Here is a 144,179-nt window from a genome sequence, read left to right as displayed (position 1 = left end):
GACATTCTGCCCATTGCACTTAGACCAACTGCTGATCAACATAGATACTTAAAGAATGAATATGTCCAATCCTTCCTGAAGGTCAAAGCAACTCATTTGTAGGCTATGGTAAGAAATTCAAATTTTATTCTAAGTGCTGCACTACATAGTAAGAATTCAATATATACTCTTTATTATTAAAATTGACTTTAACCAATAAAAATTGATTGTAAATATACTTGACACTGAATTATATGCTTCCAAGTGGTTAGAATGGTAGGTTTTATATCATGTGAATTTAATTTTTTTAAAGGCATTTCAGAAGTCCAGTATCAGGCACATCACTGTCAGTAGGCTCGGAAACTTCCACGCAAAATCTCACCTGCACCTCAAGGAATTCGGGTTTGGGCAGAGTCAGTGGCCTCAGACCAGCCAGGTCCCTCCTCACATCTGTACCTCAGAGGATGCGCCTGGACTTTGAGTTTCAGCCCATCGTGTTCATTTACTCCTAAGCACATTCATTCGTGTATCAACTCACCACTGTCTGACCCCAGTACCCAGGAGTGAGCGGCTGCAGCTCAGCTCTGAGGCACCAGAATCTGCAGAAGGAACAAAGTCCTTTTCCCTGGCATCCTCTGGGCCGCGGTGCTTTCTGGGAGTGGTCGTCCAGCTTTGCCACTGTGCCTGCACAGCTCTCTGCCCTACCTCACTCACTTGCTCACTGTTACCACTGCACCAGATGGGGGTGTCTGGAGAACACGAAGACCCAACTGGGACACTCACACCTCTCTTAATCTTGCCCTTGAATGAGGTCTGACTCCTTTCTTCTACTGCCCAGGCCTTCTATAGGTCCTAGGGCACTGAGGCCAGCACCATCCAAGCCTCATCTCTTGACAATGGTCCTTCCCCTGGGTAACCTGATCCCCTCCTTGGACCCACTGGCTACTTTCCTACAGAAAGAATTCTTCACCCAAGCAACTCCCCCAACTGGGAAACTCAGGCTGGCATTTTGGCCACTTCTCCAAAAAGGAATCTTGGTAGCCATCATAGCTGTGAGAAATCTGTCATGATGAAATGTGAATTGTGTTTTTAATTCACTACAAATTATTGTGTTTTGAATAACAGTAAGAGTTAAGATTTATGAGAGCGCTGGATGTGGCAGGCCTGGGAATAAGTTATTCGCATGCATTGTCTCATTAAATTTTAACAGAATTTCAACTAATAAATTAGAAGGCATCCACAGTCACTTCAAGGGGAGCATTCAGGGTAATCAGAGCTCAGATTTCTGGGGCAATCACAGTGGTCTTAGCAGTAAAAAGGGAAAAGAAATGCCATTAGAGTTCATATTTTTAATAAAATATGTATAATGACAGGATTTCAGCAGAGCATATAACTAGTATCATAATATTTATTATTTTCACAAAATGGTAAAATGTGATTTGGATTGTGGCACAGAGCGCGGAATATATAAGTCCTTGAACAACTACACTGAGAGAATACTCACTCGGTTGGTTAGTGGCTGGTGATTGGTCAACACCGAACACTTGCTGTGGGCTAGTCACCAGACTAAATGCTCTGCCTGCTTTAGTCTCATTTCATCCTCACTGCGGTTCTACAGGAATGTTACTGTTTTTTGTCTGTTTTACAAGTGGAGAAGCAGAGGCACACATTAGTAAAATAACCCTCACAGTCACACACCTGGTGGTAGACAGAGAGGGGACAAGATCTCCAGCACATTCACGTCAGTGCACTCACGCCGAACTGGTATGCAGAACACCTCACAGCAGCCTGCCCGGAACACGCTGTCCTTAGACACTATCAGTTTTTATTTATAATCGGAACGAAGGTGGAGATGGCATGCTGATCGGATTCAAACAGAATCTATAGCAGGGAGGAGGCACTAAAATATCAGAGGTCAGAGTCAGAATTCAAAATGACTTCAACAGGCTCATTTGTTGCTAGAACAGACAACAACTGACATTTGCAATTTAATGCGGGAGTTTCTCAATGTCGGTGCTATTAACATTTTGGGCCAGATAACTCTGTGTTGTGAGGAGCTGTCATGGGCTTTCTAAGATGTTTAGCAGCATCCCTAGCTTCTACCTGCTAGATAACACTACGGCCTCCAGTTATGACAACCAAAAACATCTCCACACACATGAACTTTGCCAAGTGTCACCTGGAAAGTAAAATCACCCCTGGTTGAGAACCACTGACTTAGTCCTTTGCCACATTTTGAAAAATTTAAGTCTGGTAAGAGGTAGGTAGAGTTGAAATTGAAACAAAAGTTATCTGACTCTGGGTGTCATGCTCTCATCAAGATGAAATTAATGAGAGATGGATGTAAATTCCTGCCCTCAGAGCCAAGCAACAGCGAAAACCAAAGCCCGTGATGAAAGTCAGCACGTGAAATTATGAAAGTCAGCACATGTGGAAGAAAACATGTTTTTAAACAGGTGAAGACTCATCTAAATAATCGTAGCAAACACTTGTTGAAGGCTTAGCCAGGTCCCCAGTGAGGGGTGGGTGAGAGGCAACCACACATTGACGTCTCTCTCCCTTTCTTTCTCCCCCTCTTTCTCTCTCTCTCTTCCCCTCTCTCTAATAATAAAGAAGTAAAATCTTTTAAAAAAATACTCCACAAACACACATACACAAATCTTCAGCGTAATGTGTGGTGTGCTTCTCCTAAACTCTAAGGGACCCCACAAAACTTTCAACCAGGTGAGCAGCTTGTCCCAGGCTACGCCCATAAAGCTGTACCCAAAACTGCCTTTTCTCTGGCTTCCCAGTGAGCTAAAGCAGCCCAGCCTTGGTTCTCTTGCTTCTTCCTCTGTTCCATGCCTGCCCTTGTTTCACTGTCCCCAGCTTTGTAAAAGTCCTCTCAAATCACCTGGACTGGTGTCATGAAATCTCTCCTGCACAAAGTCAAGAACCCACACACTACCAGCTGGCCCCAGGGCAGCCCCGCTCAGGGGCCACCTCCCCTTTCTGGTAACAAACCCAGATGAGGAACTGAATCCCTTTTTAACTTTACAAGGCATACAACCTGTTAAAGAAGACAATTCAACCGTGTAAATTTGATCTAATTGGCTTTATTAAGTGATTCATGAATGGGGCAGCATCTCATCCTGCAAGCCGAAAGGCACTTTGAGGGATTGTACAAAAATGGAAGGTTTTTACAGGAAGAAGGCGGTGGAAGGGAGTTATTAGAAGAGAAAGCATTCTTTTTAGATCAAGGCCTCTTTTTGGTGGGGGAGGGATCAGGGAATCACAAGGGTTTTATCATTCAAATTGCCTCTTTTTCCTCTGGGTGGGGGTGGGGGTGGGGGGGGTGGAGACAACCCACATGACAGATTACTGGTGCTTGACCAGAAAATTTTAGACTGGTTAAGATTCTACTTCTGGGAGAGGTTGAAACTACAATTAAGCCAGCTATTAAATCTGTTTGGCATCATGGACTTGAGCACAAGTGACACTTTGGGCCTGTGGTTTTCTCTTTGACAAACCTAACCCAGAGCTTTCCAGGACAGAGTAAATTTCACTGAAGTCTGGTACAGAGTAAACACGGCAGCAGATTCTAAAATCACATTTCAGACTGATCTCTTCAGGCTTGAAATCGTCGGAACTTGAAGGGGAGTGTGCCTCCTATCCAAACTCTTATTCTTATCCTCTCCCTTTTGAACTACAAATAATCCTTCCTTTGTTATGCAGAGCAGCCCACTCTTCAGAAAGTGCGAGGGTCTCTTGTTTTTCAATTAGAGAGTTTGTCTTTGTCACATTTGCAATTTCTTCTTTGTTCTTCTCTGGTGGCTAAACCAGTAATTCTCAACCAAGGGCAATTTTGCTTCCAGGGGACATCTATAGACAATTTTTTGTCCCTACTGGGGGTGAGAGCATGTTGTGTTACTGGCACTTAGTTGATAAAAGCCAGGGATGCTGCTCAACTACCCACAATGCACAGGACAGTCCCCACGCAAAGAATGATCTGATCCAAAATGTCAATAATTTCAAGATGAAGCAATGCTGGGCCATTGAAGAACAGAAACTTCTCCAGAGGAAATTTAAAGATGATTGTTAAAGAACTTAAAATTGTACCAAACGAGGAGTGGTTGAAGGGGCCACAAATGTTTAACACGGAGATGGGGGCAGCTGGAGAACATGAGAACTGCTTTTGAAAATTTGGAGAGAGCTAAGGGCCACGCCAGGCCACACAGAGAGAGGGAATGGTACTTACAGAGTGGCAAGTGTCATATGGACAAAAGAAAGACTATCCTTAAAGGGCTGAATGAAAGTGAAATGGGCTTCCCTAACCTTTCCACTGTGTGTGAAGGACGGGTAACCCTTTATCAAGGACTTGGAGGAGAGTCAGTAATAACAGGCACCATACCAAACTTCTGTTCTTTTTGGTCAAATATGGTCCCATATCAGCAACTTCATAAGGCTCAATGTAATGTTAGTTAAGAGCCCTTCACCCTGGGATTCAGTAATGATGTCTACGGGTTCTCTTAACTCAGAACTGGTCAGGAGTCTCAGTATTTCACAAGCCGAGCAAAGGCCCATGACAATAGGATTATTTGAGGGTGACATCTCAGAGTCATGAGCTTGTCTTTCCTTCCTTTCTGTTTCTGTTTATATTATTGGATAATTTTAGCCTCTTGGAGAATTATTTTCCTCCTATGGGCACCTGCCTTGAAATAGCATTCAAGAAACTGCCTCAGTTCAGATAAGGCTCCTGGTTCTATGCAAGGAGCTTGGTCCACAGTGTGTGTCAGGGTAAGAGACTGAATCGTGCACTTCTCTTCCACTTTCACTCCGGGCTGCTGAGATCCCACACATTCTTAAGTCTTTGAAATGGTTATGAAAGTTGTAGGAAATAATGTCCAGCTCACTGAAATAAAAATGGAAGCTTTTCCCACCTCATCCATATTTTAATTATGAAAAATGTAAATATGTGGAAAAGTTGAAAGATTAGTTCAATAATCAGCCATTTATATTCAGCATTATTTTTGCACTTTGCATATATATATGTATATATAATTTGAAAAGATGCTACAGACAACACATCAGTTTATCTGTACTTCAGGGCACAGCTCCTAAAAAATTAGAAATTATACTACATACCAGAATATGAATGTCATATGTAAAACGTTAACACCAGCCCTGACTGGCGTGGCTCAGTTGGTTGGGTGTCATCCTGTGAAGCAAAAGGTCACGGGTTCTCTTTCCAGTCAGGGCACACGCCTAGGTTGCGGTTTGGCCACTAGTTGGGCGTGTAGGAGAGGCAACCGATTGCTGTTTCTCTTTCTTATCAATGTTTCTCTCCCTCTCTTTCTCCCTCCCTTCCCCTCTCTCTGAAAAATAAATAAGTAAATAAAACTTATATAAATTAACATCAATACTCTAGTGTCATTTAACACCCAGGAAATATAAATTTTTTCTAACAATCCTAAAATGTCTTTGATAGCTGTTCCTTTTTTTAAAAGTTAGGATCCAATCAAGTCCTTCTATTGCATTTGGCTTTTGCATCTTCTCATATGGACTATTGTTCCAATTCTTTGATGGTGTTGAGTATTTTATGAGGTCAGGTAGTTGTGCTGTGACTACCTTCTGGATTTGATTTATGGTTTCCTTATAGGGCGTTCAACTTGATCCTTTATCACTGACCTCTGTGTTACAAGCTGGAAATTAGATCTAAAAGCCTCTTGCAGTGTGGGTTAAAAATGCGTGGTATACATACAATAAGAAGAAACTTTTGAGATGTTCTAAATAAAATTACAGTGACTGGAGAACGAAAGAAACACAACTGCTAGTCTGATAATGACCACTGACCAGTTAAGAAAAGATTTCTCACCTCTCTGTGTGGCCTTTTGGAATTTTGGATTAATTTCCAGGTGTCTATTTCTACAGATTATGCTAGCCAGGCACCATCTAATTCCAGAAGCCTTCACTTGTTTACATGTGGGCTTTCCAGACTGCTGCCCCGGCCAATCCACAGGAGCCAACAGTTAACGGGGACTCCGCTCTTCCAGAACTGGCTCTTTCTTCTCCCTTCCTTGCACTGGATGTATACAAACACTTGCAAATTCTGGGACGACTGACATACTGCCTTTTCTGCCTCGGTAGTCTAGACTCCACGCCCTAAAACCAGTCTTTTGGCTAGCATTTTTTACTCAATAAAACCTACTTACAAGAAGACTTGAGGCCATGGAAGTGAATTTGCTATACCACTATTTGTGGTATTTGTATCTCTAAATGTGGTGACTATGTATGGTCGTAACTGCCAGTTTGCTTTAGATGCTTTTCCCCTTTATTTGGAATAGATGCTTTGGCATCAAGGGAGAATTCTGTTTTTCAACAATATTCCAACAAATTATTTAGTACCTATTGATGACCCTTGCCTACATCAATTATTTCATGGGGGAGAGGGATGTAGAATTCTGATGGTCTAGTCATATCATTTCTTCTACATTTATAAGCTGATATTCTTTTTTAAAGGAGCACTTATCCCATTAATTGGGGCTGAACTACATTCCCTCCTAAAAAGTTACAGTAAATGATGAATTCCTTCCCTTTTATTTTTAAAAAATGAGAAAAAACATTAAAAATGAGGCTTTTTAATGGTTTTTATTAAGAAGACAATTTCTACTCTTCAAAATAGAGTAAAAATTCTCAAAACCACCAGTAAGAAACTATTTCTAATCTCAGTAAAAGAAGAAAAACAGAATTTTAATTACCATCTACAAAATACAACTTATTTCTTTAACTATTATATCATTGCATAAGAGTTAAACTGAAAATTCACCATCTTCAACAATGTTTCAAAAAGCAGTAATTAAGTGTCCAATAATTCATTATCATATATTACCACTACAAACATTACTTCAAGAATAATATTATAATATCTTTCATTAAAGGAATGAAAAACTAATGGAAGAAGTGGAGGTTTATTTGCAAAAATGGGAAGTTTTTACCCATAAAATTATATTAGATTTATTGTTCTTTTACAGTCCAATAAAGCTATTCTACTTAAAAAGCCAAATTTTAAACAGTTGCGGGAGAAAATAATATACATATATGAAGGTTAAAAAGTGAACTATTGCTTCTTCAATGATTAATTGATCATTTCACATCATTTTTAAAAATCAAAATTTAAGTAGAGAAGGATATACAGTTTCTAAAATTTATTTTGGAGTAGGTTCTAGTACCTGTTCATTCCAAGGAATGTTATAAGGTCTAAAATTATTAATATATTATAATAAAATTTAAAAACCTATATAAACCAACTTTCTAGGTTCATTTGGTCCCTTTTCCTGTGCTGTCCCATTCCTTCCCAAATTACAGAAATATAAAGAAACTTTTCAAATAAGTTTGCTGTTTTAAAAAAATACTGTACTCATATTGCCAACATTATATATGCTTTATCATTTTTTCCCCTGCAAGGAACAGGGAACTCAAGGCTTTTAAAATTTTTATTAGTAGTTTCTTAGACAAAAGAAATGCATTCCTAGGTGGTTAGCTATTCCTGAGAATCTTAGTAAAATTTCTTTGAAAATTGATGACCTTTTGGGGAAAGTAAACGAAAAAGAAACTAAAATGCTCATAGTGAACAACCTGAAGAATCAAAGGATAGAGGCAATTTTCCAGATGATATAAACTTTTCTAGAGAATTTCCTTTGAGTTTGAACTATGCAAAAGCTAAATATCAAAGGCATATTTGATTCCACCTCATACTTTTTGACAAACATATAGAAATTGATGAATGCATATACACATCAAGGAAATGAGATGGAACTCCAGTCTAGAATGGCCACGGCACACGATCTTTCCGGGTGACTCACCAGGCTCCCATAGTTTTCCAGTGTTTTTTTCAGTGCTAATTGAAGGGGAGGTGGAGATATCTTTTGCTGTTCTGTCAGTTCTGCTTATAATGCTTGTTTTGAAAATGAAACTTTATTCCAATGCAGTTGATTTATCAGGGAAGGATTTGAGCATAATACAAATTTTGTGTGTTTATGTGCAGCTTTGTCTGTGAAAACCTTAGGTGAATGTACAAAACTGCACCCACCTGAACTGAGCTTTGAAATCAATTCATCACCAGTTTAAACTGAGGCCACACTCCTCAGCCAGTGATTGAGTGCCGGAGACCTCTAAGGCAGGCCCATTCCCAGGACATGTCACCTTGGCTCAAGAATTCCCCATTGGTTTTGCTGAAACTTTCCTAAAACCATACTGAGGTCAAAGACTCTTCCTCCCCAAGTTACATTTCTCCCTTCTCTTCTCCACAGGGGTCAGACCCTGCAGTGCAGTTTGACAACTCTCTGAATCTCCTGAGAGGTATTTTCCCCAATAAATCTGTTGTCTATCTTCTCCCATCTTTGCACTTACTTCTCAGAGTACCAAACCTAACACAGGGGTCAATGTGGTGGTATGTGAAAAGTTGGCCATGTGTTATAATAAGTGTTAAAAGGTAGATGATGTGTATGTCTGACTGTTCATTGTCCTCTCAAATAAAAAGCCATTATACAATCTATTTGGAATCTGTTTTAAAACTTCTGTAGTGAAAAGTAAAGCTTAAAATGAAAGAGAGGAAGGGAGGGATGCGAGGATAAGACGGAGTAACACGCCTGGATAAGATAGTAACTAAAGTCTGACACCCTGCTTTGTGATTTCCGGTTTGTTATATGACAGCATGCATTTAAAAAACAAACAAACAAACAAACAAACAAACAAACAAACAAACTGTGGAGCTCCCCTTTTTGTCTCTGTGGACTTGAACAATACCCATTAGCAGTCATCCCTCAGTTCCTCCTCCTCCAAGTCCTTGAACCACTAATCTACTTTCTGTCTCTGTGGATCTCCCTATTCTGGACATTTCATAGGAATGGAATCATATAATGTATGCCTCTTATGTCTGGCTTCTTTCATGTAGCATATGCTTTTAAGGTTCACCCATGTTGTAGCCTGTCCTAGCACACTATTCCTTTTAATGGCTGAATAATATTTTTGTATGGATATACCACATTTATTTATCTGTCAGTTCATTGACATTTGGGTTATTTCAGCTTTTTGGCCATTATGAGTAATGCCACTATGAACACTTGCATCTGAGTTTCTATGTGGGCATATGTTTTTCATTCTTTTGGGTATATACATAGGAATAAAAATGCTGAGTAGTAATAATATGTGTAATCTTCTGAGAAACTTCCAACTTGTTTTCCAAAGTAGCTGCCAAGTTCACAATCCAAGCAGAAATGCATTATGGTTCCCACTTCTCTACCACCTCACAAATGTTTGATAATGTTTATTTTTATTTGTTTCTTTGTTTGTGGTGTGAAATAGTATCTCATGATTTTGATTTGACATCCCCTAGTGACAAATGATATCTTTTGATGTCATTGAGCATCTTTTCATGTGCCACTGGCCATTTGTACATCATCTTTGGGGAAATGTCTGTTTATTTGTTCACTTTTTATTTCAGTAATTTCCTTTCTACTGTTAACTAATCAAAATTCTTTATACATTCTAGTTAAATTCTATTATAAGATATATGATTTGCAAATATTTTCTTTCATGTGAGATATCTTTCATTTTCTTCATGGCATTTTTGAAGTATAAACTTTTTACTTTTAATAAATTCGAGTTTTTCTATTTTTTTTCTGTCACTTGCACTTTTGTTGCCATGTCTAAGAAACCAATGCTTAATCCAAATTCATGAAGATCTTTTTCTTCAAGGAGTCCAATAGTTTTAGCCCTTTTATTTAGGCATACATTCATTTTGAATTAATTTTTCTATATGGTGTGAAGCTGAGGGTCCAATCTCACTCAGCTTATTTCTGGACTCTTAATTCTACTTATTGAGCTATAGGTCTATTGTTATTCCAGTACCACATTGTTATGGTTACTGTAGCTTTGCAGTAAGTTTTAAAATTGAGAAGTGTGAGTCCTCCAAATGTGTTCTTCTTTGGTATTCTGGATCCCTTGGATTTTCATATTAATTTTGTGATCACCTCGGCAATTTCTGTGGAAAAGACAGCTGGGATTGTGCTGGGCATTACATTGAACATGGAAATCAATTTGGGACATACAGCTATCTTAATAATATTGTCTTTCAGGCAGTTGAGTGTTTTTCCATTTATTTAGGTCTTCTCTAAGTTCTCTCAATAGTGTTTTATAGTTTTTTAGTGTACAAGTGTTATACTTCTTTTGCTAAATTTATTCCCAAATATTTATTATTTTTGATGCTATTATAAATGTAGCTATTTTGTTAGTTTCATTTTTAGATTATTCATTACTAGTGTATAAAAATACAACAGATTTTTACACATTAACCTGGAATTCTTCAAACTTACTGAACTTAGTAGTTCTAGTGATTTATTAGTGGATACTTTAGGTTTTTCTATATAACAGACCATTTCATTTGTGAATGGACTTGTTTTATTTCTTCCTTTCCAATCCAGATGCCTTTTATTGCTTGTTCTTGCCCAATTGCTTTGGCTACAACCTCCAGAACAATGTTTCTGAGTCTCTGGGAATGAGCTTATGGATTGGCTGAGAAGCTCTGCTCCAAGCTTTAGCGTGGCTGTGCTTGTCTAGACTCAGCTGGATTCAGCTGGACTTGGCTATCTCTCAGTTCTAGAGAGAGGCTCCAGACTCCAGGGTACAAGTTGGGTTTAGGTTCATTCCACATGTCTCCACATTCTCTTTGAATCCACAGCTACCAATGATTGGTGGGTCATAGAAGAGCAAGAGACTAAGCCCAGATCATGAAAACATCTTTAAAGGCTCTTTTCTTGTCAATAGGACAGGAAATACACTCTGCTCATGGACACAGAGCTTTTTTTCAGCTTATGTATTTTGTATGGGCAGATTTTTTTAGACCTACTATTTAACCAAATTAGTTAATTCATTCATTTGCTCATTTATTCATTCATTTCACAATTTTCACTGTTTTTATCAGGGAGCTGCCTTCATACAGCTCTCTCCTTACAGATTCTAGGAATGACTCCCTTGTCCCTTGAAGTCTAGGAATGTAGTATGTTTATTTATTTATTTTTTAATATTTTATTTATTTATTTTTAAAGAGAGGGGAAGGGAAGGAGAAAGAGTGGGAGAGAAACATCAATGTGTGGTTGCCTCTCATGTGTCCCCCCCCAATGGGGACCTGGCCTGCAACCCAGGCATGTGCCCTGACTGGGAATCGAACCAGCGACTCTTTGCTTCACAGGCCCGTGCTCAATCCACTGAGCTACACTAGCCAGGGAAGTAGTGTGTTTATTAAACTCTCTTCAGCTCTGGCTGATGTGGCTCATGTATTGAGCGCCAGCCTATAAATCCAGTCCCAGTCAGGGCATATATCTGGGTTGTAGCCTGAGTCCCCAGATGAAGGTGTGCAAGAAGCAATGATCGATGTGTCTCTTCACACATGGATGTCTCTCCCTTTCTCTTATTCCCTCTTTTCTTCTCTCTGAAAATAAACAAATAAAATCTTTTAAAAAAACTCTCCTCAAATTATCTTAAACTGTGACTGGTATTTGTTTCTTCCCAGAACCATGACTGATAAATCTGTTAATCATTTCAAATTAATAATGCCAATGTAAATACTAAAAATAAGACTTTCCTGTATGAAATGTTTTATTTATGATCTTCTTTTTGTCCTAACAATATATCCCTCCAGGATTATGCAGCCAAAATACTGTGTTTTATAGTGTGTTACTTTTCTGCTCCTGCCAAAACATATTACCACAAATTTAGCAGCTTAAGACAACACAAATTTATTATTGTATCTCATAGTTCTGTAGGTCAGGAGCCCAGTTGGCTTGGCTGGTTCCTCTGCTTCAGATTTCCCATGGGCAAACTCAGGCTGTTAGCCTGCCTGGACTCTCTTATCTGGAGGCTCTAAGACTTGACTTCCAAGTTCTCTTAGGTTGTTGCATACACTTGTTCCTCTAAATGTAAGACTGAGGCCCCCATTTCTTGGCTGGCTATCAGCATGGGGTCACTGCTAACTTCTAAAAACCTCTTTGCATTTCATGCACATGGGCCTCTCTATCTCAGTGCCAGTGCCAGTATGTTGGATCCTTTTCGTGCTTAGAACCTCTCTGACTTCCCCTTTCTGCCACATCTCTTCTATTTCCAGTCAGGGAAAGTTCTCTGTGCCAAGGGCTGGTGTGATTAGATTGGACCTGTCCCAATGATACAGGAGAATTTCCCTGTTATAAGGCCCATAATCCTCATTACACCTGCACACTCCCTCTGCCATTTTAATGTAACATATTTACAGGTTCCAGGGATTAGAGTGAGGAGGTCTCTGAAAGGCTATTGTTCTGCCTCCACCCAGAGTCTGGCTGTGCTTGTCTGGACTCACCTGGATTCAGCTGGACTTGGCTCTCTCCCAGCTCTGTACAGAGGCTTCAGACTCCAGGATGCAGGTTGGATTTGGGACCATCCCTCATGTCTCCATATTCTCTTTGAACCTGCAACTACCAATGGTTGGTGGTAATTCTTCTTTGTCTGGTTGTTTCTCTCCTTCCCTTCCCCTTTCTCTAAAAGTCAATGAGCATGTCCTCAGGTGAAGGAAAAAAAAAACGATTATTTATTTCAGTTAATTTAAATAAAATTATTTTATTCCTAAATAATTTTAGACTTAAAGAAGAGTTGTAAAGACAGTACAGAGGATCTCTGTATTTCTTTGTTTCAGTCAGTTTTTCATTTTTAAAAGTTAATTTTTTAATTAAAACTTTTTTTTAAGTTTTTTAATTATGTAAAACATTTACATGGTTCCAAACTCAAGAACTGTGTAGCTAGTACCTTCCCAGGTTTGGCTTTCATACCATTTCACCCTCTTCTTCTCCACCCGCCCCCATGAAAACACTCTGGTCTTCCCTCTGACCTGCCGATACGCCACGTTGCTGATACATCCCTCAGCCTTTCTTATTTGAGACAATTAAAAAGTTGTTCCCCCTTTTGTCTTATGTCTTCCATTATTAAAGAGGAAAAAAAATCTATGATGAAGTTTAAGACACCTACTGCCCAAGTACGACGGAGCTTCAGCCAGAGCATTCAGGGCACATTCTTAATCACTAACCACCTGCTTGGCTCTTCTGGATATTGCTGGATAGCAATAAAGTTTATAAAAATTACTTAAGCTGGCTATAATTTCTATGCTATAAAACAATGGTACAACCCACCATTAGTTTAATGACATTTTGAGGGTATTAAAAGAAATAGTTCTGCATTGAATGAACACATAGATTATAGGGTATATTTCCCTTTCAAAAGTATAAAAAGTGCCATAAAAATACAAGGAAATATGGTCCATATCATTCTGTAGTTAGATTAGATTCGTCCTGAAAACTGTCTTTTTTCTTAACACTCTTTTCATTTTTTTCCAAAATTTTCAGAGACATACCACTGTCTGTACCTTTCTTGGAAATACATGTCATAATATTTTTAACTAAATCCAGTGGACTCATTCGTCCCAGTAGCAATGGTCTATACTATCTCTGCAAACAGTGAATGAGCAAACTGGGAAGCACCGCATCGGGAGCCATTGCTACCGGGGGAAGTACAGATTAGGCTCCTGCCTGTCTCCGGTCACAGCGTTTTCCTCAAGGCGCCAATACAGAACCTCGTTTTATGTATGTTTCTCTTTAAAGACACTTTATATAGTACATGCTGTTCATCCATTAGCTCTGAAATCACCACCAACAGCCCTGTAACGCATGCCTGAAGGAGACATTTAATGCCCAGTATTTTGTCCCTGAGGTATGTCACGGTCTTCTTGTGGCGAGGCACACAAGGCAGCACTTTGGCACTGCACTCGGTCATTTTAATGAAATTGTCAACCAAAAGCACAAAAATACAAAGCATGAGGCACTAAACAGACCACGGAAAGCACACTTTTTACATTATAAAAGCTGAAATGCAGGGTGCTGCCTTGCTCTGTCTCAGCAGAGAACGTGCATTATCATGGGGACTCGAGTTTTTTCCACTGTGCGTGTCTGCGAATGACCACAAAACGCTACATATATTGATTTGGGAGTTACAGATAAATCTTAGGGGGCAGGCAAATTCGTGAATAATTCAGATCAGCTGCATGTAAAACATACCAAAGAGTACTGAAGAGTCAGGCATGCAAGATCCAGCCAGGTCAAATCTACATTTCCGTATAATCTTTTATATACTTATGTTTAAAGAAATAAAGTATTACAAAATAGTTGAAGCCCTTTGTTATTGCCCTTTCTAGAGGAAACCACTATCATGAAGTAGGTGTTTATCATTATGCATATCTTCATATATTTACTACAAGTGTGAGGATTCACAATGATTATTGTTTTGCCTACTTTTGAATACTATATAAATTGTATCATAGGTACTATGTGTCCACTACTTGTTTTGTTCGCCCTCAACACGTTTCTGAGAATCACCCATGTTGATACATACTGCTCAAGAGAATTTATTTTCCTTGCTACACACAATGAGTTGATTTATCCACTCTGCTGTTGATGAACATTTATTTGTTCCTATGTTTTGTACTTTCACACAATTCTGCAAAGATACTTGTTAATATCTCCTTGTGCACATGTGTGGTTGTTTTCTAGAAGGTACAGTAAGGAATGAAGTTGCTGGATTATGTAATAAATGTGCATTTTCAATGTTATAAGCCATCACTAAATTGTCCTGCAGTTTACACCTTTATGAGCAATGAATGACAGAAGAGTTCTCAGTATTTTGTGTTCTTACCAACCCTTGAGATTGTTCGAGTTAAATTTTGTTGTCAATTTAAAGGCTATGCAAGAGTATTGCAATGAGATATTATTTGGATTTCACTTTCTGCTAGTGAGATTGAGCATTTTGTCATTTGTTTATTGGCAATTTGGTTTTCTGCCTCTGTTGAATTATCTGGTCAATGTCCTTTGCTTTTTGTTTTTTAATGGATTATCTTTTTCTTATATATTTATAATCATTGTTTATATATCCTGGAGACTAATCCTTTGTCAGTTATGTGAAATGCAAATATCTTTTTTATACGTAGTCTTGGTTGACAGGGGCTCTGCCACTTTAACCTGGGGTCCTCTGTGGTGGCCTTGGGGGGTCACCATTAGTTGTAAAAGAAAAGAGCACGGAAGACTGTGCTTGAAAATTTTAAGATTTTTATTTATTGAATTTTAGAGAGGGGAAGGGGGCGAGAAAGAAAGGGAGAGAAATATCCACGTGTGTGGTTGCCTCTCACGCACCCCACACTGGAGACCTGGCCCACAACCCAGGCATGTGCCCTGACTGGGAATCGAACCAGTGACCCTTTGGTTTACAGGCTGGCCCTCAATCCACTGAGCCATATCAAGCAGGGCTACATAATTGAAATTTTTTATTTTCTATGTATGGCTGTGGCATCGATCACTTCCATTTATAATCTGCCCTGGGGAACACTGTCTTATGCTCACATCTAACTGCAACGGTGGTTAGGAGATGCTCTCCGGCCTAAAAAAGAAAGAATAATTCTGGTGAACAGTTAACAGTTTAACAGCATTTAACCTTCATTCTTTTTCTTTTCCTTTCTTTTTCATTGTCTTTGTCTGGTTCTAGTATCACATTTACTGCCCTTGTAAAACTATTGTGAATTATTTTCTTGTTTTCCATTTTCTGGAACAATTTGTAGAAGACGGGGATTATTTGTTCTTTGATTGTCTGGTAGCAGTCTCTATAAATCTTTTAGACCTCAGGGGAAGGGGTCCTTGGAGGGATATTTTAAACTTTTGACTCAGTTTGTCCAACGATTACATTCAGATATTCTATTTGTTTTGGGCAAACTTTTTTCCTCCCCAAACTGTACCTTTTGTCTAAATGCTTATTTCTTGCCAAAAAAACTACTTACAGGCAATTTCCCTCTATCTTTTTTCCTTGCTGAATCTCACTGTATATTTGTCTGGCACTTTGCACTTAAGCAGCATTCTACATGTTTAATAAGTAGATTTCAAGTTATCGTTGTAATAAATATGTTAATTTTCACATTTAATTCCCTTCATACAGTTTATTTAGAAACGATTTGAAATTTCTGGATATATTTATTTTAATTATATTTTATTAGTAATTTCTCATTTAGTCACATAATGAGCAGAAGGCTTAATATTAATTCTTTGGAAAGTGGAGAGATCATAGTTGTTAGAGTGTATGCGCTGTATCTGAATATTTATTCTCCTTTTCCAGAAGGAATTGTATGTCAGGGCAACCAAATCATCTCAGCTAATGAGAAAAGGCTCTTCCTTACAAAAAGAATGACAGCTAATATATGTAGAAGAAATGACGGAACTAGACAATTATCATTCTTTAAGGGTCTTAAAGAAATTGCTCGTTGAAAGACTAGGATCATCCAGGGGTGTTGAAACCATTAGGTCAAGGACTGACAGCGGGCAGGAACACAATGCGTCTATTGCTGAGATACCATCCGCCCCCCCCCAACTATGTGGTGGGAAAAAAAGTAAAGCATAGCGTTGCAGGAATGAAACCTGGATGTTCCCACTTTAACTGAGTGATTAATTTGTGCATCTATTTAGTCAACAACCAGACATTGTCGCTTCCTGGTGCATTGCAGTGCAAAGCACACAGAACCACCTCTGATGCGTTCTTGCTACAAGTTTTAACCTGAATCTAAATGAGCTTTAGACCAGCACTCTCCTTTACACAAACACAAAGGGCAGGGGAAAAGTTAAGACAACATCAAAAGAAAAAAAAACTGGGTAAATCTAGAAGTACAATATTCTACAAGTGTCCTCAGTATGCTAATGACCTGAAAAGAGTGATGAGATGGCTTTATTAAAATAAAAGAAGACTGGGGAGACAAAGAACCGAAAGCAGCCCAACGGATGGTGTTTGATTAGATCTTGGTTTGAATTAGCCAGGTGTAAAAAACCTGCTGGAGACAATCAGGGAAATTTTGATATCAATAGGGTATTTTATAATACTAAGGCAATTACTGTTATTTTTATTAGAAATAATCGTTGCATTGTGGTTATATTGTGGTAACAATATTTTGGGGTGAAACATTATGATGTCTCTATTTTACTTTAAAGTATCTGAATACATCCCTCTCCTCCTTAGAAAGAAAATAACATCTGTTCTGATTTATTTCCTATAAGATAAAGTCCAAATTCTTTCTTGTGACATAAAAATATCACTTCAAATCTGGTCTCCATTTATACTTCTAGTCATTTGCTTTCATACAGTTTATGCTCTGGCCTCAGAATTTCTCACTGTTTTTTGGTCTATACCATAAGCTATTTTTCCTACTAAAAATGCCCTTTATCTTCATATAACTGTTAAAATTAATGTCCATGTATATGTGTACACATGGATATACACGTTCACCAAAATCAACATTAAACATTTTTTAGAAATATTTTATTCATTTATTTTTAGACAGAGGGGGAGGGAGAGAGGGAGAGAAACATCAATGCATCATTGCCTCTCGTGAGCCCCTCACCTGGGGACCTGGCCTGCAACCCGGGCATGTGCCCCGACTGGGAGTCAAACCAGTGACCCTTTGGTTTGCAGGCTGGCACTCAATCCACTGAGCCACACCAGCCAGGGATGCTTTTAAATTTTTTAAGTCCGTAGTGTTAATGTCTTATAGTCTTGTAAAACATATGGCTGAAAAATTTTTTCCTTTTTCTAGTCTGGTTATTTCTGTTTTTATAGGTAGGTTCAATTACAGTTATTATGCTTCCTGATATATTTGCACAAATTTCTATAATCTTGTATGCATGTCTGATTGCTATTTACTCTGATTTTTTTCTGGTTGTCTTTTCTATTAACAAATCTGTTGACACTCTATAGGTAATTGTTCTTTATAGGTAATCTATGTTTTCTCTTTTCTCTCTGGTCTTATATAAGATTGTTTTTATTTATTTATTATTTGAACTTGTCCTTCAGAATTTCTACCAGTATATTTTTGATTTTCTTTTGTTTCAATTATATTTTATTGATTATGTTATTGCAGTCGTCCTAGTTTTTCCCCCTTGGTAACCCCCTCTGCCTGGTACACTCCACTCCCTCAGGCAATCCCCCCACCATTGTTCATGTCCATAGGTTGGGCATATACGTTTTTTGGCTACTCCATTCCCTATACTGTACTTTACACACATCCCCATGGCTATTCTGTAACTACCTGTTTGTACTTCTTAATCCTTTCACCTCTTCGTTCACTCTCCCACACTCCCACCCCACCTGGGAACCATCAAAATGCTCTCCATATCCATGATTCTATCTTTGTTCTTCTTGTTCATTTAGTTTGTTTTTTAGATTCAATTGTTGATAGATTTATATTTATTGCCATTTTATTGTTCATAGTTTGGATCTTTTTCTTAAATCCCTTTAACATTTCATATAATAATTGTTTGGGGATGATGAACTCCTTCAGTTTTTTTCTTCTCCAGGAGGCTTTTTATCTGCCCTAAATGATTCTAAATGATAGCTTTGCTGGGTAGAACAATCTTGGCTGTAGGTTCCTGCTTTTCATGATTTTGAATATTTTCTGCCAATCCCCTCTTGCCTGCAATGTTCCTTTTGAGAAATCAGCTGATAGCCTTATGGGAACCCCCCTCTAGGTAACTAACTTCTTTTCTCTTGCTACTTTTAAGATTCTCTCTTTATTTTTAAACTTAGGCATTTTAACTATGCTGTGTCTTGGAGTGGGACTCTTTGCATCCATCTTGTTTGGGACTCTCTGTGCTTCCTGGACTTGCACGTCTATTTCCTTGACCAAATTAGGGAAGGTTTCTTTCATTATTTTTCAAATAGATGTCCAACTTCTTGCCCTTTCACTTCTCCTTCTGGCACTCCTATGATGTGCTGTTGGGCCTCTTGAAGATGTCCCAGAGGCTGCTTATATTATCTTTATTTATATTCTTTTTTCTTCTTCTTGTTCTCACTGGTTGTTTTTACTTTCTTATGTTCTGAATCATTGATTTGATTCTCGGCTTTATCCACTCGACTGTTGTTTCCCCTGTAAATTGTTTTTTATTTCAATTCATGTATCTTTCATTTTTGATGAGATTTTTTTTTTGCTGCTGAGGTCCTCACTAAGTTCCTTGAGCATCTTTATAAGTGTTTTGAACTCTGCATCTTATAGATTGCTTATCTCCATTCGAAGCTACATTCCATTCCGTAGCTCTTTTTCTGGAGTTTTGATCTGTTCTTTCATTTGGGTCATGATTCTTTGTCTCCTTGTTTTGGCAGCCTGCCTCTGTTTGTTTCTATGTATTAGGTAGAGCTGCTTTGACTCCCTGTCTTGGTAGTGTGGTCTAATGTAGTAGGTGTCCTATAGGGTCCAGTGGCACAACGTCCCCTGTCATGCAAACTGGGTACTCAATGTGCACCCTTTGTGCGGGCTAAGTACACCCTCCTGTTGTAGGCAAACCTTGATTGCTGTTGGCATGTCAGTGGGAGGGATTTTTCCCAGGCCAGAAAGCTGCAAGGATTGGCTATGACCATTTGCTACCAACCTCTGCCCTCTGTGGAGGATCAGCTTGCAGAGACAGGGTGGCAGTGCTCCAACGTGATCGGCAGCTGCCCACTGGGTGCGTTGGCCCTGGGGTTTCCCAGGTGGTACAGGCCAAGGTTAGTCCCTACCTGTGCTTTGCCTGTGCCACCCTTCCTGATGTATAAAGCAATTGAAGATGGCTGCTACTTGTGCTGGGCTGGGAGATCCCCAGGTGAATCCCAGACTGGCTGCTGCTAGTGCCAGGCCTGGGGCTCACTGAGGCCAGCTGTTGCTTGTTTGAGAGGATTTAGGGAAGTGTGAAGCAGGAGCCAAGACCAGCCACTCATATGGAAAAGCAGCTTTGGTGGACCTGTAAGTTAGGTGGGACAGTCTCTGGGGATTTCCAAGGCGGGTTAAACAGTGTTACCAGGTTGACGGAATCTGAGATATATGGGAAGAGGGTTTGGAAAAGGGACAATAGCCACTACTTGCCTTGATGCCAGACACTTCAGTTCTTCCCTGGATGCCACTGGTGTCTTTTAAGTAGCTCCCCCGCTGCTGGAGCTCACTGGCAGTGAGTCTGAGTAGGTGAGTCCGAGTGTGGGTTCTTTAAGAGGAATTGCTTGGGACTCCAGAAGTTTCTTCCACTGGCTTAACTCCCACTGGTTTCTGCAGCCAGAAGTTGTAGGGACTGACCCTCCTGGCACTGGAACCCTGGGCTGGCGGGACTTGTGTGGAGCTGGGACTCCTCACTCCTGAGGTATTCCTCCCCAATTTTTATCCTCCACACGTGGGTGAGGGCCCAGCCCATTGTGCATCAGCACCCCTCCTACCAGTCTGGACAGAAGTGGTTTCTTTAACTCCGTAGTTGTCAGACTTCCATTCAACTCGATTCCTGACAATTCTGAGTGATGGTTGTTCTATATTTTAGTTGTAATTTTGACGTTGTTGTGTGAAGAGGAGCCATGTCTGCCTTGAATTTCTCTTGATACAGCTTTTTATTTACCCTATTCCTTTCTCATTTTAACTTCTGAATATGACCATTCATATTTTCTATCAATTATGGAAAGCTTTGAGCCATTATCACTTTGCATATTGCCTTCCATCCTTCCTCGTTGTTCTCTAATCCTTGAATACCTAATAGATGCGTGCTGGACATTGTTATCCTATCCTCTCAGCCTCTGATATGCTCTTGTGTCTCTGTATGTGTCTGTGCTGTGCTGCATTCTAATTTTCCTACACCCGTCTCCTTATTTCTAATTCTCTCTTCAGCTGTGTCCAGTCTGCTCATTGGTTTACTCCTTGAGGTTTTTAATATTTAATCACTTAATAAAATGAAAAACTGCTCAGGTGACCACTCAGGTGTTCCTTATGGAAAGAACGCAATGCCCACAAAATAAAAACGGTGATCAAATAAGGCTTTTTCTTTCGGTTTGGAACAAGACAGAAAAAAAAAAAACAAACTCTGCAGCCACAGAAATAATTAAAAGAACACTTCACTGATATGAGTATCTTCACAAGATACTCAGTCATCAAATTTCTTCTACTTCTGAACAACATCTGATCCAGAACTGACCTCTGCTTTCTTAAACCCTGCTTAGAATTACCTGGTTCAAGCACAAATCCTATAATAAATCCCTCCAACCATTGGCTGATGTACACTTTTCTTTACTACAGCAAGCTCGATAAAGCTGGCTTTTTGACTGCAGGTGTGGTCCTGGTCTTTGGTTAACACAGGGGTGTCGAACTCATTTTCACTGGGGGCCACATCACCCTTGAGATCTCCTTCAAAGGGCCAAACATAGAGCTCATTGCCCCTAGTTAAGGACTAGTTACAATTATGCAGTCCTAAAATTATATTCGGCCCTTTGAAGGCTAGTGTGGCCCCTGGTGAAAATGAGTTTGACATCCCTGGGTTAATGGGTTTTCACCTCCTCTAACTCCTAGAAGTTCTATTTGGTTCTTTTGTAAATTTGCTTGTTGTCTCAATTCTGACTTTTGTTTTGTTTTGTTATGCTTTCTACTCCTTTTTTTATGGCTCTAGTTATTTTGAACATGCTTAATCTTATTAAATTCAAGGACAGTCAACATTTGTTTTAACGAAGTTCAAGGGATATCCTGTTATTTACTGTTGGCTAATTTTTGCCCACGGTAGATCATTTCTATGCATTTTACATTTTTATTGCAACCCCATTTTCACGTTAAGACTGCTTCAGGTGAATCTTGCTTCGTCTGTCAGTACCATCCCAACACCAACGCCTTCTTACCAGTTACATTTTTTCAGTTGGGTTTTACATAGAGTACAGATACCCCTTTTAAGTAGGTTTGATAAAATTTGGCAAATGTATACATTTGTGTAACCACCACCACGGTCAAGATATAGAACAACTGCACCACCCGGAGAATTCCCATGCCAGCCCAACTCTTCGATGTTATGTCAACTTGGGGATTTCTGGAGTATATAGGTAGTATAAATTACACAATACAAATTATGTACCACATTTTTTGGACTATAAGACAGACTTCCTGCCCAGATTTGGGAGCAAAGTGGGGTGCATCTTGTAGTCTGAATGTAGCTTACCTGGCTCGCTGTGCAAGTGGGGGGGGCATTAGAGCGAGGTCACAGGAGGTAGGAGCAGGGTCGCCGCTTCATTTTCCTCCCAAATTTGGAGATGGGGGTATGTGTCTTATAGTCCGAAAAATACCTCTTGACTCTGTGAAGCCTAGATCTAGATAATAAATTTTGTAAAAAAACTTTTTTTTTAAAGCTCTGAATCCAGTTTAAATTAAACAAGTTTCTGTGTTGTTTTTCTATTTGCTGGTTGGAAGACTTTTCCCATTAGTCCAGCCTTGCGGTCTATGTGTAGCTCTTGGATGGTCTGGCATTTTGCAGGTGTCTTAGTTAAAAGATGCCTGTCTTTGTGCAGGCATCTTCCTGCCTTGCACACACCCGAAGCCTCCAGTCCTGTCCCTGAGGGGCACAGAACTCAAATGTCATGATTAACAAGACCTACAGTGCTGCTGCCCCAGTTTCGGCTGGCAGGTTATTACTCTGGATTATAGTGTCCAGACTCTCCCCCTTTTTAAAACCAAACATTTTATTCAAGTATATATACATATAGAAAAGTACACAGATTATAAATATATCACTCTATTCCTTTTCAGAACTGAATATACCTTCATAACAAGTACTCACACAATGGACATTATTAGAAACCTCCTTGTATCCTTTCTAAACCCTATCTCCTTTCAAGGAGAATCGGTACTCTGACTTCTATAGGTTAATTTTGCCTATTTTTGAACTCTATATAAAATGCAATCATACAGCACAACTCTTTTGTCTCTGCCTTCCTTTGCTTATCGTTATGTTTTGAAGCTCACTCATGGTGCTTCATGCAGTTGTCGTTTGTTTGTTCTCAGTGCTGTATATTATTCCCTTGTATGAATGTAACAGGATTTAGGTAGTAGGTAAAGATTTGGGTCGTTTCCAGTTTTCTTCTTTGCTTTTGGAGCATGGGATTTCCCTTTACTTTCCCTCAAGTTCTGCTGTGTATTTAGTAGAATTTTAAAAGCATTTCCTGTTCAGCAGTTCTGTATGATCTGTGTCAAGACAAGTTTTAGATTTTGTAAACTGCTAAATGTCCAGACATCCAAGTCTTATGTTTCAGTTTTTGTTGACATTCTTACTTGATTCTTAGCTGACTTACTTTATTTAGCCTTTGACTTGTTTCTTCAGGCCTCATTTGTAAATGCTTTTGATTTGGTGAACTAATGGTGAGCAAACGCAAACATGAAGATAGAGATGAGATATATAATTAATGTTGCACGGTGGATTCTTTGCATGGGATGCTGCAGATGCAAAGCTAGTTCTACATGAATAGGTATGACATACTGAAAATACATTTAAAGAAATGGGGTAGTTGAAGAAAGGCAATGGTAGGAAGTGCGGGTATGGTGGTTTGGGTTCAGGATCTCCTGGATAGTTGAAAATGGGGAATATGACATGAGAGAGAATCCTTTTGGTAGTTCAGGGGGACCTAATCTCTGTGTTGTCAGAAGAGCCACTCCAAAATGACCTCGATTTTGCCCTCCAAAGGTGTTTGTTCAACTAGGTCAGTAGTTCTCAACTAGGGGAAGTTTGTCCCCTTGGGGACAACATCTGGAGAACTTTTTGGTTGGCATCTAGTAGGTAGAGGCTAGGGAGGCTGCTGAACATCCTACAGGACAGAAAAAAGGACTCCGGAGACCTCCCTCAACAAAGAACTTTCCAGCTCCAAGTGTCAATAACACCAAGGTCGAGAACCTCTATACTAGATCTGGGGACTGGAACCGACTTCTATATCAAAAGTATATTTACATAAACCTTATCTTTCAAGAAACCATAGCACCACAGTGGCACACTCTTCTATCATTCTATGCAAATGCTTTTCAAAACTGTAATGTGGGTACTGCAACCACCAAATCCATTCAGAGTTTGAATACAATGACTCCTTCTGGCATTAATGTAAAAAGATATGTACAGCAATTTATTTATAGCCATTAAAATTAAAAAACAAATTTTTCCTGTGATTTATGCCATTATTCCAATTTTACTATTGAAAGGTCCAAGGCCATAGAGTAAATCAGCTGCACAATGGCAACAGACAGTGAGAGATTTTGCTGTTGTACCTGGCAATTAGATTCTAAGGTATTCTTTTCCTCCATGATGTTCTTCCAGCTTGAATTTAGGGCAAAGGTAAATACCATTATTTCTCAAATGGAAGTGGCTGTCTAAATTCATCTCTTCTTCCTCCAGACAGCGCAAAGTACCATTTATTCTTCTGATTCATTTCCCCCAGAAAGCTAAGAAGGAGTTTTATAATGGTATTATTGGTTTTGTAACTAGTGTTTCCATTGTAATGCTATTACTGAACCAGTGTTGTGATAAATGGTTTGTTTAGAAGAGGAATCACTTTTACAACAAGTAGAAAATTAGACACGCTTCTGCTTTGCAATAACAATAAAAACCACAGTGAAAAAAAAATATTCTCCAGTTTATTCCCAGCTATATCAGCAGGGAAGTTTTAGAAGATCGCTTTCTCCCTAAAGTCTACTAAATAGGATTACTGCCTGAAAGCATCATGTCAAAATGTACTTTTTCTCCAAATGCTCCTCAAGATCAATATATTCTTAAATTTACTATAACGTGGGTCCTTTAAGAAAGCCAGGCACTTTAAACCCCACCCCTCAGCTGACTTGAAGCAGTAGTCTGCCTTTCTGAGGCACTTGGCGATAAAGCTAGGATGGAGCCAACTTTCCCCCCTCTCTGCTCAGAAAGAATGTTTCTGTTGCAATAAACACCAAGAGTGGAAGCTTTAACATACTGTGGGTTAGGGGACAATAGAAACTTGTGACGTATGGAAGCCAGACCAGCCCTTAAGATTCTATCACGGTGCTGAATAAAGTGGAAAGAATGCTGTTAAATCTGTTTTCCCCTGTGGTGCTACTCCTTTCTAGCTTTACTCTTCCATTTCACCCAGCAAGTGAGTTTTCCAGAAGCCGTTTCCAATTTAATGAGCTGCCTGTCTCATGTACCAGATTCCCAAAAGAAAAAGTTGGGGAGAGAAGCAAGTTGCAGTGAACATTACACTGGATCACTTCTAACAGAACAATTACATTGGCTACACGATTCTGAACAGTAAGGCCACACCCCCGCCCCCCACCCCCACCCTGCTTCACACACACCGATGGTGACCTGACCGAGTTCAGAGGTTCTCTGGCACTAAAATAAAAAATTTTAAAAAAAAAGGAGAAATTTGGGGGTTAATTGCTGTTGGCAGTTCTGAGCTGTCTGCTAAAAGCAGCCATCTTGGTAAAAGATGATGTCATTTGGAACGCTTTAGTTTTTCCCGAGGTAGCAGTTTCCAATAGCCATTGAATAAGTTTAATCATTCGATCAAATTTAGGTTTAAAGATAATAAAGGAGTAGAAACAAAAATTATTCTTTTCCCAACCTCTTTATACTTAACACATTATAAACTTTTCTAAAAGTTTAAAGGAATAAAAAATTTTTCAGTTTTTTTTTGGGGGGGGTATTTTTTGTTTCCATATGTTTGTTTTTCCCTTGACTAAACTTGGATAATAAAACTAGTCTGGTCAGTTTCATTTTCCAATTTTTGTACGTAAGTGAAAGCCGTTCTGTGTCAACAGTGTTTAGAATCTTCTAAACTGCCAATTTCCTACAAGTTCTTTGGGAGGGGAGAGAGAGGATAAAAGTTTTCATTTTAAATTTCTTATGCTTCAAAATTAGAACACTGAATTAGACCATATTAGAGTAATTGTTTTAAATTTTGATTTGTCAAGGTTTTCTAGGAGTGGGCAGGAACTATATATAGTAAAGGAAAGGCGATGGTTATGTTGTAGTCCTACCTAATCACCACTACTTGTACAGCGTAATTCTATGTCTCCAGTTACTTTGGAAAACTGGCACTTAAACAGATGACTTCCAATCCACAAAAAGTGTTACCTTTTTTTTCTTTTTGGATTAGATGTTAGCGTCTTAATCCTATTACAAGACGTGTCCTAGTACTGTTGGCAAGATGCAAATAGAAAAAGAAAAAAAAAAGTTGCACCCTGTTTAACAGTTGAGCCGAGGAGCGTTTATTAAATTATTAATGGGAGTAAAGAAGGTGGCGTGGTCTTCTGCAAATATCGTTAACGAGGTTAACCTGTGGCTGGTGTTGTTTCGCCCCACCCCACTCCGCTCCTTGCAGGGGAACTTACTGTTCTCTCGGGCTCTTCAACGCCTCCCCGTCAGGCTTACTAATATAAAACTGAAAGGGCTGCGTGGATGTTTGAAACAGACAGAGGGAGACACGAGCACACACAGTCGGCGGAAGATGGGGCCAAGACTTGTCCAGGGCGGGCTGCCGGAACCCGGCTGACCTCTCCACGTGTCCCCAGCACCTGCAAGGCTAGTGGGGCATTGGTTTTCCTTTTCCCAGGGGCGGGCGCGAGCCCGGAAGAGGCTGGGCAGCCTTGGGTTTAAATTAGGGGGCTCAGAGGCCCTCCCTCAGAACACGTGCGGCCAAGCGGAGAGCCGGAGCGGGGGTTAGCCTGGCTTTCTCGCAGCGGCCGTGCGTCCCTAGCCTGCTGGCGGACGCCAGTAGGCGGGCCCGTGGCTGCGGCTGGCCCGGCCCGGAGCTTTCGGATAGCTTAGCTGGGCGGCCTACCAAGCGCGCCAGGCCGGCAGGAGCAAGCGTCAGTGCAATACTGCCCGAGCCCGGGCGGGGTCTCTGTTCTCTGGTAGAGGAGGTCCCTTGGCAGCGGGAAGCTCCCTCTCTTTCTCGCGCAGCGCTCCGAGTCTGCGCCCTGGTGCCAGGCGCCCAGCTCGGCGCTCCCCTGTGCTCTCCCCGCGCCCACTCATTCGCAGCCCAGCCTTTGCCGCCGCCACCGACGCGGCCGCCACCACCACCGCCGCCGCCGCCACCGCCACCGCCTCCACCTCCGCCTCCGCCGTCTCCCTGCTCCTTATCCAAGCCCGCCGCGGCCATGGCGGACAGCGCCAGCGAGAGCGACACGGATGGGGCGGGGGGCAACAGCAGCAGCTTGGCCGCCATGCAGTCGTCCTGCTCGTCGACCTCGGGCGGTGGTGGCGGGAGCAGCGGTGGCGGCGGCGGCGGAGGTAGCGGTGGTGGGAAATCGGGGGGCATTGTCATCTCGCCCTTCCGTCTGGAGGAGCTCACCAACCGCCTGGCCTCGCTGCAGCAGGAGAACAAGGTGCTGAAGATAGAGCTGGAAACCTACAAACTCAAGTGCAAGGCGCTGCAGGAGGAAAACCGCGACCTGCGCAAAGCCAGCGTGACCATCGTGAGTGTCCCCCGGGGTTGCGCTGCAGCGCCGACCTCCGCCCGACCCCGGGAGAGGCCGTACCCAGACCCAGGCAGCCCCGGTCTCCCCGAGGTTTCCGGGGTCCCGCAGCGGCAGCGAGCTCACTCTCTCGCGACCTGATGGCCTCCAAAGGGTCGGGGAAGAGGGAGGTGTCCCTTCGGGCCACGCGAGTCTGCCTTCCCTGGGGGTTCAGGCCCCTTGCTGAGTGTGGGAGAAGGCTGCTGGGACAACCTACCCACGCTCTCTTTTCACCTCTGGAGGGAAGGCCCCTCCGGGGCAGAGCTAGAGCCTGGCGTTGTAGCTGGGGGGCGGGGTGGGACTTTTTCAGTCCCAGCGTGACTGAGGGATGCGTCCAGAATCTCGGTGCCCTGTCCTAGGGGTGAGGGAGGAAGCTGGGGCCTGTTTGGGGGACCTGGCTTGGGGTGGGTGGGGTAGGGGTGCGCAGCTGGGGTGGGCACTTAGTTGGCATCAGGATGGCGCTAAGTAGATTGCCCGGAGAGGGGGCGGGAGAGAGTGGCCGGGAATCCGGGAAGTGGAGTTTTCTGGCCAGGATCGAGAGGGAAGGGCGGGTACCAGAGTTGATGCTACTACCTCGTTGGAAGTCCTTTCCTTGCTGGGGAGGGTGGGGGTGGGGGATGTAGGAGGCGGTGTACAGCTGGGAGAATGCAGCATCTTACCCTGGTGTGGACAGAGTGAAGGTATGAAGCCTGAACAGCCAGAAACCAGGGTGAAGGATTAGGGACCTTAGCGACTCCCTTGCTGAGCAAGACGTACACATATGTGGTCGTTTCATTGGAGATGAAGTGTCCGGGGGTATTTTGTTTTTTGGGTCCAGGTACCTGATGGGAGGACAGACAGTCTGTTCTGTTTCTACCCGGCTCCCGGAGTCTGCTCCGAAGAGCGTAGTGTTCGTAGCGGGCATCTAGAAAGACCACTATAGCTGTGATGAGGCGAAACATAACTGGAAAAAGTACACCGAGTGCTCTCACCTAACATCTTTGCCAGCTAGCCACATCATTAATATGCAGAATCGCCATGCAGACAGTTCTATTCAGATCAAAACAGTTTCCCAGCCAGGAGCAGAGAAGAAAACGTTAAGAAATCAAAGGAATTAATTGCCATAGCTGCTGCACAATAGCTGATTAGATTGAACCTTTAGAATGGAGAGAGATACAAGTTTGGGGATGGGTCAAAGATCACACTATAGAAGTGAAGTGGGGCAAATTTATGATGCCCCCGTGTTGTGAAAGTCTTCAGTGGTGGAGTGAGTGTTTATGTGTGAATGGGTGTGTTTGCTCGCCTAACGCTAGCTCACACATGGTAATTGGCTGGTTGTCTGAATTTGCTTAGGAAGCAGGTTTCCTCTAAAGTTTCAGTGTGATTGGCAGCCTAAATAGAAATCGATTGTACAAAGACATTTTGCATGCTCAAATCCAGCCCTGGTGATTGGAATTGGAACTGTAAAGTTCTTGCAGTGTGCCCCTTTGATAGGAAGGGGGATACATTTCCAAAGGCAGCCACTTCCAAGCCTCCTCTGTAGCTTTCTTGGCCAAGAGAGATGTCTCTGCCGAGTGAGGGTTTGAGATGAGAGGGGAGCTGGTAGAAGCAGTTTATTTAAGGTTTGAGTTAGTAAATGAGAGGGTGGGTCACTTGGAGAATGTGAACCATGGAAAGTAGTAAAACTTACATGAAACAGAATCTCTAGCCTCTTGCATACAGTAAGCAATTCAGGCTGTTTTTACTTGTTTGGGAGGGAGAATGTGGAGTGGAGATACTATGAAAGGGTTATCTGTTTGACACTTGACCATATTATAAGTAGGTCTGTAAGCTGTACACAGACACGTTGGTTTTGCAAGGACAAACATGTAAACATGTTCATTCCTGGTGTATAAGATCAGAGGCCTTCTGAACACCTAAAGAGTGTGTGAGGTGGTGGCTTTATTTCCTAGCACTTACCCTCAGCTAAAACTGACATCCAACCAAATGTACTTTGTGAAATGTCCTTACGAGTAAAGTTTAAACATTGTTTTAGATGACAGCTTACAAGTACCAGAAGCCTCTCAATTCTTCCTTAATCTCTGATGAATATATTCAGGGAGACAAATAAAAGTGCTTGTGGTTTACCTGTTCCCTAGTACTTGGCAGGTGTTAATAAGGCAAATGCAGAGAAGAGAGAGGTTCCTTTAAGCTTTTGAAAATGTTGTTAACTGAACTATGACCAGAATGTGTGACTACATGAAATGGGTCTGTGGATGTAAGGAGTCCCTTGAACAACACTGTGTTGTCATTTATGTCAAGGTTAAGCTGTAGAACCCCTGGTGACACTAACTTAAACATAGCCCTTGCTAGTAGCTGCCTGGGAAATTTGTGACAAGGCCTAGATACTCAGTTCAGTGACGGCCTTGCTAGATTTTTCAGTTTTAGTTCATTTGAAGCAAATATGGAGCCATAATCTTATTACTTGCCTTCCTGGCTGTTATTAGTTCTTCTAGTTAATAATACTAATTGTCATGTTCATGAACACAAAAAGATGATTACGGGTGTCTTTTCCCTGAACAGGATCAGGAGGGTACATAGCTAATTAGCCACACCCTAGAGAAGAGAGAAGTGCCCTCCTTTTATGTATTTTTTTTAATAGACTACATTTTACAGTACTTCTGGGTTTCCAGCAAAATTGAATGGAAGATACAGAGATTTCCCATGTACTCCCTGCCCTAACTCCCTTCCCCTATTATCAGCATCCCCCACTGGAGTGGTACATTTGTTATAACCAATGAACCAACACTGACCCATCGTAATTCCCCGAAGTCCATAGTTTACATTAGGCATCAATCATGCTGTTGGACTTTCTATGAGTTTGGACAAAAGTGTGATGACACGTGTCCCCTGGAATCACAGAGGAGACACAGTGCCCTAAAACCCTCTGTGCTCTGCCTTCTGTCCTTCCCTGACCCCTGGCAACTGCTGGTCTTTTTACTCTCTCCATAGTTCTGCCCTTTCAGAATGTCATAGAGTTAGACTCATACAGTATTATAGCCTTTTTAGAATGGCTTCTTTCACTTAGTAATATTTAAGTTTCCATCATGTCTTTTTATGGCTTAATAGCTCATTTCTTCTTAACATGGAATAATATTCCGTTATCTGGATATTCTGCAGTTTATTCATGTACTTACTGAAGGACGTGACTGCTTTCAAGTTTTGGCAGTTATGAAGAAAGCTGTAATAAACATCTGTGTGTTGATTTTTGTGTGGACAGAAGATTTCAGCTCATGTGGGTAAATAGCAAGGAGCACAATTACCGGATTGTATGTAAGAGTATTTTATTGTGTTAAGATACTGCCAAACTGTCTTTCCAAAGGGGCTGTAGTATGATATTTTACATTCCCACCAGCAACGAAGCAGTTCCTGATGGTTGACATCCTTGCCAGCATTTGATATTGTCAGTGTTGTGAATTTTGACCACTGTAACAGGTGTGTAGCAGTGTCTCATTGTTGCGCCCTCTTTTTTTGAGCCAAGTTCAAAGGCCAATAGAAGGTTGTAACTAATGGTCATTTCTCTCTTTTGTACATAAGTGCTTATTCTGATCAATGTACCTACCCATTTAGTACAGGATTAGTTCCTTGGGTCTGCGTTCTCAGCACGTAGAGGTGAACATCATCTGTGGGGAAGAATCAGATGTATGAGGCCTTTCGTCCCTTTCTGCAAGCGCATCTGGGAGTTAGAGCTTGCCCCTAGTGTTTTTTTGTTTTGTTTTGTTTTTTTAAGAATCAGAGATGGACTGGAATGTGTCAAGTGCTTCTTCGATTTCTTCTCGTAAATCAGCGGTGGAACCAGGCTGCTGATTATAGATCACAAGTTCTCCTTTGCAGTGAAAAAAATAACAAAACAGATGCTAAGTCACCCTGTTGAGTAGCTTGTAGATGTTGGGTTAGATCTAACCAGCTTGCACTGTGGGTGAAAGTCAGAGGTTATCTAATTCAGCGGTCCCCAACCTTTTTGACAGCAGGCACTGGTTTCGAGGAAGACAGCTTTTTCCACAGGCCGTGGTTGGGGGATGGTTTCAGGATGGTTAAAGTGCATTGCATTCCAGCTTGCCTCCCGCTCTGCAGCCCATTTCCTAACAGGCCTTGGCCTGGTACCACTACAAGGCCCGGAGGTTGGGAACCCCTGATCTAATCCATGGTTAGTGAGAGGTATTCAGGAGTGGTGGTCTCTGAGAAGGTGAGGAAATGCAATTGTGGGCACTAAGTGGGTGGCTGCAGCGTTCTGGACTAGTTGCTGGTATTCTCAGAGTGTAGCCGGGGCCTCACACCTGGCGGCTAATTCTCTGGGCGGGGGGGGGGGTTCTAGTTAAGACCTTTAGCATGTGTTTGGTTTGAAAATAAAAGCTATTATGTATCACTATTAAATATATATGTATATGTATATGTGTGTGTATATATATTATATATATTATATATATTAGATTTTATTTATTTTTGGAGAGGGGAAGGGAGAAAGAGAGGGAGAGAAACATCAGTGTGTGGTTTCCTCTCACGTGCCCCCTACTGGGGGCCTGGCCCACAACCCAGGCATCTGCTCTGACTGGAAATTGAACCAGCGACCCTTTGGCTGTCAGGACCCTTTGGCTCTCAGGCCGGCACTCCATCCACTGAGCCACACCAGCAAGGGCGCTATTCAGTATCTTTCTAACCATAAAATTAGTCCTTCATCATAGAAGTTTATGGAAATACAGAAATACAAAGGCATTTGGAAGCTATGATAGAAAAACATGTTGGTATGGCAGGATTAGAAAAACCTGGCTGTTTTGAACATGACCAGTGTAATGGTTTCATTAACCAATAAAAGCCACCATCCAGTTAATGTTGTGGATTTTGGATTATTTACCCTGGAAGCCCAATACGCCATTTTCCATTTTAAAGACTTCATTTTGGCAGACTCTCTGAAGATAGCAGATCAGCATTGCCCTTGTAAAGAGGTATATTGTATCTGTCTTTTTTCCTGTTTAAAAAAATTCTTAGATTTTCATGGAAACGCTCTGCTTTAGACACAACTTTGAGAAAAGTAGGACCTTGCAGTTGGGTCTAATCGCACACAAGTTCAGTCTTCCTAAAGAGGTTATTCTTAGATTTCTTTTGCAGTTAAAGTTCTTTACATTTGTAGGTTCCTTTTGTGTGTTTCCTGTAATCTATTTGTATATGATTGCAAAAACACAAAACCTGAGTAGAGGTGGTAACACTCTTTCACAGTGTTCTCCTTACTTATTTTGCTGGGTTGGGGGCCAGTTCAGAGAATATCCAGCGTCTGGTTTGTGATGACTCTTATTTAAAACCAGAGAGACTGGTGTAAAACAAAACCCCGAAGTGGTCACTGCTTGCTTTACAACTCCCACTGCCCTCTGGATCAAGTAAACATCCTTGTGGTGTACATTCCTTTATGAGCTGGCCCCTGCTGGCTTCACAGACACAGCCCTCACGTTCGAAGCTCTCACTGGGCTGAACTGCTAGTTGTGGGAATTAATTTTAGCAGGTTTCTCTGGCTCTTCTAGGATATATACATCGTGTCCTAGGATATCGTGTCCTTGTGTCCTTAACTGTCTTCCCAGCTTCTCCCCTCGCACCCTTGCATCGGCCTTGGAAATCCAAGTGGACTGTGCCTCCCCCCTTCCCGAGTGTCTATGGCGCTGCCTCTTTGCCAGCCACCCACTTGGTTTTGCACCCATTCATGTCCCACTGGAGCCGTCTGTCACCCTGCCACTGCCATCACATAGGTCTGCCCCAGTGGATGTGTAAATTTTTCAGGGGGGGATGTAGAATTTGTCCGGTTCCCTCCCATTCCTCAGTTTCTGGGTGCGGTAGAGTGTTTGGGTTGACTCCGGAGGCGTGGGATTTTTTTTTAACTACTGGGGTGAGCAATACTGTCTCCTGACCTTGTGCTCCTGGAGTCACTCTCTTGCATGTGTCCTCAACAACAGCAAGCAAACACCATCCTCTCCATAATAGTTTGTTGAACAGACTGGATGGATGAATGGATACACTGTATATTTTGGGGGACAACTGCAATCAGTGTGTGCCCCCAGCTCCTGCCTTCCAGCTGTCGGGGATGTTGTAGGCTACCTTGTAGCGTACACCTGGAGTTCGTGATACATTTCACCTTCGAAAGGGGACAGTTTTCTTCAGGTTCACTTTGCCAAGGGTTTTTGAGCAAGGCTTTGGGGAAGAAGTGGCTCGGTTAGAAGTGTTCAGATTTGCCACTTCAGTTTTGCTCATGTTGACATAACACTCCAGGCATTGCTTTTGACTTTTCTTTAACGTTGAAATGCCCCACAGCCACCTCTGGGGAGCAACTGTGGACCACGGCAGGGAGGATGTATCAGTGCAAGGACCTGGAGCTTCGGCCGGGGAAGTGTCAGCAAGTAAGGTCGGGACACCTGCTGAGTCCTTGGACAGTGTGGCCACATGGGGCCTGCAGAGTGTGGTTTGGGAGTTTGCTATAGGATCGCACACAGTGTACACAGATTTTTTCTTTCTTTTTTCTTCTTCCTTAAGTCATGCCTTGTGGAGATAATTGCATTTACACCTAGAAATACTAACCTGAGCTTTCATACTACAGCTGGGAGGAGCAAAGCAGTAGCAATCATTTTCCTTGTTCCTTTCCTGGGTGAGGTGCTGCTTTTTGTTTTCCACCACAATGCAGTTTCTTTTAAGTAGATTACCTTCTTGTTAAAGCTGGGGAAGTAAATGTTGGCAGGTTAGGTGCGTTCCTGCTTGGTGGTGATTGAAATTTTCTTGACGGGAATTTTTCTAGTCGTCAGGATTTGGAGTGGTGGTGACTTGCAGGCTCCTCCTTCTTCCCCAGGCTGTCGAGCCCCACAGGTGTGAATTTTACCCCAGTGCTCACACCAGTAGATTGCAAATTCACTTTGTATAGGTAGGTGTTCTGTTCTAGGGAGAAGAATGCTAAAAAAAGCGGGGGGAGGTTAATAGTTTGACGGATGGTTATTTAGGTTTAACTTCACCCCATTCCTTATTATTGGTCCCCAGAACCGATGCGTGGAGTGTAGTTTAATGATTTCAATGTATTATAATACATGGTTAGTGCTGGAAATTTTCTGCGATTTCCCCCCTCCCTTGCCTCCTCAGGAAGGCACAGAATGGTATGTGACAAGCACAGCCTGAAATAGGCAGGGTTCAACCTACAAGTTCTTGTGAAGGGCTGACCGTGTGCCAGATACTCCGAAATATTCAGAAAGAATGTAAGGGCTTCTCCAGCAGCTTGCCAAGGATTGCACTTGACTTTCATTCAGCCCTGGCCCTGGCTGGGTGCTGTAGGGAATTCAGACTAGAGGGACTGGGCCTGCCTTCTCCAGCATTTTCCAGCCCAGGGAGCTGTGAAGGACAGAGATAACCGACATATAAGTGGAAGCAAGAAAAGGAGCTCCGGCATGCTCCTGTAGAGGTGCCCAGGGAGGGCCGCATTACCGTCCACCTTCGGAAACGAGGTCCATCCGTTTCGTGAATACCTTTACGGAAAACAGTGTGCCGTATTCACTCAGTTTAATTAGTTTGTAGTTTATCTTGTGAGGCATAGACGGGGAGAGCTGTCGTTGCTCAGTCAAGGTGGCGTGGGAGGCTTTTCTTTAATTTTCCTTTTTATGTGCTGATGATTGGAAAGAAATGCCATTGGTGTTTTAATGTTATGATTTACATCTGCCTGTGGATCGAAATTATCTAGGTGATTTTTTCCTCTATTTCTGGTACATTCTGGGGTCCACCCATGTTGCTCTCACAGAATATTGTTGGATTCACTGAAAGTTTCTCGTCTTCAGCATGAAATCTGTGAAAGCAAGGACTTCTTATCTTAACATTAGAGATACTAGTTTATGGGCAATTAAAACTGCCATTTTTAAGTTTTTTTTTTTTAAAGCAGCGGTGATTGACAGGATAATCTCCCACGCATCTGTTCCAGATCAAGTCATCCTTGGGTGCCGGGTGTGTGTCCAGAGTGATCTGGGTAATACCCTCCAGGGCATCCTAGGGCACTTGGGATCAAACGAGGCCACGCGGTACTGAGGCTCGGGGCTGGGTATTCAGCCAGAAGCCAGACATAGGTCATGTTCAAAAAAGTTTCCCTTAGAAGGAAAGAGGAAAGTGAAAGAACGAAACCAGCGTGGCGTTCCCATGAACTGCAGCAGGTTCCTAGAAATCTTGTGTCTGCTTCAGACCCGCACTCGTTGCCTCCCTGACTGAACACAGTCTTTTGTGCTTCCAGCTTCTTGAAACTGACTTCAAGGGCTAAAATAGTCTTGGGAAAAATTTATTTGGTCTTTTATTATAGAAAGAGCTTCTCAGTTCATGAAATTGTTGGCACATAAGTGGTGATTTTTTTTTCCCCAATTGTCCTAATACAGCAACTCAAATAATAACTTTTATTCGACTGAGGTTTTTTTGTTGTTGCGTTTTGGTTCTTCATTGGAAAGGCCTTAATTTATTTAAACAAAGACATTTGCTGGGAGTCAAAACATCGTGTCTCCGCTTCATGTAGTAGCTTCTGGTTGTAGAAGCTACTAAAATTTGAGAGGGGAAGATCAGCTAGATGATTTTAATGTTTTTACTGACCGAAGAGTGCAATTTTAAGTATATACGCCATAAAGTAGAGGTTTGGACTCATTTAGGTTCAAAGCATTGATTTGAGTACCGTGATAAAGTTCCATGTCTTTTTGGAAAGTATATTAATTAACTATTTCAAATCATTTTGAAACTTGAATGCCTATAGCTAATTATGGAGAAGTACCTTAGGTCCCAGAGAATAGGGCCAGTGACTTTTTTTTAAGTGATTTAAAATTTTGTGGCAAAATATGTACAAATAAAAGTTACCATTCTAACCACTTTCAGGTGTACCATTCAGCAGCACTGAGTACGTTCACAGTACAGGGCACCGTCTCCAGTCTCCTTTTCCAGAACTTTTTCCTCATCCCAGACAGAACTTCCATCTCGATTCAACAATAACTCATTTCCCCCTACCCCCACTCCTCCTTAACCTCTGTTCCTAGCAGTTTAATTTTTGTTTTTGTTTTTTGAAGGAGAAACGCACTCTGGTCTACAGAAACAGCTAGCTGCTTTTCGATGCCCTGGTGTTAGAGGGACGAATTTGGACCTAAAGCCTTTTAATTAAAGTGCTGTTGATGTCTCGCTCCCACCTAAATTATTCTTTTCTTTTTGGCTGTCATACATCTGGTGTCTTCGGCAAATGTGTACGGCCCATCAGCTCTGGGTTTGGTGCCTTTTCTTTCTTTTTTTCCTCCCTCTCATTTGCATTTAGAGTAAGCACCTGGAGGTGCAGAGCCTTGGGAAGGAGTAATCAGTCCACAGTGGCAGCTTGCGCTCCAGGAAGGGGAAGGGCTTTGCCCTGACGCCACGTACATGATGGGTGCTTCTTTAAAAAAAAGTGTGTTGTGAGCATTTGATTTCCTTGATAGCATTTTGAATATTCCGTAATTTATGAAAGTTTGAAGAAAAGCTGGAAGGAATGAATAACAATCCTTATTTTACCAGCATCGCTCTACTGCCAGATTATTTCGGGTTGCCGTGTTCACAGACAGTGTTTATCCAGTGTCTTCTGTGGGACGGGTACGATTGGAGGGGCCTGCGTATATCTTCTCATGTAACCCTCACCATCATTCTGTGTGATCGGCGCTGATGTTAGCCGTTAGCAAATTCGGGCCCAGAGAGGTTATGTAACTTGTGCCTGCACTTTGAACCCAGGTCTGGCTTCAGAGCTTACGCACAAGGCTCCACAGCCTGTGGGAGGGTGGGATAGAAATGAATTTATAGGCGGTTTTCCTTTCAGCTGTTTCTACCCCGTTCAATTCCTTCAGTTACGGTAGCCAGGGCGGCCCCATTCCCACAGCAGATTCTCAGGATGCCAGGCCCGCGGAGTGTTTCCAAGGCCACAAACTCTCTGCCTCAGAAGAGACACAGTGATGGACAGGCTGCCTTCGGTGCCTGGGGGGCAGCCTGTGCGCCCCTTGCTGGCTCTGTCCCACTCTGTCCCACTCTGTCATGGGGCCTGGGTGTCTTCCATCCCTGTATCCTGTCCGACGCACCCCAGGAGATTGCCACCTCTGCTTATAGCACTGCTGTCTGGGCTCCCATCCCAGTCTGGAGTCACTCTCTTTGTAGTACTTGGGTTAAAACCCCTAGTTAAAAATAGTCCGACCAGCACAGTAATAGTGGGTTTTTTTCAGCACATGAGTTGATCACCTGCTTTATGCTAGGCAGAGCGCCATATGTAGGAACCCGGATGAGACTACATCTGGGGCGTTGGGACCATGATCAAGGAGGAGGGCTCTTTCTCTCTCGGGAGGTGAAGGATCGTTTGAAGGTCGTGGCAGTAGGAGGCGTGCTCCCTTACTCAGGAAGAACCTGAATGTGGGGAAAGAAATGAAGCTGGGGAGGAGAGCAGGGCCATTCTTAGTAACCAGACCTTTCTGTGGTTCTCCAAAATGTATTTTACAATCAAAAACTATTCTTGATTATCCTGTCAGATGATGGCAGCAATTAAATACGTTCTGAAAAGCCAAGGGGGCGGTGGAGGCCCCAAGCACCAAACCCCCGAGACCTCAGGCTGGGGAGCTCTGCAGCCTGGCTTCTCAGGGCCTGTGTTTCTCTGGCACTGGCGGATGCCTGGGAACTCGGCCCATTTCCTAGGGCTTGGGGAGTCGGGGTTAAACGGCCTGTGTGGCCCTGTAAAAGTAATAGGACAGCAGGAGACAAACACATTCCCTAAAAGATCCATTGTGTTTCCTTGTAGGTCCGTTGCAGGGTTCCTTACATTATTTCTGGAAAAAGGAGCCAGTGTGTGCCTGTTCCCAGTTTTCTGTTTTTAGCACTGTGGGCAGCAGCCAATCAAAGCCTGCTTCTCTGTCCTGTGACTTTTGACCCCGTTTCGCAGGGGTGTGGATGCTGGAGAGCAGACTTGGAGGGTTGAGACGCAGGTACCACTTCTGCTTAACTGCTGGTCTAAAGAAAAGAAACCAACACGTGAATAGCTTTGTCACTGGCTGACTTTGCAGGAGTGTCTCTTACAGTCCCCAAATGACAGGACAGCCCCAGCTTGTGACGGAGCGTGGGGGAGTGGGCAGGTCTGTTTGCCAGGACTCAAGTGACCTCTTTTCTTTCTCTTGCCTCTGGACCCCTCTAGCAATAGAAGTGGTAGCCTGGGGAGTTTCTGAAGGTTGAAGGAACATGCTTTTCATTAGGGGTATGTCGAGATTTTATTGTCCTTGTGTGAAGCCTTTTGGTATGATGGAAGGAGAGACAGTTTGTAGAATGCAGGGACTCTGCTGGCATTGTAAGTACACAGGTCACAGTAAGTGATCTTGAACCAGGAACGCCCTTAGCTCTCCCACTGTCATCTGCCCAAAGGGTTGGGGGGGGGGGCGCCACAGCCAAGACTACCAGGGAGACCTCGGTTCCTCCCTGCCTCCCACCCAGGCTGCTGGGAATGCCTTCCCGTTGAATTCTTTTCAGGTAAGACTGGTTGGCACCAGTGACTTTAATCCTTATTTGGTTGGTTCTGACTTGGCCCAGAGCCTTGCAGCTTTGGGTCATTGGTACCGGATGGGCGACATGATCAGGTGATTGGAATTCACTTGTTAGCCCACAAATGAAAACCAGTAGGCTTTGGTGCTTTTCATAAGTCCAGTGTATTCTTTCTGTATTTCCCAAATTCCTGTGGAATCCACTGCTCACCATTTTTGTTTTTTGTGCTTTCAATGTTGTGTTGCAGATTAGCAACCTGTGTTAGGCTGTCTGTGTGAATTAGTCTTCCTTTCAATTTTACTCAAATGCTCTCTGTTATTGCACCCCAGGGTTCTTTGAGAGAACTTGGTATAATGGAGAGATGCTTGGAAAGCAGATAGAGTTGCCAGATTCAAGCAAATAAAAACAGGATGAGGAGCCATATTTAGATTTCAGATACAGTGAATAATTTTTTTTAGTATACATATGTCCCAAATGTTGTATGAAACGTACGTACACTAAAAATTATTCATTGTTTATCGGAGATGCAAATTGAACTGGGCATCCTGTATTTTATAAACACGAACCCATAGGACTAGAAAATTCTCAGTTTTGCTCCTTCCTAGCTCTGTAATCACAGGTCAACTTACCCGACCCAGAGCCACCGCGCCTCCTGTCCTGCGAAGGGGTCTTGATCCCAGGTTTTGAGGGTAAGTGATGTGACGTGTGAAAGCCCCCAGGATGCATTCAGCGCATCTTCCTCTTCCTGCTTTGGCCAACGATGCTGGGTTTGCGTCTTGCCCATCCTCTTCCTTTTCCCCTTCTCTTCCTCCCTGAAACCAGCCAAGTGCCCTGTCCTTAGTGTGGCTCTTGGGGTCTTCCCAGGACGGCACCGTCTTCTCACCCTCAGAGTGAGAGCAAAAGCGGCCCTCCCTTTGCTTTCACTTTTTCTGCCCTTCCACCACCCACTTCCTTCTTTCTTCCCCCTCGAAGGCCCTCTCTGCCTGCGAGTCTCAGGTGTCTCCCTCTGTTTGGCCACGTGCTGCCAGCCCTCTTGTTTCATTTCTCTTTTCCTCTTGACCCCAGAATGGCTCAGGGAGAACAGGGCTTCTCGGTCTCTCACTGTCTGTGGGGCCAGGCAACAAACGTGCATCCTTTTGGGGTCTTGGCTTTCTCCTTTCACTGAGAACCCTTGTTTAGAATGCAGGGACTGCAAACTGGCAGCTGGCATTCGGCCCGAGGTGAGTGGTTTGGCCCCAGAGTTTTGAATGACCTTGCTTGGAAAGAGAGTGTCTTAGGGAAGGCACGGATGCTCTGGTTTGTCTTGGGCATCACCTGTCCCTGTGGCTTCTTGCCTGTGTGGCTGTCATCTGCGTGCTCACTTCCCACTCTGAGGGTGGTCAAGTTCGAGACTCCTGGAGCTATGCTGCAGATAATGACTGATGAAGCCAGTGCACACACTTTGGTTTAGCTCTTGAAACAAAGCCACAGGGCACAATTATTGCAACTGTACGGGCTGAGAGAGCCAAGGTACAGAGATGTTAACCTGCCAGGGTCATTCAGCTGGTGGGTGTTGGGTCCAGGATTTGGACCCCCCGGCTCTGGAGCCCCCTGTTTTCACCCATTGTGTTGTATCCTGTGACCGCTGGTAGCTGTGAGGTCCTGTGAAATTCTTTGTAGTAATTCAGAATATAGCGCAGTTTGGCTGGTTTGTTTTTAGAATTCCTGATCAAAATTCTTGCCCTGTCATGTTGGGCAGTGGCTCTGAGTATTGACTAGTGAACCCTTATCATCAATTTCCCTTCAAAAGGCTTGTTCTTTTGCCCATAAATATGTCTCCAACAGTTTTTTTTTCCTGTGACTTTTCTCTAACCTTTATACAGATGATGAGGTCTCCTCAGCATTCATTTAACTCAGCAGTTTTTAGACACCTCTAAGCACCCACTGTGTGCTTGAGATGCCTTCATAGGAGCAAGGCTGGGATGAATAATGACGGATTGCCCCGCCCTGGGCTTCGGGCACCCAGAGGCCACAGAATACCTCAGGCCTGCTGGGAAGGAGCTCTGAGGCTGGTAGGAGAGACAGGTGAGACAGCAGCGAGCACCCTGTGGTTAGGGGAAGATGGTAGGTTGACCAGTCAGGGTTCACACAGGAAAACAGAAACCACGTGGAATGAGAGCGAGAGAACTGACTCTAGGGAATTGGCTCTCCCCGTGGTGACGTCGCTGAGAAGACAACCCACTGGGAGGTGCTGTGAGGCAGCCAGGTGGTTTGAAACCCAGGACACCACTCCCCCACGCCCTCTGGAGGCAGGGGCCACCCGGAGAAAGCTGGAACAGTGGTGGGCCCTGAGACAGAGATGCCGCCCAAGGTGGAGAAGAAAGGGGAGACACACCCTCCTCCCTCCCATCCTCCAGACTCTTGCTAGTGCCTCTCATTGGCTGAATTCAGGTGGAACTCAGCTGACTTTTGGGGACTGGGAAACGCAACCTGCAGAGGTCACCCTACGGGGCAGAGCAGGGGAAGGTCCGAGGAGCAATAGACAGACCCAGGACTGGCTCAGGAAGAAATGAAAAGGAATGACTGTGTTTGGCTGGGCGGTCATCAAACACTGCACAGATGACTGCATGTTGGAAGACCTGTAGGTTTTTATCCCCCCAAGAGCATGTGAGCGAAGGGCGCGCCAGGCAGGAGCTGCCTGGACAAAGCTTGAAACAAGCAGCTCCACTTCCAGCATCACATGCAGCTCTGAGCGACTGAACTCACATTGTGGAGTCTTTCCCACCCTTCGGCCTCAGAAGAAGCCCCTTCTGCAGAGTACTTTCTTTCTCTTGTGTCCATGTCATCACTTACGGCTGACCTGAATTTTCTCATAGGAGAAAGCCAGGTGGGGAGCTCTGCACCCTGATCGCCTCTGGGTTGTACAACGGTGGTAAAGAGCTCAGGGTGCCTCCCCAGCCCAAGACGGGCGTTCGAAGCCAGTGACAGTTACATCTGGTGCCTGGGTCCCATCGCACCCAGGGCTCTGATGAGGGTGCTCACACACTGGGAGGAGAGATAGCTGCTCACATTCGTGATTGAGTGGCCTTGTCTCCGAGCCCCAGACGTCTGGCACTTGATCATGCTGTTAGAATATGTTTCTCACATCCCCCTGCTGTGAAATTGGTTTTTATGATGATAGAGGTTTTTGTGAACTTTTATTATAGAAATTTTCACACATACAAAAAAGTAAAGTAAATGTACAAACTACCCAGCTTCTCCAATTATCAACACATGCTTTGTCTTAATGCTGTTTCATTCAGAGCTCATTTTGCATCTCTGAGAAGGATTTCACAAGCGCCATGCTATTATTACATCTAAAAAATAATGTTTTCCCTCGTAAATTTGTGTTTGAAAGGTAAACAGCAAAGGCTTTTCTGGAATCAAATAGGCTGCCTTTGCTTCCCTCTGCTTTAAGCCTTTACCCCTGGGCCCTGAGACTGCCGGCTCCTGACCTTAATCTCTTCTCTCCCCAGTGTTGCTTTGGGACTTTTACCTCTGCTGCCCTGCTTCTTGGTATCAGTCCCCCAGTCATCCCAGTCACGCTGCTTCTGCCCCCAGGACGGTACACAGGGCGGTGCCACCCACACGATACATATAGGTTGTCACCGTCACCGCCTGCATGTGGGGCAAGACTCTTGGCTTTTACAGCGCAGCCTCAAAGAAATCTGAAGGGAGGAATCCTTTGATTTTAGCTGGGAAACATCTGATGAGCGTGGTGCAGGAATTTTGCCGTAAGCAGGGGCTGACGTGTAGGGCTTCTAGAAGTTCTCTTGTGTGAAACCGCACCAGTCTGGAGAGCACCAGACAAGAAGCTGTGGGCAGTGTGTGCACACAGATGTTCTCTGGACAGCCCCCACCCAAAAAAAGCATCTTTGCCTAGAACCTCCAGCCCTGAAATCTGTAGCTTGTGCAGCATCTGTATAGGATGGTTTCGGCATTTCATCTGAGTCTCACAGCAGGGTGGGTGGGGGGAGCCTTGCCTTACAGACAAAGGATCTGGTGGGCTCGGGTGAAATGCCGTGGAATTATTAGCCGGGAAAGAGTGGGTAAATGGGGTAGTGGGCTTGCAAGGTAGATGGCCCGACTCCCAGGCCTGGGCTACTTCCACTCTGTCAGCTCCTTGGCAGGGAAGGAGAAAAGGGGTTTACCTTTGACCATGATTCATGAAGGGCAATGAGGTGAAAGGTAGCAAGTCTCCTTTTACCAGGAGTTTTTCAAATACTTGCTGGACTTGTGTGAGGTGGGTCAGTACAGGTGGGAAATGAAGCCTCAGTCGGGACGGGAGGGACAAGCCGTTCACTTAGACGCGTCCAGGAAGACAAATGCGGACAGTCCTTGCTGTGGAAATTACCTCCAGGGACAGTCCAGGTTATTCTGCTCTCACCTGCCCGCCTCAGCTGGTGTTTAAAGTGGGCTGCTGAGTTGGGGGCTGGCCACAGTGGTCGTTTTTGAAGCCGTTGCTCCTTGTGGGTGTAATTTGACCTCTGTCAGTAGGCTTTCACCTTTCAGTCTGTGGCTTTGAGACTTTGCTGTCCATCAGAATCACCTGGAGAACTTCCGGTCATGATACCTGGGGTCACATCTTCACGGTCTGGGGATAGGAGCCAGGCATTAGTATTTTTTTAGATTCTGGGGTGATTTTTACATTGCTTTTGACCGAGAACAAGGTTTGGGAATCAGTGGTCAACACATTTGAGAGTGCATAATATTTTTACCCAAGGCTTGAGATCAAGTGCTGTGCTTTTTAAAATGTTCTTTTCCCCCCATTAGTTATTTTTATCCAGCTTATTGGAGATATAATTGACATAAAAAATAAGAAAAAATAGTACATAATACTGTGTAAGTTTAAGGTGTTCAGCCTGTCGATTTGACAGCCTTGTATGAATGGCAGAAGGAGCGCAGTGTCAGGAGTGGTGCCATAACATCACCTATCACCGCATCGTGGCACACATCACCTCTGTAGTGTTCTTTCATTTTTTAATTGAATTTTTTGAGTAGGAAAAGTGTCTCATGATATGGTTGTCTCTTCCCTTTTGTGCAAAAGGTGTAGATGATTCTTTGTTCTGTGGGGATTTTTTTTCCTCTCTTGCTCAATCGTATTTTGGAGATTTTTCCCTAATAGTACATGGATTACTTCCTCATTCTTTTCCCCAGTTGCATGGTAAGCCATTGTGTGGCTGTCTCCAGCCATTGTGCCTCTGATTCGTTTTCAGTCTTTGGTCTCACAGTGTCACAGTAACTTTGAACATGGACCACTTTGTATGTGGCTGAGTGTGTATCTAAGGAGGTACTGCATTGGCTAACGCTCTCTTGAACCATTTCCTTATATTGGCTCAGTCTGGCGTCAGTCTTGTGAGGTAGGCAGTATTATGATCTCTGTTTTACAGATGAGGAAACTGAGGCTCAAAGAAGATTGGGTAATGTCCCCCAAATCATACCCTGGAGAGTGGCACAGCCAGAATGCACACCTAGGCAAGTTGACCCCAGAGGAGTTCCTTCACTTTGAGATGCATATACCACCTTTCTGGGTAAATTCGTAGAAGAATTTCTGCTGGGTCAGATGTCCTATACACGTGTAATTTGAATAGATGTTGCCAAATTGCCCTCCATAAAGCTTGTATTCATTTGTACTCCCATTAGCAGGATATGAGAGAGAATGTGTGACCCCACGTCATGCTTTTGATAACTTGGATTTTGCCAGTCTGGTACTTGACAAGTGGCATCTTGGTATAGTCTTTGCATGTCTCTGGGGTGGGTGGGTAAGCCTCTTTTTATATGTTTGTAAGAGCACTTGCATTTCCCTTTCTATAAATGCCTAGTTCATAGTCTTCCTCATTTGTCTGTTGGGATATTGGTCTTTTATCCTTTCTCTCTTGTCCTTTTTTTCTAATTTTGATCTGCAAAAACTTTCCCATTTGTCACTTACCTTTTGACTTGGCTTTAGATGTTTTTTTAAGCCACAGTTACATTTTTTAATGGTTTATTAATGTCACTTATAACCTACAGGAAGTATCGTTGTGATGTTACGATAAACCTTATGCCGTATTTGCTCTTTTCAAAAAAAAATAGAAAAGACTACTTTTTGTTTTTGTTTAAATGATGCACAGAGCCTTTAAGAGAAATCAGAAGAAATCATAGAAGTAGTGATGTTCTTCTAAACTGAATTAAACTACTTGAATTCATAGCTGAATATTGGAAACACATCTCCTGGTCTTTCTCCCCCCCCCCCCCCCCGTCATCTTTCTCTATAGTTTTACTTTGTATTTTATATAAGATCTTGAATTAGGATAAATCTCCTGTGATGAATTCATCAATTACTGAATTGTTTGCATTTTGGATACTATTATTGTAGCCTTTTCCTCTCTCTAGAACCTTCTTAAGTAGAGTTAAGTTTAATTGGCATGATTTCTCTCTCCTGGTCAGTTTCCAACTCTGTTTATCTGGTGGTTTTATTTCACTCTACAGTATTTTCCATTTCTCCTGCTTAAAGATAGGTTTAAAGCTCTGGACCTTAAATTTAATCTGCTTCTGTACTGACCGATTAGCCAGTCATCTCTGTTGACCTCACAGACATGTGAGGATAGTCTGTGAGGTTCTGTGCTAGGCTCCAGGGCACAGTCCTGCCTCTTGGAGCTAATATTTTAGCAGGATGGGGGTGGGAGATAGATGTCAGACAATGAATTTCAAGTTACAGAATTAAAATTATGGAAGGTACATCAAACAATATGCAGATGGTTCTCAGGGGATATGAACAGGGGGAACTGAACCAGTTTGGGACAGCCCGGGAGAGCTTCCCCGAGGTGACATGTGGGCTGAATAATGAATTCAAGTTGACCGTGCAGAAGATTGGTAAGACCCTGTTCTGGGCTGAGGGGACAGGCCATGCAAAAAATCTTGAAAGCAACAGAAGCCGTGGTAAACTTGAGGAACTGAAAGGCGAGTGTGGTCAAAGTACGACCTGGATGTGGCCGGAGGAAGGATCTGGAAGTAGGTGGGCCAGTTTAGACAGGGTTTGTAGTCTGTCTTCTGATGCTAATGAGTTTGGGAATAAAGCCTGAACCATTAGTAAAAGATGTAAGGTGTGCATTTGAAGGGAAGAGACCTTTTCTTTGGCTTTATCTCTTGCTGTCTTCAAATTTCTGAGCTGAGAATATTCTAAATGTCACTTATTGCTAGTCGTAGGCTCTTTGTTTTTTTTTCCCCCTCCAAATGGTAGGGAAATCAAATGACTTCAGGACAGTCTGGTAGGCAGTAGTAGGGGAAGAACTTGAACTTAGGTCTCCTCATCTGTAGACTGTTCTTTGTATTCTGCACCTCCTCCTCCCTGAGAAAACATGTGCTCTGGCTAAAAATTGACCCCCCCAACTTATGTATGAGAGGTATACCAATTGCATCATTTAAGAATTGTGTTGAGTAACATTTATTAAAAATACCACATAAAAAGGAAGACTGTCTTCTAGAATGTGGACTGTGCCGAGGCCATGACCGTGCTTGCTTCTAACCCTGTAGCTTCTGTACAGACACCCCTTGGTGTTTAGAACATCTGATTCGAGGAGCCGTGCTGGCGCACTCGCCTTCGAGGTTGGGAATAGGTTTTTGTTCCAGCGATCGTGCTAGTCCACAACTTTCTTCAGGTGAATACACTGGGGCTGTCCAAATGACATTTTAATCCATTTCTTTTTAGATTTTCATTGGGATGTGTTTTTGCCAATATTTTTCACTTTTTAAAATTCAAATGTGGCAAAAAGATGTACTGCTTGTTTATCAAACCTCCCGACTTGGCTGGGGGGGTTGAAGAAGGGATGAAGATGGAGGGGCTGTAGATACACAGTGAATTTATCCAAAATAGCGATCTCCCTTCCTGGCCTTAGTGGGATGTTTTGGCATTTTACCAATGCGTCGAGGAGTCTCACCTGCCCCGGAAGTGAGTCGGAGCCCGAAGTCCTTCCCGTGGCAGGGCCTGTGCACCTGTGTGTTTCATGTGAAATGTTTCACATGCAGGTTTCAGGTCGTGGCCGCCTAGGTTGGGGATGGAAAGGGAATCTGGAGGAAAAAGTGGGTTCGCTGGTGTTAACCAGTGAGGTGGGCCAGAGGAGAGGTCGAGGTGAGTGAGGAGGAGGAACAACTGCTATTAGAGGCTTGGATAGGCAGAGGTGGGATGTAGGAAAGTTCCCTCCTGGTGGATCGGCTGCCGAGGGTGGTAAGTGGGGGAGGGGCAGGTTACCCAGCCTGTGATCTGCTCTGCAGGGAGCCGGGCAGGCCTTGCCAATTTCGACTTGTAAGGTAGAGAGCTCCTTCCGGCGTGTCTGGCCGAGGCTGTCGCATCTCTTTGCGTGTTGGGGGTTTAATCTGTAGATGAAGACAACAAAAATGCCTACTGGCATTTTCCCCAGTATGCGTTGTGTGTGCTTTCCCCCGTTCCATGATTAAATATAACTGACTGCTCATTCCTGGTCCCCAGCACCGAGCCCTCTGTGTTGCACTTTGCAGAGATCCTCTGAGATTTGTATTTCACTGATGTGAAACGCCTCGGTTCTGTGTTAAAACTGAAAACATTAAGAGGTTTTGTATTTTTAGGAAAGGTAGGTTTAAAAACTAAGTAACTGGTGCATTTGGGATTCAAGCCATATAAAAGGGAAAGGTGAGTAAGTCTTATCTTTGACCCCAGTTTATCTTCAAGGACGTAACCACTGTTACTAGTTTCTTAGGCAACGTTAAAGTATTACTCTGGATGTATTTTATGCAGGTACAATATGCCGATATTGTCCCCTTTCAAAAAATACACAGAGATGGGAACACATTGTACATGCTGTTCTGTGTCTTGGTTTTTTCACTCAGTGCATCTCACGGGTTCGTCCCTGTCAGTGGGTATGGAGTTGTCTCATTCCTTTGAAGTTCTCCTAAAGTATTCCATGAAAGGGGCGCACTGTTCTTAACTCTCTCTCTGTTGATCGTTTCTAGTCTTTTGGTTACTACAACGCAATCACATTAAACATTCTTTAAGAATTTTAAAAAACACAAATCTTAGCAATAGTTTATGTTATCTACAGGACAAATATCTAGGAGCACAATTATCAGTGCGAGGAGTTCGTGCTTTTAAATATTTTTGTTTATTATTCACTTGGGTAGTATTGAGTCTTTTTTTATTGTGTTCCTTCTCTTCACTTATAATTCTTTTTTAAATAAAACCTGTTGTCTCTTCGGCCTTTTCTTTGTTCTTTGTGTGGAAACATCTTTTATTCCTTGAATATTGAAGGGAATGATTTTCCTTAGAAGTCCCCGCCATGTTGCTTACATTTCACATTGTCCCCTCTGAAACTCAGCTTTCTTATTACTGAAAACTCTTCTTTTGCTTAAATAACTGAGAGGCCAGTGAGAGGACAGAGATGTGACTTTTACTACCGAGCTCTCATTTTAGTAAGCCTCTGCAGATTGGGGGTATTGGGAGTGATTTCGGAGCACCATCCAAGATCTTTCTCACCAGCATGGATGTCTTCAAGCCACATAAATAAGTGGTAGTCTTTGTAAAATGCTAGGAAATGTTAGGAAATTTGTTCAATTTTGGGCTCTCTTTTGAGGTGTTTGAGTTCTGACAACAGATTAAACTATCTGGTGTAAATCGTGCGCAAAGTACAGATCTGTTTTCTTAAAACAGGCTCTACCTTGATCACCGTCAGTTCACGCGACCAGAATCTTGGCTCCTGTTCTCAAACGTGCGTTGGGGAGTTTAGAGGGAAAGTAGATTTCCTTATTCGGTATGTGATCAGTCGTGTTCACTCTAATTTATGTAAGTCGAAGAGATCAAAAAAAACACCAGCTTTTAGTATTTTGGTTCAATTGGACAGGATTTACAATTTGAGTACCCTTATAATAAAACTTTCTAATTAGTTAGCTTTTTTTCCTGTACTTATGGGTTTGGTTGCTAGAACAGGAAAGAGCAAAGAGAAGAAAAAGGACAGCCTGGCTTTCTGAACACAGAGCCTCCGGAGTGAGGAGGCGGCCCCCGTGAGAGGCGGTGGCACTGCTTCTGTATCACCCAGGAGAGCTGGGCCGGCTCCTAGGTCTGTGCACCTCTCAGTGTTCCACCCTTTTGTCTTTTACGAGGTATCGATGCCATCAGCTCATGTGAGAGTCACAGAGGAGACTATTTCCCTTCCTGGGTGCCTGCTCCCCCGCCCCCCATTCCCAGTACCACATTTCATTCATTGCTGTACTTCAGCCTTTGCACAACTGATATGTTGTATGGTTTCTGCAAAGACATGCACTGTTGAACTCACAACTAGGATTCTGAGGGCCGTTGCTAGTACGGAAAAATGGAGATGAGAGATCACTGGTGGGCAGTGAATTCAGCTGATTTAATTACCTCGAGATGACTTTTCAGAATCCCTGTTACTCCCTGAGCTCTGGGGTAACAACATATTCCTTTTCTTCCCTTTGTCCTACCAAGGTAAGTCTTTGTCATTTAAAATGTAGACCAGGGGTGTCCAACCTTTTGGTGTCTCTGGGCCACACTGGAAGAAGAAATGTCATCTTGGGCTACAGGTTAAATGCACAAACACTACCAAAAACTGATGAGCAAAAAAAAAAAAGGCCTGTGCGTAATTTTCATGATATCTACCACCACAGATAAGCAAAAATGTCCTCATGTAATAACCTTCATTATACAGGGGCCATTTCGATAATCTTTTAAAATTGTCAAGCAGGTCCCAAGTTGGTGATCACTAATGTAGAAAATGTACGTATCTCAATGATAAAACTTAGTATAAAGCTTAGTCATAAAACTAAGTTATGTTTTAAGTAAATTTATGCTTTGTGTTGAGCTGCAGTCATAGCCATCCGCTGGCCGTGAGTTGGACGCCCTTGACCTAGATGGAGCAGTGCAATGAACACCCTTCTGCTCTCACCTGAATTCACCAGGTTTTAGCATCATACCACTCCCACATCATACACACCCCTCCCTCCCTCCCTCCCTCCCTCCCTCCCTCCCTCCCTCCCTCCCTCCCTCCCTCCCTCCCCCCCTCCCTCCCTCTCTCCCACTTGTCCGTGTCTCTTCCTTTCTGCTCAGCCATCTGAAAGGAGGTTTCAGATACCAGGTCCCTCATTCTCGAGTGGTCAGTGCGCATACCCCGGGAACAGGGACGTGGGAACGAGAGTATTTATGAGGCTGCCTTCCACCCTATCACACAGTGTTCCCTTTATGGGGACTCACAGAGGAAATTGTTTTCTTAGGTTTTAATACCAAGTAAAAGCTCCTTAGTTTTAGGACAACAAAAGGTGCTAGGCTGCTAGGACGCTCAGCTAAGTTTTCAAAATGCATAGGACCTGTTGGTGAGCATCTGTGTGACTCTTAGCTTCATTTGGGTTTTAGACTTTCCCCCCCTCTGACCGTTCATGCCTCCTCCCCTTTTGAAACTTTATATATGTATGCAAAGAACAGTGCCTTTTAGAATGAACTGGTGTATAACAATTATCCCAAAGGGAATCTGAAACTGCAACAGGCTCTCAGCTGACCCCTGAGAGGAATGGGTCCCAATTGTCTCATCTCACACTGCCCCTTCTGGGACACCGAGAGAAAGCCGGTGGAATTCCCCCACCTAAAGACCCAGTACTTTTTTTTTTTCTTTTGAATATGTTTCCTTGATGTTCATCTTAAAAACGTTCTCGTCTTAAGTCTTACAGGACATGCATGTCACACTCTGGTGCACCCCCCTCCTTGGGGAGGGCCCACGCCTCACATACTCTTAGGGAAAGTCCTGCCCACTGTGGCTTCGGTTACAAGGGCCCATGATATTGTGGGAAGTAAATGGTTAGGTCTGTGAGAACAAAGCGAAGACAGAGGAAAGGGCACTGATGGGATGGTCCTGACGGTGCTGTGGGAGTTTCGAGGATGGAGGCGGGTATTACGTGAAGTGGCAGATGTTGTGGAGATGGCCAGAGCACGCGCAGTTGGAGGAATCTGGTGAGACGTGCGGACAGGACTGTTCTGTATTGGGCACTTTGACAATGACGGAGGAGGAGATAAAGAGAGTGTGGGAGGGGAGGGGTCAGTCAGATACTGATCTGCTTGGTGCCTCTGTTTGCATCCCGTCAGACAGGACCACTCTGCCCTGAGCTGGAGAGAGGACCCTGGGCAGAGACTGGGTTGTAGGACATCGTTTGCTTCGTTGGATCACCATGCTCTGTGTACCAGGCACCCGGCTGTGCACAAACATTCCCTCATGTAACCCTTAAAGGAGCCCTATGAAGTATGTGGTTAGCCTCAGTTAAGATGGGAAATGAGGCTCAGAGAAGTTAAACTGTTCTAAAGGGTGGACATGTCCTATCTCCAGGGTCTCAGTTAAGTGGAGGCTGCTCTGTTGGAACTGAAAAAGTCGGGGTTCGGGCTGCCTGTCACGACCAGGGCCACTAGGCAGAGACAGGGGGTTGAATCTTTATGGCTGCTTTGTTCAGGTGGCTGGCGACCCGAAAACGTTGGTTATGTACCCTAACAGACCATCTTCCATTCCATTTTAAACTGACCTTTTGTATAAGGAGAAGAGACAAGTTGTAGGTATCGGAAAGGGTTCGGAATTCAGGGAAGATGTTAACCAGATAAAACCTGCAGCGTTCTTTCTTCTGTAGCCTCGTGGATTCTTTACGTGTGTCCCGGGCAGTGGTCTTATCTGTGTCCTGGGCCTTGCACGTCCACCCTGGAGCACAGTGGCTCAGATAGCATCTTGAATTGCTTGCAGTCCTGCTGAGGCACAAAGGAGGAACTGTTGATGGTCTCCTGGAGTCAGGGTGGGTCATACCTTCAGTTCCTGGAACAAATGCTTTTTACGTGAATTCGTTAGTAAGCTTGTTATCTATTACCTGCACTGAAATTTCCCAACTCCTGAATCCCCCATCACTGTGACAAACTACTACTTCATCCTCACTCCCCCGCACTGTTTAAAACTCTTTGAAGTATACATGATATACACACAAGCTAAATGTACAGCTTGATGAATTTTCACAGATTGAAGGCAGTTGTTTAATGTGCACCCAGTTCAAGAAACTGAACATCATAATACCACGCACCCTGCTTTCCCCACTCCAGTCATTACCCCTCCGCTGGCCTTAGGCGGAGCCCTGTTTAACTGGAATCGTGCAGTATGGACCCTTCAGTGTTTAACTTCTTCCCCCCAACATTAGGTCTGTGAGTCATTTATGTTGTTGATCTCTTTCTCTCTCCCTCTCTGTTTTTATTTTTGAGATTGGGTTTCAAGACCTCGAGTGTCTAGAAAAAAACATTTGTACTATAAGGCTATAAAATCCCTTAATTGTACAGTTGGTATTTTCAAAACTTATAAATTTGAAAAATGTAGTCTGTAAGGTATCGTGAACTATAGGAGAAAAAGCCATCTGAAGTTTCAGAGTCCTTGGGATAAAGGGTTCAATATATTACCAGGGAAGTGCATTTCGGTAATTTTTTTTAAAGAACAGAGAAAGACAAAGTACCGTATGATTTCATTTATATGTGGAAGCTAATGAACACAATAACAAAGTGGAGAGAGACTCATGGATACAGACTGACAGCTGTCAGGGGCTGGGTGAGAAGGGTCAAGGGATTAAGTAAAGGAAAGAAAAGACTGATGGACACAGACAACAGTGGGGTGATTGCTAGAGGAAAGGGGGGCAAGTGGATGTGGAAGAAGGTAAAGGGGATACATGGTGACCTAAGGGGGCCTGACTTGGACTGGTAAACACACAATATACAGATGGTGTGTTGTAGAATTGCACACCTGAAACTTACATAATTTTATTAACCAATGTCACCCCAATACATTCCATAAAAATTAAATTTAAACAATAAATAAAAGGATGGAGTGAAAATCTTGATGAATGCACAGTCTAGGCCAGACACATTTTGTCTTACATAACTTGCGTTTATGCAGTCTCCAGGAGCCTGAAAAGTTTGTTTGTAAAGGAGGTTAAGTTTGGTTTTTATCAAAATGTAAACATAGGTAGGTGGATTCCTAATGGGGAAAGAAATTGGAAATTGGCCCTGTGAAATTTGTGCCCTTCAGCCAGAGACCACCAGGCACACACCTGTCAGGGAACAAGTTGAGTGTATTACTCACTGCAGCCCAGAGAGAGAGAGAGAGAGAGAGTGTGTTAGAGAGAAACCACTGCAGGATTTGGGTTTTGGTTGGTAATTTGGGGAGGGTCTACAGAAATAGTGGTACCCTCTAGGTGGGGTACTTTCAAAGAGTGAGGGCAGTTCTCTGAGCATCTCCATAAATCTCACACTGATGGGAGAGGGCAGAACAGAGGTGGAAGAAAGCTGTAACTGGTGAAGAAGCATAGGCCACTCATTTTAGCCTGAAACAGGGTGATGTTTGATGTTTGGTGGGTTTCCTCGGTGATCTCGTTTTGTCTTATTTTGTCATGGTCCCAGAGTGACCTTGTTGGCTGCGGTGGTTCTATGAGATCTATTGTGTCCTGGACGAGAACAACCTGACCTAATGTAAGCGACACATTGATTCGTGATAATACTGAGGTCCAGCTGTGAGCCTGGGATCAGCTCGTGGATATCAGGGTCCGCTGCTGGTTTTTTTCCTAAGGAAAATTTCTAGGCTTTTGTTTTTCATACATCTACACTTTATAACAGGGGTGTTCTTAAAAAAAGGATTGACCTTTAGTAGATATTTACTTATTTCTGAAGTTCTAGATAAGAATTTGAACAGAAAGTATATTTGGGACATTACCCTTTAGATCTTGTTTCCAGGCTTCTTAGTGACCAGGGCTGCCCAGTGTGGACTGGTTTTTAGAGGTTTTAGGTAATCCTTGTGAAGTCACATGGGCCTCTGGCAATTGCTTAATCACACTTGACCCTTCTCTTCTTACCTGTTGAGTGAGGGTAATTAAAACAGTGACCCAAATTTCTTAGTGGCCCCTTGTGACGTCATGGTTCGAGCTCACGACCAGGTGATGCCTGCTAATTTATACTGCACCTGCTTCCTGCAAGGATTCCAGGTGGCTGAGACCTGAGCCGACGTGTCTTCCCCTACGCACTCCAGCCACTTCTTTCCTTCCTCTTCCCTTCTTCCAAGGGTTGGCCGAAATGAGCGGTCACCCCTGGGAAACAACAACTTGCCCACAAAGAAAAAATATTCTGAAAGTGGGGGTCTTCAGTCTAAGAAAATTTCATCTAGGGATGCCCATGGAGCTCCTGAAGTACCTCATTGTGATTGCTTTTTAAAGCAGTGTTTGAACAGAAGGCTTGCACTATGGCGATTCAGTGTTCTGATTGGCCGTGAGGGAGGAGGTAGGGGCTTATGGGCCACATTCTGGGTTACCTTAGGCTCCTGACCCTTTCTCATGAGCTAGGAGTGAGCCTTGAGCAGCAAGCATATGCTTTTCTAGTATTCTTGTCCAACAGAGTATTTATTAACCTTCTGATTTCTGGCACCTGGGCTTTGCTACTGGCGTGCTTGTACACGTGGCCATATCTGTGAGCTACAGCTGTGTGTGCATTCTTGCCTGGTTTCACGGAGCAGAATGTGGACCTGGCTGGTGAGAATGCGGAGTTTCACCTGGCAACGCCCTGCCTGACACTGCTCAAGAAAACGAAGTGAAAAAGCTGGGGAGTGTTGGGATCAATGGAAAAAGAGTGTCAAATCCATGCAAGTGGGTAGGGAAGAAAGAGAGGGGGAGAAGCTAGAAAGTAGATAGTTTTGCTTTCAAGTAGTACTTTCTATGTTTTGAGACCTTGTCTAATTTTATTTTTGTCTAAATATATGGCCATTTATCCCATTGAAATGCTTTGAAGCTTCATACCATCCAGATTTAGTTATGTATACTCTTTCGTGATCCCTTAATCTCTGTGTTCCTGTGTTAATAGCTATATTTTGATTATTACAAGTTTATAGTAGGTTCTCACTGTGACACATGCAAGTTCTGACATAGTGTTTTCAGAATCATCATGACTGTTATGACCGCCTCCCCCACACATGGCAAGTCTCTTAAACCCTGTGGGGATTTTATGTTGGGGGAATAAAAATCTCCCTCTTACAAATCTAGTTATCTGACTATTAGCGTTTATGTTTCTTTATTCTAACCCTCCAGCGAGGCTTCTAAAAATACTTTTCTTCATCTAGGATTTGCAGGCATGCCATCTTTTTTTCTTAGGTATCCTGTTCTTGCCATTGTAAGTAGGATTTTTTTTTTATTTTACTTTCTCATATTTAGGAATGATTTTATTTCATGTTTTTAATGTTGCTTGGCTTCTGGTCACCTTGCTGAACTAAAATTGTTGATTGGTTCTCTGCACTTCTCAGGTGATGACATCTGGAAGGACAGGTTCCTGTCTCTCTAGCATCTTTCAATTACCATAGAATCAGATCATTGAACTTAACATGCTCAGGTATTTTATTTATACCTAGTAAACAGAGTACCAACGTGAACAGTGTCGGCTCCTCTGCCCTTATTCCATGGACATTTGTAGGCTCCAGGTCAGTGTCTCCTTCGCTCAGTTGGCTGCTGGTGTTTCCTTGTGCTCTTCCACCGGGGACGTTTTTGTACCAGGGTGGGATTCCCTAACCCTACCCCAACCACATCATAAGTGAGGGGGAGTTGGCTTTTTGCCATTGCCTGCTTACATGCTGACCTTGGGAGCTGATCCCAACATAAGAAGGGCCTCCACCGTTTTTGCTGTGTTTCCTCTGTGTGTCGCGTTAGCTAGGACGTTCTGCGCAGTGTTGGATAATACGGATGATGGCCGGCGTGCTTTCTTGTTCCCAGCTGTGGCGGGAGAGCTTCTAGTGCTTCATTCTTAACCACGTGGTCCAGTGGAAGCTTTTGGTAGACATTTGGACATAGGATGTTTGCTTTGTTTTGTTTGCCATCGCGCGTGAGCAGAGTTTGGTCACATGTTTTACATTTGTTGAGAAGATACTGAAAGCATTTTAATATAATGAAATGTATCATCATTTAATGTTGAACTGTCCACTTTTTCCTGCAATAAAGCCTACTAGGAGATCGTTTTTTAATATGTTCCTATATTCATCTCCTCTAATATGAATGATTTCTCTACATGTAGTAGATAAAAGTACCTTTGGCTCTTTGGGGGTTAGTTGCCTTGATCTGCTTTACTTTAGTTAACAAGTAGAGTTTACATAACATGACAGTTATCTTAAGCTTGGGGGAACTGGTCTGTGAAAAACATCTAGAGCTCCTGTCCTTTCTACGTAGGAGATGCTTTGAAAAATGCCAGAGGCTTTCATGTTGGGGGATTAGTGACGGCAAGTAATGTTTACCTGGGCACGTCACACGTCAGTGGTGATTTAAAAAAAATGACAGGTATGTCCCTGACTGGTGTGGAGTGCCGGCCTGTGAACCAAAAGTTCTCTGGTTTTGATTCCTAGTCAGGACACGTGCCTGGGTTGCGAGCTAGGTCCCCAGTTGGGGGTGTGCAAGAGGCAGCCTATTGATGTCTATCTTGAATATCGATGCTTCTCTCCCTCTCTTTCTCCCTCCTTACCCTCCTCTCTAAAAATAAATAAACAAAATCTAAAAAATAAAATGACAGGCATGTACATGCATTCATGTCTGTCTGTGCATGTTGCTCACACACATACCTGGGGTTGAAATGGCTCCTCGAGGTTTTTTTAGCAACCAGTTTTTCAGGACTGCAGAGTTTACCTGAGTATTTTTGTAGGAGCGTATAGTACCAAAGTATATCCATATATCCATATTTGTGGCATAATATCAAGCACATTCACTTGGGGTGGTGAACACACAATACAATATACAGATAATGTATTATTATAGAATTGTACACCGAAACCCATATAATCTTATTAACCAAGAAATTCAATAAAAGAAAAAAACATTCATTATACCATGTGGCAGGCTTGGAATGATCAGAGCTTTTGGTCTGGTTAGTTTTACCCAGTCTGGTGCCTGGGTAGTCCTTAAAACATCAAATCGGGGACAGAGGTTTCTGCCCTAACACAATATAATATATGTGTTCTTGAAACACTTTGCATTCTGTAAAATCACACACTAAACATTTTAGGGCTTGAAGTTGAGTTGGGGCAACCCGCTGGCTCCCTCAGACTATGTGATGCCGTAACTGGAGAGCCACGCGGACAGCTCGTGGCCCCTGGGGAGATGCAGCTTGGACCGGGGAGCGGTCTGCAGCAGGTCAGTGGCTTTCCAGTAAAGGGGAGTGCTTGAGGTGCCTGCTGTGCGCCTAGGTCAGTCTAAAGGTCTGCGTCCTCGAACTTCACCTGCACAAGAATCTTGGAACTTCTAGGCACTTTTAACCTCTTGGTCTTCCTCTGCATACTCTCCCTCACCCCTCAGAGTTTGCCTGTCCCAGGCCTTACCTGGTTCAGTCACTGGGGAACCTGTGTAGTTGACCAATGAGCAGTCTCTGCCAGATTTTAGACATTTTTTTCGGATGATAGATCACTGTTTATTGCAGAAACTTTGAAAAACATGTTTACTGTCCAGAGGCTGTGTCATCAGTGCTGTCCCTCAGAGTGACCTCTATTGCTCTGGCTTACGTGCTTCTGGTCATTTCTCAGGCATCCAAAGGTTGGTGTGAATCTTTTCAGCAGGCAGAACCCAGACCATGTTGTGGCTCCCAGCGTGTCCTTTCCTATTGAAAATGTATTACGACAGTTGTCACTTGTTCTTAACTAGGGCAGCATCATTATTCCATTGTCAGGGTCATTAACATTTATGCCAGTATTTCCTGTTTGTGCTGTAACAAATTACTATACGTTTTGTGGCTGAAAATGCATTTATTATCTTAGAGTTGTGCAAGTTAGAAGTCCAAGACAGGTCTCACTGCGTGAAAATTGAGGTGTTGGCAAGGCTGCCTTCTTTTCTGGAGGCTGCAGGGAGAATCTGCTCCCTCCCCTCACCCCTCTCCCAGAGGATGCCTTTGCTATTTGGTCGGTGGTCCCTTATAGTCCTTCTCAAGTGCATCACTCTGACCACCTCTCTGCCTCCTGTTTGCCATTTTAAAGGACCCTGTGATGATAGTGAACCCACTCAGTTATCCCAGGATAATCGCCTTACTTCAAGGTCAGTTTATTAGCAACCTGAATTCCATCTCCTCCTTTAATATCCCTTTGCCATGTAAGTAATATATTTATAGGTTCTTGGATTTAGAACATGAATATTTTTTTTTGTGGGGAAGGGGGTGGCATTATTCTGCCTGCACTAGTCTCCTGTCGATAAATGGGGTGTTTGCGTTTGTACAGATGGCAGTTCAGTGAGCCTCCGTCTCTGATCAGTTCAGGTACCACTTTCTGTAAGTGGAGTATTTCAAAGTAATTATCAAATTACTGAAACTTCAGTCTTGGTTGTATGGGAGAATAGAAGGCAAGTTTAGTGCCAAAAAGAAATTTTCAGAGCTGGAAGAAGACTAATTTGTCCTTTTGTAGCATTCCTGTTAGAGTGTAAGGTTTTGTCTCTCATTATAGCTTTATTATATTCTCGGTGCCTTCTGGAATATGTAACACATGTTTACTGGCATATATTTGCTAGATAAGTGAGTACGGAAGTGAGTAAATACACTTATTACCCACACGCATGCACGTATACACATTTCACCATTAAACACACTCCTACTTTGTTTCCTTCCAGTGTAAAGTCTCAATAGAAATTCTGTTTGAATTACTAAGCATGGCTAATTTTGCAGCATTTTGACAGCTGTTTTGTGTTTCAGTGTGATCCTGCCTCAGCACCACTGAAATGGGGGCCATTTATTCTCATATGAAAAGCTGCAGATGCTTTCTGTTCTGTCTTCCTAATTTTAAAGGCTGTCTACGTGTCCTGTGTTCTTCCTCTCGCTCTCTTCTCCCCCCTTTTAAAACACAACAGTTTGTTACAGAGTCTTCACAAATTTATATACACCTTGGTTGCCAGAAACAGTAGATGAAGCCCAGAGTTACTCTGAAATAGGCAAAATGAAATCCCAGTGAAGTCGCAGGGCCACAGCCCTTTGTCCATGGGGCCAGATGTGTTTTGGAATTACGGGTTTTTTAGTGGTGGGTAGTGGTGGGGACGGCAGCGTATTAGTTTCCTAGGCCTGCCGAAACAAAATACTATACGCACCGGGTGGCTTAAAACAATCGAGACTTGTTCTCTCACAGTTGGTGGGCTGCAAGTCTGAAATCAAGGGGTTGGCAGGGCCCTGCTCCCTCGGAAGCTTTCGGGGAGTCTCCTTCCTCCCATCTGCCAGGTGGGGGTTCAGGCGTTGTTCTTTGACGGGCAGCTGCAGCGCTGGTCTCTGCCTCCGCAGTCACATGGCACCTCCCTGTGCGTCTGCTTTCCCTTCTTGTAAGGACAGTAGTCATGTTGGATGAAGGCCCACCCTAATGACTTTGTCTTGACTTGATGACATCTACCAACACATTATTGCCAAATAAGGTCACAGTTGCAGATACTTGAGGTTAGGGCTTCAACGTACGTTGTTTTTTTTTTAAGCTGGGACACAGTTCAGTGCATAACGGGGTGGGGTATGGCAAGGTAATACTGAGCAATGCCTGGAACATAAGTTTCTAATGGGCTAGAGCAGCAGTCCAGCGAAACACGGGAACAGTCACCCTGAGTGTGTTAATAAAGCTGCAAACAGGCTTATTCATTTCAGATCAGGCTTTGCCACCCAATAAATGGTCTGGCCGGTGGGCTTTCTGCCAAATGGTTGCAGCTTTTGGTTAGCAGAGTCTTTTGGGTTTGGGAGCTGTGTTTAAAGGCCTCAGGACCAGTGCCGTGGTCTCGAGTTAATTCCTGACAGTGGATCAGTGAGCTTTCTTGGAAGTTCCGTCAGGGGAGGGTTACTACCCATGTACTGTCTCATGCTGTTACCCTCCTCTCTTTCTTTTTTTCCCTTTCTGAGAAGCTGTGCTCTTTGGCTGCACAGACTCAGCTCTGCGCAGAGGTGTTTGACCACTATGTCCTTGTGTCCATCCGTAATAGAAACTATCCTGAAAGTTAAACACTTGCTAGAAGTTAACCCTTGTCTTCCTCCTTCCTCATCGGAAAACAGAATCTTCCTGTGTCAACAGTCCCCAAATCACAAAGCCAGTCTTCTCCTTGAACCAGAGCATTGTGGGAGGCTTCCACGGCAAGTCAGTGTGAGGCCAAAGCCCTTGACGCTTTTGAATGAGCAAGCAGACGACAAGCGGGAAGTAAACTGGCTGCCACTTTCTCACTTACATCTGCACAGGAAGTGGACCCAGCTTGGGAGCTGTGAGTGTAGGACGCGGTTTGCCTATATCCTCGTGTCTGAACTGCAGCCGGAAACCCAGGGTTGGGGAAGCTGCTGGAAGGGCCTCTGGCTGGTACGGTATCAGACACAGTTTAAACACGTTCATCGTAACAGTTCTTTACAGCAGAAAGGATTGGAAACGTCTGGAATGTCAGGGAGCCAGTTGGGGCACATCTGTGTTAGGATATTTGCAACATCAAAAAAGGCTGAAGGAACATTTAATCACAGAGAAGGCACGGTTGAATAAGTGGATGAAGGGATACAGTGTGCCTGTAATGTGAGCAGTTTTATCACACATGTTAGCATAGAGTCTAGTAAGAGTGGGTAACAATGGCAGCGATGCTTTTCATAATGGACTTTAAAAATATATACTTGGGAGTTCTCTACTCTTATGTAGCAGTTTTTTTTTAAATTCACTTCCTCCCCTCTAAGTCCCTTGATCCAGAGGCCTATTACTCTCGGGGGGAGAATTGTATTCCCTTCTACTTAATCATAGAACTATTCTCTTTTACTGCCAAGTATCAACTGGGTTTGGGGGGTACTTCATAGGAGTTGCCGTTCACAGCAGTGTGAGATCCCAGGGCAGGATGGTGACCGAGGAGCATGGAAGGCGGGGGATGTGGGTTCCGGTTCCCACTTCCCTGCTAATCAGCCTCTGAGTCCTTAGGCCACAGTACGTGTTCCAAGAATTGAGCTTGAGGTGTGACTCCTTTTTTCTCCCATGAGCTGCGGTGTCATAAAGGACTTTAGATTATTTCAGTTTTCAGAGGGCAAAACGCAGGCTTAGGAAAGAAGGAAGCTCACAGAGGTTAATGAGAAATTAAACTAAAACCAGGATCAGAGCGGAGGTCCCCCAATAGCCAGTACAGTGTCCTTTCATCTGCTGCAGGTGAGCCCCCTGGACTGCCTGTCCAGACCTTGGCCCCTTGCCTTGGTCCGTCCAGTAGTTTGTTTATTTATGTATTTATTGTTTTAATGGGTATTAGGTGTGACTGATGCAGTCTTGATATTGGGCTTTGGGAATCCCTTTTCAACAAGGCAGCCCCCCCCCCAGGTGCATGTTTCTGTCCAGTACGATAAATGGATGCATGTGGTATTTCCTTGTTAACTAAGTCCTCCCTTACAGGAGCTGTGGTAGGTTGTGGGGAGGGGCTGCTATTTCTGAGTATGATGGATAGCCATTGGAGCACTTTCTTTGTCCCGCAGTTTCTTTGTACACCTGAATTCACATCCTCACTGGCCTCCTTATGGCAGACCTGACCCCGTGGTCTCTTTGACATGTCTTTCTTTACCCTTGTGAGCCACAGAGGAGGGAGTATGTGGAGAAAAGCTGAGTGACCAGAGCTTGCAGTCATCACATGGGAACAATGTGTGTGGCGTGTGTGCCGTCAGGAGTTCTGCAATCTACCTGCAGCAGTGGCAGTGGCAGCAGCAAAAAGCGGCTCCTTAGCAGTTTGTAAAGATACCTGTCTGTTACCCAACACTACTCTGGGAAGGGAAATTCCAGGGTATCTCCTCCCGAAGAAGAGCTGCCTGGTGATGCCTGGGCACTGGGCTGCGGCACGCGGACTGCCGGCTTTAGTAACAAGGGAGTGGGTTTGGTTCTGGAGCACGATGCTGCATCCCCTGGCCCAGCGAAGGGCTTTGCTACTGGCGTGTGGGGGTTAGGCTGCAGGAAGACTGGGAGCTTTTGGAGCCAGTGCAGGGTAGAGGTGTGACTTGGAGCCCTGGTACTCAGTAGCTTGGATCCTTGGGCAAGTTGCTTAACCTCTCTCACAGGCCATTGCCCCGTGCCTGATGCGGGGCTGAAACGGGTGTCACCCGTCTGTGGGTTAAATGAGATCATGTGTGGGAGAGCCTGTTACAGTTCCGTAAATGCGATCGGTAGGTAAGCACTGACCACCATTGTCACTTATTGTAGGAACAGAGTCCTTAGAGTTAAATATCCATTTATAAATATATAGACACATCTGTACACATGCATGTTTATATATGCAGACACATGTAAGCACACACACATATATGATAGATCATGAAATTTGTATATTTGTGTGCCTTTATGCTCTGCATTATTCTGCAGGTTTCAGAGTGTGATGTGTGGGCCATTTCTTCCGTGATTGTCATGGATAAAAAAACTTAACCTTTTTTCTTCTGTGTAGCATAATCTCATTTTAAATCCCTTCACTCTTCAGGCTGTTTTCTGCAGCCAAGGCCAATTGCTGAACGGATGGATTAAAGATGTTACTTTCTTTTAATCGTTAGGAGGATTACCTCCCACCCCCGGGCAGAGCCGTTGTCTGTGGCATTCACTGCCAAGTCCAGACAGCACTTGCCATGGAGGAGCTGCTCTGTTCCGAGTGTTGAGTTGTATTTTAAAAACTTAGTGACGGTAGTGGCCACTTCTGCTCATCAGCTGTTCTGGTTGGGAACTTACCACTGGGGGGAAGCAAGTGGAGAATGCCTCCCGGGAGGAGGGCTGCAGCTCGCCCCCAACACTGTCAGCGGTAGTGGGGACGCGTATAGAAACACAGGGCTCCTGGCCTAGGGGAGCTTGGAGTTAGGCACGTGGTGAATGGTGCCTGGCCAGTATTTGATCTGGAATAATACTCATTTGCAATCAACTTAACTTCCAGGGTGAGACTCGCTGCCAGTGAGTTTATTCTTTCCTCAAATTTTTTTTCTCATTTTTGATTTCCTCAACAATTGGTCTGGCTTTTGAAATGCACCCTGTAGCTGGCCCTCCTTCCTTCCTGTTCCAGAGGTCACTTTTCCATAGTGTGCCCCCTGTTGATTCTTCATAGAGTTCAGCGTCCTTACCTGACTCACTCCTCTCTGTACTGGTGGCAACTGAGTAGTGACCCTCATTTGTTCAGGCAGGTAGAGATGACATGTCTATGTCATATCCTGATTCTCCAGGCCTCAGTCACTGCCCCACTGCCAGGTGTGGAAACTTCGGAGTGGCCGGGGGTAGGTAGAGGCATATATCAGGTGTGGCATTGGTGGTTTTCTTCTGGGAAAAATGATAGAGACCTCTGTTTTAATAACACATTTTCCAGGAGCAGTGTGTAGCTTCCCCGGTGGCTTCTGAACCAAGGTATGCCCAGGAGGTAGCAATTTCATCCATGCGAAGACCGTGGACTTAAGTTAATCAGTGATGTGGCTCACGTAGAACGCAGATGTAGTCATCTCTCCCTTCATGTTTCTATCCACAGGTCTCTGTCTAGGGTGTGACACTTGTTCTTGCAAATGAGACTGTTACGCACAGATGTTTCTTTGTCTGATCTCTTTCTATACATTGCTTATAAATCTGAGATTACCCATCATGACCCTGCAGGAGCAGTGCCCGAGTTTGTGATTGGGAAAGTGGGTTGTGACTCTGCCGGGAGACACTCTGTGCTCTGGTGCTGTTGGCAAGAGAGGAAGTGAGTTTTGGCGCTGTGAATGTGTGTTGTGTGAGATTAAAAAGAAAGAAAGCTTCCGACTGTACTGTTTGGCCAGTGACAAGTCAGACTGTCCTCTTCCTGCTTACTACACCTGACCTGCAGTGTGAACCACAGTCTAGCCTTGCTCCTTTCCCGTGTTGATCAGTTACCAAAAATCCTTGAGAAGTTTTAGGAAATCTGTGCCTTCAAAAAGAAAAGAAAAAAAAAAAAAAAGGGAAGAAGCTTTGAGAAAGGGAAGTATTGTGGTTGAGCGTGCTCCATTGAGAATTACCGGCAGAGGGTTTTACTCCTCCTCCCACTCAGAGATGTTTGAGTCTGTGTCCTGCCCTCTTGATCTTGGACAGTCTGGCTCAGCCGAACCTCTAGCTGATGCAGCCTCATTAGTGACCTCGGTGAAACGGGCAAGGAACCATACCCATCCATCCAAAGAGTGATGACATATTGGGATGGTTTGTTACATAGCAATAGAAAACTGATAGAGCAAACTTCTATATGGAAACACTCAGGCAGGACTCCAACCCCTGTGGCTCTGTGGGTGGGGTGTTGTCCCGCAAATGAGGGGTCACTGGTTTGATTCCTGGTCAGGACTCATGCCTAGGGTATATGGGTTTGGTCCCTGGTTGGGGTGTATGTGAGAGGCAACTGATTGATGTTTCTTTCTCATATCAATGTTTCTTCCCCTCTCTTCCTCCCTTTCCCTCTCTCTAAAAAAATACATAATTAAAATCTATTTAAAAATTAAATAAATAAAATATGGAACTTAAAAAAAAGAAAACAGGCAGGGGTTCTCTTATGTCCTCCTAGTCTCTCAAAAACTCATTCAGATTTTTTAAAAAAAAGTCTTTCACACTTTAGTATAATTTAGATCAATCTGATTCCTTTCTTTTCAATGTCTGAGTGACTACCTGGCCTCTGACCTGGAGAGGGAGAGAAGCCTGGAGGCTGATAATCAGAGCCTGGAGATTAAAATCTGGGAACACCTAGAGAAGAAGGGACCCCAGGTCAGAGACTGGGGGCATTATCTCAAGACCATTGAGGACCTGAGGGCTCAGATCCTTGCAAATTCTATGGACAGTGCCCGCATCATTCCACAGATTATCAGTGCCTGTCTTGCTTCTGAGGACTTCAGAGTCAGGTATGAGATGGAGCTGGCCATGGGCCATTCTGTGGAGAATGACATCAGTGGGCTGTGAAAGGTCATTGATGACACCAGTACCACTTGGCTGCAGCTAGAGACAGAGATCATGGCTTTCAAGGAGGAACTGCTCTTCATGAAGAATCATGAGGAATAAGTAAATGGCCTAAAAGAAAATCAGACTGCCAACTCTGGGTTGACCGTGGAGTTGGGTGCCCCCAAACCTCAGGACCTCAACAAAATCATGGTGGACATCTGAGCCCAGTGTGACGAGCTGGCTCAGCAGAACCGAGAGGAGCTAGACAAGTACTGGTCCCATCAGACTGAGGAGAGCACCACAGGGTCACCTCTCAGACCACTGTTATAGGTGTTGCTGAGATGCCACTCACAGAGCTGAGATGGAGGGTCCAGTCCTTTGAGGCTGACCTGGGCTCAATGAGAAACCTGAAGGCCAGTTTGGAGAACAGCCTGAGGGAGGTAGAGACACGCTATGCCCTGCAGGTGGAATAACTCAGTGGGATCCTGCTGCACCTGGAGTCAGAGCTGGTCCAGACCTGGGCACAGAGGCAGTGCCAGGCCCAGGAGTATGAGGCCCTGCTGAACGTCAAGGTCAAGCTGGAGGCTGAGATTGCCACCTACCGCAGCCTACTGGAAGAAGGGGAGGACTTCAATCTTGTTGACCCCCTGGACAAGACCTACTTTTTGCAAACCATCCAAAGGACCACAACCCACAGGATTGTGGATGGCAGAGTGGTGTCTGAGGGCAAGGACACCAAAGTTTTGAGGCATTAAAGGCAGCAGAAGTGGGGCATCCCTTGGCAGGGCAGGAGGCCAATAAAAAGTTCAGGGCTCATTGAACATTTTTAAGAAGTATTTAATTTTTAAAAATACTGTACCAGTTTCTACACGTGTCTGCATTATATGAGACTTCTCACTGATCCACATCAACATTTAGTATTATCAGACTTCTTAATTTTTACCAATCTTGGGTGTAGAAAATGATGATTTTTTTAAAAAAAAAGATTTTATTTACTCACTTTTAGAGAGAGGGGGAAGGGAGGGAGAAAGAGAGGGAGACAAACATCAATGTGTGGTTGCCTCTCATACCCACTCCCACCCCCGTCCCTGGCTGGGGACATGGCCCTCAACCCAGGCATGTGCCCTGATGAGGAGTCGAACTGGTGACTTTCTGCTTTGCAGGCTGGTGCTCAATCCACTCAGCCACACTAGCCAAGGCGAAAATGGTGATCTTAATTTGCACCATTTTGATTACTTACGAGATTATTGATTATGAATTTTTTTAATTGCCATTTAAATCTTTGTTTTTCTAAAATCCCTGCTTATGTCATTTTTCTATTAGAGGTTATATTTCTTTATAGTAGTTGTTTATGAGGTCTGTCCAGAAGGTATCCAGCCATGTAAAGTGAAAAATACAGATACTTATTGAAGAAGATACAAGATACAAGAAACATTGTGTGTAGGACAATACCTCAGTCCCATTGAAAGTGGGCACCTTGGAACCTCACACAGTTCTCCCAGTTGCCATCATCTGCCCCACTGTATTTTCCTGAATCTCACTGATGGTCTGAAATCTCTTCCCTTTCAAAAATGATTTTACTTGTAGTTTTGGGAAAAGCCAGAAGTCATAGGGTGCCAAATCTGGGCTGTCGGGGGGCTGAGTCATCCCAGGTGATTTGATGTTTACCCAGAAAACTCTGCAGGAGATGCGTCATGTGCGTGGGTGCAAGTTTTTGTGATGAAGCTGCCAATCACCAGTTGCCCATAGCTGCAGCCTTCTGAATCATGTGACTAGTTTCCACGGTTCAAGCTTAATGCAAAATTTGATGCAGATTTGTTTTTCTACTCACTCAGTCATTTTGAATGTGACAGCCACACAGTGCACATGCTCACTCAGCAGTGTCTACCGTCCCCATTATCTCGTGCAGTGAAGTCGTCATTGTTCACACATGTGCATTCAGGTCCAGTCTCCTTGGCCGCCAGGTTACATCCGTGTCACACAAACTGTACTTGTTACGTTAACAGTGGCTGGACTTTTCCAGGACCGACCTCATTTATATCCTGGCTTCGAGTCATTGCTTTGTCACGTGCGTTTTCATTGGTTGAGGGCAGCCTTTCCACGCGCTTGGTCTTCTCTCCGGCCGCCTTGCAGGGTTTCTTTTTCTCTTTGATTTTTCAGCAGTTTGAGTATTTGGGGCATGTATCTGTTTTCATTTCGTATTCTGATTAAGGTTCTTTGAACTTTCTGGATTTATTTTTGTCAATTTTGGAAATTTTTTTTCCCCTTTTCAAGTAATTCTTCTATGTTGCTCTCTCTTCTAGGACTCCAGTTACACTACTCGACCTTATGATACTGTTCTTTTAATGATCTGTCTTTTCCTGCCCCTCTCTTTTTTTTCAATTTTTATTTAAGTTGGGGTCGTTTTTATTGGCTTATCTTCCCATTTCATGAGTCTTCCTTAAACGACACCAAGTCTACTGATTATCTCATTGAAAGAATTTTTCACATCTTTTTTTTTTATTCCCAGCATTTCCGTTTAACTTGTCTAGTTTCCGTCTTCACTGAAGTTCCCCATCTATTCGTGCCTGTTGTTCATCTTTTCCATGAAATCCTTTAACATTTTAATCATAGTTATTATAACATAATGGTCTAATAATCCCTACTATCTGTATCACCCCTAAGTAAAATTTGTTGATTGCTGTCTCTGAATGATAGGTTTTTCTGTTCACGTATTTTTCTGATTTTTGTAATTTTTGACTGACTCCAGACTGTGTTTGTAGAATGAGAATGAGCATGTTTCTCTTCTGCTGGGCCATTGCCCTGGGCCTGAGCCAGTCTGATCAGTGCTAGAGCTGGGTTTGAGTTTCGTCGTCGGGATTATTTCTGACATGGTACCATAAGCTTTAAATTCTTTCATTGCTGTTATTACCTTATACTTAGAGTGGAGCCGCTGGTACCTCACTCTCCCTCAGGTTCTTGCTTCACCTTCACAGCTTTCAGCATTTCCTGAATGCCTGGGCTCCATCTTCACGCCCTTGCCCCTCGTTCACTGTTGGAGCGCCCTTGGTTGATTTTCATTGCTAGGCTTCCCGTAGAGGGCGAGGTAGTTCTCAGTTCTCTGGGCCAGTCTTAGGGGGCTTTGTGAGCCTGGGCTGTGGAGACAGGGTGTTGTCAGCACTTCTCCCTCTGTGGCGAGTCTCTGACTTGAACGTGCCCTGGATCTTGGGCAGGAGTCTTCCTTCCTGTTCCCTGGAGGCAGTGGGTCTTTGCCCCGGTCCTGGGGAGGAGGGTTTCCTCCTGTGCGCCGCGCACAAACGCGTTTGGCTTCTACTGCTCCTGAAGCAGGGGCTCTGCCCGGCCCTGGGGACTGGAAGTCTTGCTGTCTATCCCAGAGGCACTCTCCTCTTTTAAAATGCACAGTCCAGTAGTTTAAGTAAAGTTAGGCAGCCATCAGTACTCTTTTAATTGCAGAACATTGGTATCACCCCGAAAAAGAAACCCCATGCCCTTGTACGGGTCAGTTCTCAGGTTCCTCTACCTTCAAGCCTTAATCAGCCACTAAACTCGTTTCTGCCCATTGGATTTACCTATTTTCATATAAATGGAGTCATATAATACGTGGCTCTTTTTGCCTGGATCCTTTTACTTAGTAAAAAGTTTTCAAGGTTTGTCCATGTTATACTAGCAGTACTTCATTTTTTTTACAGTCATAAGAAATTTTGCTTATCTGTCCATCAATTGATGACATTGGGTTGGTTTCTTTTTTGCTTGTGTGTGTGGGGCTGCTATAAATAATGCTACTGTGAACACTTGAATACAAGTTTTTGCATGAAAGTAGGTTTTCAGTGTTCTTAGCTAAGCTCCTGCCTCCTGGTACCCCGCTCCACAGCCCACTCCCCCGCAGCGAGCCAGGTAAGCTACATTTGGACTATAAGACGCACCCTCCTTTCCCCCCAAATTTGGCGCGGGGGGGGGGGGGGTAAGAAGGTGCGTCTTATAGTCTGAAAAGTACGGTAGTATACTTAAGAGTGGATTCAGTCATTTGATAATTCCAGGTTTAACTTGGAGGAAACTGCCAGACTGTTTTGCAAAGTGGTTGCAGCATTTTACGTTCTTACCAGCCGTGTGGGAGATAATAGCTCTACTTTTATAATCAGTGTGGGAGGGAGGGCAGGTTTCTTCTTGATGCTCTTTTTCAGGAATCTTGCCTCTTTTTGGCCTTTGTGCTTTAATGGGAATTTTAGAATCAGCTTAAGTTTGTCAGAACACTGTTGTTATTTTGATTAAACTGCGTTGAATTTATGGACTGTTTGGGGAAGAATTGGCATTTTTACAGAAGTAAGTTTTGTATATCTTTTCTAAAGATTTTACTTATTTATCTTTAGTGGGGAAGGGAAGGAGAGAGGGAGAGAAGTATCAATGTACAGTTGCCTCTTGTGTGTCCCCTGCAGGGAACTGGCCTGCAACCCAGGCATGTGCCCTGACTGGGAATGGAACCGTGGTTGTTTGGTTCCCGGGCCCACACTCAATCCACTGAGCTACACCAGCCAGGAGTTTTGTATATCTTCATGTATTTTTTTATTGTATGTCAGTAAAGACGTATGATCTTCTTGTAAATCTTTGATGTCTTTTTTTTTTGTTTTGTTTTTTTTAATCGGTACCGTAGGACATGCCCATTGATTTTAGAGAGAGGGGAGGGAAGGGAGAGAAACCTCAGTGTGAGAGAGAAACATCCGTCCACTGCCACTCTGCAGAGGCCCTCAGTGAGGTCCCTGGGGTATTCGCTCTCTCAGTTTGGGTTTCTGTTAGAACTCTGGGTTTTGCCTCTTTCTTGGAAGACAGTTTTCCTTGATTCCTAGTATAGTTTGCCAGTTGTTTCCTTCTAGCATTTTGAGAATATTCTGCTCTCTCCTTCCCCTGGTGATACTGAGAAGTAATTGTCATTCTGTTGGTTTCCGTGTGGATCATCTGTGTTTTTTCTTCTAGGATGTTTTTAAGATTTTGTGTTAATGTGCAGTTTGATTAAAATGTGTCTTTGAGCTTCTTACATCTATAGATTGATGTCTTTCATTAATTCTGGGATATTTTCAGCTTGTATATGTTGGTGCAGATAAAGGTCAGATATCCCCAGCCATCATCTCTTCAAATATTGTACCCTACTTTTCTTCTGCTATTCTTAGTCTTTAGTTGAATGTGTTAAATCTTTTCATTTCCTTTCCTATATCTATTGATATCTTTCACATTTTTCATCTTTTTGTTTCTTTGTCTACATTTTAGATTAGTTCTTAGGTCTTCCGATCAGTCCTTTGTTACTCAGCTGTGCTGAATTGGCTGTTGAAATGCAAAATGCGAGATGGGTTTAGGCATTTATTTCAAGAGGTTCTGGTTTTTTTTTTTTTTCAAACCTGCCTGGTATATTTTAGTTCTGTGCTGCTCATTTACCATCTTTTATTTCTTTGTAGTGTTTTAGATAAAATTATTTTATAGTTTGTGAGACTTGGACTGTCTGAAGCCTTTGCAGATTGTGAGGGTAGAGTAGTGATCGTATGAGAGGAGTTCCAGGTGGATGGTTTCTGCTCATGTAGTCATAGTGGTTTGTCTGCGATGGGGGTTTTTGTGTGTGAGCTCAGCACGGAGTCTTCCCCTCTCCCACGCCGTCGTCTTTCCCTCCTTCTCTGCATACACACACACAGACACAGATTCAGCTTTGGCATTTCACTTGACCATTTGCTGCTGGACATCTTTTCATGACAGTACGTACAAATCATATATTTTTAGTGGTTCCACTATATTTTTTCCTACGGATGTACGGTACTTCTGTCCATTTCCTCTTGAGTTAAATGAAGGAATACTCCGGAAGCTGTTAGTGTTTTCTCATTAATTCTCCCATACACGGCCCCTCTCCAAGCCTTTCTGTATCTTTTGAGTGCGTACTCATGCAAGGTAGTACAAACTCTTTATGTGAATTATTTAAATTTATCTTCACAACTGATTCAGAGAGATATGCCATTACTTTTCACTTTACAGAGGACAGAGCAGTGGCCCAGAGAGTGCCTGTGGCTCCCCTGGGGTCACACAGCTGCAGGTGAGCGTAGACATCTGGTAACAACATGACTCTAGAGCCTGGTGATGTATAGAACCTCCCCTAACCCAGTGCTGTTCAAAGCATCACTCAGGAACTGGTACTCCCTTTGTCCTGGGCCACAAGGAGATAAATTCATAATCCAGTGTAAACATTTAGCAACTTCCCTAGCAGGTCCTCATTGTTCTGCTCACAATCCAAGCATTGTGACCAGTGGCCTCGTCTTGAATTGGGTGTGGACCAGTGTGGGTGGTGTTGAGTTGAAGCGGTGAGGCATGTATTCAAAGTTGTGTGCTAGTCGTGTGTAATAGGACATGCACGAGGTATCAGATGTGTTGGCCTATTGTCGGTCCATGGCGAGGGCTGCTCTTGCACTGGTTTGAGAGGCACTGCAGCTCGGTCAAACCTGGTAACTGTTGTGGTCCGAGTTCTTGTCCTGGAAGTCACCTTTTGCTGCTGCTTTCTCTCTTCTCCTGCAGTCCTGTACAAATGGCTCAGGCGTACGTCTGGGGCAGAATTGTGCAGCCATGAGGCCTAATCGGATCTCCTCTGATCCCTGTGTACTTGGTGACTTGCTGGCAATGCTGGAACTTAATAAATAATATATTCATTTGTTGACTACTACCTGCTTGAAATATAAGATAGTACGTAATATAATGGAAGAAGCACCAAACAATGTAGGGTTTTCTCTGACTGAATAAGAGAATTGTAATTCTCAGGTATGTAATGGAAATCATGTCCTGGTTCTTTCAGTGGAGGATTGAAACCATCACCTGCCACGCTCCCCAATCCCTGCAATACGGACACTGAAATGTTAGTGCAGGACAGTGGTCTGTGGTGTTAAACCCGTTGGGATGACCAATATTTGAGCTAATCCTGTAAGAGGTGCCAGCCGTCAGTCATGAGTTCTGCTGATCTCCGAGCATCTCCCGGAAAAACCTGTAGTGCAGTGGTACTCCTAATAAATAAATAAGTAGAGAAAGAACAGGATTTTATTCAGTTGCCTGGCTTTGTGATAGGTGGTTCCTGCCTTTTGTAATCATTTGGTGTTAGATGCTATTTCAAACTGAGATGTTAAAATTATTAAAATGTGGACTGTAAGTGACTAGTCAACAAAATGGTAAATTTAAGTAATTAGAATAATGCATTTAAATCTATTCCTAAATTTAATAATGCATTTAAATATATTCCCAAATATATTTAAATATATTCCTAAATTAAATGATTTAAGTAATAAATAGAGCCTGCCTGGATTCTTAGAGTTTCAAGGTGTTGTATCTTAGTTTTATGATTTTTCTGGTATGAAAACAAGTCAGCAATCAACTTAAGGAATTTTTTTTAAACAAATACAACTTATCTTGGAAATCACTTGATTTTCTTGGTAGTCACTTGAACTTTCTTGATTATATTCTTTACCTATGGCTGCTATTGAATTGATTTTGTTTGTAATTCTTGCTTTGAAAAGGGTACTTTTTAAAAGAAATTCTTGACAGATCACGAATTGCATCATCCTGCGTAATTGTGGTTTTGGCCCTTGGATTTTTCTCCTCAGCAGTGAGTGCCATTGCTGAGAGTTTTTCCTTTCTCCTTTCTTTTTTTTTTCCTTTTAAATAAAATCAACTTTATTAACCTGTCATTTACATATAATAAACTGGACATACTTTAAGAGCAGAGATAATAATTGATGACAAATTTATGTGTCCATAGACTACCACCACGATCAAGACAGCATACCTCCATCAGTCCCAAAGTTCTCTTGTGCCCTTTCCCTTCATCTGTGACCCCTTGACTCAGGCTACCACTGGTCTGCATTCTTCCTTTACAGATTAGGTGTTGTCATTCCTAGAGTTTAATATAAATGAAATTATAAAACTTTTTTTTTGCTCTAATTTTAAGTTGAACGCTCCTTTCAGCACTTTAAATAACCTTCAACTGTCTGCTGGCTTCCAGGGTTTTGATGAGATTTCTGCAGCTTTACATAGTAGTGTCTCTTCCCCCTTCACTTGCTGTCTTTACGATTTTTCTCTTTATTTCTAGTTTTCACAAATTTTATTGTAATGTTCCTTGGGGAGTATTCTACTTGGTGTTCATTGAGCTTCATGGATCTAGATCTGTGGGTTTATATTTTTCATCAAATTTGGAAGTTATTAGCCACTTTTTTTCACACGGAACTGTTATGTTTGTCCTTTTGCTGCTCCTCCTGTGACTCCAGTTGCTCATGCATTAAACTATTTCATATTGTCACTGAGACTCATAATTTTTTAGTCTTTTTTATTTCTATGCTTCATTTTGTATAGTTTTTAATGCTGTGCATTCAAACTTTTTCATCTTTACTCCTGCAGTGTCTAATGTGAGATTAATACTATCCAGTGAATTTTCATTTCAGATTTGTATTTTTCATCTTTAGAAGTCCCACTTGATTTGTTTCTATCTTCTACTTGTCTCCTCATTATGCTTTTTCCCTTTAAATGCTTGACATCGTGATAGTTGCGCTTTGAATGTTCTTGTGTGCTAATTTTACTTATTTAATGATTGTTCAGTACAGTTTTCTGTCACATTCCGCTTTCCGCGCTGACCCTCCATCTCCAAATGCCACTGATGAAGGACAGCAACATCAACGGCCACAGTGGGGTCTGCTCCCCAGTTTGTGCCTCGGTCGTAATAGCAGTGGCTCAGGACCAACCGGGTTTTCCTTAGTGCAGAAGAGTGTGCTCATTTGGAGACTGGCTGCCTAAGTAAGCGCTCACTCAGGGGAGAACGGTTTTCTTTAATCATCTTTTGGTTTCTTCCAGTGGACTTGGTAAATTTCTCCTGTTCTCTCTGCTCCCCTCCCCAATTCTTTGTTGTTCCCCTCCCCCTTTTTGTACTGGGTTTTTGGTAGGATGAGGCGCAGCATTCCAAAGAATGATGGAGGGATGTTTTGTACTCTAGTCCTTGCATTAGTAGTTACGGAGAAATTACTGCTAGGTGAGGGGCAAAATGACAGGTACAAATAAGTGAATAAGATTATACCAAATTCAGTCCGTTTGTACACGTAGCAACTAGAACCATATTGTACATGAATATGTATAATCACAGATCTTTGGATTCCCCCTCCCCCCAGAGTTTTCCAGTCTTCAATCTACAGATACATGCCAAGCACTAGGAAAAGGTGCTTCCTCCTTCAAAAATTTTCTAATGCTTTAAATTTACATTTTCTTTTTTGAGTTATAAGTAGCCCTTGAAACACAATTTTATTTAGTTTTTGAAATAAAGCTTTATTTTTGAATTGGGATATAGTTAGGAGTGCTGAGGTTTTTAAGTATTTCAGATAAAAAGGAAAATATACTGCTAAGACTAGTGAGAGTCCGTATGGTATATATAGCCTGTTCGGGGTACCTGCTGCAAGGGGTGGTGTGTGGAGTTTGCTTCTTGTTCCTGGGGGTGCGGATGAATTAGAAAGATAATTTATTTTATGACTTAAATAAAAAGGCCTGTTTTGCAGTTAGGGGAAGAAAAAGCCAGGACTAAGATTAAGATCAAAGTGGATACTTACTGCTTTTCTGTAAAGCCACTGCTCAGTACTCTGATAATTAACTTTGTCAGTACACCTTATCTGATCTGTTCAAAACAATTTCCTGAGGCTGTAATTAGATACAGCCTCTTGTGTTTTGTCATCATTGGTGTGTTAATTTCTAAAATGATCTGTGACCAATTGAGGAAAGGGTGAAGTAGGGCTTTATGTTTGGTGACCTGGAATCCTGTCCTCCCCGTGGGCGGGTTTTCTGTGGATGTTTAGATGCTGTTGCGGGGCAGAAGAACAGCCCCAGTGAGAACTACTAAGTAGCAAAAATGTAGCTAAATCTGTTAGGCTCTGTTAACCCCCTTGTTGATTTAGATTGGTTTATCCAGCTTGCACAGAGCAATAGTTCCTCATGCTAAGCAATGGGTCCTGAGAGTGGCATTTTTATTATTATTATTATTATTATTAATGAGCTTTGCCTAGAAGTAAAGTGGCTGTTCGGAAGTGGCGGATGATTCTGTTTGCCAAGGCTTCCATCTCTCACGACTGGTGATGTGTCACTTACTCTGAGAGGAACTTCTAGAGCAGATGTAGGTCTCCTCCACATCTCCCTGCCCCCTTCCTTTTAAATTCCACCACTTGGCCTGGGAATAAAGAACAAAAGTTCAAGTCAGCTCCAGGATCTGATTGGCTACTTGAACGACTCATGAATCGGGCAACAACCGTCTAGTAAAGAAAAAGGTGCTGTGAGGAGTTGCTCAGAATGGAAGGTGTTTATAGGCAGAAAGAGGGCGATACAAGGAAGGTGAACAAAAATGGGTTGTTTCCGGCAAGGAGACTCCTTGAAGGCAGTGGGTTTTGTCGGGCAGAATACCTCAGTATCCCAGACCAGGAAAGTCCGACTGAGAGTTTTAAAATGCCATTCCTGGGAGTGGCTGAAAAGAAACCACAGTTAGGTTAGGAGGTCGGTCTTGGTGGGGTTTATTACCACGAGGGCCTTTTGAGTCTTTTGTTGCTTTTTAACACTGGGAAGATTTGCAGAGGAAACCAGGTGTTCTGTAAAATATTGACTCAGTTAATTGTCAGAATTCTTTTCCTTACTTGAGATGTAATTCCTTTACCCTTTTAAAGTGTACGGTTCAGTGGGTTTTGGTATACTCACAAGGTTTTATAAACTCAGCACTAATTCCAAAATTTTTCATCACCCTAAGAGGAAACTGTATCATTAGCAGTCATTCCCCATTCTCTCCCGCCCCCACCACTAATCTGCTTTGTATCAAATAATCTGTTTTGTATTACATTGAAGTCTGTTGTCCCTGTGACTTGATGGTTAGATGAAAGGGGAAGTGGGTGAAGGCTACACGAACAAGCTCTGAGGTCTAGCCTGGCCTCCTATTTTTCCACTTCTCGTTTCTAGACGCCCCAGGCCCCTGCGCAAAGGGAAGGTGGTGAGCTGAGCCCGTGAACCTGGTTGTCTCTTACTGCTTGTGATTAAATTTACCAGTCTAAAATAGTGAATGTCTGGTAGTAACTTAAAAAAAGTCGAGTCTGACTTACTAATGAAACTGATTTATGGTAAATACCCTTTTGAATTCTCAATGTGGTATCACCGACAAAAGCATTACATGTCCTCTCTACCTTTTTGTTATGTAACTTTAGAAAAAGCAGGAGTCAAATCACATAGGACTTTGTCAGTCAAAATCAGAAAAACAGGTAGCTTGAACAAATAAATTGTGGGCTTGGTTGTATGTATCAGATATGCTTTAATTTCTTTGGATTGCTGCCCATTGCACTTGTATGAGATCTTGAAGTCTGTGAGTTTTGAAGATAAATGGGGATCAATTTAAAGGGGGAGTAAGCGCCAATCCTCAGTAGTTTCCCTTGATCGTAGTGGACGGAACGGACGCTGAGAAGCACTGACACACAATGACGTGTGTGAGGGAGCCACTGGGGGTGTGGGGATTGCACACTGGATGCTCTTGGCTGGTGGTGCAGACTTATTAGCTGTGATGTGTTCCTAATTGCTCGGCTCTCCTGGACTACCCCAAATAGTTTCTTAGAAGAGAAATGGAGTGCGGCGACTTCTCCCAAGGTCTCCACTTTTTATGTAACTGTGTTTTTCGGTCTAAGTACTCACTGCATGTGGCTATTTTTTATGGGATGACGTGGCAGGCAGTTGCTGGGACAGACGTGCCGTGTCCGGGCCTCCGTGATGGAGAGCAGGAATGATGGACCCCCAGCAACCGTGCCTGTTTAGGTGTGGGTGCCAGGGCATCTAGTGAATTTGTACAGAAATCTAGACCACCAGAGTCGCAAGTGGTTGTCAGGCTTTTTACAATAAAAGGTGGTAATTGCTTAATGCAGGTGTCCTTTTGAGTCTTGCCCTCTGGCTCTCCTGTTATTCTAAGTGACAGGTGCTGGACTGGGCTTGGAATTGCTTTCCCTCCCTTGACTTGGCAGATGAAACAGGAGTTCGTTATTGGGGATTAATGCATCAAAATGTTGCGGTCTAAGAAGGGCTGTGAATACAGTTGGCTCCATTTGAAACAAGTGCATTCTTGCCCTGGCTGGTATACCTCAGTGGATTAAGCACAGGTCTGCGAACCAGAGAATCGCAGTTCAATTCCCAGTCAGGGCACATGCCTGGGTTGCAGGCCGGTTCCCTGCAGGCCACTTCCCAGCAGGGGATGCACGAAAGGCAACCATACATTGCTGTTTCTCTCCTTCTCTCCTTCCCCTCTAAAGATAAATAAATAAAATCTTAAAAAATAAAAATAAAAAAAAAAGAAACAAGTGCATTCTTTCTGAAAACATTAATTTGCTTCAAGGATGGTCAGGTTTTCTGTTTATTCTGTTCAAACATTCCATAGAAGGAGAGGATCCACAGAAGAATATTTTCAACTCCATTGAATTATGCCTGACCCCCCTTTTAATCTGCTTTTAAGATTCAGTAACACCTGGCCCTGGGTAGGCGACTCAGCTGGTTAGAGCGGCCCAATACGCCGGGGGTGCTGGTTCCATCTCCAGTTGGGGCACATATGAGAAGCAGTCGGTGAATGCATAAATAAGTGGAACGACCAGTTGATATTTTGCTTCCTCACCCTCTTCTATCCTTCTTTCCACTCGTTAAAATCAACAAATAAATTTTTAAAAAGTCAGTAATGCCTGACCTTTCTCTCCCACACCTCCAAAAAATTCCCAGTAAGGAAATATATAAAGTAAAAAGTGAAACTCCTGTCCACCCTTAGTCTTTACCCCCTGGATTCCTACTACTTTGCAAAATATTTTTCAGCTATTGGTTTATTTTCTTCTGGTAACGACTCAGTGAACGTGTAAATAAAGCCACGTGTATTTGTAGTGCTTTTTAAATGACACGTGCTAACCCTTTCTGTAGAGGTGATGTAATTTTACTTTCAGTGAGTTGAAATTCTTTGTCTAGATATTTGAATTACAGTAAGTCCTCAGTGAACAACATTGTGGATAGGTTCTTGGAACTGCTGCCTAACAGCCTAATTAATATAAACAAGAGTTAAGTTCCTCCGTATCTCATCAACATTATGATGAAATTATCTTGAACAAAATGACGTCATGTGAGCACCTGCCGTATGAACTTTAGAGATATAGCGACTTACAGAGATGTGAACGGATGCGTATCCCTCAGAGTTGGACTAACTTGCCATATGGGAAGGAACTTTCTCTGTTCTGGTGATTGACTTGGGATTGCTTCTAAAAACTGCAAAAACAATCTTTGTTAATTTCTTCAAAATACTGCTTTAAGAGAGACCATACATAGTACTGGGAGGCCCTTGGGATAATAGGATTGCTGCCGAGTTGCTCTGTTTTGTGCTTCTTAGGTATGTTGGTTCTCAGTTAAAAATAGAGCTCTAATTAAAATGGGTGTTCTCTCTGGAAATAAGAACTATATTTCAATTAGTAAATTTCCTGTTTCCTTAACATGTGGTTTTTTTTTGTTTGTTTGTTTGTTCCCTTTTAATTTTATTTTAAAACAGCAAGCCAGGGCTGAGCAGGAAGAAGAATTCATCAGTAACACGTTATTCAAGAAAATTCAGGCATTGCAGAAGGAGAAAGAAACCCTTGCTGTAAATTATGAGAAGGAAGAAGAGTTCCTCACTAATGAGCTCTCCAGAAAATTGATGCAGGTAAACTCTCTTTTCTCCCCTCTCACCTTCTCTCTCGGCCTGTTTTTGTCCTTTGTAGGGAAAAATGACTTGGACAGAGCATTTTGCTTGAAACATCTGCTGATGAGGTTGTAGCTAATGTTCTTTGGAGATTGAAAGCGTAAAGATGGCAGCAGTGCGATACCAAGGCTGTGGTTCGTGGCTCACCTGCTTAGGGAATGTAAGACGTTTCATCCAGCATTTCAGGAAATTCTGAGGACCCGGAGGCCTTACTTAGCCTGGGAGTGAATGCAATGCGTAGTATTTTGGAAATAAGAGGATTAATACCAAATGGGAGGTTTCTTCCTCATTTTCTGTTGAATCTGTAATGAAGGCATAAAAAAGAGTTTTGGCAGCCAGAAGTGGGTCTTTGGTGCTAAAATAGGGGGATATAAAGTAAGATGTCCCTTTAGGGGGAAAAAAACAAAAGATAGTCACAGTCTGTGGTTAAAATTACACACAATCTGTTGTGTTCCAATGGCTGACTGATATATTGCTGAACAAATATCAGACGTTTATTAAAACTCAACATTAATCTCCAATAGTATGTAAAAGACACCACACGAAACACATAGGAAGGTTTGATCGTTTTAATTCAAAGCCTCTGGCCCCACCCCTCCCCCACCGAAAGTTGACTAGGGAAGCACAACTAAAATTTGTGTAGGGCAAACGTTTTCTGGGTTACTTAGCATGAACTCAAGAATAAGTAGAATATTGAGTTTTTACTATTTAACGCAGCTCGTTCAGAACAGTGAGCAGAGGTGACGCTGTCACAGGCGGACCATGATGCTCCTTTGGTCACAGGCCGGGAAACGCGGAAACAACACGCTCGTGTGTCCCGTTCACTGGCATCACTAACAATTTCCTTCCTTAATTCGGCTGACGTATGTATTTTAGTGAGGTTATAATAAAAGGATATTCACGGCTCTTAAAAAAAAGTCCTAAATCCTTTCTCTCCCATCCAGCATAGGTTATCCTATAAGAAAAGACTAGAAACTTTGGTATAGAAACTTTAATGTTAAGACTATATAGTGACCTGGGCAACTTTTTCCTCAACCTTTGTTTTATTCCCATTTTTCTGCCTGGTTACTGGATAAAGATACCACTGTGGTCTTGCAGAGAAATTTGATTTGTACGGCAGCGGTCAAAATGTGAAGAATAGAGGCATCTGGGCATTTGTAGAGACTTATGGCAGAATTCTTGCATGGACACTTTTTGTTTATTCACGTACCTTCCGATATTGAGAAAAAATGAGGGAGAAGATTAGTTCGGCCTTCGAGTATATCTCACCTTGGCAGCATTAAACGACTTATTCTCCCTGTTGCTTCTAGAACTAAAGGGATGCAATTACGGTGTTTGTTCTGCTCTGATAGGTGCCCTGATTTTGAACATTGTAAGAAACATTTGTTTCAGCTTTCACGGTTGTTAATATTTGGGCTGTTTGACCAAAGTACGTGATAAAGTTGTCAAAACCTAGCCAGACCAGGCTCCTTTCCTCTGTGAAGACTCATCTTCATTGTGAGTGCTTCTTCAGTGTGAGTTTACAATCAGCCTTTCATTCACTTATCATGCCCCACCTACTTTCCAAAGACATTAAAGTAAGATGCTAAGTGGGAGTGAAAACATTAAGAGCCATGTGTAACAGAATGGGGAGTTAGTTATAGTAATCTACTTGACATAAAGTTTGAACTTAAAAGTTTAAGCTCTGAGCATCCTGTAAATCCATAAGCTGGAGAAATATAGTGATTCTTTTTTTATAGTTCATATGTCTAAAAAAATAGTTTTACTTGTTCAGAAGAAAAAATTTTTCATATATCAAAAACATACATCAAATTTTTCGTATCTCAAAAATGTTTTGAGATGCATTGGATCTTTCTAAAGAAACTAATGTATAAACTGAACAACACACTAAGCTCTTTTTGCCAAAAGTAATACAAAGTTTGTCTGGAAAAAGTTCAGCCATTGTTAATATAACAAGAACAATTTGTGTGACATCATGTAACCTGGCTGCCAAGGAGAGTGGGCTGGGATGCGCATGTGTGAACAGTGATGTCTTCACTGTGTTAGTCACTGGGGGCAGTAGGTGCCATTGAGTGAGCATGTATACTGTGTGGTCATGCATTCAAAATGACTGTGTGAATAGAGCAACTAATCTGCATCAAATTTCACATTAAGCTTGAACATTCCTCTGCGGAAAGTATTTGGATGATTCAGAAAGCTTTTGGGGACAATGCAGTGAGTGGAACACAAAACTGTGGTACAAATGCTTCAAAGGTGGTTGAGAATCTGTTGAAAGTGACCCAGGTTCTGAAAGGCATGCAACAAGCAGAACACCTGAGAAAGTTGACCCCGTACCAGCTCTAGTCAACAAAGATTGGCAACTGATAGTGCAAGAATTAGAAGCTGATCTGGGGATTCCAAAAACTACTGGGTCCGAGATTTTGATGCAGAAGCTTGGTATGAAATGTGTCCTGGCAAAATTCATTCTGTGGTTTCTGCTGCCAACGCAGAAGGAACATTGCGCTGCAGTTGCTAATGACTTGATTCTAACCGCTACCGATGAACCAGATTTCTTCAGGGTCATAACCAGAGGCTGTGATCTGGAAGTGAAGGCTCAGTCGCCCCAAGGGATGTTGCCTGGTTCTCCATGCCCAAAGAAGGCATGACAAAGTCATAGCAAGATTAAGACCATGTTAACTGTATTTTTTGATTGGGAAGGTGTTGTCTATCACGAGTCCGTCCCTCCAGGAAGAACTATGTGAGATCCCAAGTGCCTGCTTTGAAGGGGACTGAGGCATCATTGTCCTGTGTACAATGTTTCTTGTGTCTTGTATCTTCGGTAAGATGTCTCTGTTTTTCATAGTACATGGATGGGTACTGTTCAGTTTTCTGGACAGTGTAGTGCTAGTCTTATGTTTGCCCTCATTCAAAACAAAAGGTATAATATGAAGGCGTGACTCTGTTGTTTAGGGAAGTCTGGATGGGTCTGTAGCTTGTTAGTGATCTAATTCGTAGTATCTGGACAAATCAGCATGTCTCTGAGATAATCTCTCAGGAATCCTAGCTTGGTTCTTAGGAGGTACATATGTGGTAAAATAAACAAAATGTTCCATTTCAATCATTTTTTGAAGGTGTACTACAGTGACATTAAATACATTCACACTGTTATGTAACCATCGTAACTGTGCATCCCCAGAACTTTTTCAGGCAAACTCTGCACACATTAATAACTTGTCATTTCCCACTCCTGGTTCTTAGACTTTTGAATGGAGACAGGTGGCAAGGGGTGCGGTTTTGAGGTCTCTTTAGAGCTATGTCTGTTCCGTGGCATGATAGGTGATCTCTCACTTTAAACATCACATATCACTACATGCCATTTTGTGGTAAATACCCAAGAAGCCCTCTTTTGTTGTGGGCCAGTTGGAGAGATCTCGGATACTGCAGGGAGGAAAGGCTGAGGGCCTACGTAATCCATCCCCCCAGGCTCCTCCTCAGTGTGTATTTCCTCCATTCAACCAAGTCCTTCCTGGAAGACTCACATTTTCTGCCACCGTCATGGAAGGACTGATCTCCATCTGGAAGACGTTTAGAATAATTGGTACCAGTAGACTTTTTGAACTATGTAATGACTTTAATCGGGCTCTCTCGGATGTTTGCTTCTGGACAGGACTTTGTTGTGAAAAGCCTGCTAAGATAAGCCTACTGCAGGTGTCACTGATGAAAAAAACGAGCGAATTGACCTGCTCATCATGGAAGTGTTGAGCATTTTTCACCTGAAGGCCACTGAGAGGCAGCTTATTGAACAATTTTGGTTTTGTCATTATACTTTGGCTGTTGTCTCTCAGACTGATTGGATGTTGCTTTTATGTGCATTTCAAAGGAATTCTTTGGGCCTGAGAACAAAATGAGCTTATTGCTGTGGAGGAGACACCTTCCTTCCCATTTGCTAAATGAGCTGGTATCTAACACCTTTATAAACTAAATCCAGTTTCTTCAAGTGAAATGAGAGGCGATCTCTGGGCCCTTCTGGAAGATCAAGTTTGGGAGATAGCTTAAACACCTCCAAATATGTTAATGTGCACTGATATAAACACAAAACACACACAGAGGACACGCAGTTTTTTCTCTCTTGCTTTTGCATATATCTGATAAATAGGTACAAAATGATATCTCCGTTTTGTAAAAATTCTTGTCTGAAAAATCTCTATCCTTCTGAGCTTCGACTGGGATTGATGACCTGACTGGTGAGAAGTTGTCCGATGAAGAACTTCCTTATCCTTTTTGGTAAACTCAGCATAAGCCTGATCAGCACTAAATTCTGCCCCAGAACGCCTTGATGAGATGTTGTAGTTTAATCATAATTTGTAATTAAAATTTGTAAGAAATGCTGTGTGAGCAAACTCTTCATCAGAATTTGATATATAACATGCGTGTTAAATAACAAAGTCTAATGAGCAGTACAGTGAAGGTGGACAACAATGTTGGGTTATAATCAAACTTGTGAAGGGACTTTACACCCCAGTGATTCCCACCACAAAAAAAGAAATGATGATTCAGTGATGTGATGGAGGCGCTAACTCTCACTACAGTGGCAATCACATTACAGTGTATAAATGTATCAAATCAATATTTAATACACTTTAAATTCATACAGTCCTATATATATGTCAAATATACTTTTTTGAAAAATCTGCGTGGCTATTCTCCAAATATTAACTGTAATTATATTTGGGTACCAAACTTCCAAGTTAGGTTAATTTTCTTGTGCCCTTTTCCTTCTAACTTTGTAAAAACAACTTGAATTTCTTTCACAATTACAAAATGCAATCGTTTTCCCTTATCCACAAGAAATACATTCCGAGACCCCAGTGGGTGCCTGAAATTGCAGGTAGTATAATGTATATGGATATATACTATATATACTATGTTTTTTTTCTGTACAGATACACCTTTCACTTAAAGGAAGCATTTTACAGCTTCTCTTTGGCATGTCTGAATGGCCAGCATCTCTACTCTTGTGCTCTGGGGCCATTATTAAGTAAAATAAGTGTTACTTGAACACAAGCACTGTGGTTTTGAGATAATCAATTGGATAACCAAGATGGTACTAAGTGACTAATGGGTTGTGAGCCTGTGTAGCGTTGATACTCTGGACCAAGGGATGATTACTTACTGGCGGGACAGTGCAAGATTTTGTCACGCTGCTCAGAACGATATGCAATTTAAAACTTAGAAATCGTTGATTTCTGGACTTCTCCTCTTAATATTTTTGGACCACAAATGACTGTAGGTAACTGAAACTATGGAAAGCAAAACTGCAGGAAAAGGGGGACCACTTATCTTATTTTCTGAAGAAGATATTTAAAATTTTGATGCTTGCTTTATACTTACCTTTTGAAGCCTCCTTCTGTGTCCCTGCCTTTGAGAACTCCGAGTCCTGTATTACAGTCGCATCTGTTCATCAGGAACAGCAATGCACTGAAGCTCCCTGCAGCGGCAGACTCATTTGCAGGTGATGGAAGATTCTAGACTGCCCAAATTGTTTATAACCGGTGTACACAGAAGGCTCTGATAATTAGCTTAACTGTCTTGTCATTCTCGATGTGATTCACTCCACTGACTTCAAAAAAATTTTTTTAAATTTCTAATTCCCCTGGCTAACGGTTAACCACCATTTACCATTGCCGGCTGGAAGACCTGTCATTGCCGAGATGAATAATGGTTTTAGCAATTGTGGATTTTCTCACTTGCTTTTATGTAAGCCTGATACATCAAGTTCACTTCCTGCTCTTTGGGAAAAGAAACTGTTCAATCATTGCCTACAGTCTTCTGAACCCATCCCACTGCCAAAAGTTAATGAATAACACTTTTCCCTTTTTTTAATGCCCTGGAACAGGATTGAGATAAGAAGAATACTGAGTATTACATATATCTCTGATTCTTTTCAATCTAATCTGACTTTGAAATTTCAAACCTAAAATAATAAATAGGTTTGTAGTACTGTAATTACAATTTGCATTTGAAATTGGATCTGGTCCTCAGAAAATGCCACTATAGCTTTAATAGAAATTATAATACCCATAATCCTTATTGGGGGAGGGCACATTCTTATTGATTATTGAAAGTACTTAAGAATAAAAGTTTTCTGGATCACTCGTTAAGTGGCATGGCTTATTCTTATTCTTATTAGCTTGGTCCCTGAGGTTAGAATGCCTCCTGGAATTAAAGTGGTTGAAGTTTCCTAGCATCTATGGAAAGATGATAAATAGCAGAAAGGAAGGAAGTTGTGGGCAGAAACCACTGCTGAAGCTGCCTCTGCTAAATGATCTATAGCCGAGCAGCAGTTCACAGTGACATCATGCAGTACATTATTCTTTCATCTCTTTTAGCACAGGAATAAAACTGGGAGGAAGAATTTTAACAGATCTCCAAGTCTGCCCATTCACCTGGACAAAGGCTCACCAAACAGCATTTTCCTTCTCCCTCTCCTCCCCTCAGTTCTGGAGTAGTTTCTCCTTCCAATACCATCTTAATGAATCGGGTCTTCAGGAGCAGGTGCTTCCCCAACCCCAGAAAGGCTGTGTCTCTGGGTAGCAGGCATGTGTCTGCAGATGTAAGAAGTGAGCAGAGGCTCTCGGTACCATTCTTCTTCTCAAGCATGTATCCCAGAATCCGAGGCTGTCTTTCCCCCTCCAGGTTACCTAGGTCGTTGAGATGGCAGTGAAGTGATTTTTGTTTGTGCAGGCAGTAAACTCGTATTATAGAGATACACATGTATATAACACTGTTTGTTCATTTCAAGGGCACCTGGACTAATAGATTCTTTAGTAAGGTGTACACTAGTGGAGTGCTTGGCTTTTAGTTTTTCAGAGCTATTAGAGCTGGTCAGAAAAAAGTGGTATCACCTAATAGCTTACAGAACAGTTTGGGCAGAGGGTGTGTGTGTGTGTGTGTGTGTGTGTGTGTGTGTGTGTGTTAATGTTTTTCATTCCAAATTAGCTGACCCTCAGCTTTGTCTGTCCCTTGTTTCTTTTCATGGAAAGGGAGCTTTTGCATTTCATTCATGATACATCTGCCGTGAGCTCCTGGGATTTTTTAATGCATTTTAAATGCTGCAACCATTCAAGGGCAAACTAGAAACTGGAAATTTCCTGTTAGTTGCATGCCCAAAATCTTTCAGTCCAATATAAGGTGCATGATGATTAGAAAATATGGTAGCATTGATGCACTCCTTTAGTCTTAAGTCATCATTGAGTTTCTTTCAAAGTGTGTGTGTCTGTGTTGATGTTGTGGTTATATTTGATGTACCATAAGGGCACAAGTAAGGGCTTAGAAGCTTCTTATGCTGACTTCCTGACAAAAATGTGAGAAAACGCAGGTAGAGAGAAATTAACAGTAAAAAAAGAAAAAGAAAGTAAAAATAATTAGATGAAGCTGGGTCTAAGAGGTTGATTTATTCACCAGAGTAGAGGTGAGCATCTTATTTCTAGTTGAAAAGGTAAATCTTGGTTATTGAGGGATACTTTTGTATGAATCCCTGGAAGTGCTTTTCAAATGCTTTTGAAGCTTTGCAGTTATAAATGTTGCAATGGTTTACATTTTTGGTGTAGGGTCCTTTTTATTTTCAAACTATGAACTATAGCCAGCCCAGTAATTACCTTAGAATACAGTTATGCCCTATGGCAGTCTTAACCGATCTTTTCCTTCTTTATTCATAAACTAGATAAGAAAGAAGAGGCTTTTAACTTTAATTTATAATAATGTCTCAGTTTAGAATGAATTGTGCTTTGGGCTAAAGCACTCTCTGTTTGCTAAAAGAAGAAGACTGCTACTTTTTATGAAATAGATTTCTAGTGCAGTAGGCTGACTCGAGGGGCCTGCAGGGCTTCTTTATCTTTATCTGTGGAGCATCCTTTTCTAACCTTCCTAACCAGATTTCTTTAAAGGTATCACTGCTTTAAGCAGCATCATTTCCTGTTAGAAATCCAGGAAACTCAAACTTAGCCCTTGCAGGTATTCTGAGTGGATGGGAAGTCTGGTGTTCTCTCGGGGCCATTTGCGTATAAGTGAGGGCTTGACTCCAGTCCTTGGTGTGTTGACAGTGCTGACAAGGAAATAACATTTAAAGGATAATTAGTTTTCTGGAAGGACCTAGCTATTTCACTCCCTTGAAAAGTTATGTGTGTCTTCCTCTCTGGAAAATGACAGACTAGGTAATTCCGACAGACCTTACTAAAGATGAAGAAAAGCTAAACAAAATGCTTTTAAATTTTTATTAAAAGCGTCAGACAACTAACGGGATAGGAAGAACCTATTGGGCTGAAATTCCGGAGAGAATGGGAATTGAGAGAGAAGACCCCAGCGGAAAAGGCGGCTTTTGTCCTGGGAGCATTTGCTGTTCTTTAAGAAAAGGCTGAGAACTCCAGTGGAGCTTCTGGTGGTTGTGCGGGGCTCGTGTTGCAGACGGCAGACCTCGGGCCGGCCCGAGGTGGAGCCGGTGGTAGATCACCTTTTCTTCAGGCTGCATTGAGGAAGAGCCACACCTTCAGAATAAGGGCATACCAGTTTTGCTTCATCTGGGCAAACTCGAGAACCCGAAGCTTTGGTTTGGGATTAAGATAGATCCAAAGTGGCAAAAGAGAATGGAACTTTCTGGAGGAAGATACCTTCATCTTAAGCCATGAGTTTCTCCTTCAATTAAAATTTCAAATACATTGTCTAATACAGTACAAAAGGAGAGCGGGGCAGATGGAAATAGATTTCGTAAATGGTAAACCAGTAGAAAGAACATAACAGAAGTGGACTTTACAGAGACTTTGGATATTTGATTTATCACATATCGACTACCATGCTCACTACATTCAAAGAAATAAGAGCCAAGTTTGAAATCTTTGTTAGGAAACTGGAAACATCACAACTTATCTTACAAACATTCAAATGATAGAAGATAAGTGAAGGACTTATGGCTAAGTATATGGCAGTACATTTGAAGTTTCAGGTAAAACAAACAAAATTCTTAGAGAAACGTAACTTTCTACAACTAAATGAGGAAGAAATAGAAAGCATGAGTTTTCTAAGCTATGAGAGAAATTAAGTCATTGATCAGCAGACTAAGAAAAAGACTTTCAGACTTAAATGGTTTCAATTAAGACTCGTACCAAACATTGAAGAGGGAAATAATTCCAATCTTCTGTAAACTTTAAAGTTTTAAAAAAGATGCTTTTCAACTTATTTTAAGGCTAACATAACCATAAGGTTAAATTTAAGTACAGTTCAAGAAAGGCAAGTTACAGGGAAATATCAGTCATGAGCAAAAATCGTAAATATGAGGAAAATGAACGCAATGGTGTATTAAAAGGGTAACGCCTTCGACCAGACTGCATTTATTTTAACAATGTAAAGTAAGTGTAATTTGCCATTTCACAGAGTCAAAAGAAAAATGTGTTCATATTTATAGATGGAGGAAAGGGACTTGATAAAATATAACAATTCATGATAAAATCATAGAGAACCAAGAACTTTATTGGTGTCTTCAAAAAGGCTACCAAACATTGTGTTTAATTATGACAGTTTAACAACTTTCCCTTTAAGATCAAGAACAAGACTAGGATGCGTGCTGTATTTACTTCTGTCCATCATTGTTTTAGTATAGAAAGGCAAGAAAAAAGATACAAGGATTGAAAAGGGGTATTAAGACTGCCCCTCATTTATGATTGGGTAAGAGGAAAATCTTAAAGAACCTGCAGGTAAATAATTGAGTTTTTTTCCCCATAAAAATGTATTTCTGTAGTTAACAATAACCAATTGAATGTGAAAACTTAAAAGATAGCTTTAAACACCATGCGAATATATTAAGTGCTACAGAAAAAAAAAACATAGAACACTGTAAACACTGTAAAGAACATTGTAAAAATAGAACACTGTCAAGAACACTGTAAAGACAGCAGTTGAAATTTTAAGGTAGACAGTGAGGTAATAGCAACAAGATTGTGGAGAAGAGGAAGCTAGTCACGTGGATTTCTGAGGGAAGAGCTGCGAGGCCAGAGAGAATGAGAAGTTGCTAATGCCTTGGGGTGGCATTGTGCCCCAAGATGGGGGCCATCGGGGGATTTTGAGCAAAGTAGTGAAATGACCTTGCTTTTATTGCTATGTTGAGAAGAGATTATAGAGTGGGGGCAGAGAGGGGAAAGCAAGGGGCTCTTAGAGGATATTGTGTAACCCACGCCAGGAGATTGGGTAGATTGTTTGTCTAGGATGGTAGTAGTGAAGATGGTGACTGTAGACTTAGAGGACAGTTAAAGGAATATCTGTGGGATTTGAGGATGGATTAGAAATGGGTGTGAGCAAGACAGGATCAAGGAAGACTTAGAAACATCGGCTTCCGTGTGTGACTAGAAGAATTACTAAAGATGGGAAAGGGCAAGCATAGAGCAGACTTGGAGTGAGAAGGTCAGAAGTTTAGCTGAGCTATCTAGACATCCAAATGAAGTTAAATGAGAAACTGGACAGAGATTCTCTCGACAGAGAAGCCTGGTCTAGAGATGTAAATGTGGAGTGTTGTCTAGGAAGAGAACCTCAGATGTATCATAGGAAATCGTGTAAAGAAAATGCAAGGACAGACCAGAGTGGGGGAAGATATTTGCAACAGATATAACTCACATAGAACTCCAAATCAGTAAGGAAAACAGACAACCCTGAAGAAAAATGGCAAGAGACTTCAACAAGCTCTTCACGTAGATAGCCAGATGGTCAATAAACATGAAAAAGTACATAGCCCCATTAGTAATCAGGAAAGAGAACATACAGCACAAGACTTTATGAGAGAGTTCTCACGTACTGCTCCCAGCATGGAAATGGTTACACCCATTCTGCAAACGCTTTGTTATTACCTGATGGGGTTGGAGAAACACTCACTGTCTATGACGCAGCAGCTGCATTCCTGGATCTGTTTCGGGATGTGCGCCTGTGGGCACCAGATGCATGGAAGAATATTCACTGTGGCGTTGTTTGTAAGAGTAAAAAACTAGAAATGACCCAAATGCCCATCATCCATAGAATGGAGAAATCATGATATATTCACCAATGGGATGTGAATAAGGCAATAAAATACAAATCGAAATTAGTCTCAATAACATGGGTGAATGAAATCACAAGTTCATTTAGCAGAAGGTAGAAAAAAGTTACTGTTTAGAAATAAATAGTACGTATTTTAAGGAAAAAAGATGCAAGGGGTTAACTGCGGTAGGAATCAGGCGAGTGATTGAATACCTCTAACAGTCAGGAGGCTGTGATCGGGAAGAGACACGTGAGACTTTGGAGGAACTGGCAGTGTTTCTTCCTTGATGTGGGTGTTGGTCACCTGAGGATACTGTATGTGTACTAATGGTATTTATACTTGCCTAGTTTTTCTCTTTCTGAGGCTCAATCTAGGGAAAGACAGTCTATAGGAAATGGAGATATTATTTATCTAATCAGTAGATAAGGTGTTCTTCAGATCTCCGAAGCAGAATTGAGTAAGTCCTGGTCACTGTCCTTCCTAGAGATTGCAGTCCTATGAAGGTGACTGAGAATGTGCTCGAGGGTACAGCTAGGTGCCCAAGGGTGGCAGCGCACATCTAGGGTGAAAGGGCAAAGGCTTTGAAGCGAGCAACCTAGGTTTTGACCCTGAATCTACCCCTTAACAACTGTGTGACTTTGAGCAGTTTACCTTACCTCTGTAATCTGTGGTTTCATCCTTCAGAAAGTGCAGACCACAGTGTCTACCATAGAGTAGGGTGATTTAGGGTATTGATGTACATAAGTGCCTTGCACAAAGGAACTCGTGCCTTGACGTGTTAGCTGCTTTTAGAAGTAACTAATAGAAAGAATGTAAACAACACAATGGACTAGGCATTAAAATGTGCACCAAGTACACCATGTGCCTGTCAAGCTTAAGGAGTGGGGGATGTACCTTATGCTGGGGTGTAGGGGAAGGCACGGTGCCGGGTGTCTTTTGAGCCATTCCCTTAGTTTCTCTAAGTTGGAGGGAGGAGAGGTTCAGGGGCTCTAGGTAGAGGGTCCAGTGTGACTGGGGGAGAGGGAAGGACATGCGCAGCAGCTTGTGTTAGAGGGGTTCAGTGTGACCAAGAAGCCCCAGGACCAGAGCAGTGTCCAGAGTGTTTGGCCAGCACAGTGGGTTTCATTTTAAAAACTTGCAAGCTTTGCCTTTAACAGCAGTTGCCACCACTCCCTGTACTTAGAGTCATCTGTTTTTTTGTTTGCTAGATGCCTAGACACCAAAGGCATTTATATTTACAAACCTTAGACTATCTCTTGGGCTGAGTGTGAAAATAGTACAAGAAAGGCACAGGGAATTTGTAAAGGGACTAGATTTGGGAGGGACTCGAGCTTCATGCTAACGAGTTTGGACTTGGTCTGCAGTTCCTAGGGAGCTGTCGAAGGGTTTTGAACAGGGCACCGAAGTGTTAGTGTGTGTCTGGTAGGGTCACCTGAACTAGATCTGGGAAGATGGGTTAGGAGGCCTTGACAGTGGCCCAGTGAAGAGGAGTGAAAGGCTGGAACTAGACTGGGACGTGAGCACTGAAAGAGAGGCTGTGTTTGACAGCTGTTACGGAGGCTGCCCTACTGCCGTTTGGTAACGATGAGACGGGAGGTGTTGACTGAGAATACCAGTACCAGTAACGGCAGGGGGAGGAGGTGGGAATTAGTGTGGGCCTGAGAGGCATGCAGTGGTGATGTTCTGGGTTTGAGGTGGGAGGCTGACTTTCTGCTTAGGCCGCTCAGCGGAGCCGTTGTGAAAGTTGGTTTTGGAGAGACTCGGTGTTGTGAGAGAGCTTTGAACATTCTTTTTCAAAGCTTATGTTAATGACATGATGATTATTGACAGTCCAATTGTGACCAAACAGAAGGTGGGGTTTGCTGCCAGCTGCTACCCATAGGCAAACTCTGGAGGCAGAGGTTTGGTGAAGAAGGAAAGAGGTCCTTTATTCAAAAGCTGCACAATTTGGAAGAATGGCAGGCTTCTGCCTCAGAGCCTGTCCCCTGCGAGAAAACCCAGAGAAACGACCCCACCACCTTCTGCCAGACCAGTCCAGGTCTGTGCCTGAAGTCCCTTCTCCCATTTAAAAGTACCTTCTCTTGGGAACCACAGGTGGCTGCAGAATGACCATCTAGGCGGCTTAGCTTGTTCCTGGTTGCATTTAGCTTCAGGCTTCTCCTTGGAGTCGACTCACGTAGCCCGCACCACCACGCAGCCACTGCCACTTCCTACCTGCACAGGGGCACAGGGTTGCCACCAAAGGCTGTGACTGGCTCTGCAGGGGCTCTGTCATGCTGGTCACAGGGCCAGTGCCCGTTGCCCAGTCACATGGCTTCCAGGGCCCACGTCTGTACTTTGAATCCCAGAGGAAGAAGCTCAAGTCTCTGTCTTCTTTCCATTTAAATTTCCCATTGGAGATTCTGTACACTCTGCAAGGGTCCAGCTGCCCAGCCAGTCCTGTCCTTTTCCCAGGCTAGAATGGCAGGTCAGCACCTCCCTCTGCTGCCATGTTGACCCTTATAGTACAAGTGCCACTGTGTCCTATGGTTTCCCCTGCAGTCAGGAACCAGGAGCCGGTAGGAGGGCTTTCCCCTTTGTTCATCACTCTCTAGCCTTGTGAAAACTGCACAGTGACTTCCTCCTGCCCTGTCTCTGCCAGCCGGCAGGGAATGTGTTACGTGCTGTGCCAGCTCGATTATGGGGCAACGTGGCGCTGCTGCGCTGCCTCGGGCACTTTCTGCGGCCCCTCCCTCACCCCGGCATCTGGCCAGTCTGTCTGGCCAGGTCGGCCCGTATCGCAATGACTTCATGCAGCTATTGTCTTCTGGTGGCCTTTACTGGGTCCAGTGCAGATTGTTGTGGGACTGTCTTTAGTACACAGAGAGATATTAGTGTTGACTAGTGAAAACAGAGGTAGTGGCATCTTGAGTTTATTTTCTTTTTCTTCCGTAATTTTTATTTTATTTTTAAATTCTTACCCAAGCATCTGTTCATTGATTTGAGAGAGAGAGAGAAACATTGATGTGAGAGAGAAACATTAATTGTTTACCTCCTGTACATGCCAGACAGGGTCTCAAACCTGTAACCTAGGTATGTGCCCTGACTGTGAATTGACCCTGCAAACCTTTTGATGCACAGGACAGTGTTCCAGATTGCTGAGCTACCTGTCCAGGGCTTGAGTTTATTTTCAAGTTGCATTAAGAAATCTGGGTTCTGAGGCAGGTGACCAGAAGGCTTGCTGTACTTGGCCCGGGATGGGTTGACAAGCCCAGACTTGCAAACACACGTCGCCCAGCAGTGCATGGCTGCTGCATGCTGGCCTGCCTCAGCAGCCAACCTACATCTGCAGCTATGGCGCTTTTCTCAGGTGAACGATTTTCAGTGCTTCTACCTGCTAGAGAGAATTTAGCCCAGAATAAATGTAGTGAAGAGTTCTCGAATCTCCTATACAAGAGGACTGGATCACTGAAATGTCTCCAGAAAGCCTTTGTAAATTATAAGACAGTTATTGGTAACTGAATAATGCTTACATCTAGCCCGTTTTAGATCAAATTATTGCTATAGTTGCATTTTTCTTAATGGGCTGGAAGTTTGCTTTGGGACTCCCCGTATAATCAAATACAATGAGAAAATGTTCCAAGTTTTAGTACCTAAAACTTACAGATTCATAGTTATATCTTTGCTTATGGCTTTTTCAGTTATGTTAATTTAGTGTCCTTGCTGAATCCTAAGGAACAAATCTTTATATATATAATCCTAATTCCAATGAAAATGTACTGTACTGCAGTGAATCATCTGTTATGTAAGGTGACTTCAGTTTCGCGGGGATTTCTTTTTTGTTAATGTTAACCTTATATTGCACAAATAAGGGTATTCCGTAATGTTTGAGATTCACTTTATAAAAAGTGCATTTACAGAAAATTGTGATTTGGGGAAAGCAAAGTCTCCCTAAGTAAACATTTTGCTTTAAATATATTTGAGGCAAATACATAAGATGTATTTCAAGCACATTAATGGAATTTGCTTGACTATTCTTAGTTTGAATTAGTTTGTTCTAGTTCAGGATCTCTGACCTTCTTGGAATATGTAAATTTTTTCATAAAAGCATTAAGGCCTTTGATTAGAAATTTAAAATCATGCCTCGAATTTTATGTGCATATTGAAGATGCTATTCTGAGGTGAAACTGGACGTTATTTCCGATAGTCTTGGGTCAGCCTATACCAGCTTTCTTTCTGGGTTTTTGTTTGTACTCAAGACTGCAGCTTTAAAAGAGTCAGGTGAATTCAGGGTATTGTTTTAAACCCTGTGGCGCCAAATGGTTTGAATTTACATGGTGTATCTATTTAAAACAATCAATTTCTGCGTTTTTCTCAGGCAAATTGTAATGAAGTGAACTCCGTGGTTATTAATGTTATCAAGGCCCCTTCTCCTGCTCTTCCTCCTTCTCCTTGTTCAACTTAACTGTCATCTCACGATTTTCTCCTTTTATTGCTGGATTTTTTGTTCCAAGGAAGAAGCATATTTTCTGTCTTTAGTGTTCTCAGAAACTTTCTGCCCTGCTTCTACATTGCACGTCACCTGAGAGATGACAGAACGTAGCAGACAGCAAAGCTGTTCGCTCCAGCTCTGTCTTTTGGGGAAGATGAAAATAACTTTTGGCAAACAGATCTCAGGATGGCTTGATATTTTCCAAATGGGTTAGTGTAACCCAGGGACCTTATTTGAGTTCTGGTTGTGACAGCTTTACTGTCAAATTTTCCTTGGGGTATAGCTTCTGAGAGCTTTTACCTCTTAAAATTGAGAGCCTTTATAGATTTTATTAATCAGATATTGATCGTACTATACCATCTGTCTAAATATGAATATTTTCCGATAAACCAGTGAGAACCTTTTCTTTTCTCAGATTAATATTCTGTGACAAATGTTGCTTGGTGGGGAAGAGAGTTTTCAATTTTAGACAGCATCCTTTATTGTGTTAATTTCCCTCAGGACAGAAGCCTAATGCTAAAAAAAGGAGACGAAGTTCTTTCAAATAAAAATAGTACCAATTGAAAACATATTGGAAGAAAATGTAGTTACTCCAAGAAAAGGTTTATGCAAATGATTTAAAGGTTATAAGACTAACGTTTATTTTTTTTTAAAACCAGTAGCTACCATTTAAGCTTAGTGTTAATAAACTGTTTTAGGGTAAGGATAACATCTTAACCATAGATTTTACCTACCATCATTACCATAGCATCTGCAGATAGGCAACACATAGAAAATGTTTATAGAATAAACATGTTAGTTGAAGATGTACACATTTTGCTGTTTTTTTCCCTCATAAGTCATGTTTTTTTCCCATTTGGATCTTCTGTGTCTGAAATGCCAGGAATTCTTCTTCTCTGTCCATTCTTCTTAGTTCTCTTAATTACTGCTTGATCTTGCAGAACCTGTGTTTTAAAGAGCGAGCTAAAAATAGACTTGTCACTGTAAGCACCTCCTCACATCTGCTTTTTTTCTGGGTCCCTGCAAGGTTGACCAGCTTTTTTTTTGGAGTTGCACATCAAAAACAGTTGGAGGAAAAACAGCATCTGTTTAGTCAACATTTCCAGCGTTAGAAGACAAATGTTGGATTTTAAACTTCCTTTTTTTAACCAAATATGTGCTTTCAGAGCGGTGGAGATTGTCAAATGTGGGGCGGGAAGGTATGGCGGTTGACGGGGTCCTGACGAGCTTCCCCAGTGGTCCACTGCACCCTAGAAAGGGTTTCCAAGGAGACACAGCATCCTCTGGGCCAGCCTGCATGGCTTATTTTTTTCTGTGTTGAATTGTTTGCCTTTCCTACACCAAAGGTGCACAGGGCATTATCGGCAGAGAGTCCAAAGTCGACCCCTCTTAGGTTTGCCCAGATCCCAGTGGGAGAGCGCAGGTTTGGGGCTCAGAGCACGGTTCGGGTGCCAGTTTCTACTGAGTTGCCTTGGTCCAGTGACCTGTTCTGTGACATGGAACGGGGCAGTCCTGCCTGCTGAACGCATGGTACACAGTGTCTGCCTCAAGAAACGGACAGACTCTGGGGCAGTGTCATCTTAAACCAAATAAAACTGGGTGTGCTTTGTTGTTTTTAGTAGGCTTTACTTCATCTCTCCTTGGTTCTGAAAATAGGAGGCTCTGTGGCTATTGTTTACTTCACTCCCTACTGTGGATTGGCAAAACTCTTCAGTTGAGACTGTTGGAAACCGTGCATCCTTATTAATGAGAGCCCCACTTGTTGTGTGCCCACTGAACTTTTCTTATTCCTTTTTGGTTTCAAAGGTTGGAGTAAATTATCTTTTTGAACATTCTCTTTCAGTGACGCCATAACCTTTTAAGTGCGTAAATAAGACACTTTTCCCCTTGGTTTTTTGGGAAGAAGGTAGGAGGTGTGATGTACAATCTCATTATAGAGAGATAATGAGTTGTACTTATTTTTGCCAAAGCATGCTTACTAGCACATTGGGAAATAGCATTCAGAATAATTAAGTATGTATGTTTTGTGATGGTAACATCTCTTCCCACTTGACACACGTTACCATATTTTGCTGTGTATAATGCACTCTTTTTTGCCCAAATTTCTGAGGGAGGGAAAAATAGGAATGCACATTATAAATGGGAAGTGCTAATTCCATATCTATATAAATGTTTTTAATTCTTTTATTTATGCTTATGTGTTAAAAGTGTAATAATTCTAGAAAGCAACAATGATCTCTGTATGCAAAATAACCTGGAATATGGTAATTGATTTTGTTTATAAATATAAATAAATTTTTAAAATTTAAAGAATTAAAAAATTAAAAGAATTTTTTTCGGAAAGCGTGGGCCAAAAACGTGGGTGCGGATTATACATGGCAAAGTCACTATATATAAATCTGAGTACACTAATTCATTTAATAAAAACTGACAGTACAAAATTTCTTTGATAATTTATTAATTTTTATATCTATGGTTATATGTTAAAAATAAGTTTCCTCCCTTACCTCATTTCCTAGCTTCCAGTTCCTCTCTGCAGAGTCAATCACTTACATTTGTAAAAACTGAAATCTGTCTTTAATCGTGGTTTGGTGCTCACACATATTTGCCTTTTCTTTCTTGGCCTTTGACTATGATCAAGTGCCTGTGTGTACAGTGTAATTGTTGGTTATAAGTTAAGCAGCCAGTGAGAAAAGGGTTACTCGGAACACATTTGAATGGGTGAGCATACACCAGTAACATAACTTTTGCGGTGATGTCTCTTACTCGGTGAAACCAGCTTTTGAAGCCACTTGCAGTGTCTTGATTTCCACAGCTGTGTCCTTTTTGCCTTCCAGTTGCAGCATGAGAAAGCTGAGTTAGAACAGCACCTCGAACAGGAGCAGGAATTCCAGGTCAACAAGCTGATGAAGAAAATTAAGAAACTGGAGAATGATACCATTTCTAAGCAGCTGACATTAGAGCAGGTAAGAATCAAAAGCTCTCTGCACATTTTTTTCCCCTCGTATCATCAACTGTTCCTTTAAGCTTTTAAGAAGCCCTGAGGAATATAAATAACAAATGTCTTTCAGTTCTTTGTTGTTACAGTGGAGACTTCATTTCTGCAGTCAGCACTGAGGGTCTGTGTAGCCCCTGCTCACTCTCTCTCACGCACTTTCTCTTTTTCTAATTGCAGTTAATAAACTTTCAGGGGATACGTTGTGTCGTACTGATTTATAGACAGGAAATGTTAGGTTCCTTTTTGCAAATGGGGAAGAATGTGTTTTTAACCACAGGACAGGTTGTGTGAAAGTTCCTGAGACAGTGTGGCTATGGATCTAAAACTTCTATTTCAACATTTCTTCAGAACAGACATTAGCATTTCTTATTTGTATTTATCAGCAACCTTTTATGAAGCCTGTCTTCTCCTCACTAGGTTTGTGGATTCAGATATGGAGTCAGAAACTTGGTCACACACCCAATTCAACCAGGAATTGGTTGTACAACCTCGAATTAACTTCATTAACTTCTTGGGCCCAGGTTTTCCATTGGTAAACAGAGGACAGACTAAAATGAGGAGTGGTAAGCTTAAACATGTTCACAGGATAGAAAGTAACAGTGCATAATCCCTTTGTCCATTGTGCTTGGCAAATACTAGCATTTGGTCACAGTCTTTGCCTGTGGGCATCTGGACAGGTCCTTGGACCCTGATGCACAGAAGTGTAGGCAGCTGTTATTGGCCCACCGAGGCTCGTGTGCCAGGCAGAATTACCTGTTATTTCCTGGTTTAGATCTGCTCTTAGTGCTTTCTCCCCACTCTAGTGTCCTGAAATTTTACTTCCCTGAGACAAATAAGAAGCTGACCGTGGTGTACTATTATCTGGTTTCCATGTAAAATTCAGTATATTGATTAACATCTTCCAGCTCTTACCAATTTGAATCCTTATTGCCATTCTGATGATTTGGCTAAATAACCCTTCCATGCTAAGTTGTCTGATTTATCCCGATGTTGGGATCTTTCTGTGCATACATGCTGATGGGTTTTTAAATCACCCCCTGACTCCAGCTTCATCATTATGCCTGAGAATGAATTGTGATGGGAATGCAAGGATTGAGAAGAAGTCAGGGTTTGTTTGAAACTTAGCTGACTTTTTGTGTTATTCTTGTACCTACCTGTATGTCAGAGGGAGGAATGTTAGTGGGTTTTCCAAGACTAATGGCCTTAAATTTTTTTCTAGCCCTTTCAGATAAAAGAAAAAAGTTCCATTCCCAGGGGTTGACTATTTTACACATATTCAGAGTAATCTATTTTTACCATTTATCTTTAGAATTCGGGTACAATATCTAAGTTTAGAAGGCTCCTCCTCCCTGTATAGTTTAAAAGCATTTTGTTCCAAAGTTCACCTGTTTAATTCCCAGGATAGGCACTAGCCAGTTAGTTCTGTTGAAGTTAAGACTTTGAAGAACCCTATTCAGGTACCTGATACACCAAGTACTCGTTAGTGGTACTTGTTAATAAAGACTTAACCAAGTGAAGTTCTCCCAGTAGTTGGTATTGTGAGAACTTCACTTGGTCATGGCCTTCACAGTGATGTTGGTCAGTGATGTAAGCAGTTTCACTCTTGTTCACAGGCTCCAGAGGAGATCTTAGGAATAGGGTTGTAAGCCCCAGCGTTTCACTCTGACCACCAGGGGGAGGTAGTGGCCTAGCGTCAAAGAAATGCAGTCAGGCCCCAAGAGGGTGGCTTGCCTGCACCTTCTTAAGACTCTTTGGCAACCTCAGTAACTGAACCCCTTTAAAATGAATGAGGTCCAAAGTGTACGTTCTTTCTGAGTTAATGACTTAGTGAGTTTTTAGGCTTATTTCAGATCTCAACAGTAAAGCAATGGATTTCCACAATGGAACACGTGCTCTGCCAAGCCCTGTAGAAGAAATAAAGCTCAGATTCAGGATATTAAGTCCCTATTTTAATTAGGGTGGAGGAATTTAACATCACTGTAAAACATTTTCCCCTGTGCTTTGGATAGGTTGAGGATGATTAAATATTGGGAAATTTACTCTGTATTTTGTTTTGCTATAAGTAATTTTAGTCGTTGTTTAAGGGAAATGTTTATTTTTTCCGCCAGTGGAAATCTCTCTCTTCTGTTTCCGTGGATGTTCTCCGACTTTCTCTGTGGTCATCTCTTGGAATGATCACCTGTAATGTGTTATATACTGTATGTCATAGCCTATATTATATAATGGATTCTATACTGCAGAGTATCATCAGAAGAGTAAAGGCATGCACCACACTATGCTTTATAATAATGTATGTGCAGTACGTGCCTTTGCTTTTCTGACAAAATTACAAGCTATTTGAAGGCAGTTTTTCGATGTGTCTCATGCCCTACACTGCCTTGTTGGGAGAAGTGTGGATTTGGACAGGTGACTGGAGAGTGGTCATTTGTCATTTGGAAGGCGGTTCAGTGCACCGTTCGGGACTTGAGCACAGAACTTCTAAAGAACCAGATGTGAACCTGTTCCCGCTGCTTAATATCTTGGTTCACTTGTTTTTCTTTTGGTAGCAGTTTTATTGAGATATCATTCACATCCCATAAAAATCACCCATTTAAAATGTATAATCCAGTGGTTCTTTAGCATATTCAGAGTTGTGTAACCATCACCACAGTCAGTTTTATAACTTTTCATCACTTCATAAAGGAACCGTGTAGCCTTCAGCAGTTAACCTCCACCTACCTTAAGCAGGAACTACCCTACTTTCTCTCCGTGTTTGCCCATTATGTAGATACTTTCCATTAATAGAGTTGTATAGCATGTGGTCTCTTGCGACTGGCTTTTTTCACTTAGCATAATGTTTTTATTCATGATGTAACGTGTGTCCATACTTCATTCTTTTCCTGGCCAAATAATGTTCCACTGAATGGATATACCACATTTTATGTATCCATTCACCATTGGATAGAAATTTGGGTGGTTTCAACCTTTTGGTTTTGATGAATAATTCTGCTGTGAACATTCATGTACAATTTTTTTTGTGTGGACACCTATTTCCATTTTTCTTGGGTACATACCTGGGGGTGGAATTGCTGGGCTACGTGGTAACTCTGTGTTTACCTTTTGCAGAGGTTGCCACACTGTTTTCCAGAGTGGCTACCCTATACTGCTTACAGCTTTCCTGGTGAGTGTGAAGTTGTATCTCCTTGTGGTTTATAGTTCTCTGACGGCTAATGATGTTGAGCATCTTTTTAGGTGCTGATTAGCCATTTGTATATCTTCTTTGGAAAAAAATGTCTGTTTAAGGTCTTTTTATTATTGAATTGACAAGTGCCTATCAAATATATCATTCACAAATATTTACTGATTATTTTTACTTTCTTGATAATGTGCTTTGAAGCATAGAAATTTTTAATTTTGATGAAGTCCCGTTTATCTCTTCTTCTCTTGCTTTTGCAGTCCTTAGACATTGTTGCCAAATTGAAGGTCATGAAGATTTATCCCTGTTTTCTGAGAGTTTTATACTTTTGACTTCTACGTGTAGGTCTTTGATCCTTTATGAGTTAGCTTTTCTGTGTGAGACGGGGGTCCCAATTCTTTCTTTCACCTGTGGCTCATTTCCATTGCCCCAGTCAGTTCACTTTGGAGCCTCAGTGTCCTTCCTGATAGAATGGCAGTGTTAGCAAACTTACGCTGGATACAGTGCATGGGGGAGAGTGTGAGGTAACTCACACCAGCTGCTTCGTAAGCACCCAGCGTGAGGTGGTTGCTGCTATTAATTTTAAAACAACCCATCTTTCGAGCCTAAGGGGTTGGACCTGCAGAAGGGATATTGAAAGGTCTTCTACCAGGGGCTTGTGTTGGCCATAATATGTTTGTTTTAAAGGTGTAGCTTGGATTATAATGGTTTTTTTTTTAATATTTTATTTATTTATTTATTTTTAGAGAGAGGGGATGGGAGGAGGTGGGGAAAGGCCCAGGGGGGTTTATGGTTTAGGCCCCTGCGCATTATCTGTAAAGGAGAACTGAACGGTGTTTGAGACTTAATGTTTTAGTCTTGGCCTTTTTTTCAAAGCAGGCCCCAATCAGCTCCTGTGCCAGAAGGCCCCCGGTGTAAGTTTCTCTCCCCAAAAGTCAGGCCCTCACGTGCACACCAATCAGTCACATGCGTTTATTGTTCCCTTGCACCCAGAGTGTGGGATCCTTTCATTCTTCAAATGGGGAGTGTTAACAGCTTGGTTATCATCCAGGTCTCTGTGCTGTTGACGGTTCCGTCTGTCCTTCCTTACTGGTGTTTTCCAATACATGGATTCGCGGGACTTCAGAGCTGGAAGACTGTGTTGGGGGAAGACTGCCTTTGTCCCCAGACTCTAGTGGACACGTGAGACCATGGGGAAATCAGGAGGAAATCAAGAGGCAGGGGCATCAGATCTCCTCCCGGGATTTGGGAGGACAGCCTGCCGCTCGCCTTGTCTCTCTGCCCAGAGCTCGCTGCAGAGCAGGGCGTGGTGTGGCTTGCTGCTGGGTCACAGACCAGGTTGGCTTGTACGCGGCCCAACCTGCCTGTACTGCTTTTTCAGCAGTGGAAGCCCAGACAGAACAGGAGGCTTTCCTCAAGTTACACAGCTAAGGAGTGTTTTGTTTTTGTTTAATCTGAGAGAGCGAGAGAGAAAGAGGGTGGGGGAGGGGAGAGAGAGAAAAAGAAAGATTTGTCATTCCACTTATTTATGATTCACTGGTTGATTCTTGTATGTGCCCTGACTGGAGAGTTGAACCTGGAACCCTGGTGTATTGGGACAATGCTCGAACCAGCTGGGCCACCCAAGCCAGGGAGGAGTTCTTAATCATTTATCTTATTACCCTTTTGGCATTTATTTAGCACTCTGAATGGTTAACTCCAAAAGACAGTTTATGGAATGATGCAAAAAATCAGGTTCAGAATAATGTAGGATTGCAACACTAATAGTATTGGTCTAATAAACTGGATTAGTCTAGTCACCATGACTGAGTGCTGTTCGGGGCGCTTCAGCGAACACGGGTGGCCCTTCTTGGAAGACTTTCGTTCAGACAGGTCTGCAGTGTTAGTCTCTAATTTGGTATTCACATCTTCTTAGGAAAGAACATTTAGATATTGGAATATTCTCTGAGTCAAGAAATCTTGATCTGAATGACTTCTGCCAACTAGGAAGGAATTTTTCGTCTCTGGACAAGGACAACTGCCATTAAAGGCACATACTGGTTTGCTTATTAAGCGAAGTTCAGCTCGGCGGATAGGAGGTGCACTCGGCTCAGAAAATGGTCTCGTGGGAGAGAAGAGAACAGCAGCCATAAACAGGTGGATTGCATACCTGTGTATGTGTTAGGTGGTACAAAGAAAAATACTGGGATAAATTAGGGGAGCATTCACCATGTCAGGTACTTCAGCCGACACCTGATGAACAGGACGGCCTACCGTGTCTGAGACACCTTACTGTTTCCCTGCAGTGGGTCCAGTGTACTTTCCTCCGTCACTCCTGAAATCTGGGGTGTGTTTTCCTGTCCAAGATGTCCTTTCCTCCCAAACCACAGAGGCCCACATCTAAAGGTTGGATTTAGAATTGGAATGGTAATTTCACTCATTAGCATTCATTTGCACCGACACTATTTTAGCCTGTTGCACTTCAGGGACGTTCTTCTCTAGGTTCAGATTTTCCTTCCATCTGGATAAGCTGAGTGGTGTCAGGCAAGCTGTTTGATCTCTGTTGGGAAACAGACACAATATCTAACCTGCAGGTTTGTCGGGAGGGTTACTCTTGGTGGTGCCTCCCTCACTCGCCGTGCATCCAGAAGTCCTTTCATGCCTCTGCTGCAGTTGTTCCAGTGTGGGCTGCACAGCCAGAAGTCAGTTGAAATGTAACCCAGGGCACTGATGTTTTTGTTACTGTGTATGTGACCGGGACAAGTTTCATCAAACAAACTTACATGCTTTGCACTGATTTTCATTCAGCCCTATTTCATTTTTAGCAAAATGTGGGTCACAACGGACTCAGCTAATTTCACAATCCACTAATGGGTTGTGACCTGCAGTTTGAAAACATGCTCTGATGTGCCCAGTGCGTTCCTGCCCCAGGTCTCCGTGGGTCTGTTTCCTCCACCTGGACCGCTTTCTCCCTCCCCATCTCCGTCCTTGTTCATCTTATCTGCGTGCCCCCGCTAGTCACTGAGGGTATCTGTGCTGTGAAGTATGTCCAGACCTTCAGTCCTTCTCTTGTAACCCTTGGCACACAAATAGTAATTAGCAAACAGTTAAATTGTTTCTTTCCTATAAATTCCCTGTGAGGTAAAGGCCCTGATGACTCACAACTAATAAGCTCTCCCAAAATTGTAGCCAATGCCATTTATAATGAAAGTTTCCACCTAATGTTTATGGTAAATGATGTTATATTATTCTATATGGTAAGTGACATGTTATATAAATGTCCAGGAAAATGTGCATGCACATTATCTGAGTCTCAGATAATATTGAGGCTCACCTTCCTTCACTGGTTACCTGTCTCATTCACGCCTCTCTGCGTGCTCCTGTGTCATCTGTGGCCCTTGACGTCCATTACGTCCTTGCTGCGGTCAGTGCACTCGGACGGCACACATCCTACGTGAATTCAACACACCTTTTTCATGTGCCTGGCATTTGCCACAGACTCTGCTAAGAAAGGTCCTCGGCCTTATGGAGCCCGACCTCGGGAGGCCAGTGACCCCCAGGGACAGCGATGAGAGGTGCTCTGTGCAGTGTTTTGTTGTGGTGGAGAGGAGCAGCGTTGCTATTTTAGAAATAAAGAACAAAATTTCATTTCATTTTCTAAAATGAAACAAGGAAACATAGAGTATATTGTAAGTTGTATGAGGACAAAAGGGAAGTTTTAGGTTCCTGGCTGTTAGAACACTGGTTCTCAGTGAAGAACGTCTAGACGATGCCTGGAAGTTAATTCATTCCAAGTACTAACGAAAGTCTGTGCACAGTACTGATGCTATTTATTTTAGTAGCCAAAGCGACTAACTCAGGTGAGTTACACAGGTAACCTCTGTGTCCTCGTGACTGAGACAGCTGTGAATTGAGTGGCTAGGGGCTCATGTTGGGGTTTGCATTCTTGGTTGATCTTTTTTTTCCTGAGGTGGAACCAAGTATTTCCTAAATTCATGGGCACTGTGATCATACTGGGTTTCTAAGTATTTCATTCACAGCTGCCCCTGCAGTCCCTGGCAGTGAAGGCACTCTGCTGTGTCACTCTGGGCAGCACCTGCTGGGTCTGTATGCTACATTTTTTCCCTAAAGAACATGCATGTGCCTTGAGGGTTCACTTGCATTAAGGAGCCAAAATTTAGTGACCACTGTGCTTGCTTTGAAATCTGATTTCAAACACTGACCTCAACTTATGGAAGTCTAGGAAACTGTATTTTTAAACATTTACATTATAAAATTAATCCATTGCTTTTTAAAGAAAACTTGGAAAATATGTAGGTACAAAAATGGTAAAACATGAGCCAGACTGTAGCTTCCCCAGCTATTTATATTTTTTTTATTTCCCTTCTCCTCTCCTCTTTTTCCTCCTCCTCCTCTTGTTTAACAATGGTGGGTTATAACTTTTGCTGCCTAGCTTTTAATTTTTTTTTGGTAAAAAGTAATAAACTGTGTGTGCACATTCGGATGAGCTGCACTGGGGTACAGCCAGACATGATCATAGTAAACCCTGAAGGCTGCTTTGTGGGAATTTGTAGCAAGTCCTTGAGGATGTTTGGATGATGTAAGAAGCTTGAGTGCAAGCATTCTACCTGCTGTTTGTTTAGAAGAGGGGAAAGCCTTAGAGTATAGGTGAAAAGTGAGTGGGATTTGGTGCCTTGGAAGTAGGCAAACTAAGGGCAATATGCAGTACTCGAAAGAAGCTTCAGCAGGCCCTCTTTCCAGTGGATGTATTTTGTGATCAAGGAGCTGTCCGCGTGTCTTGATACCAACCAAGAGGTCCCAGCTGCAGACCTGTGAAAGTAGCCACTGAGCTCTGCCAGAGACACAGATAAGTCTCTATAACAGGGGTGTCAAACTCATTTTCACCGGGGCCGACATCTGCCTCAAGGTCGCCTTCAAAGGGCCGAGTGTAATTCTAGGACTGTGTAAATGTAACTACTCCTGAACAGTTAGCGAGAGCTTGACACTGCTTCCGGGTAGAAACAAGCTTCTGGGCCAGATAAGCCAGGGCAGAGGGCCGGAGTCGGCCCTCGGGACTTGTGTTTGCCACCTGGGCTCTGTAGCAGGTGGCAGCACCCCCTCCCTGTCCCCAGGGTTCCTTCCCTAAACCCTGTTTCAGTGAGGTACAGAAAGTCACTGTGTTCCATCTTGTCCACCTCTGTTTCGGGGTATCCGATACCATTGCCGCATGGATCAGTTTGTACAGACAGTACATGATGGCAGGGAAAGTATTCAAACTCTGTTTCCTGTGTAGAGAGGAACCTCATCACGATCCAGCTGGGTGCAGGTCTGGTCTTGCCCAGGGCAAAGACTGCCTGTTAGACTGAAGGGCATCCGTGTGCTGTAGATCGGGCAGCGGCGTCCGCAGATGCTATATTGAGACTTCCTAGTTTCTTCTGAATTTTGAAATGTATGAAGTCTGTTTCTTTATGACCAAAACAGGAATTCGGTTGATGATTTAGGAGAGGCAGTCTCCCTTTGCTGAACCACAGCCAATAAATGCATGGCTAAATCTAACAACTCTACGTAAGGCAGTGGGTTGGGTGGGGTAATGACTAGAGAGAAGTGGTTTCTTTTATCCAAGAATTTCCATTAATGTTATTTTGTTGAGGAAGTTTATTTTAGACCGATGGACAGATGGTCGCCACTGATGTAATAGTGCATTTGCAAAATACACTATGGTGGGACGTCTTCCCCAAGGACTTTTCTACTGTGCTCTTGAGGTAGCCAAAGAATGTCCACCCAGGACATGGAAACGTGCTTTCCATCCATGGTAATTATTTGGTACAAGAGTCCCCTAGCATTGCGAACCTAGTATACGAGTTTGTTTAGTATTGTGCCGATACCCACGTGATGAAAACTTAAGTCTAGAAACTGTGGACGTCTGAGTATGTGTGTCTTTCATAAAGACCTTCGTTTCTCAGCACTGGACAGAAGCAGAATTCACTGAGCTGGTAAACTGTGAAATGCAGGGTGCCGTTTGCCACACGTTGAAGTTCATGGGATATTAATGCTGCCTGAAGTTATATCTATTTCAGAAAAGTAATTTTTATAGAAACACAGTTTTGGGGAAGGAAAAGTTGTAAGCTTTGGTAAAGAAGGTTAACTGGGCAGTCCGGAAAATCCTCAGTTTTCCAGATAGCGAAGTCGTCACTACTATTTGTCCTTTGAGAGCTTATTGGCTCATTCTGTATATTATATGCAAAAATTAACACCCTAAATTATATTAGGAAATAGTCATTTTTTAGAATTAGATTTTTTCTTTGGTTAAAAATAATTTTATTAAATCAGGTGGGGGTTGGGAAAGGTATGAAGGTAACTTACCACCAGGATTAGTTTCATCCACGGGACAGCCCTGTTTATCTTGCTGCATATGTAATGCTTTATGATTTTTGCACGTTTGTTCTTCTCTGTCAGTGTATTTCTGAGGTGCATAGCTGAATGTCTGTTCTACACGTGAACGTGGCCGTCCTCCCTTTCCTTGTCCCGTCCCCTCCCCAGCAGGCTGCCTTTGGCTCATCCTGTGCTCAGCATTGCACAAGCCGTGGGGATGACCTACCGCTTCTTTTTAATTCTGAAACCAGCCTCAGGGGGATGAATCCAATAGGTACTTCAGGGGCCCTGTGCTATGTGAACACCTGTCTTAACTCATCCGTAACACAAATTGGCTGCTTGATTTCTTCAAAAAAATGTGTTTTTTTTTCCGGAAGGTAAGGGTCAGATGTCTTCCAGCCCAGGAAAATTGCCAGGGCTGAGTGAAATTCCACTGGTGGCCTGAACAGGCGCCAACTGAGGCAGTATATACGTTTGACTTGTCTCTGTCGCTTTAAATTGTGAAGGCTTTGCTGCAGAGCTGGGAGCAAGGACCCTTGTGCGTGGTTCTCAGCTCTTCATGTCAGTACACACGACATATTTTAACAGCTCCCTCATGAATCCTGTTAGTCACTTCTCTGCATGTGCTGCAGGTCCTTGACTAACATTGGTTCTTTATAACATTGATGAGATGCCTTAGGAACTTGACTCTTGTTTACATCTATTAGTCTAGGGCAAAATTGGTTTTGTTAGACATTGTTTTGTGTAAAGTCACACAACCAATCAACAACATTAAGCGAGGACTACCTGTATAGGTAAAATGTTGATGAACTCAAATGTATTGGCAAAACAGGATGGAATGAGGTAAGATCTTTTATTGTCTCTACTATAAACAAAGCTGTCATGGTGCTATTGTGATGCTACAGCGTATATCATAGGCTGGTTTATAAAGGACAGAAACTTATTTCTCACAGTTTCAGTCTTGCAGTCTGAGATCAGGGTGCCAGCTTGATGAAGTTCTGCTGAGGGCCGTCTTCCAGGTGGCAGCAAGCAGCAGAGTCTCTCGTGACTCTTAGAAAGGACACTAATCCCATGATGGGCCCCCCCCCCCCCATGATACTAACTAAACCTAACTACGTTCCAAAGGTCCTGGCTCCAAGCCATCAAACTGGGGATTAAGGCTTCAACATGTTCATTTCAGGGGGCACTGCTGGGGCTTGTGCCCATTCAATTTATTGCAAAAACTGTCTTTGTTTTTCTGACTTTGTTTTAGTCATTTTCTGAATATCGTGCTTTTCATTTTCCCAGATGATTCTGATATACCTCCACAGTCACCACTTTGAACATCTATGGTATTACATAATAAATTGATAGAATTTGCGCTGAGCTGTTAATGGCCTTCAGATACTACTACCCAACCTGGGAGGTTTGGGGGATGGTTGCGTTAATCCCCATCACCCACTTGTTTTCTTGGGGTTTGTCTCTTTCTGTTAAGAAAAATCTAGCCAACTCTAAGAGTTGGGTCCATGTAGGACCTGGAGCATACTCTGCTCTTTTTTTAAACCTCTGTTACACTCCGTGTACCATCATCATTCTAAGTGCTTTTTGCTATACGTTGCAATAGACTTTGTGTCTGTGTTCGGTTCATATGGTAGCCCCACCATGGGCTTTCCTCTCTCTCAATTATCTTGGATTAGTTGTAATGGGTTGCTTTTTTTTTTTGTCCTAACCGTTTTTTTTTTTTTTCATATTTTTTTTATTGATTATGCCATTACATTTGCTCTATTCCCCCCTCCCTTCCCCTCCACCCTGCATACCCCTCCCCCACCATTTCCCCCTTTAGTTCATGAACATGTGTCTCAAATTCTTTAGATTCTGTATTTCCCCTACTATTCTTACCCTCCCCCCTATCTATTTTCTATCTACTGTCTATGCTACTTATTTTCTGTACCTTCTCCCCCCTTCCCCCTCCTCCCACTCCCCTGTTGCTAACCCTCCATGAGATCTTCATTTCTATGGTTCTGCTCCTGATCTAGCTATCCTCTTAGTTTGCTTTTGTTTTAGGTGTGGTTCTTAATAACTGTGAGTTTGCTGTCCTTTCACTGTTCATCTTTTTTATCTTCTTTTTCTTAGGTAAGTCCCTTTAACATTTCATATAGTAAGGGCTTGGTGATGATGAACTCCTTGAATTTGGTCTTATCTGAGAAGCACTTTATCTGTCCTTCCATTCTAAATGAAAGTTTTGCTGGGTAGAGCAATCTTGGTTGTAGATCTTTGGTTTTCATGACTTGGAATACCTCTTTCCAGCCCCTTCTTGCCTGTAAGGTCTCTTTTGAGAAATCAGCTGACAGTCTGATGGGAACTCCTTTGTAGGTGACAGTCCCCTTAGCTCTTGCTGCTTCTAGGATTCTCTCCTTCATTTTAATCTTGGCTAATGTAATTATGATGTGCCTTGGTGTGTTCCTTCTTGGGTCCAACTTCTTTGGGACTCTCTGAGCTTCCTGGATTTCTCGGAAGTCTATTTCCTTTGCCATCTTGGGGAAATTCTCCTTTATTATTTGTTCAAATAATTTTTCAGCTGGTGGTTGTGCCTTTCCCCCTTCTGGTACCCCTATAATTTGGATGTTGGAACGTTTAAAGATGTCCTGGAGGTTCTTAAGCTTCTCCTCATTTTTCTGAATTCTTATTTCTTCATTCCTTTCTGTTTGATCATTTTTTTCTTCCGTCTGGTCCTCTCCCTTGATTTGAGTCCCAATTTTCTTTCCATTACTATTGGTATCTTTTGTATCAGCATTCATTTCAATTAATTTAGCTTCCATATGTTTCTCTAATTTGTGACTAAATTCAACCAGTTCTGTAAGGATCTTTATAACCAGTGTTTTGAACTGTGCATCTGAAAGACTGGCTATTTCTTCATCACTTAGGTCTATCGGTTCTGGGGCTCCGAGTTGTCCTAGAGCCATTTTTGGTCTATTCGTGCTGTTAAGTGAGCGGAGTGAAGCCTTAGTTGTTTACCAGGACAGGGCGACCCAGGTCGCTGGTTTGTGACGCTGTGTGTGGGGGCGGGGTCAGAGAGGGAGCAATGGTGTGGGGGCGGGGTCAGAGAGGGAGCAATGGTGTGGGGGCGGGGTCAGAGAGTGGCGCATGTCCTCCGCCCAGCGCATCCAGTCACTCAAATGCCTCGGCTTTCGGACGGACGACCCACGCGCCTCTTCCCTGTGCGCTCCGGCCGCCAGCTCGCTGGCGAGCATCGCCGACGCCCGAATTTTTTTGCTAACTGGCTCCGCTGCTGGCCTCGCTCCTCGTACGTCCAGCCGAGTATCTAGTTGTCCTTTGGACTCCGTATTGTCGATTTTCCGTGTGGCTTGGTTGTGACTGCTGTTAAAAATAGTTGTTCTTAGATTTGGTTGTGCACAGAGGTGAGGTGGATCCTCCACCTACTTCTCCATCTTGGCGGAAGTCCTGTCCTAACCCAATGGGTTGCTTTTAGAAAACTTTTTTATTTCATTTATAGTTTCAGGTGTATGACATTGTGCGTATGAAGTGAGCACCCAGATAAGTCTAGTAGCCATCTGTCACCATACATAGTTACGATGATATTGTTGACTATATTCCCTAGGCTGTACTTTATATCCCCATGTTTTTTATAACTGGCGCTCTGTATTTCTTAATCCCTCCCCCCTTTTCACTCATCCCTCCAAACCTAGAACTTGTTTTCTAAGTTCAGTGTTTGGAGTTCAAAATGTTTTCTCATAGAAATGATGATTGTATGGTAGTTAGACTACAGCTTTTCAGAGTCGATTGAAAAGATCCCCTGAAACCTTCTGGAAGTCTGTGGTTGAGTACAGTGGTTAGCCTCGCGTTCTCATCAGTCCTTTTTGCCAGGTGTTCCTTTCCCTCACCTGCCTCCAGCTCAGGGTCCTAGTTCCCTTGGAACGGGAAAATGCTGCAGTGAGACAGAAGGTAGTGTCGGGAGCCATTTCTCAGCTGCTCTCTTCTGCTTCTTTGGTGGAGGCTGGTATCTGCCCACTGAGAAGACACAGGTTGGAAGGGCTGTGAATTCAGATGCGTCTGTTATATTTGTACACACTAAGTTTATCCATTAAAGAAGTTCTATATTTATTTTGAGAACAAAATAAGAAGTCTTGGTCTGATGTTAATTAACCTGTGATGAGAAGGAGAGCTGCTGAACAGAAGTAAAGAATTCGGCAGCTCGTTGAACTTAGTTACAAAGCAGCCATTTCCATGAATGTGTTCTACAAATCGGCTATATCCATGGGTGCTCACAGAATAAGTAGTCAGAGGGGCATCAGCTTGAGAATCTGATGCTTGGCGTTGAACCACAATGCCTGTTGCATGAACACTGAATTAAAAAGTGGTCAGATAGTATTAGGAAGGAAATAGGAGATAGTAATACAGATAGAGACCAGCATAATTAAAGCAATGCATCATTGGGCTAATGTTCTGATTTAAGCACGCCTTACTGACTACCCTGTAAATTTAACACATACTGCGAGGTTCGAGGGTTGTTCGAGGTCAGGAAAGTGTAACAGGCACTGGAAAATCTCCTGCCTGAACTCGCAGAACTGGTGTGGACGCTTTGGCTCCAAACGTGTACATTGTAGAATCAGTGAGCAGGGGGTGGAAGGGCAACTGTGATAAAGAATTAAAGGGGCAGTTAATCATAATCATAAATAATACTGTTTTCTTTAATTCACTGCCCCTCAGAGTCCATGAGAACTCCTCAGCAATGCTGAGAAGTGGGAACTTTTGAAGTTGGAGAAACAAGACGGTAAACCCTGCTCTTCAGGAGCTAGACCATATAAATTCCTCCCGTGCTGCCAGCCTGTGTAATGAGACGCCCAGGTCGAAGCTTGCTGAGCTGGGGCCTTCCGAGTGGCCTGCCTCATGGAAATAAATTAGGAGAGCAAACTGGTGCAGCGAATCCAGTGTCACCCCAGGAAGCCTTTCGCTGGCGCCAAAAGAGCCGAGATTCATGTACATTTCCAACTTGTTTGTCCGGCTCTCATCTGTTCCCTCACACTCTCGAAGTTGCCCCCAACTCTGCTACTCCCAAGACTTGCCGGCAGATAGGCTCACAAACCCTCGTCTAATTTACCCCAAATCCTCCTTTCCCCCGAAGATGCCCTGTGCTTGTTGGAAGGATGGGACCCAGCTCTTTTGGACACCATCGTGTCTGCATTCCTCTCCTGGTGGTGTCCCTTTGCTGGGGTCACGTCACCTCGCAGGCCAATGAGTGGTTTCTGCAGCTCTAAAACGAGAGTGTGGGTTTAGATGATTTGTCTTGCTGCTTCCAGCTCTGAAAATCAGTGCCTGGGCTAGTTCAGACTGAAGACAGCTGCCGTCTTGAGAATGATGAAGAATGATAGAATGGGTAGCTTGGACAGGGGCCTCAGAAGTCAACTAGGCCAACCTCTCCTTTTATAGATGAGGATGTTGAGGGTCACAGCAGGTGAGTACCTGCTAGAACCAAATGTCTAGTAAGTTATCCATAGGCAAAGACAGCTTGATCTTGGCTTTTGATTTTTCAGAGTTATTAGTTAGCATTATGCATGATTATACTACACTCTAAAATGAAAAGTAATTGGGCATAAGTTTCTCTACTACAAGATGATACCTTGCTTGAGTTTTTTCTTGCTACAAAGCACCCACTATAATGTTTTTAGGTAAACACAGGAACAGGGTCCTTAATGGGCAAATGCCTTAGAATTTTGTTTGTTTAAAAAATATCTGTGAATTATATGCAAAGCTTGGCCAAACACGTGGTCAGCATGGAGAGTCACTAAGTGATGTAGGAGTTCTGCCAGGCTTTCTGCGTTTTTTTCCTCATGGCTTCAGGTAGCAGCTGTTGAACATTCTGAGGAGCCAGCGTGCGTTAGCCCACCCCCAGCCTCACAGCACAAGATGCTTCTTACTCTGTGAGATCCCATTCCTTCCTCCCTCCTTCCCCATGCCAAGAGAATATCTTAAAGCTGTATTCTTCATTGACTCTGTGATGTGGGCTCATTTACTTGTTGAATGGCTTCTACTTTGGTTGCTCTAAAAGGGTGCATTATACACATGGCATTGGTCCCACTTCTCTGCACACATGGGATCTGTGATCAGTGCGGAGCTCGCCTCTGCGACCTCCAAGGGAATGGGAAATCTGTCGCTTTGGCATTTTTGCAGCTGTGCAGTCAAAAAGAATTTGTTGACTCAGTGATGGAAAAGGTAGATTGCTCTTGGTTGCAGGGACAGCATAAGGGCAATAACATAGCCTTTCGCTCCTTTTAAAGAATATCCCTGTTAAAATTATTATTTAACTTTTCGAATGTATAGACCCGTACGAAAACTGATATAGCACATTCCCTCCACCTGTGACCCTGCAGTCTGTTTATCATTGCACTTCCTGCCCTCTTTTTCTTAATATCCTTTCACCCTCTGCCAAATGTGTAATTTGTTTCATTCACTCTCTCAACACCATTAAAATGTAAGTTCCACAAAGGTAGAACTTTCTTACTTCTTGGTTCCCTGCTGCATCCTGTTAACCAGTGTCTGGCATTGTTTTCAATATTTTCATATTTTTCAGTATTGATCGATGACATGAGTTTTTCCATTATTGCTTCTTTTTATGAATAGACTGTGGTTTGGGGTTCCCTCCACAACTGCACACCCTGCCAGAAATCAAATTTTTGTTCTTCCCTACCTCCACTGAAAAAACCAGTATAGTGAATTCCGTGGGTATCATTTCTTGCCTACTTTTGTATTATAGAACATATTGATATGCATCCATTGACCAGTATGTAGAATTGTCTTCAGGTGTTTGAGTTGTTTATGTAAATACTGGTAAAATCTTTTTGATTTAATGTTGAACTACATGCAGGACTTGGGGGCTGGGTTGGGGCAGATAAACCCAGATGAGTCCTGGTGTGGCTGGTAAGCAGAACTGAACTCCCCCACACCCTTTAAGGAAGACTTGCTATGTGTCTTGAGTAAGTGCTAACATGAGCAATGTACCATACAACAATTAAGCTTTAGCATCAAAGAATGAACCTGTCTTGGTTTTCTCAATTAAAGTTTAAGAACTAGATGCACTTAATGTGTCTGCGCCAGAAAATTGGCAATTTCTTTGCAGTTTTCTCCACGTAAAGGGGTCTTACTGGTCCAGTCAAGAAATCTGATTAATGAAGTTTAAGTGGCCTACTATTCTCAGTAAAACTTTTTTTCTTCCTCTAGTTGAGACGAGAGAAGATTGACCTTGAAAATACTTTGGAGCAAGAGCAAGAAGCACTAGTTAATCGTCTCTGGAAGAGAATGGATAAACTCGAAGCTGAAAAGCGGTTTGTTCAGTCTTGCTGTTCGGTGTGGGGCGCGCGTGTGTGACTAGGGTACTACTCTGGGGGTGACCGAAGAATAGCAAGGAGACATTTAATTCTGTGGTTGATGCTCGCCATTTAATTTTGTCAAATGAAAAAAAAAATGCTGGAAGCCTTCTATCCCCTTTTCATGTTGGTCACCTCTAATCCTTCCCTCACACTGTCCCAGTAGAATGTCCTTTCATTTGGTGTCAAAGGCTATCAGGAAACTGGTCAAGGTGCTGTTGTTCCCCTTGACATGTCTCGAAGGATGGCTGTAGTTTCACTTTTTTTACCTTCTTGAACCGACTGCCCCACTCCTTTCTAAAGGGCACAGCACGCGCACTGCATACCGTTAACTAGTACGCATCACTAGCATGCACTTGGTTAGGAAGGCTGAGAGTCTGGTAGAATAATTATTATCTAACTGTTCTAAAACTTGTGATAAAGAAATACCTGCACATATTTAAGGTTAGGATTCTTTCCATTAAATGTATGCACGTGGATCTGAAATGTCATTCAACAGCAAACATTTCATGAGCCCCTCTGTGCGAGATCCTGTTAGGTCCGTATTTCCGAGAGCTGCACACTTTGCGGGGGGCGGGGGTGGGGTGGGGTGGGGGGAGGGGCTGGAGCAGGGCTTAAAGAATGGCCGGGAGTTTCGTATGTGGCTGGGCACTGAAAAGGTGTTTCCTAAAAATGCTTATTAATGCATTTCACCAGGATCTTCTGTGTGCTAACCGAGCTCCTTTTGCCATAAGTATTGGATTTGGATGAAGATTATAAATTATTTTGAGTTCATCTCAAGATCTGCAAAATAGAAACATACTACAGGCTGTAAGAAAAGTGAAAATTAGAGGTTTATCTACAGGGAAATAGTCAAGTTATAGTTGAACCAACTGTGTTTTGCATTTTGTATGTCGGCACTAATAAATGGAATTAGCAAACATTATTTAACGTAACTAATGTAGAGACTGTTACAACATTTAACATCCTAGTTTGCTCAACTAAGGCAGGCCCAATTTACATATGCCCTAGGGCACACTCAAATGTAAAAAGAAAACTCCACCAACAAAAAAGTCCCCAGCAGCCTATCAAAGGGGATGTGGAGGTCTGTGGCCATTCAGTCTTCCTTTGTAGAACACAGTCAAGGTCGTATATTGCAGTTATTGGGTTGAGTAATCTGAAATTGACATGTGTAAATCAGAAGTTGTTGAATATAAATTAGCATGTCGTATGCTTCAAACCAACCATAATTGGTGGAGGGGGTGGCACTACCAATTATTAGCCTGTTAATTTTTGTTTTGTTTTTAATTTTTTGCCTTAGCTATGCCCAGAAGTAAAGGGCCTCTCATCCAGTTGGCCACGCCCTCAGGACTGGTTTTTCAGGAGGGGATTTTATAAGTAGAGTCTCCATGCTCTGCCACCATCCACAGATTCATACTATGCAGTAAATAAATTTCAACTGAAAGCATCGAGAGAGCGACATTCTTCTAGTATCGCCATATCCTCAACCAGCATAGCAAATATCTTATGAACAGATAACTGAATGTCTTCTATATGCCAGATACGCTATTTAGAAGCAAGTGTTAGCGATTTTTTTTTCAGGAATGCGTAATTACCAGTGGCTATTTAGAGGGGAAAAAAAGGAGGGTGGATCCTTCCACTCTGTCCTTTGACCCGAAGCCAGGTAAGTGTGACCAGAAGTTGATATAAAGTGAAGTAGGCAGGGGAAATAAGCTACCCCATGAATTCATTCTGTAGTTCATTCATTACAGGAACTTCCAGAAAATAAATCCTGCAGCTGGTATGTTGTTTTGTCTTTCAAAGGCAAACTGTTTCTCACTGTTGGATTTTTTTTTTTAATACAGAATCCTGCAGGAGAAATTGGACCAGCCAGTCTCGGCTCCCCCTTCACCAAGAGACATCTCCATGGAGATTGACTCTCCCGAAAACATGATGCGCCACATCCGGTTTTTGAAGAACGAGGTGGAGCGGCTGAAGAAGCAGCTGCGAGCTGCTCAGTTGCAGCGTACGTAGGCTCTGGTTCCGCTGGTCCTCCGCCTGCAGAGTTAGTCCGCTCACCGAGTACAGGGTTTTACTGACATGCACTGCTTAATTTGTACCAGTCAAGTTCATATTGTACTTCATTATCAATCCACATTTATCCTGTCCTCCTGGGATAGATTATTTTTAAAAAGTGTTGTAGTATAGCAGGGCAACTAGTTTAGAATACTTCCAAAAAATAATTTAGAAAATTTCAGAGGGCACTAAACCACAGGTATTATTTTCAGTCTTTTCCCTGGCATTCATCTCTAGGATTGTGCTAACAAAATATTGCAGGAGACCACAGTGTATTTTGGGGGCATTAATACAGAGATTAGAGCCTGTATCTTTCTTACTGCTAAAGTTTAGCTGTAGCTAACATTTGTTCATGGTACTTGAATAAGTGCTTTTGAAATACGTATTTATTATTTTAGAAAAGGTCGAGATGTTGAGTTGGCAGTGAGAGGAACTAGGTTTCTGAGTAGTCGATGAGATCACTGTGCATCTGCCTGGGTCTCCAATGTTACCTGCCTTTAGGCTGCTCCCACCAGTTTGTTTGAATAGATGATGTAGTGAAAGGCACACAGGGGAAAAATCAGTCTGTCTCACCTCTGATCCCCAGCCACTCAGTTCTCACAATTACACATTTTTTATATATTTTTTCAGATATGTGTGTGTGTAAACTTTTAAAATACAGATAGTAGTACAATGAACGTACTCTTTTGCACTTTTCTGTTTTCTCTTACTGTATTTCACAGCTTTTTCCTTGCCAGTGTGTAGAGTGGCCTTGCTCCCTTTTTTAGAACACATGTCAGTGCTCAGTTGTTTGGTCAGACCACACTTCGTTTAACGAGCCTCATTCCAACAGGAGCATTTTCAGTTGCAGTGCTGTGACTACAGTGGACGTCCATACACACATTTGATAACTGCTTAAGAACACTTTCAGGATAAATCCTGGGAAGTGGATTTGCTGAGTCAAATGGGACATACATTTAAAGTTTTAGTGATTTTTCACCTGTGCTTCCTTTCCTAAAATTCACTGTGATCTACTCTTATCCAGTAGTGCATCTGGGATGGTACATCCAGAGCCTTTACAAACTATAGTTTCCTATTGATGCTGTAACGAAAGACCACAAGCTTCATAGCTTAAAACAATACAAATGGATTATGCATGATGGGCAAAAACAGGTTTCCGGTTGTGAGTACATGAAACAGAGTTTATTCCTGTTTTAGTATTTATTAAAATAATGAGTTGTTTCCGCAAGGACAACGGTAAGCCTACTTTTGCCCAGACCTGTGTTATAGTTCTGGAGGTCTGAAGTTCAGAAGAGGTCTCTTCCTGGGCTAAAATCAAGGCGTCAGCAGGGAAAGGCTATAAGGGAGAATCTGTTCCTTTGCTGTTTCCAGAGAACGCCTGCACTCTTCGGCTCATGGCCCCATCCTCACATTGGCATCACTCCCACCTCTGCTTTTGTGATCACACCTTTTCACTCTGACTCTCCTGCCTCCCCCTTTCAAGGACCCTCTGGGTGTGTTGGGCCCAGCCACGTAATTCAGGCTGAGTTCCCATCTGAGGTCTTTAACTTAATCACATCTGCAAAGTTCCTTTTGTCACATGAAGTAACATAGTCACAGGTTTCTAGACTTACTCGAGGCAAAAAGCCTGGCCATCTGTAGGTCTGTTTGTTTTTTAATGTACGTAACTCTGATGTATACCTTGGGTTGAGAACCACGGCATACACTCCATGAAAACAAATGAAGGAGTTCTTGAATATCAGTTTCAAATATCAGTTATCTTAGGATTTTTTTTTTTGAGATTTTTCTGTGCTGGACAGGCAGATGTCTTTTAGCACCTTTCTGAATTCTCTCCAGTGCCATCAGTTTGCTGCCCTCCCCCACTTCGGTATACTTGCCTTGTACCCCAGACAACATTTTTAGAAGAACTTTGGCGAGGATTTTTTATTCCCATTACTTCTTTCCTGCCACTATTGGGTCTTTGAAGAGACAGCAGATCCTGTCAACAGAGGCATCCGTCAGTGCTGGTTTGATTTTCTTAGGACAGAGGAAGCTGAACTGAACAGCAACAGGGGGACACTTAGCTTCTCACAGTTGGTTTGGACTGTAGTTAAAGAATGAGTTAATGACTTTTCCTCACCCACCCACCTCCCTCATTCTCATCCTCCAAGTCCAGCTGTAGCAGACCGGAAGCTCTCTCCCAATGTTTCTCAGCTCTGGTTGAACATTGGAATCCCTAGGGAGTTTTTAATATACCAGTGGAGAGGCCTTATCCTCAGGTATTCTGACTTAATCGGTTTGGGTGGGGTGTGGGCTTCAGTGTTTTCTAACCATAAACTTGAAAGGTAATGCAAAAATGTATAGGCCACGTTTGGATTATTTGGGAGCAGCCTCTTTGGACTCTGATAGGAAGTCACCCTTGGTTGATGCTGTCTTTGACTAAATATTGCAGGATGGCTAAAGATAGGGGAAACATGAACTGTGGCCCCTCAGTCTTAGGAAGCCCCGTGTGAAAGAAGGTAAGTGTCGACTCCTGGGAGTGAGTCCAGTCTCTTGAAGTCAGGTGTGGGCCTGCCAGGAGACAGCAGCCAGGGAACGCCCTGGGTTGGGAACGTGCAGAGGGATTGGACCTGGAACCTTCTCCATGCCCGAGGCTTCTCTGTTCCCCCCTGAAGCGCTGAGCAGTCTTCAGCCGTCACTCCTGCTGACCAGCTTTCTTGTCTATGGACAGTTGTTTAAGGAGTCCCCCTGTTGATTTCCACAGATGGGAAAGGACTGCCATTTTCTTTGAAAAACATTTCCTTTTAACTGATTGTTCTTGAAGCCTCTTGAATCCTCCGTTCTGCAAAACTTTCCTATTTATGGAAAAGAAGGCAACTTGCTCTGAAACCCGGTCTTCTGAGTCTAGAAACAATACGTATTCCAAGAGGACAGTCTAGTGCTTCCTGTAGAGATAGTAAAAATGCTGCACACTTGCATATTTGGGATGAAGGAATGTAAATGTTTATATTGAAAGTGTGCTTTGTAAATATTTTCCCAGCATGCCTTCAATTAAAGAGATTTTTGCAGCTGGATTAAACAGCGGGATTTTGGAAATAGTGAAAGTAACTGAGGGATTTAATGTTTATGTACATACTAGAATTTAATAAGTCTGGTATTTTTATTTGAATTTCTAGAATAAGGATAGTCAAGAGCTTTTATATATTCTATAATGACAGTGTTTTGGAAATGACTAAATATTTATCATCAAAAGTCATTACTTGCTAAAAACCCACGAAAGTCTTTTCATCAAGTTGTTTAAAGCTGAAAGTAATTTGGCGGACATGGAAGAAGCAGGGTCAGATCGTGGGAGAGAAACGGCCAGAGCAACATTCCTCTCCTCCTGTCACACGGGCTGGTGATGCGGAGCATGACCCAAAGGATTCTCCCTTAGTGTGATCATGGCCACTCGGAATGCGTAGCTGTTTTTCGGAATGGAGAAGTAGATAGCACCATTTTTTTTTGTTGAGACTTTACCTTTCCCAAATTCTTGGGCTAAGACAGGGAAAAGGAAGATGGGGAGATGCTGACTTTTGCAAAAAGGATTTTTTGGTTGCTTAGTAACACCGATTCTGTCCCAGGTAAACCAGAAAAGGAGCCAGGAGGTTCACGTGATGCCCTTTAACGTTCTGGTGCTGGCGTGCGCCAGAGTCCTGCCCACAGTAACCTCAGGGAGCTCTGCAGAAGGCGTGCAGAGCCTGCTGAGGATGTCAGTTCTGTGTGTCAGATTCCTGGATCCAGTCTGCTCTGTGGGGTGGGAGAGCTCTAGCCTGTGAGACTGGTGCTGTAGTAGAGACCCTGACATACAGGGGTGGGCAAAAGTAGCTTTAAAGTTGTAATGCAAATAAGTAATACAGTACATATTAATGCAAGAATAAACTGCTCTGCGTACTCCCCACTGTGAACCTACTTTTGTCTATGCCTGTGTGGGGCAGCCCCTCAGAAGGGGTGTCTGTCGTAATCAAGAGGCCATCCCAGGAGCCTGGCTGTGTGCAGGTCTTTACCTGCTCTCTGACTCAGGCTGAGTGTGAGTCACACACATACTAAACATTAGACTCATTTGAAACACGAAAGTCATTTACTCTGTCAATTTCTATTTTTAAAAATAAGAACCGTAACTGTTACCAAGCATGTCCTAGTACATCAGTTCTCCGTGCACCTCCTCCACAGTGCGCTGGTGTGCTAACGGGTGTGATGGGCACCCACAGGGGACTTGCCACACTCTGTGTGGAGTCGAGCAGCAGCAGACTTGCTGCCCAGAGGGGAGCCTGTGAGCTGGATCTGCTTCCCCGACTGCGTCCCTTCCCCTTGAGCTCCAGCCACGCAGAGAGCTCTGGGAGCTGCTCAGCCCAGACTTAGCTACCATTCCATTTCCTCCTCCACACCAGGCACTTTCGAAGGCAAGTAAGTGGGAGCAAAGATGCCAGAACTCCCAGTGCTGCTTTGTGTATGTTTTTCGGAATGCAGATTGCTGGTAAGCTTTGGTACTTAGGGGTAAACTTGAAAGCCAGATCAAAAGGTGGGAGAGTGAGATCTCTGGTCTGGACACAGCCCTTGCCTATATAGCACAGAAGCGGGACTGCCGTCTTCCTTGTTGAGGTCTGTGTGTGGCAGCATGACACGGTTTCACTGAGAACTCTGGCTTTTCAGACTCGGAGAAGATGGCGCAGTACCTGGAGGAGGAGCGTCACATGAGGGAGGAGAACCTGCGGCTGCAGAGGAAGCTGCAGAGGGAGATGGAGAGGAGGGAAGCCCTCTGCCGACAGCTCTCCGAGAGCGAGTCCAGCTTGGAGATGGATGACGAGAGGTGCGCATGTGTCTTACGGTCCTTTTTGGTTTTCATTTTCTTTTTAAAGGCCCCAAGAGGTCCCTCCTCACATCTTGGTACATGGGGAGGAAATGGCTTCCTCACTTGTTTTTTGGATGCAGAGGTGTTCAACATCCCCTGTAGATGCTAAGAATGGGGTAAATGAAGAAGATGGACCATTTTCCCTAAACCCGAAAAGATGAAAAAAAATTGCCTTTCCAAAATTATTCGGTGAGAGGAGAAGTGGAGGCAGGGTTATGAGTCAAAAAGCAGAGTTTGCATTTGTTGATGAATTTGTCTAATCCTGTGTTGTGTCTGTTTAAAGTATGGGAGCACCTTAAGTCATAGGTACAGGTAAGCAAGCCATCATACAACCCAAGGAAATGGATGTATACACACGGTTGAAAAAATCAACAGGAGATATAGGAGGTTATTGAAAGCCAGAGGCCTTGCCTTAACACACTTAGTAACTTTTGAACCTTTTTGTAGCTACTTAAAAAAAAATAATAATACAATGCCTTTATCTGCTGAAGCCAAACATCAAACACCCTGATTGTCCCCTTGAGAAATGGGCTGAAATAAGAGCTGTCATTGGGTTAACGAGAAGTGGTATCAGCATTTCTCTCTCATTCAGACTGTTCTCTCCCTCCCCTCTTCCTCTCTCTCCCTTTTCCACCCTCAACACTGTACTTGATGGTAAGGTGATCTTTAGGGTAAGCCACAAATTCACATGGGAGAAATTGTTTAGCCAGCAGAGAAACCCAGCAGTTGGGGAATTAGCCTGTGTCTGAACCAGATCATTTCTGCAGGGGAATTCCCTAGTCTGGGTCAAGGGTGCCCTGGCCTTACATGGTGGGCATCTCTGTGTGGGAGGTGAGACTGAGCCTCCTCCGGGACGCCTCCAACAGGACTGAGTAGCCATTGTCTGAGACCAGGGCCTGCTAATGGTGTGATAAGTTTTACAGGTTGTAGATGTCAGGAGCACATTGATTGCTTGAAAACACATGGGCAGTGTGTTTTCTGTTGCCATATCCGCATTCAGTTCTTATTTGTGTTATTGAATAGATCCAGAGAGCTAACAAGACTTTGGATCAGTTTGTTGTGGGTAGTGATATTATTTCAAGAAAAGTCTGAGATTTTCTGTAACAAAGGTCTGTAGCTGTATAATTTAAAAAATTATAAAAACGATAATGGGTCATCCTATTTATAATATCTGTGGGCATACTTCTTCATTTGAAAAGAACGAAGAGTATTCTTAAAAGTTTATGCCATAAAACTATCATCCACAACTCTGAATTTCATTGATTCCTTTCTAACAATGCCCCAGTCTCTCTGAAATCCTTATCCTCTGAAAACCATTTGTCGAAAAACACCAGCTCCAGTACTGAATAACGTATTAACTGCATTGTTAATGACCTTAAGATATGGAGCAGACCATCTGTTAACACACATGGCCCCCTGTACTTCACTTTGAGTCAGATGCGCTCTGGCATATCTTCTGACTATGGAGACAGTACTAAAGCTACTGCAGGTTCCCAGAACTGGTAATCACTCCAGAAGGTTTGCTTTATCTTCTGTCGGTCAGATGATCTCAGGTAGAGTGCAGCTGCTCAATAAAGACGTCTCCTCTCCCTACTGGGAATGATGATTTCACATTTGGGAGAAAGAAAATAGTTGGATGCTTGAGACATTTACAAGTGAGTTCATTTCTTAAAAACCAAGAGGCGGTCCTAGCTGCAAGCAGGATGGTAGAATACAAGGAGTCCAGCCTGGTGCCACCATGGCAGCCGCTCTAAAGAGTCGAGGTGGACCTAGTGGCGGGTGGCTAATCGAGAGATGCATGCCAAATTCAGGAGCCTGGTTTTCTTCGCGTCGAGTAGGCCAATGTGGAAACGACAACGTTCCAGTCTCTCTCGTGAGCTGACTGAGTATCAGGATTGAGATGTTCCCCAGGTTCAGCCTGTGTCTTCCTTTGGCTGTCAGGCCTGTGGGGGATGGCGTATTAGGGAGTCTCTCAAGCAGAAATTCCTCATCAGTGTTCTTTTAAGTGTCTTTTAGAAAATATTCTAACATGTGACTGCTTGTTAAGGAAGGCTTGCCTTGTCAGTGATAGACATCCAGTTCTCAGGAATACATATCTTTAAGCTTTAAGTTGATCGCATGAATCTCAGAGGGCTTCTTTGGGTTCGCGTTTCAAGTAACAAGTTAAATTTAGCCATGAAAACATGGATATGTCTTTAATTCTTGGGACATTGGAAGTGAACTTCTACATAGTGGTTGTGTGACAGAGGAGCCCAGTCCTGTCTGCTGTGTGGTGCAGCTCTGTCACAGGGCCCCTCTCCTGAGCTAGGACGTCCAGATCCCCCAACCTGTAGCCCTGGGGAGAGAGGGAGCTGAGCAGGGAGCAGCAGGAGCCCATTGTATAGGTCGCTTAGTTACAGCATCACGCTCTGCACAGTCAGGAGCCAGACCTCCAGATGCGAAACCCAAACATTTTCTCCTGGGAGGCCCCCTAAGAACTATTGAAATGTAGGCGGTTCTGATCATCCCTGTTCTCCTCTTTAGGTGTTTTAACGAGATGTCTGCACAAGGATTAAGACCTCGCACTGTGTCCAGCCCGATCCCTTACACTCCTTCTCCAAGCTCAAGCAGGCCTATATCACCTGGTGAGTACAAGTTCTCGTTACTTCTGGGACTGATTTCTGGTACCTTACCAGGCATGCCTTCTGTCATATAAACATCTTGTAAACAGAGAGGATGGTTATATGTTTTTGAGAAACATCAACAACAAATCACTATCTAAACTGAGTCTTAGCGTGTAATTTTTAAGCCTAAACGTCAAAATGCCAGCTGGTGTTTTTCTTCATTTTTTTTTTAAACCTAAACATAATTTAACTACAAAAACATTTTTTTAAAAGACTGTCTTTGTGATTTTAAGTGGCGCTGCATCGCCAAAACCTTGGGTAGATTTTTAAGGTGGATCATAGCACATCTTTTATGGGTTCTTTCCTTATGAACCGCATGCAGTATCTCATTTTCATTCAAGGAGGAATTAATGCGGGCATTATTTTTCCCATGTTAAAATTGAGGAAGCAGTGATTGGGAAGCTGCTGGTCCCATGGCCAGGAAGTGGCGAGTAGGGGCACGTCTTGTTGTGAAGCCTGCGTTCTTTCAAGCAGGAGCTATGTACTGCTCTTAACAGTGAGTCGTGAGTGGGACTCAGCCCTGGTAGCCAGGCCACGCAGGAAGGAGCTGGCTTTGCTTCTGGCTTTGCTCCTCAGAAGCCTCTCCCTCAAAGGCGCGCTTGTCTTCATCTGACCCTGAGAACTTTCTCCCCAGGTCTCTGGCTCCAGTACCAGCACAGCATGGAGCTCTCAGGCCAGGAGGGCAAGTAAATGATCCAGCACGGAAGAAAGAGGGAGCATTGGGGGGCGGGAGGTTGGCGAGGAAAGTGGAGGGAAGAAAGAAAAGGTAGCAGGCCAAAGATTGAGTCTTGTGACTGAAGGAAAGAGACTGATTTTCTTGTGCTTGGTGGTAAACAGATTTTAAACAGAGTTGCGGGGGGAGGGGAGCCTGTGTGGGGAGAGAAGAGTGGGGGAGTTTCCCAGCAGAATAAAGTGAAGTGACTTCTTAGAAAGGCAGCAGCAATAGGGGTTTTGTGGTTTGGAAAGTCAAAGAACCTCATAGTAAAGTGACATCTCATATTATCTGTTACGATAATTAGAAAATTAAAAATGGGAGGCGCCCTTCAGGTTGGTAAAGGGGAAACACTGTGGGAAGGCAGGTGGCCAGCAATAAAACGTCAGGCAGAAATGGCTTAGTTTTGTGCGTTTAGGATCCAGCCCAGTTCTGCGATGCTGTGATTTTCTTTTCTTTTCTTTTTTTTTAAAGAAGTGAAATCAAAAGAAAATTCTACACAAAGCATGGCAGCATTTGTCCACTCAGTGCCCACATACTGTCTCTGGTATCTGGCAGCACAGAGAGGAGCAGGTTGCACACCACTGTGACTTTCCATCTTGGATCTATGTCTTGGTCATCACCCCTTGTTCTTGCCCAAAGGAGGTTCCTGAAACTCTTTCCCCGACTTCCCTGTGGCCTTTACTCTCTTTGAAAGCGTCCCTTCTTCGCTGCCTCTCACTTTTCCCCCAATAGCACTTGGGGTTCATTACCATAGTAAAGGTCTTTTCTGCTTTCTGATTTATTGTCCTAAAAGGAAGATGTGCATTAGGAAGAAGCAAGGTGCAGGGAAGCCTTTAGAGTTGATGGGTGACTCCGATTCCTGTTGCGTAGAGTTTAATGCTCTGTTTATTTAAGCCTAAGGAAATATTTAGAAGCTTGTAATTTCCAGTTCATTAAATATAATGTTGTGGTCATTGGAGAAAAAAGTCAGACATTTGCTGGCAATATTAACTTTTATTGTAACAAATATTCCGTAGAAAGATCTTATTCCATTTTCATAATGTTGACTTTCGTCACAGCCTGTCCCTGTAGTGCGGGGCTTGTGTGTATGAATAAGTTACCAGTATTTAGTTTTTCCTTAAACTGCATAGTAACACCTAGATTTTTTGCTTTCAGCCAGGCTAGGTGAGAACATTTGTATCCTATTTTAAGTCCTGTAATATCATCAAAGTAAGTTTTGTCTCCTATTTGGCAGCAGAATTACTCCTCTTCTAGTCCACCCTGGTCCTGTACACAGTGCATCAGCAACACCTGAATTTTCAAGTGTGCTTTTCACTTTCGTTGTTGTTGGAAGAGTTTTTGGAATGGTGCTGTTCCTATAGTTTTCATTTCCATTTTAAGCACTTGGGCTCTTTCCCTTACTATTTGACATTGGCAGTCTTGCACTTTCACCAACTTACATGGAATCTTGTTTCACTATTTGAAAGGTAAATTTCTTAGGACTGAAGAAGCATCCTCTTCCTGATTATAAGCGGACTCATTTATGTGGATTATCTATGGGGAGAGCATTACTTTTCAATCATTATTTTTCAGGTTGTCCATTACTTTATGCAGCTTGAGGAGGCGTTCCCAGTGAGCATAGTTCGATGTGCCTGCATCAGGGATGGGGAGTAATGACATGTCCAAAAGGGTCTGTATCCCACTAGCACCATGCACTCCCACCACCCAAATCGTGGTTGCAAATTCCACTTTCCAGTGAAAAGACCGAGCTTCTCCTTTGAGAAGTGGGTGTTTCTAGGCCCGAGGCAGGGAATGTACAGGGTGAACCTGGAAAACCCGGTAATGCCAGGAAGTAAGGAGGTGCAGAAACAAAGACAGGCGAGATGTCAGAGCCGCACAGGGGCTCCCGCAAGAGCCTCCCAAGGTCCAGCTGGGAACAACAGGAGCAGTAACATTTGTTTTATGTTTGTCCGTGAGTCCACACCGATTAAAATAAATGACTGAATAAATAAGGGAGCAGAAACAAATCTCTTATGCAGAAGAATTTCAAATTATGTGACAGATACTCTGCCATCAAGGAAATGGAAATAACTCCCCCCTCTTTAAGTGTGGGCTGCACGTAGGGACCTCCTCCCAAAAACATGGTACGCAGAGGGAGAATAAGAGGACCTTTCCAATGGACAAACTTGACAAAGCCCAGCATCGGCCAAGATGATCAAGGTCAGTGTCGGCAGTGGGGGGTCATGTCAGTGGTGTGTGCTTCCGATGTGATGTCAGGAGAATGGCACTGTGCCTGTGTGGTCTTTCTCCCCAGAACCCATGACCTCAGTCTAACTACCTGGTGAACATCAGACAGATCCCATTTAAGGGATAGTCTGCGTACAAAAACCTGACCATTACACCCTAGGATTGACAAGCTCATCAAAAGCAAGGAAAATTGAAGGACTGTCTCAGCCAAGAAGTGCCCATAGAGACCTGACGACTAAATATAACATGGTTATTCTAACAGGGATCCTGGCACAGGAAGGGACATGAGGAAAAAAACCTCAGGAAAGACAAGTGAGGTATGGACTGGAGTTGAGAGTAATGTGTCAGTATGGGTTTATTTGTTGAGACAAATATGCCGCGTATTCACGTATAAGATGTTAATAATAGGGGAATCTGAATATTGGATATACAGGAACTTTACTACTGTCGCCACTCTCTTGTAAATCTAAAACTATTCTAAAACATTTTTTTAAAGCTACTGATGTTAGATCAGAGCAGCTAGTCATAGAAGATAGAACAAACTAAAAAACTCCCGTCTAATCCTGAAATGACCATAATATTCAGAGGTCGAATATGGGAGGAAAATGTGGCAAAGAAGATTGAAAAGTGGAAGGAAAATTGGTATACGAGTCACTGAAGTTAAGACAAAGCATTTCAATGAGAAGGGAATGGTGCACTCTGTCAGATAGTGCTTCAAGGTCAAGTAAAATGATGAGTATTGGCAATTGCAGCTGGCTACACGGAGAGGCTGCTGACCTTAAAGAGAGCAGTCTTGATGAAGTGGTGGTGAGGGAGCCAGGTCAGGGAGAGTTAAAGAGGAAATCGTATCTAGATTGCATGAATTTTTACAAAGTGTTTCCATGTATGACTTGTGTAACTGAAAAAATATTTCTGCCTTTTAGGTTGCTTATATGTATATTTTTTTCTTTAGCAGAAATATATCAGAAAATTGAGGCGGCCATCAGAAGGGTATAAAGAAGCAGAAATACAGTCATCCAGAATCCTTTTATCCAAAGGCAGTGTTAATATTGTACTGTTTTCGAGTGGCTCCTTCTCCTACCCCTACTTCTTGCAATTTTCCTATAGGTGGTTGGTTTTATATGGATTATACGTTGTTGTATCTTGCTTCATTTTGCTTAGTGGGTTTGTTTTTGTCAGGAATTGCTTTTAATTAATGTCTTGAGCTTGTGGACAATGAAGTCCTAATCTTTTACTTTAGTTAATGCATTTCTGTTTTTTATTCTAGTAATCATTTAATTCTATTAGGCAAGAAGGAGTTTACAGGAAAAGGAATGGTTTCCAGATGAGGGATACTAAACTTGATTCTCAACATTGAATTTAGAGTGTTTGTAGAAGTTCTGGTAGGCATTTGGAAATAATACTGCAGTGTTCAAGAGGTGTGTAGTTCATGCATTTCTGTATCAGAGCAAAGGAATTTATGCTGGCAATAGCTTCATAAAGCCATAGTATTTTATTTAAGTAGATTGGTTTTGGGGATTTGGCGTTTTCAGCCCAGATTTTTTTGATTCTTATTCTTTATTATAGTCCTGGGCCAGAGGGTCAGATGCATGATGATTAGAACTTAAAGGAAAACAAAAATTAGTGAGACATTGTCTCTGGCCTCCACAAGCTTATAATCAACCTCAATGCCTGAGAAGTGGGGGGAAATACAAGAAAAAAAGAAATTCTTAATACAAGGGCAACTGTAATGAATTTTACATGTTTTATATCCCTTAAAAAGCTTAGTGGTTAAACTGTAGTACAACTACTTCAGCAATACTACTGGAATACTACTCAGCAATTAAAAAAAATTAACTTGATACATGCAGTTAAAATTGACTTGATACATGGATTACAAGTTGTTAATGATGAATGAAAAAAGCTAATCTCCTATGGTTACACACCATATGATTTTTATTTCTATAATAATCTCAATTTAACAGAATTGTAGTGAAGGAGCGCAGATGAGCCCTTGCCAGGGTTCAGGGATAGAGAGAAGGTGTGACTATTAAAGCGACGATCACGACGGAGTTTCTCTGCAAGGGCATGGTTCCGTGTCCCGACTGTGGTGGCGGTTACTCGAATCTGTACGTGTGTTGAAACTGCATTGAGCTGTACGTAAAAACAGATGACATCCAGAGAGGCTGTACCGGAGTCACTAGTATTAGAGTGATGCCAATCTCCCAGTTTCGTTGATGTGCTTTGGTTGTGGAAGATACCACTGGGGAAATGCTGTGGGGAGGGCACCCGGCGCCCTGTAGTATTTCTGCAGCTTGTTGTGAATTATAAACTATTTTAAAACAAGTTGTAATAAAAAATTACTAATTTTAAAACAGGTGCAAATAACAGACAGCGACCAGCTTAGAGAGCTTTTGAGATGAGCCTCAAGGCAGACCTTAACAAGCTGGAACTTACTGAGCCTTTACTTGGTACCAGGCCATCTCCAAGCACTTTGTGATATTAACTCATTTCATCCTCACAACAACCCATGAGGTCACTGCGATAATCTCATTTTACAACTGAAGGGTTAAAAGTGCACAGTCAACTCAATGCCCAGTGGCAGAACTAGAGTCTGAGATAATGTGGCGGTCGGCTATCGAGTCTGGACTCTCTGCCTCTTCAGAAAGGCTGGGTGAGGGCCTGCTTGACAGGAGGGGATGGGTAAGGAACGAGTGAGTTCAGTTCTGTGGTGAAAAGATACCCCAGGCGAAGGACGTGGTATGAACTGAGATGTGGGTGTCAGAATTAAGAGTGATAAGGGCTCTGTGTTTCTTAACACCTGCTGCCCGGGGACTCTGTTCCCCATAGATTCTGACTCATGTATTAACCTTGTAATACTAGAAAATAGGCTAGATCTTACTTTTGTTATTGTGAATTGAACCCTCTGAGCTTCTCTCTCTGGGGATAAGGATCCACTTTCCTAGCCTTTCTCTTAAACTTCATCACTTTCCTAAGAAATGAAATTAAGATTGCACTGTGTTCCCCAAAGCTGTCCAGAGAAAACCTGGCTGGACCTCCCCCCAGACCTGTCTAACAGTGCGGGGAGTCTGGGCGCGCACTTCTAAAACACTTCGGAGGTCATTCTCAGGTCTTGGATAAAGACTGTGGAACGCTGTAGTGCGCCGGGGCTTGTTTCTTCCGTACATACAACTGTCTTTGGGGGAACGTTGGCACACGTAGAGCTTTCGTTTTCTTCCTTGAATATCCTGAAGAGGCAAAGGCGCGTGGTGATCTTCGTCTGCCAGAGGCCTGCAGACACATTTGTGCTCATTGCCCACAGCAGTTTTGTCTCATCATCGCCTCTGGCAGGGCTCGCCTTTGCTTCTTCCGTTGGGGTTAAGACATTGAACATGAGAATCTACCCTTTGAACAGATTTTTGACTCTCATACACAGCACTGTACAGCACTTTTTCTGTAACTGAAACTTTGGCCCAATGAACGGTTCCCCATCGCTTTCCACCCCGACCCCCTGGCACCTGGCGGCCTACTGTCTGCTTCTGAGTTTGGCGTAGATACCTCATGTAAGTACTTGCTCTTTTGTGACTGGCTTCTATTAGCACAATGTCTTCAAGGGCCATTTATGTGCTCTTCGAAAGGAATTTTCTTTTGAAAGACTGAATAATAGTTCATTGTATGTATATACCGCATTTTCTTCAGGCACCTGTTGGTGGACATTTAGGTGGATTCTACCGTGTGAACGTCGCAGTGAGCATGGGGCTGCAGATTCCTTTTTAGTATGCTGATTTCACTTCTTTGCATAAACAACCGGAAGGAGGATCGCTGTGCCACAGGGTAGTTCTATTTTTAATTTTTGAGGCACCTCCACACTGTTTTCCACAGTGGCTGCACCAGTTTACATTCCTGCCAGCAGGGCACACTGGTTCCAGTTCCTCCACATTCCTTGCCAACACGTAACTTAAAAAAAATAATAATAATAGCCATCCTGACTGGTATAGGGTGCTGTCTCATTGTGGTTTTCACTTGCATTTTTCTGATGATTAGTGGTGTTAAACATCTTTTTATAAGCCTATTGTTCATTTTATGTCATCTTCAGAGAAATGTCTGAGTCCTTTGCCAATTTTTTAGTTGGGTTATTTATTTATTTGCTATTGAGTTGTAGGAGTTCCTTATGTAGTTTGGATAGTAATTCGTATCTGATATCTGGTTTAAAACTATATTTTCTCCCATCCCATAGGTTACCTTCTGTTGATTGTGCCCTTTGCTGAGCAGAACATTTTTAGTTTGATGTCTGTTTTTGCTTTTGTGGCTGTCATATCTGAGAAATCATTGCCAAGGAAATATCAGGAAGCTTTTCCCTGTGTTCTTCTTAGGAGTTTTAGTTTCAGGTGTTACATTCAAGGGTTTGAGCCATTGAGTTGATTTTGGGGTGTGGTGTAAGGTAAGGGTACAGCTTTATTCTTTTGCATGTGGGTGTTCAGTTTTTCAAACACCAGGTGTTAAAGGGTCTACCCTTTCCCCATTGTGCATTCTCAGCACTTTTGCTGAAGGTCATTTGACCATGCGTGCTCAGAATTACGTCTGGGTTCTCTGTTCTGTTCCAGGGTGGGACTTTTATATCCCTTGCTATCCAGCAGGCCATTCAGTGAGTTTGTGATGCTTTTCATCTACTTTTATTTTTGTGGGTGACTGAGAACTTCTGCATTTTAAAGCCTCCTCGATGGTTGACAACGTGAGATAATTTGACAACATGAAATAATACTTACAAGGTGTTGTTGTATTTCAGGTCTATCATATGCAAGTCACACCGTTGGTTTCACCCCGCCGACCTCACTGACTAGAGCCGGAATGTCCTACTACAATTCCCCGGGTCTCCATGTGCAGCATATGGGAGCCTCCCACGGTATCACAGTAAGTGCCCATGGGGTGGGAGGCAGCACCTTACTACAGGTGCTGGGAGCAACGGGTCCTCCTGAGGACACCCGGATTGATGCTCCTAGACACTCGCCTGCCTCCCTCTCCCCCTCTCCCGCCTCCCTCCCTCTCACCTTAAAAACTGTAGGAACTTACTAACAGTTAGATATCAAATTCTGGTGCTGACACTAAAGCAAAATTTCAACTTCACTTTCTTTGAAACATTGCCCTTGTGAAGTGCAGTTTGAACTCTGGCCAGCTCCTTGCCATAATGAATTACGGTTAGTTGTCATAATGTCTAAAATATTTATTGTCTGCACCTTCACAGTTCACTGACCCTCAGTATTCTTCCTGAAATTAGCATTATTCTAGTTCCACTCAGAACTTTTCTCCCCAAATTAGAAGGAACCTTATGTGTATCTGAGTCAAACCTTATTCAGGGGACTTTCTTTTTTTCTTCAGAAGTGGTTATTTAGTCAATTGATAAGAGTATTTGGAAGTCTAGTTAATAGGGGCTTTGAGAGAATAGGACAGAATTGAAGGATCCCAATAAGGGAATCTTTCAAAGAAGAAACTATTCTATAAAAGCCTGTTAGATCCTAATGAAGCTGTTCTGCTGGTTTGATGGGCTTTGTGTAAAAGCTGACAGTTTTTGATTGAACTTCAGCTTTCAGGATATTGAAAACTTTTTTTTTTTTAGTGATAGAAGGAACTTGGGACAGATTTAAGGGGAGCGTGTGATGACTGTGTTTTAATGTTAGGGCTGTCTCATTGAAGGGGCACAAGTCCAGTAGTTTGGTCAATGCAAGTTCCACAGTAATTTTGCTTTTTCATAGCTGTAGGTATAAACTTGACCTTGTTTACGTTTTCATTACCAGTTTAAGCACCAGTAGGGATGGACAAGGAAACCACTGCTTTCTCTTCTTCGTTGGCCAGTTTTTCACCGGCCTCAGCTCCCAGTCAGGGAGTGTTAGAATGAGCTGTCTGTACCCAAACCGACCTCCTGATATTCCTGTCCTTTCCACAGAGGCCTTCACCACGGAGAAGCAACAGTCCCGACAAATTCAAACGCCCCACGCCGCCTCCGTCTCCCAACACACAGACGCCAGTCCAGCCTCCTCCACCTCCGCCTCCACCGCCCATGCAGCCCACAGCGCCCTCCGCCGCCACCACGCCGTCCGCCCCTCCGCCACATTCGGTGCACCCCCCCTCCCAGCCTTAATGCATGTGCTTAGTCTGAATCTCATGTTGGGACTCATCCAGTGGAGCCGTCTACTCAATGCCAAAGGCTTCCTTCCCTGGCCTGTTTGGATCTGACTTATTTGCACTGAGGTTATCTAGGCTTCACTATTAATTGTGTTGTAAATGTGTGTCAGAAACGCAGCCAGTGTTGTGGGTTACAACACTAAACAGACGACTTTTTCCATCAGTGTTTTACTTGAATCGACATGTATGTCCATTCCCTGGCTGGAACATTTGCTATTCAATATCTGGTAATTCAGCAGCAGCGTGCAGTTCTTTGCTTGGCCCCAGAGCTTCATTTTCCTGGCTTTTAGGTTTGTACAATAGAAAGGGATATCTTTTTTATATTTTTTCCATGAATTTGCAGAAAATCACTGAGCTGTTATTACCACCACCACCTCCCCATTATAATGGTGTTTACCAAACATCCCAATAATTTAGCACTACAATTCAGACTTTTGGAAAATCTAGCTTTCAGTGTACAATGGAAAGTTAGATCAGTGCCCAAGACAATATACTGTTTAATAGAGCTTTCTACAGATACACTTTTTATAGGTTATTTTCGGTATATATTAGCATCCATGCCTCTTGTAAAACAGATGGCCAAAAAGTGACAGATCACATGGCTGTACCTTTTCCACCTACATGGGATGGATAGATATTGTATATTAAAGTGTGATTCTTCCTTTATCCTTAATGTTAATCCGCCCGAACTGCCCCCCGCTAACATGAATCCGTGAATGCCCCCCCACAGTGGTTGCGATGGCTGATTAGAACGTGCTATTTGATTTCTGCTACAGAAGGCAGTACGACTATAACAAAAAAAAACAGAGCTATTTCCCCTCTCCATTCTTTGTATTCCCCTGCAGTAGAGTTTGACAGATATTTTAAAGGTGCAAAATTATTAGAAGATACTATTTGAAATGAACATTATAGGAATATCTTGGCATAATGGCCACACAATGCTTTATTGCTCGGCAGAACAGAGGTGTAGCAGAAAGTAGCCCATTAGTGTTGATGACTGCTTATTTTGTCCAGTATAAGCGAGTGCAGTGTGTACAAAGAAGTATATTCTGAACACATTATTTCCATTCATTTAGCTAGCACAAATAAATTCTCTGGTTTCACTCTGAAGTGGAACACGGTGAGTCACTCTTTTCTTAATACTTGCAGCATCTTTATTTTTGCTTTTCGGCAGTTACTGTTTTGTATTTTGGTAGTAAAGTGATTTTTTACCACCTGTGTTTGCATATTTATATATGCTGTGGACGAAAATAACTTACTAGAGAATGTATATTTTATGATGAGAATGTGTATCTGTTGGATATAATCAGAGGACTGAAAGTTAATTTATCAGTAATTTTTAAGAGTCCATGTTTTGTGACAACCATCTCTAATAGCTAGCTCTTTATTGAACACACTCCTAAAAATAAGGAACCATGAATGACATTGTAGATATTTAATATTGTACAGCATAGAAACCTCCATTTTTGCCTTTGAATGCATATTTAAGAGTTACAGAAAGAAGAAAAAGTCTCGTTGGCCGACAGTGTTTGACTAGCATTTTAAGAACTCGAGAGGAAAAGCAACAATAGGACCCTTCCCCTCTTCTTGCTCCCACCCCCCAGACTGAGAACGCCACTACTCAGTTGTTCAGGAGAACTCCCATGCCTCTATAAACTGTATTTATAATGTGTGTGTAATATACATAATCACAGTACAGTTCTCAAATAGGGGGACTGGTCTGGCATATTATTGAGGCTTTAGATTTTTAACATGATCAGATTGGGTCAAATTAGACCCAGGATTTCCCCCAACAGCTCCCTGCCCCCCCCCCCCCCCCCCCCCCCCCCGGTACATTGCTATTCTGAGGCATCCTAAAAGCAGGCAAACAAAATTTGCCTTCATGGTACAGTTCTTGGTTTTTCTTCTCGGAGAAATATGGTGTATGTTTACAAGAATCTTCTACAAGTGCATAGATTTCAGTGCTGTTGGATAGTGTCTTGCACTCCAACAAGAAAGTGCGTGATGGAATGATCTTCCCTCTGCCTCCTCTCAATGTAGTTACCTCCTGAAAGCACAAATGTCAAAACATTGCCATATGGTGAATGACAAAGCACTTGGAGTGAGCAAACAGTTTCTGACAAATGCCTTTTAGAGACAAGGTTCTTGACATTCAGACTTCTGCCGAAATGTAGTGCTGGGTCCCCTGGATGAATCATTTCACTTTAAAGTAAAACACAGCCCCCTGAGACAGCACCCTTCCGGCATAAACCTAGCTTCCTCTCCCTGCAGACGTTCAGAATTGATGGGACAAACACTACTGTTTTGAATTTATGCTGTTTCGTGTCCTTTTAAAGTGTTTTATGACCCCACATGGCACCTGTCACACTTGGGTACTACTTGGGTAGTCTTGGCAGCCGTTTAGCCACCGGGGACCCATCAGGTTCTGACCCGGAGCCCACAGGGGCAGAGCCCCCTCCCACATGGGAAGCTGACTTACCTCAGCCGGTTCCCATGGCGGCTGGAAATGGTTACTGCCATTCCTCTTGCCCACTCGCCCAGAGTTCCCCTGGACAGACTCCCAGAGGCCTTTGTAAAACCAGTAGCCATCCCAAAGGCAGGCGGGAGCCAGTAGTAGCTTCAGCAGCTTCATTTTGCTGTCTTGCTGACAGAGACCCTTGGCTACCACTGTGCTGCTAATAGGATAAGTACTTTGTTGCCAGATTACCAAGCCTTTTACACGAAACCAAATTACCTAATACCTGACAGCTCTCTGGGCTCCGAACTGCTTTCTCTCAGAAGCGTGCTGGCATTGTAGACAGAATTCTAGAAATTTGGCAGATGGTGCAAGTATTTAAGATTTCATTTACCTTGCCCCTTTGTTGATTGAAAGGAGTTTGAAATTCCGAGCTCCTGAGATACTGACCCCCACCATGGAATGCATGTATGGCCAGAATGTGGCTTTGACACCAGGTGCTGCTGTCCCTTTGCAGTCGGCTTCTGATGTGACCAGAAATGATTGATAATGTGAATTTTTGTTAACTGTTCGGTTGTAGGAAAACAGAACACATATCACCCTTTGTTAGGTAGACACAGACTTTTCCTGCCCAAAAAGCCTTGCTTGTAGAGGGTGCCCAGTAAGACAAGAAAAAGCATAGTAAGTTGTGCTTCAAGAGCTCGATATGTTTATCTTCATCAGTACAGAAGAAATATTTCTGTGTAATTCAATCTTCTGTCTAGTACTTGTCTTGTAAGTAACCAACACTGAGAACTTTGTAGTGATGACTACCAAAGAAATATAGTAGAACAACCTTTTATTTCCAAATTATTCAAGAGCCAGCCGTTGACGCTGCTACATGAGTTCCATGCTCAAGAGCCATTGTAAGAGATTAAGGGGTTTTTAGGGTTTTGTTTTGTTTCTAGTTTTCTTTTTTTCCCTATCTCTCTCTCTTTTTTTGATAAGACACACACACACAGCTGTTAGCATAAAATGACGGGGAGCATTTTTCAGAATGCTCAGCCGTTGTGTTGAACTGCCAAGGCCTGGTTGCCTCTTGTTAGGCGATTGTAGGAAGCCTGTGTTGGTGACAGCGTGGATGCTGTGTGTGTGCGTGTGTGCACGCGCATTCATGCCTTAACTCGGGTTACTGCTCAACTTTAGTTCTTGACTTAGTCTGCACTGTCATCTAGATTGTATTGTACATCTCGGTCTGAACTTCACCCTGGCAAAAACAGAGTTGCAGGCACAACAGTTAAAGAATGCATTCCTCCAGAAGAGTGTTTGGTCAGGTTCACCCTGAGGATTGTTTGGACTTCATTTGGAACTGAGCATGGAGAGCAAAAGTGAACTGTCAAACTGAAAGACGTCAACAAGGAAGAGAGGACAGCCAAGCACTAGCATGTCTTTGCCTCTGCGTATCCGTGCGCACTGTGTGTTCAAGATAGCTTGTCTACAGCTGGACTAGGTTGGAGTTCTGGTAATAGTGGCAATCTTGACATTCTTGGTCAGAGTTTAGAGAGATGTAAGATTTCCAATTAATGTCTTATTTACTTCTTTATGTTGATTAGTCTTTGATACATGTGCTGAATCAGAAACCTAAATAAAGATAATTTTTTAAAATGTAACTCTTGGCCCTTAAACCTTATTTCTTTCTGGTCTTTGAGTCGGAAGATGAACATGGTTTCCCTGTTGCTTCTCATAGATATCAAACTTAGGTTCTAAATACTAAAGGCAGGCTACTGTAGAGAAAGAAAACAAAAGGACACAAGGGGGTAACCAGGTAACCAGACAAGAGGACACTAAGTCTGGTTACCTGGATGTAATGAGTTTTTGAAAATTCATTGAGCTGTATGCTTATGATTTGTCTATTTTTTTTTATCTGTTATCTATCAATTTAAATCCCTAAACCTGGGAGATTTGGATAAAGAAAATAAAGCCACCCTCAATTCCCAAAATGTTACTGTAAACGAGTGTATATATTTTTTTTCAGGTTTTGGACATTGTATCTGGTATATCAGCTTTTCTCAAACTTGTAAAGAAAGCCATCTGTATGGTTTCCTACAGAGTAGGAAACACGGCTTTCAAATCAGTTCTAGGTTTGAGTACTAGCTTTTTCACTAGGCCAGTTACTTAACGTCTCTGGAACTCAAGTTCCTTACCTATGAGACAAGGATTTTCTGTAACTAGATAAATGAGAAAATTCAGATGAAAGCCTTTCGTACAGTTCCTCACACACCATAAGACACAAGACAAGTTCCTTCCACACTGATTCATTAGGAAGAAACTTAGAATGAGTATTTGGTGTGAACTTTCGTGCGTGTCTGGGTGGGGCACGGGCTCATCGGTTGCATTTAGCAAGGCCCCAGCTGAGAGTCCACATTCTGAGGGGAGAACACAGCACCTCGCAGAACCCTGTCTCAGGAGCGTACTCTTCCAGAACCCAGTCGTGACACCATTTCAGGAGCGCCAACTGTTTAAACCTGGGCCCCTTTTTATTTAAAAGCACTAAATAAATCTTGAGTCTTGACTCACTCTGGCTTGAACAAGATTCCATGTGAACTGTTAATAGAATGAGTTTTAGTCCTGTAAATTGAAATGGCCAACATCTCAAAATGCTTCTTTACTCTTGGCAACTAGATTTTAACTGTAACTTGATGAAGACGTTGACCAGGAAATTGCCTAGGAAGTCTGAATTCAAGTCTTGGTTTCCTCTGCCAGCCTCAGTTTTCTGATCTATGTAATGGGATAGCCATCCTGATTTCTGGTAGCATTTGAAGACAACAGGATTTACACAAAATGCATTAACGGGAAGGTAAAGTTCAAGCCACATGTGTTCTTTTCTCCTTTTAATACATTTTAGAGGCTGTGTGTTCACATGTTTCTTCTAAAATGAAACGGCTTAGAAAGTTTTCATGTTTATGAGAGAGTCTAAATCTGGGTTCTTGTTTTAACATATAGGCTATTTAAAATTTTTTTTGTAATTGGATGTTCAATTGTATTTAGTCACTGTCTAATTCATGCCCAAACTTTGAAACATTCTCTTGAGAAATAGAGGAAGAAATACCATACGATCTCACCTTTAAGTGGAACCTAATAAACAAAACAAACAAGCAAGCAAAATACAGCCAGAGACACTGAAATGAAGAACAATCTGACAGTAACCAGAGGGGAGGTGGGGCGGGGGGGGTGGGTAATGAGGGGAAAGGGAGAAGGGTTTTCAAGAACAACTATGAAGGACACATGGATGAAACCAAGGTGGGAGAGTGGAATCGGGAGGGAGGTGGGGATGGCTGGGGTCAGGGGGAGAGATAGGAGGACAAGGCAGACAACTGTACTTGAACAACAATAAAAATAAATGAAAAAAGAGGAAGAGATCAGTGCATGGTCAGTCATGGTTTGTGTCTGATGTTTACGTAGACGTGAGAAAGTTGGATTTTTGTCCATTAATCTTTCTGTTCTCTTACATATCACCCTACACCCTGCTAATGACAGTGCAGCTTTCACGATTACTATTTGAAAAAGATCTTAGTAATTGATTTTTAAATTTCTCATTTTAAAAATCAGAAAGTGCGACCCAGCCTAGAAGTGAAACAGGTGAAAGAATTAACAGTCGAAGTGATGAATAGCTATTCTAAACATTCTCCATGTGTCAAGAAGGCAGAGAGAAGCACAAGCACATAAAAGAAATGGAAAATATAAAACAGACCAATTGAACTTCTAAAGATGAAAAATGCAATATCTCAAATTTAAAGCAACAAAAAACTTGCTGTATGTCTTGTGGATTTAGGTGTGTGCTCTTTAAATGTTCCTAAAGGACTATAAAAAGGCAACTCCTGAAATTCGAGCTAAGTCTGGTTGAGTAACTTTGTCCACATCTCCCCCCATCCCCATGCCCCGGGGATAATAGCTCTGCCTGCGTAGAACCGCTACTGGGGAATTATTAACCTGGGGAACGGAGTCACTCCACCTATTAGTCACTTTAATGTCGGGCACAAAGCCTCAAGGTGTAACGTAGGTAGAAAGTGTCCAGTGAGCTCTGAGTCAGTTTTCTGAGCTTGTTCCTCACCCACAAAATAGGAATGAGAAATGGGGCCATTAGGACCCAATGAATGATCATACTGTCGTTAGGGTCCAATGAATATATTGTAAACTAAGTTATAGAGAGTATTGCATTCTTTGATTGCAGCTTCTTAACTGTTTCCAACATAATTTCATTCATTCTCCACAAATATTTTTAAAACAAATTATGCCAGCCTTTGTGTACAATACTGGGAATGTGTGTGGTGGAGGCCAAGAAGGCTACAGTTCTCTCTCCTTCGGAGCTTTTAACCTGCAAACGTGGTCAGCGCCGTCCCTGTGGAAACAGCGCAGCAGGCTCCCTCGGCATCAGACGAGAGGAAGGTCAGAGAAGACTCCAGAGAAACTGACCTTCGAGCAGATTGTTGCAGAGCAGGGGCAGGCAGTTAGGTGAAGGGTGTTAGGGACAGAGGGAGCAGCATGTTCGAAACCTGGAGTACGAGCATCCGTCCAAGTGAAGACTGGGTCCCCTACAAACGGACTGAGACAAGGACTTGGTTGGTGCAGGGGGCTTACTGAGGCAGGTGATTCCAGAAAGAAGAAGGGGAAGGTGGAGAAAGTGAAACCAGTGAAAGTTGGGTTAACGGGCTTGTTAGCATTCTGGGCAAGTAAAGTGCAGCCCCATGGGGTCTCCCCAGGGAATAATTTAGAAGGGGACACAGAATTGTCCCCCCCAGAAAACAGGGATGCTGGGGTTAGATCCATACCAACTCATCTACTGATGGAAGGTGCCCATGGGGTAATTGACGCCCACATTTGGATTTTCTGCATTGTGCACGAGGCTTCCTCGACAGCCTGAGACAGCAAAGCCAAGGGCAGCCACCTGAGGTTTGATGAGGGATGCTGGCAGGGTCCATGCGCCTCTGGTGAAATTGGGCGGGCCAAGGGGTGTGCCACACTGCACCAGGTCTGCTACCCGCGGTGGCCTGGGCCCCAAGTACCTCTCACCATCATTAAGTTGGTTGACCTCAAATATTCATGAAAAAAAATTTCCCCCAAAAGGTGGAAACAAATGTAGCGTGTTTTCTTTTCCTTCTTCCCTCCCCCAGCTTTATTGAGAACTAACTGACACATAACATTGTGTAATTTAACGTGTACAAAGTAATGGTCTTTGTGCATAGACATTGTACAATGACTACCACAGTGAGCTTACTTAACACATCCATCACCTCACAGAGTTACAGTTGGTGAAAATTTGAAATAGTTTTTGATTTAAAATGGAGACTTTTACTTTTTAAAAATCAATATTCTTAATTTCACTGGAAAAATAAATTTGCCTCACCCCTGCAAGCAGGGCGGTCACTCTGCCCACCACACAAGTCATCAGAGTGTGGTCCCCGCAGCCTTTGGAGTCTGTGAATCCCTAGCGGAAGGGGTTTGGGGAATGAGGGAAGGTTGACAGGGCCAGAGGTTGCGCATGTGCGTGAGAAAGAGATGGGGGGAGGGAGAAAGCACCGAGCGGTGAGAATCGAAGCCCTGTTTGGAGCCAGGCCTGCATGGGAAGCTCCTAGCACAGGCCAGCTAATAAATAAGAAAGCACTATATTGATTTCCTACATTAGGTGAGAGATACCTGGGAGTATCTCTCCAAGAGGTTTTAAGAACGGAGAGGAAGGAGCGAGGTGTGGGAAAGAGTGCTAGCAACGCGCCGCAGCAGCAAGTCTGATCTGCGCAGGAAGGCCGCAGTGCTTTACGCACCGCGCTCCAACCTGGGAAACGCGGTGAGAAGCGGTTCTGACCTGAGCCTCGGTTTATGGGTGCACGAGTTGTTGACTTCGGACAACTGCATTGGAGAGATCGACAGCCCGGTGAAGTGGAACAGGAGGAAGTTCTCTCCGTTATTCCGTGTGCTCCCATGTACACATTTCCGTAGATAATAGGACTGGCATGCTTGGAACCTCCCTTGATCTCGGAAAAGGCCGCTGACTACCACTGCCCCTTACTTAGGGTTCCAACTTTTTAGTTGAGCTGTGATGTTGCTGTCATTACATTTTTGGTTGATCTTATGGAACTTTGGGACCAAAAGAGATTTAGGGCGAATTCATGAGACCCAAAGAAGGTATGTCAGTCATGAGGCATCTTCTAAAGAAACAGTCTCTATTTAAACAAGTATGGAATGAGATAACCCGCCACCATTAGTACACCTGAGTTTAAGAATGTGATTAGGAGCAGGAGGACCCCAACTAGTCTGGCTTAGTGGCTGGGGTATTGGCCTGTGAACCAAAGGGTCACTAGTTCAATACCCAGTTAAGGCACATGCCTGGGTTGCAGGCCAAGCCCCACTTGGGGGCACACGAGAGGCAAGCACACACTGATGTTTCTCTGCCTTTTTCTCTCTCCCCCTCTCCCTAAAAAATGAATGAATTAAATCTTTAAGAAAAGAAGGAAAGAAAGAAAAAGAATGTGACTAGGGAGAGGAAATCACTGGGCATTATTTTACTTTGACTTTTCATTCTGTGGCAATAGGAGCTCAACTTTTGGGTGCCTGTAAGTTGCTGGCCTTGTCTGGGTGGCGGTTGTTCATGACTCACTGTGCGCACCTTCAGATTACACAATGCGCTCCCAGGCTGAGTGGCATGACCGGGTGTGATTGATGGGCTATTTGACTAATGTCAGATCTTCAGGTAGCTCCTAACTTGCTCATCTCACCAGCAAGAATAATAATTTTATTATTATGTTTTAAGAATAGTAATTTAAAAAAAAATTTTAAATGGCCACATGGGTGTCATTTGATACTCTGAACTCCATCTCTAAAAGGACCATCACCTATTTCATTTTGTCTATTAAACCAAATTGTTCAGTAAAACTTTTTAAAAAATGTAGAGTGCAGGGAACCGCTACCATTTTCTACTCTCCTCCTAACTTCTTTACAAGGATAAAATTTGTCAATTCGATATGGTAGAGTCCAGGACAATGACAACTGAGCCACGGAACCAGTAAAAGTTTGATCAGATTCTCCCAGCACCCAGATTTCCAACCATGTTCCCTTCCTGATCTGAGGAATCCCCTCTTCAAATTCCGTGCCCTCATCTGAAAAGAGGTCTCTGCTTTCCTTGGTCGCAGAGAAAATACTTCAGACGGGTTTGATTTACTGAGATGGGAATCGTAGCCACTTGGAGGGGAAAAGGAATGATTTCACTTGTAAAGCAACTAAAACCCAAGTGACTGTTTTTATACGACCTACTCTCTGTGTGCTTTGGGAAAACAAGGCCCGTAAATTGACGTTAAGCTCCTCACTCGTTAAATAAGTTTATTACCTTTCAGATAAAGTGCAGTTTATCCAAACTATTGGCCCATTTTATGCCTTGAGAGTTCCTCTAAAAGTCAGAGGAAAAAAAAACCCATATTTCAAATGCAGAGCCAGGTTCGACTTGAAATACCTATGAGCCGGTACCATGAGTTGCATTTTTCTTTGTTTCCCCATGATAAATGGAATTCTCTCTAAGCTTGTTTGATCAAGCCCATTTCTGTGCCCGAAGGAAAGGTTAGCCTGTATGTAGAGAGGATGCCAGTACTCACTCACCTTGATCGCTCCAGGTTAACCAGTTTCTACCCATTATACTTCTCCAGTATTTACCCTGGTCGAGTCTGGTTACAGGGAGACCAGGGTAAGCAGTTCATTTAATATTTAAAATTTTCATTTAAAAAATGTTACCACAAGGGTGTCAAAGTACATGTATGATACTCGGAACTCCATCTCTAAAAGGACCATCACATATTTAATCTTGTCTATTAAACCAAAGGTTTCAATAAAAAAATTTTTCTTCATCAAAACATGCTTTTGTGTTCGTTCCTTCTGTCTGTCTTCAGAGGGCAGGCGAGAGGATAGGCGCCAGGACCTGCAGGCCTGACTTCAGACACTGGTCTGACCCCAACTAAGGTCCTTGGGCGAATTGCATAACTGCTCAGAGTCCGTTCTAGCGTCTTCCTCGCAGAGTTGTGTGGAATAAACATGTTTCTACATATAAAGTCCTTACAGCAAGGACTTTGAACGTAGGACAGGTTTGGGCCCTCAACGTATGAGCACTGTTATTTTAAATTCCTCTAGTGCCAGGATTGTTCTAAGGATAGATACCAAGTTTGCTTGTCCTATCTCTAAGATTTTCTTTCTCGCATTCACTTTCTGAAAATGCAATTTTGCAAAAAGACAATGGCATTCTTCAAAACCGACACTCATTTTTCTTGGCAGTAGTGGTGTGTGAATGCTGTGTCTGAAAGATGTTGGTCAGATCCCCTTTCACAACTGTTCTGGGCTTTATGTGATTTCATGTGGAGCGCTGTACTTCTGTGCTTGTTCTTCCCAAGTCTCCACCTCGAAAACGTGGTAGCACAGCTTGCAGGCCCGAAACCAGGGCAGAACACCGGGTCACCAGCCCGCATCAGTCCCACAGCCCTCCCCGGACTGGCCCAGGCATTGAAATGGAGCCAGATGGGATGGAGACCCCGAGCCACAGCTTGATAACGGCCCTGGGTCACTTCCTCCACACTGTCTCCCACCATGGCCAAGCCAGTCTCATCTCTTTAAGAATACTGGGCTCATTAAGGGCAGGAAGTTCATTTCGGGATGACTGTTACCGGGGACTGCAGGGCAGTGCTTTGGGTGCCTGTCTTCAGTTACCTTCATTTGGAAGAATCTTCCTGCAAGAAGCAAGTCCCCCTTCCTCAAACCACTCTTCCCCCACCTGGGCCCCTGGGCATTCTGCTCACTGACAACAGGAACAGCTCGCTCCCACTTGGGCAGTCTTGTTGAGGATGTTTGGAGCCTGGAGTTCAAGGGCTACTTCCTTCCGCTGCCCCTGAGGGCACTTGCAGGGGTGGGGGGTGGAGAGTTTGTGAGAAGGGAATGTGTTGGGTCTTGAATTTTATTGTTTGAGGATTTGCTCAGTTTTCTTTCTAGCTTCATGGACTCTTTCATGCAACACACATTTATCAAGCCAGGTTCTACTTAAAACAAAACAAAACAAACAAACAGAAAACCCAAAAACAAAAAGCCTCAAACCAGCTTCTTGATGAAACTGGGGGAAA

The 144,179-nt window shown here is 42.9% G+C and overlaps 1 protein-coding gene across 2 annotated transcripts; it reads left to right on the top strand.

Moving 5' to 3' along the window:
* Positions 1-26,394: 26,394 nt before the first annotated feature.
* Positions 26,395-136,703, top strand: CCDC6 (coiled-coil domain containing 6). Of its 2 annotated transcripts, XM_037139935.2 has the most exons (9): positions 26,395-27,307; positions 78,335-78,484; positions 96,867-96,995; positions 113,769-113,872; positions 115,759-115,919; positions 120,638-120,794; positions 123,360-123,460; positions 131,206-131,330; positions 132,361-136,703. In XM_037139935.2, the coding sequence occupies exons 1-9, from the start codon at positions 26,990-26,992 to the stop codon at positions 132,553-132,555; spliced, it is 1,440 nt and encodes a 479-aa protein (XP_036995830.1). In that variant the 5' UTR covers positions 26,395-26,989; the 3' UTR covers positions 132,556-136,703. The 2 variants fall into 2 exon arrangements, with proteins under 2 accessions (XP_036995830.1, XP_053519845.1); XM_053663870.1 differs by lacking the exon at positions 78,335-78,484.
* Positions 136,704-144,179: the final 7,476 nt, after the last annotated feature.

This window comes from Artibeus jamaicensis, unplaced genomic scaffold (assembly GCF_021234435.1).
Source record: "Artibeus jamaicensis isolate MK-2021 breed Jamaican fruit bat unplaced genomic scaffold, CSHL_Jam_final contig_332, whole genome shotgun sequence".
Taxonomy (NCBI): domain Eukaryota; kingdom Metazoa; phylum Chordata; class Mammalia; order Chiroptera; family Phyllostomidae; genus Artibeus; species Artibeus jamaicensis.
Note: the sequence above shows the minus strand (reverse complement) of the source record. Positions and strands in the feature narration are given on the sequence as shown.

Bases quoted from the DNA above. Each gene is read 5' to 3' on its own strand.
- CCDC6 (XM_037139935.2), top strand. From the start codon at position 26,990: ATGGCGGACAGCGCCAGCGAGAGCGACACGGATGGGGCGGGGGGCAAC. The intron at 78,485-96,866 runs GTAAACTCTCTT...TTTGCCTTCCAG, and splicing joins TCTCCAGAAAATTGATGCAG to TTGCAGCATGAGAAAGCTGA. The intron at 113,873-115,758 runs GTTTGTTCAGTC...TTTTTAATACAG, and splicing joins AAACTCGAAGCTGAAAAGCG to AATCCTGCAGGAGAAATTGG.